Raw genomic sequence first — 141,304 nt, 5'->3', positions numbered from 1 at the left:
CTTGGGCCTCCACCTCAGCTGCCTGGGCCTCCATTTCAGCTGCCTGGGCCTACATTTCAGCTTCCTGGGCCTACATTTCAGCTGCCTGGGCCTCCACTTCAGCTGCCTGGGCCTCCACCTCGGCTGCCTGGGCCTACATTTCAGCTGCCTGGGCCTCCACCTCAGCTGCCTGGGCCTACATTTCAGCTGCCTGGGCCTCCACCTCAGCTGCCTGGGCCTACATTTCAGCTTCCTGGGCCTACATTTCAGCTACCTGGGCCTACATTTCAGCTGCCAGGGATTTCACCTCAGCTGCTCGGGCCTCCACCTCGGCTGCCTGGGTTTCAATCTTGGCTGCCTGGGCTTACACCTCAGCTGCCTGGGTTTCAATCTTGGCTGCCTGGGCCTCCACCTCAGCTGCCTGGGCCTATATTTCAGCTAGCTGGGCCTCCACCTCAGCTGCCTGGGCCTCCACCTCAGCTGCCTGGGTCTCCACCTCAGCTGCCTGGGCCTCCACCTCAGCTGCCTGGGCTTACACCTCGGCTGCCTGGGTTTCAATCTTGGCTGCCTGGGCCTCCACCTCAGCTGCCTGGGCCTCCACCTCAGCTGCCTGGGCCTACACCTCAGCTGTCTCGGCCTCCACCTCGGCTTGGAATTGAGATGAAGCTCTTGAAACCTGGGATTGTGTTCTTGGAATTGAGATAAAATATATGGTATTAGAGATTGACTTCTTGGAATTGAGATGAAGCTCTTGAAACCTGGGATTGCGTTCTTGGAATTGAGATAACATTTATGGTATTAGAGATTGACTTCTTGGAATTGAGATGAAGCTCTTGAAACCTGGGATTGCGGTCTTGGAATTGAGATAACCTTTATGGTATTAGAGATTGACTTCTTAGAACTCAGATACAGTTTTTGGTATCTGGGATTGTATTCCTGGAACTGAGAATGATTTTGGAATTAGAGATTGCTTTCTTGGAATTGAGATTAATGTCTTTGTCAAGGGTCGGCAACCTTTCTGATGATGAGTGACGTCTAAAATTTCCTTGGACGTCAATGTGCCATATGACTGCATTAGCACTAAATTTAATAACGCTCTATATGGAGAGTTACACACTATGTAGAACAACTTTATAGAATTATATTTGTTTGCAGATGTTGGCAGCTATCAGCGAATCATTATCCACTATTTTGAAACAAAAAAAAGACACTTGATCCATAACAAGAACCAGTTGAACTCTCAAGATGGCTGCTAGGGTGCAGACACACAGCTAGGCTGCCTGGGTCTCCACCTCGGCTGCCTGGGCCTCCACCTCGGCTGTCTGGGCCTCCACCTCGGCTGCCTGGGCCTCCACCTCAGCTGCCTGGGCCTCCACCTCAGCTGCCTGGGCTTACACCTCGGCTGCCTGGGTTTCAATCTTGGCTGCCTGGGCCTCCACCTCAGCTGCCTGGGCCTCCACCTCAGCTGCCTGGGCCTACACCTCAGCTGTCTCGGCCTCCACCTCGGCTTGGAATTGAGATGAAGCTCTTGAAACCTGGGATTGTGTTCTTGGAATTGAGATAAAATATATGGTATTAGAGATTGACTTCTTGGAATTGAGATGAAGCTCTTGAAACCTGGGATTGCGTTCTTGGAATTGAGATAACATTTATGGTATTAGAGATTGACTTCTTGGAATTGAGATGAAGCTCTTGAAACCTGGGATTGCGGTCTTGGAATTGAGATAACCTTTATGGTATTAGAGATTGACTTCTTAGAACTCAGATACAGTTTTTGGTATCTGGGATTGTATTCCTGGAACTGAGAATGATTTTGGAATTAGAGATTGCTTTCTTGGAATTGAGATTAATGTCTTTGTCAAGGGTCGGCAACCTTTCTGATGATGAGTGACGTCTAAAATTTCCTTGGACGTCAATGTGCCATATGACTGCATTAGCACTAAATTTAATAACGCTCTATATGGAGAGTTACACACTATGTAGAACAACTTTATAGAATTATATTTGTTTGCAGATGTTGGCAGCTATCAGCGAATCATTATCCACTATTTTGAAACAAAAAAAAGACACTTGATCCATAACAAGAACCAGTTGAACTCTCAAGATGGCTGCTAGGGTGCAGACACACAGCTAGGCTGCCTGGGTCTCCACCTCGGCTGCCTGGGCCTCCACCTCGGCTGTCTGGGCCTCCACCTCGGCTGCCTTGGCCCCCAACGCGGCTGCCTGGGCCTCCATCTCGGCTGCCTGGGCCCCCACCTGCTGTACCCAAACTACAGTCTTCTCATCATTAAATGCTCATAGCATTGTCAACAAAAGGACAATAAATCCTGCTATTAAAATTTACAGAGGAACAAAGATCTGCAAGACATTTAATCAGGCTAAAGTAATCTGGGACACTAAAAATAAACCAAAGGGGCTTCTATGTGGACACATTAACATTTGCAGTATGTTACCAAAGCATGAGCAACTGGAACATATTCTAAGCAATTCCAATATTTCTATTTTGGGTATCTCTGAATCTTGGCTCACAAGTTCTTCTCCTGAGTCTGCGGTTGTCTTTCCAGAGTACACAGTATTCAGAAGGGATAGAATTGGAACAAGAGGAGGAGGAATACTTCTGTATGTAAAAAAAACACCTGGATTGCTCTTTACTTAGTTCACCAATAGATTTCGAAATAGAACATATTTCTGTTAAAATCATTCTTTCCCCTGAAATGTCATTTACGTTGATCTGTTTATATCGCCCTCCTTCCGCAAAGAATATTTTTTATGAACAACTACAGATATTACTTAAATATCATGCTATAAATAATAAGTCTAATGAAATAATTGTAATGGGAGATTTTAATGTCAACTGGGACTGTGAAAAGGATAGAAAAACACTCAAAGACTTAATGGAGACTTTGAACTTTACTCAACACATTGAACAACCCACAAGAATAACAAGACACTCTAAAACTAAAATAGATCTGGTTTTCAGTAATAAGCCCGAGCGAATTATTAAATCTTATAATTTTATCACTGGTATTTCAGACCACAATTTTATATTATTTTCTAGAAAACGTATAAAATCACGGGTTAAGAATGACTTTCAAAGTTCATCTAATAGGAGATCCTTTTATGAATTCATACCAAGAAGTCAGCGACAAAATGTAGCAGAAGAATTAGCATCAGTTAACTGGGAGCCTTTATTGTGTAGTGATGATCCACAATTCTGCAGCAGTCACTTCACTGACATTGTTAAGGATGTTATATCAACATACTCCATTAGAGATCGACAAAAAATAAAGACAACATCTAATTTGCCCTGGTTAAACAAAGAGTGCAAGAATTTAATGAAAACAAGAGATCAATTACTAAAGCAGTTCCTGAAAACAGGTCTAACTCTGGATAGACAGAGATTTACTTCAATGCGGAACAAAGTAACAAGAAGTTTGAGACAGGCCAAAGAAAATTTTTTTATAAATATAATTGAAAGAGCCAAAGGTAATGGTAAAATTATCTGGCAACACCTAAATAAATTACTAGGCCGTCATTCAAACAAAAGTAAAAATACAATTGAACTTTATGTAAAAAAGCTCTATTGTTAGAGAGCCTCTATCTATAGAGATTGACAGACCACGTGACTTTCGCGCATTGCATGCCGGGAACTCGTGGAAAAACAATCCAAGTACCGCATCAAATGCAAGCATTTGCAGCACCGCAAAACATTCATTCTCCGGTTCCAATACCTTCTTGCTTTTTCTTTGTCCCCCAAAAAAGTTATGTACAAAACGAAGGAGAACAATGCCGGTCCGTACAAAGACAGACTTGATGAAAAGTCAAAGAAAAGATACGAGGAAAAAATCAAAGGAGTGAAAGGGTTAGACCCTTACGAGGGTGGCTGTAGCTCAGGTGGCAGAGCAGGTCAGCCACTAATCAGAAGGTCGGTGGTTCGATCCCAGGCTGCCTCCTGGCTGCATGCCAAATATCCTTGGGCAAGATACTAACCCCATGTTTGCCTACTGGTGGTGGTCAGAGGGCCCGGTGGCGCCAGTGTCCGGCAGCCTCGCCTCTGTCAGTGCGCCCCAGGGCAGCTGTGGCTACAATGTAGCTTGCCATCGCCAGTGTGTGAATGTGTGTGTGAATGGGTGAATGACTGAATGTAAAGCGCTATACAAATGCAGGCCATTTACCATTTACGAGCACACAGAGTGGACAAAATACGTTAGCGTGCTGCCCAACTTTCACCACGCTCATATTTATAATTATGCGGTTCTTGGAGTGAGTGCATACACTCATGAAGTTTAGTAACTTCAGGTCACTGCAACAAGCCCAGGTACAGTTTACCGACGGATGGGTGCAGGACCATGAAATGCACCGTGTAGATCGAAAGACCATCGTACATATCATAAGTTTACCAGTCTCACAAATCGTATTCATAAATACACATTTGTTAACCATTTATTAATAGGACCTTTGAGCTCAACGGTAATTAATTAGTAGTGGAAATAATTTCTGGTTCGCGTTACAGAAATGTAGCAGTGACAATGATATTGTATGCTGTAATCGTACTGGGCAAATAGTGATACAAAACAACTGTTTTATCCTGTGAATAAAAGTATATGTTTTTGTCAATGTACCATGGTAATAACAGAAGCGAAACGCAATATCGTGTCAGGACAATTCACTATTTATGCACAATAAACAAAGGAGCATAGCGCGACAATTTCTGTTCAGCGCCAGACTTGCTTGTAACCCATATCACCAGTTATGTTAAGAAAAATGACGCATTAACTACAACAGCAGACTGACCTTTGTGGAAATGTTTGGAGCAGACTAACCTGTGAGCTGGAGTGTTCTGGGACGTTATATTTGGTCTTTGAATGGCTGCAATCCAGGCCATCCGTCGGCTCTTTGTTACTTCGGAAACATGGCTTGAACAATTTCTCTTCAACAACGTAATCCGATAACAACTGATCTCTTTACCCGTCGGCTTCCCGTGGCTGTCATGCGACTGGCTATCGCAGTTAATAATACAACAGCTTCTTGCCATTTTTTGTGTTTCTTTTTATCGCTGTGTAACTGATTTCAATTGAAAGCCTGTGTGCGCTAGTACCTCTTGCCACGAGTTCCCAGAATCCTTTGTGGTTTTACCCCTGAATGACGTCACATTTTCAATCTCTACTGCCAGTAACTTAAACACTTTCTTTATTTCATCTGTTAAGGAGATCAGTCAGAGCTTTGACTCAGTCGTATGCTCTGATAATGTGAATGATGCTGGTCAAAATTTGTTCACCATCACTCATATTTCAGACACTGAAGTTGCTAAACTAATTACAGGTTTAAAACAATCAAAAGCACTTGATGTATATGGTATTAACACAAATTTCTTAAAGGAACATATGGATCTGCTCGTACGTCCAACAACTCGTGTTTTGAATATGTCATTCGAACACTCCATTGTTCCAACAGATTGGAAAATTGCTGCAGTTACACCAATTTTCAAAGCAGGTGTGAAGACTGACATGGCTAATTATTGCCCCATAAGCATACTCCCGGTCGTATCTAAAATAGCTGAGAAGTGGGTGGTTAAACTCCTCACTGCTCACCTAGAAAACACCCAACCATCCATTACATCCATTGCAGTTTGGCTTTCGGGCACATCACTCCACAGATACTGCCCTGTGTATGTTAGTGGAGAACTTGAAGAACTTGCTGGACAAGAGTCCCTGTGTTGGAGCTGTATTTTTAGATCTGAAGGCTTTCGACTCTGTAAACCATCAGATATTGTTGTCCAGATTGACTCAGTTTAATATCTCCAGTCAGGCTCTTCAGTGGTTTGCCTCATATCTCTCACACAGGAAACAGTGTGTGGTGTTGGATGGGGTTAAATCTCCATATTTAGACTGTGATACAGGGGTTCCTCAAGGATCTGTTCTTGGGCCCTTATTGTTCTCTCTTTTTATCAATAACTTACCTGAAGTCTGTACAAATATATTTGCTCAAATGTATGCAGCTGATGCAGTTATATATATGCAAGCAAATAGTGTCCAGCAGGTGGCAAAAGATCTTACAGCTGCTTTAGCATTAATGCATAGCTGGCTGGAGGACTCATGCCTAATGTTGAACACCTCAAAAACTGTCTGTATGTATTTTTCAAAACGCCCCTTAAACTTGAAGCAGTCAAACATATTCCTGGATTGAGTAGAGCTTGAATTAGCTCCAGAATTTAAATGTCTTGGGGTCATTCTAGACCCAACATTATCCTTCAAGAGTCACATAAATAAAGTGTCCCAGGTACTTAAATTTAATAATCGAAATTTTAATCATATACGTAATAATTTAAATATGAATGTTGCAAAAACTTATTTTTACTCAATGATCATCTCTCATATGGACTATTGTTTGACGTCCTGTTCACTTGCTTGTCCAACAACACTTAAAACTATTGAAAACATTTATAAAAGAAGTAACTACTTGACAAAAAACCGACTTCCCACCACCACTGTCATGTGTTAAAAAAACATAAATTACTGAACTTCAATAACTTAGTGAAACAGTTCATTGGGCATAAAGAAAGCTCAGACAGGACCACTCGAGCTACAATCCGAGGAGACTTGTTTATACCCCACAGACGGACAGCATTGGGCAGAACGTCCTCTCTGTCCAGGGAGGCCATCTGTGGAACAGTCTTCCTCAACCCATTAGAGAATGCTCTACACTCAATTTGTTTAAGGGAAAGGTTAAAAACTGGTTATGGACAAATCAAGTGTGTGATCATGTATGAGTTGTATAGTTTTAATGTTTTAGTTTTTATTATGAATGAATGATGAATTTTTATGAATTATTATGTCTATTTTTTATGTTTAAGGACAACAGATGGAAATTAGCCTTTGGCTATAATCTGGCATGTAATTCATGTAATTTTTTTTTTTACATTTATGTTCATTAACATGCACTGTCCTAAATAAATAAATAAAAATAACAGCAAATGAACTGTACAACCGAAAATGTAAACGCTATTTATGGTCTCCTCAGAACAATGATAAGAAAAATAAGCTGGGCCAATATGGCATGTTTGTTAAATGGTAAAAATGATAAATGGCCTGTATTTGTATAGCGCTTTACTAGTCCCTCGGCAACCTTCCGATTACAAGGCAAACTCCCAACTCTTGAGCCACGATCACCCAACAAAACAGAGATACACATGTCAATGTGATCTCTGGTCTCCCACTCAGAGACACAGGTCTCCGATTGTCCAGCATTCAGATGGCTGCCTGAGGACACTATTTGTGTGAGAGAAAATCTGCTCACACAGATATGTAGAGCCAAATACTGTCAATAAGGCCTTGGATTAACTGGCTGGACACAGAGGACATCGAAATGCAGCTGATTGAACTGAAAAGATTAACTATGTGGGGTCAAAGGTTGCAGATCTCCGAATGCAGTCTCTGCAATGTTCTGAAGACAATTAAACTTGTCAGGTAGTGATGTCCTGTCATGGTCCTGGGCCATGTGGGCCCAGTATTCTTAGTTCCTTGTATTTTTGTATTTCGTTCCTTATTTAGACCATGTTTTCTGAGTTGCCCTGTTGTGTTGTTCCCTAAGTGTTTTCCCTTCATGGCTTTTACCCCCTGTGTGCCCCTCTGTGTATCTGTGAGCCCTCGTCTCTCCTTATGTTTTATTCCATGTTTCCCCTGCCCTTTATGTCTAAGTTCTCCCCGTGCTCTCTCTCCCCCCTGTGTGCCCTCTATGTATTTATGAGCCCTCGTCTCCCTTTGTGGTTGTTTCATGTTTCCCCAGCCCGTTATGTCTGTGTTTTCCCCGTGCTCTCTCTCCTCCTGTCTGAACCTCTGTGCCTGTACATGTCATGTTCAGTTCACCCCGCCCTGTCTCGTTATGATTATCAGTATCACCTGTGTTCCCCGTGTGTGCCCACTTTCCTCGTTTACCCTCTGTGTATTTCTGTCTGAGTCTCCCTCTGTTCGGCGTCGCGTTCTCCCTCATGTTGTGTGTAATTCTCCCCGTGGTTCGGTTCCTTGTACAGCTCATGCTTTAGTTTTCCCAGTTTTAGGTTATTTTGTATTACTTCTCGTGGCCAGCAATAAAGCTGTGTTTTTTGAGTTTATCCCCGTGTCTGTGAGTCTGCATCTTGGGTCCTTCTCCTGCCTGCCACACAGCAAACCATGACAGAAGAACGCGACCGCAACATGGACCCAGCAGTTCACAACCCCTCCGCGGACCTCCAGGACGACGCGAACATGTCGGACCCAGCGACACAGAGGAGGGGGATCGTCCGGACAGTGGAGTCTCTATGCGACAAGTGGCTGCACTGTTCCAGTGAAGAGGAACGAGAGGAGTTCGCCCGCCAAGTAGGGGTGTGCGTATCTGTGTTCCCCTGGTTATGGGAGACGCTGCACCCCCTCGTCAGCGACTTTCTCGCCTCCACCCTCCAACTCCGTCCGCAGGAGCAGCGGCCCGGTGGGCGTGCACCTTCACCAGAGCCGTGCCGTTGCGCCGTTTCCCCGCTGTCTCATGAGCCAGTAGCGGTCAGAGTTGGAACGGTGAGGCTCGCCACAGACACGCCTTCCGCCCGCACCCCGCCGGCTTCCGCGTCTTCACCGCGGTCTGGCCGCACGGCGTGGCGCACGGAGACAACGGAAGCCATAGACTTTGGCGAGGAAGAGCGGCAGCAGGTGTTACGGGCTTATCGGGAGGACGAGCTCCGGTGGAAACCCTGGCTCATCCCGGAGGAGGACCTCTCACCTGCTGCACAGCCTACCAGCCGCTCGCCGTCTCCGATCCGCTTAGGCTATTTTTCGCCTGTCTCATTTCTGGCAAGGATGGGGGCGGACGACGGGGAACTCACCACTACGTCACCCTCTGTGTTGGCGCCATCAGCGCCCATCGCGCCAGCTTCCTCTGCTCGAAGGAGGCGGCGCGCCCGCCGCCATAAACCGGACAATGCTAAAACTACAAAACATGAAGTGGACGGCGGGTTCATTTTTGATAGAGCTATTTTTGTCGACCCTGAGCCTGCCATTTCTCGGACAGTTTTTTCTGAGCCTGCTCCTTTTCCTGCTCGTGTTTCTCCTCCCAGGCCAGCTCAGTCAGCTCCCTCGCAGCCCCTCACAACTCAGTCAGCTCCCTCGCAGCCCTTCACAGCTCAGTTAGCTCCCTCGCAGCCCTTCACAGCTCAGTCAGCTCCCTCGCAGCCCTTCACAGCTCAGTCAGCTCCCTCGCAGCCCTTCACAGCTCAGTCAGCTCCCTCGCAGCCCTTCACAGCTCAGTCAGCTCCCTCGCAGCCACCCTCAGTCCAGTTTCCAGTGTCCCCCTCAGTTCAGTTTCCAGTGTCCCCCTCAGTTCAGTTTCCAGTGTCCCCCGTGTCCTTTTCAGTTCAGGCCCCAGTAGCTCCAGTGCCGCCTGTAGCGCAGGCCCCAGTAGCTCCAGTGCCGCCTGTAGCGCAGGCCCCAGTAGCTCCAGTGCCGCCTGTAGCGCAGGCCCCAGTAGCTCCAGTGCCGCCTGTAGCGCAGGCCCCAGTAGCTCCAGTGCTGCCTGCAGCGCAGGCCCCAGTAGCTCCAGTGCCGCCTGCAGCGCAGGCCCCAGTAGCTCCAGTGCCGCCTGCATTGCAGGCCCCAGTAGCTCCAGTGCCGCCTGTAGCGCAGGCCCCAGTAGCTCCAGTGCCGCCTGCATTGCAGGCCCCAGTAGCTCCAGTGCCGCCTGTAGCGCAGGCCCCAGTAGCTCAGCTCCCCGCGTCTCCAGTAGCCCAGTCCCCGATAGCAGTACGGTCCGCTGGTCAGCTTAACATTCAGCCAGGGGTCTCAAATCTCTCTGGCTCTGCATCAGCTCCTGCTGGGAGCTCGGATGAGCTCATCCAGGACTCCGCGGCTCCCACGCCGCCATCTACCTCGTCAGCTGGAGGGTCCGAGGGGCCCGTTCAGCCTCCTGTCTCCGCTGGAGGGTCCGAGGGGCCCGTTCAGCCTCCTGTCTCCGCTGGAGGGTCCGAGGGGCCCGTTCAGCAACCTTCCTCGTCAGCTGGGGGTTCAGGAGAACCGCACCAGCCTCATGCCACGTCAGCTGGAGGGTCCGAGGGGCCCGTTCAGCCTCCTGTCTCAGCTGGAGGGCCCGAGGAGCCCGTCCGGCCTCACGCCTCGTCTGCTGGAGGGCCCGAGGAGCCCGTCCAGCACCATGCCACATCAGCTGGAGGGCCCGAGGAGCCCATCCAGCCACCTTCTGCTACGCCTGGTCCAGCCTCTGCTTCTGCTACGCCTGGTCCAGCTTTGGCTTCTGCTCCTCCCGGTCCAGCTCCAGCCTGTGCTTCGTCTGCTGCAGCTCCGGCCTGTGCTTCGTCTGCTGCAGCTCCGGCCTGTGCTTCGTCAGCTGCAGCTCCAGCCTGTGCTTCGTCAGCTGCAGCTCCAGCCTGTGCTTCGTCAGCTGCAGCCTCAGAGCCTTCATCCTCTGCAGCCTCAGAGCCTTCATCCTCGCCCGGTCCGGCCTCTGCATCAGCTGCTCCTGCTCCGCCTGGTCCAGCTCCGGCTTCAGCCTCAGAGTCTTCGTCCTCGTCTGGCCCAGCCTCAGAGTCTTCGTCCTCGTCTGGCCCAGCCTCAGAGTCTTCGTCCTCGTCTGGCCCAGCCTCAGAGTCTTCGTCCTCGTCTGGCCCAGCCTCTGAGTCTTCAGCCTGTGCTTCGTCTGGTCCAGCCTCTGAATCTTCAGCCTGTGCTTCGTCTGGTCCAGCCTCTGAGTCTTCAGCCTGTGCTTCGTCTGGTCCAGCCTCAGCCTGTGCTTCGTCTGGTCCTGTGCCCACCGGGCCATGGCCAGCACGCCTGACACTGGAGAGCCGCCGCTGCCTTCCGCGCGGCCGGCCTCCTGAACTGCTCCGTCGTCTCCCTCGCCGCCGCCGCTGCCTTCCGTGCGGCCGGCCTCCTGAACTGCTCCGTCGTCTCCCTCGCCGCCGCCGCTGCCTTCCGCGCGGCCGGCCTCCTGAACTGCTCCGTCGTCTCCTTCGTCGCCGCCGCCATTGCCTTCCGCACGGCCGGCCTACAGACCAGCTCTGTCACCTGTGCCACCCGCCTGGTCGGCCCCCCGACCGTGTGACCCGTGAACTCTTGTGCCTGTGGGCTCTGGGTCGGCCCCCTGAACTTTATTTGGACTATGGTCATGTGCTCCTGTGTTTTCTGTTGTTTGTTTTGTTTCCCGTTCTGGTCCCTCCGTCCTGGTCCCCCGCCTCCCGCCCTGGGTGGGTTGTTTTCTGTTTTTGTTTTGTTTTTCGGGTTTGGGCTGTCGGGAGCCAGCCCTTTAGGGGGGGGTGATGTCATGGTCCTGGGCCATGTGGGCCCAGTATTCTTAGTTCCTTGTATTTTTGTATTTCGTTCCTTATTTAGACCATGTTTTCTGAGTTGCCCTGTTGTGTTGTTCCCTAAGTGTTTTCCCTTCATGGCTTTTACCCCCTGTGTGCCCCTCTGTGTATCTGTGAGCCCTCGTCTCTCCTTATGTTTTATTCCATGTTTCCCCTGCCCTTTATGTCTAAGTTCTCCCCGTGCTCTCTCTCCCCCCTGTGTGCCCTCTATGTATTTATGAGCCCTCGTCTCCCTTTGTGGTTGTTTCATGTTTCCCCAGCCCGTTATGTCTGTGTTTTCCCCGTGCTCTCTCTCCTCCTGTCTGAACCTCTGTGCCTGTACATGTCATGTTCAGTTCACCCCGCCCTGTCTCGTTATGATTATCAGTATCACCTGTGTTCCCCGTGTGTGCCCACTTTCCTCGTTTACCCTCTGTGTATTTCTGTCTGAGTCTCCCTCTGTTCGGCGTCGCGTTCTCCCTCATGTTGTGTGTAATTCTCCCCGTGGTTCGGTTCCTTGTACAGCTCATGCTTTAGTTTTCCCAGTTTTAGGTTATTTTGTATTACTTCTCGTGGCCAGCAATAAAGCTGTGTTTTTTGAGTTTATCCCCATGTCTGTGAGTCTGCATCTTGGGTCCTTCTCCTGCCTGCCACACAGCAAACCATGACATGTCCAGCAGGTGAAAATGCAAGCACAGCTATGGATTCCAGCTGCGTTCGGAGATCTGCAACCTTTGACCCCACATAGTCAAGCTTTTCAGTTCAATCAGCTGAATTTCGATGTCCTCTGTGTCCAGCCAGTTAATCCAAGACAAATCCAGCAGCTCATTAAAGTTTTCTAGTTTGATCAGAAAAGATAACATTGGTTTATACATGCTGGACTGGGACAAATAATCAGTCCGGGCATTTTGACTAGAGACCGGCCCACCAGGTATTAGGAAGAGGAAAAGCCATAAAGTCTTTGAATGAAAACAAACGCTTTTGTGACAGTGATGTACACTGTCTTGTTGGTATATGTATGATTTGTATACATTTTACGTCAGATAAAAACTTTGGTTGTAAGATTCAGATAATCATTTATTAAAAGCTAGCTGACAGCTGGTAACTGTGCAGGGGCGGGTCTAGCAAAGCTTTGCCAGGGGGTCAGGTAGGGCATTAACAGGGAAAGGAGGGCACAAAGAAATTCAGATTCAGATTCAGAAGACTCTTTATCCCCAAGGGGCAATTTAGAGACTGACTTTGCCAACCGTACATACAATACACAAACATCACATTGGGGAGACAGGTCAGGCTAGGTAGTTGGCCGGTCAGCCGCATGAGCAGCGACCTGGAACTGAACAATGGAAAATACACAACATCAGGAAAAACAAGGAGAAAAACAAACTCCCCCAAGACTGAGCTCCAACAGGGAGATCAGTTTGACAACAGAAAAAAACAACTCTGCGCATAGCACATGAAAAAACTCTTAATACACCACAGAAACACATGACAATCGGCACGGATGGGTAAAAGGTGAGAGACAGCCAGTTTAGACAGCGCATCTAGGCCTGCAGCATATGCGCTGGTCCCCTTTGATCTACCATTTGCATCGGGAGGGAATAAGCGTCGAAGGCATTTGGAAGGAGAGGGGGGATGAGTGTATATCTGCATGTGTATATGTGTGTTATCATGGTTCCGAAAAGGTGTCTTCAATGTCTTACAGTCAGACTCACCCAAGCCCAGGCTTCTCGTTGAGAAGAGGGTGTCAATTACATTCAGGGGCCAGTTAATCAAATCCATAATTCGTCTTTTATGTTTTAGAGAACAGATTGTGAGAGAGTGTTTCAGGGAAAAAGTAATAGACGAGACTAGAAAAGGACACAAGACGCTAAGCAGGAAAGATAAGGGAAGGGAGAGGTGAAAAGTGTGACTGCCTTCACCAAGAGCCATTCTTGTCCTCATAGAAAAGGATCCTGGTGTTATTTGTCTCAGAACCAGTTCATAACTTCCCTTCAACTCATTCATGTCACCTAAAAGGTAAACCTGTTTCTCCATCACCTGTTCAGCTCTGTTGATTCAGTAAGGACATCTCCTGGTTTCATGTTTCCCTCAACACCAGATAACCACACGATATCATGACCAGCAGCTTTTACAGCTGGGGCTCCAGCAACAACAACAGCTGATCAAGCTTAAACGTGCTGCTCTTGTTTAGCGTGAAATCCGCTGGTTTCCTCTTTCTGGCGCATAGTGAGCGATAAACAAGCAAGAGAGAAAAGCCGATCAGCTGATCAGTTTCATGATTGAAGTAGCAACAGGAGAGGGAGGAGAAGAGAATGAGAGAAGAAGATGCAGCTGACAGTGTAAAGATGCAGAATAACTCCAGCTTTGTGTCTTTTTTTCATTCTAGCTGAAGTACGGGAAAAACGGTGTTCTTTTTCAGCTCAATACGAAACAAGTAATATTTTCTCTGAATACGAGACGATTCACCAAAACTCCGTCATGCTAGCTAGTACGCAGTACAAGTTATTGTAACTGACTGTAAAAAGTCAGTACAACGAAAATAAACTCCACCTAAACTTGATTTATATCTGACCCAGATGGACTGCAGGTCATAACTTCTTACCTGAAGTTCAGTTCACCTGACACTGTGGTGTTTACACGGTGGCCGCCTCGGGTCTCTCTGGAAGCTCTGCCATAGACATGACCAAACAACTGAGTTATTTTTACACATCACCCAGCATCTGGCCAATCCACCACCTTTCATTGTTTATACGGTTACAAAAAACAAACAAACAAAGCCTCCACATCGGCCCATAAAAATGAAAAATCACCACCGGCCCATCGGGCAAGTGCCCGGTATGCCCGGTGGCCAGTCCAGCTATGGTCGTGCCATCAGTAAACCCTTCACGTGCCAGCGGTGACACGTGTGCCCAGGGATGCCCTGATCTATGTTATTACAGATTGCTTTCTTGGAACTCACATACAGTTCTTGGTATTTGGGATTGTGTGCTTGGAATTAAGATAATGTTTGTAATATTAGAAATTGCTTTCTTGGAACTGAGATACAGTTATAATAATACTACTACTAATAATAATAATAATAATAATTATTATTATTATTATTATTATTATTATTATTATAACAATTTAATTTTTTTTAAACAGCTTTTATTTGTAAGCACCTTTCAGAACACTCAAGGACACTGTACACAGCAGAATACTCTGTGGTGGCTGTAGCTCGTAGAGCATGTCAGCCACTAACCAAAAAGGTGGTCGTTCAATCCCAGTCTGCATGCCAAATATTCCAGGGAAAGATTCGAACCCCATGTTACTAAGATACTAACTCTACAATTCATCCATCGGGGTCTGAATGTGTATGAATGATAGACAGAGCACTTAACAGCTTAGAAGAACTGCCTGTGTGAATTTTGTTTTCAATATTTACATGATGACAGCAACTTTTAAGGGAGCAGGAACAGTTCCCAGTGGTAAGCGAAGAGTAGACGATAGCAGATATGAGAGGAAGCAAAGAGGGTAGACAGGCCTTGACCAAAACTCTAGGGATGGGATCTAGCTGACAAGTAAAAGTTTTTAACTTACAGATGAGATTTGAAATATCAGCAACAAAGGGAAGTTGGAAAGCAGAAAAACAGTGTGATGGGAGTGGAATTGCAAAGGAAGAGCTACATGGAACATCAGAAACCAGGTCTTGGTGTATTTTGTGAAATTTCTCAATGAAATATAACATTGGAGAAAAACAGAAGGAAGATGAGTAAAGGTGAGCAGGTAAAAAATCTGGTAACGTGAAAGACTAGTTGAACAGGGAAAATAGTATCTTGGTTGAATCTTCATTTCAACAGATAATGGTGGAGTAATAAGCAGATTTTGTTTGATTAATACACTCCTTATAATACAAAACAGAATTATTACACATTTCCTTATGAATAGTAAGTTTTCTTATAGAGACATTCAAGCCTTTGACTTTTTGCTTTCAGAAGCCTTAGTTCAGCTATAAACCCGGGTGCTGACTGAGAGAATGATACAGATTCAGTTTTGAGTGGGGCAACAGAGTTTAGAATACTGTTGAGACTAGAGTTATAATAGGAATCCAAGTGCTCTTGGCTGAGCAGGTTATGAAAATGCAAATGACTAGAGAAAGCAAAAGAAACGTTCTCAGGATTGATTTTCTTAATATTCCGAAAAATAATTGTACGAGGGCTCTTGGTTATAGAAAAGGTAATTTTGCAATTGAAAGAAAGAAGCAAGTCATCAGAAATTAGCAGTTTATTAGCTTTGCAGTTGGAAGGAGTAAGTCCAGAGCAACAAACAAGGTCCAAGGTAGGTCAAACAGCATCCCACATTCTTGATTTTTAGTTCACACACACTTGTTGTAATGACTAACTACTCCTGACATGTTGGAGATGTTAGCTCTTTATACAGTAAAGTTAGAGTGGGATAAAAATAATATCAGGCTGATCCTGCCGCAATTTGTTCCCCCGGTTCAAATCACAAACAGCATCCCACAGTTGTTTATGTTTTTGAACCCATTTTGCACAGAGAGGCATTTTTTGAAAAATGTATTGATAGCAATGTTGAATATTATTACACAGGAAAAAAAAACAAAGACATGTAAAATAATTACACCTTGACGCCTCTGCCTTTCTAAATGGAGGGACAGTAACTGCGTGTGTATATGTAAGCATGTAAAACCTGAAGATAGTCAGATTAACAGTAACAGTATTTTGTCTCTATCTGCCATTCTGCAAATATACTAAATATTCAGGTTAAGAAACAGTCTGGATAATTCTTAGTATTGTTCATGGTTAAATGTACAGTACTCAGTACAACTTACATCCTTTGAAAGAAATAATTGAAGCATTAATTTTTGTTGTCTGCAAAACTGTAGAACCGAAAAAATGTAACAATAGAACTTCAGATCCCCAGTGTGTGAGGACAGAGAAGGATTGCTTTTATTTCAATTTCGAGAAATAAACTTTATATTTCAGTTTGTGATGATTCTGTTCTCATTATGATTACAGGAGCTGTCATCAGATTCAGACCTCAGCACCAACCAGTGACAGCAGACAGATCATCCAACATGTTCACAAGTTAACTGCAAAATTAATTAATGAAAACAGTACAAAGGTTCAAGGACCACTTGTGGTGTCAGTGAAAGCTGCAACTGTTGTGTTGTGTTGTGATAAAACACTGCAACTGACTGGCAATACACAACACAACACAAAAGCCAAGCCATCATGAGTAGTTTTTAAGTGTTTAGTTATCCATCAGTAAAACATGAAAAAAAAGGCACTGAACTGAACTGCAAGTGTGGATGTCCAGGTCGGTCAAAAAGGATATAGGGTACATCAGTGAAGTAACAGTTTTTTGTTGATCTTAAGGAAAACTCGCTACTCCAGAGAAGTGGTTGTTCTGTTTCTCAGCCAAGATGACAGCAGTTCACACACAGAAAATATATTAATATATTATCATGCTGTTTACAACTACATGAATGTGATTTATTACTATTACTGAAGATCTGCGGCTCCGAACCGTAGTAAAGGGACCTCTGGCTAATACGTCGTAGCCAAAAACTAGCTTCCCAGATAGCAAGGAGACATTGAACAGATGTTGATTTTCCATCTGAACCATCAGAATCGTCAGGATTGAAATGTCAACACAAAACCAATGTTGAAACAACATTGAAATACTGATGAAACCTGACACTGACATTGAAATAACATTGATTCACTGTTGTTCTGTCATCGTTGATTGTTGATCTATTTATAGTTGACAAGGTGACAACAATCACGTTGAAAAACCATCGATTTATGGTTGAGCGGGAAATTAAAGCTGCTACCACTTGGACTATTCCGCAGCACCCCTATCACATTGGTACATCCCTCCAGGTAACCATTGTCTTGTACAGTAGAGCGGGACATTAGATTTACTCTCAGCGGAATTGACCGGAGAAGGCATCAGTTCATGCACTGCACTGGCCTGCACCACGATTAGTATAAGGTAAGAATGAATGACTTTTGTTCTATTCGTTATTTCCACGGTTGCATTTGAATAACAGTAAAAAAAAAACAAAACTTGTTAATGTAAAGTTTCGGATAAAATGTGGGAGCCCGAAATTGTGTCTACTTTCATCTTACAATCCGGCAACTAATAAATTCCACTGCAAACAAAGTCTATCAACAAAGAAAACATTTTCGTTTCATACTTTTCCGTTATATACCCTTACAAAGCTAGCTTTAACGCTTCGAGGGTTCCTTTGTTCTTGCCGTCGCCTCGGCGCTTGACCCAGACTTTCGCTCTGTAGTTGCTTTTTAGCATAGTACTACAAAAAATTGTAAATCTGTGATATATGATTGATAAACGTAAAGGTAACTGTATAAATGTGTTCAATGACTTTGTTACTTTTAATGATTGGTGAGCACCCGCTTAGATTCGCACTCAATTCAAACTTTACGCTGCACGCTCACCTAACTTGCGTTTGCACCTTTTGTCCACACGTAAACTGCGTTTAGCATTTACGTGTGGACGAGGAAGACGGAGAAAATGCAGCGTCAAAGGTGTGCGCCTATTTTTACGCCACACTGTGCGCCAAGTTTTTGTCTCGGTGCCATGAATTCCTTTTTTTTTTTTTTTTTTTTTTTTTGTGTCCCGTTTGGATCTTTAGCCATCAGAATTGTTGTCTTAAGGCCAAGAAAGATGCCAAGCGGATTTATTTTACCAAGTGGATCATCATGGCCTTGCCATATTGGCCCATTTGATTTACCTTTATTATAATTATGAATTTATTTTATTTTCAGTTGCTACAAACGGGACAGACATGACTGGGGGATAGGACAGGGAGAGAGAATGAAAGAAAGAGAGGGAGAGAAAGAAAACCAAAGGGGAGAAGAGACAGTGAAAAGGGGGAGAAGAAAGAAAGAAAAACAAACAAAAAAAACAAGACACCTGGGTCACCTGTATGGAGAAAAAAAACCAGAAGAGAAAGCAAACAACAAAGAGCAACATAATAAAAAAAACGGCACCATCACAATAAACTAGCTAGCAGTAGATATCAGTAGATACTAAATAATAAACGATATTGTGCAGCACGCAAGATAGACAGCGTACAATGTGCTTTGAGGCAGCAGCCAAGAAAGCTGTAGTCCGCGTCTGTGAATACCCGTGTGTACACCTGTGTGCATACCTGTGTGGATCAGCATGCTTGCATTCCAAAGGTTTCTCCATGTAACGATCTGCTAGGGAGTGTGGGGGGGCCACAGCCCCGTCCTCCAGGGTATGAAGCAGGTATGGAGGAGATCAAAACTCCAGACATCCAGAGGTCCCCAGAACACAAGAGACCAAGGAAGACCAACAGAGGGGCAGCCGTGCCACTGTCCCAGTAAGAGCTGAGGAGAGTCCCAGATGAGGGCTCACTCAGCAGCCGCGGAGCAGAAGCCAGGGGGAGTTGCAGTGACGCGCCCGTGAGCTCCGCCGGCAGCCAGCTGTGCCTGAGTGACCGAGCCCCAGGCCGAGAGGCCGGGGGCACCCCACCTCCGAAGTGGCCCGAGCGAGCCCCAGGCTCCAGGCCCCGATAAGCGGCCGCCAAGGAGTGAGCCGGTGTGTACCTGGACGCCCACCCCCAGACACAAAGAACCACCAACGCACCGACACCTGAGGGAGTCCGCCACTGGCAGGGGAAGTGGTGGGTGGAGATAGGCCTCCAAACCTTGGAGGGCCTGAGATGTCCCCAGAGAGGTGGCGTCTGATACCCAACCTGACATATAGACACAGACATACAGGCACACACAGACACAAACATCCATTCCCACCCTCATGCTCTCATATGCACTTACTCCACACTCAACCAACATGGAGACAGACATAAAGAGACGCTGTACACACGATCACACTCCCCAAGCATACTCTACGAACCGGGTCTAGCTACCCTTGCCCCTGGAGGGGGGAACTGCACCCAGACCCAGGTGGTGTTACCCTTTTCCCTGCGGTGGGGAGAGGCAGACCGCCCCGACTCCGCAGCAGCAGGGAGGCCCCACACTCCAGACCGCAGTTGGACGGCCAACTCCTCCTAGCCCCCCCGCTCCAGCAGGCCGCAGAGAACGGGGGTGAGAGAAGACTCCAAACCATGGTGCCATGAATTCCTACAATGGCAGACTTAGACAAAATACTGTTAATTTTATTATCTTCAGTGTTTAAATGCTTACATATACGGGTTTGCTTGTAATTGTTGCCTATATACATTTTAAGCTATTATTTATTATTTAGTTCAATCAATAGATCAAGTTTTGTAGTGACTATGAAATATATTGTAATTATCTGTTTCCTGTTTATCCTAGACAGGGCAAAAAAGGACTCCAAATTTTAAAAAAAAGATAAAAATGAAAGACTGGTGCATTGTGCAGTTCAGCACTGGTGGTACAGAAATAGTCCCTAGATCATGGATAAATGGGGAGAAATTGTCATGGCCTCCATATCCTCCGTGAGACACATTCAGGATCCACGACGCAGTAAAGAGGAGAGTTCATCCTGGTGCAACATGGCTCACCTATGCACCAGTCTGACTTCTAATAGGCCATGGTGGGTATCATCTGGATTGGTATTGTATAAATGTAACAATAACAAGTTTTTCGTGTCCTAATTTATGTCTGGCCATACATTGTGTTTGTACTTCCAGACACATTTCACGAAGCAGAACGCAGTCTTCAGAAATATCTAAGTGAACACTGTGATATGTCTGACCTTCAGTCCGAAGCTGAAACTCAGACCAGTCATAAAAGAAAGCACAAGTAAAACTTTTTTTATTTCACAAACATATCTTTGATTGCTAAGAATTTATGATCTTGTCTTTTATACATATCTGTGGTGCTTGCATACTGCAATATCACCACATAATATAGTCCAAAAAGTGGAAGCTTGTAAACTTTTTATAAATGCAAAGCCGTATACACTTGTGCACTTCAAAAATTCCTTGTATACTGTACCTTCTTGCACATCTCCGTTTCCTGTGTGTGTTGTTATAAATCAAACTGTAACTTTAGGAAAAAATATTCCAAAAGCACATTTGTAATTACTTATGACCCTTTTCAACTTTTTTTCTTTAGACCAAATCCCCTGTACACATATAGTGACTCAGAGGATGAGCAGCCCACAAAATAATGGTTTCCCCAGGCCCCTCGAGTGAAAATACCAGGTAATAAAATACTGTCTAGTGTCTTTGTACATATCTGTGTGTGAGACACAAGGAAACTTTTGACAAGTTGTCTGTATTCTTAAATACTTTAAAAAAAATTATCTTTTTCTGTCAGACCTGACGAGAGCTGTTAACGAACTCTGTGAGGAGGTCAGAGCCATCCGCAATACCGGCTGCAATGAATCGGTAGATGCTGGGGTACTGCCTCTGGATTTGCCCTTGCACAACATTGAGGAGCTAAACAATGCAGAGCCAGCTCTTCAATCACAAGAGGCAAATAAGGCAATGGTAAGTATATAAAGGTTATGTACACTTTGTAACTATAAAGTGTAATAGCTGTCAGATGTGATTTAAATACATAACAACGGCCTGTTGATTAAACACACAAGCACTTGCATACACATTTAAGACATGAGACACGCTAATTCCATCTCTTAAAATGTGTCTATAGGTGAGACGCTTTGCCTTGATTGGAGCCTGACGCAGCAGTTAGGGGCAAACTCTATGTCCGAGTTTGTCTTTGCACAAGCAGTGCAGAAATGGCTCCGATACGCCCCAGATCGTTTGGCTGGTGCAGGACGCACATCATGCAAAAAATTACAAACTTCTGTGAATCATATAAACGTAAATAGGAAACTGTCTTTTAATAAAGTATTTAGCAAACGAAACATGCCTATTGACCTTTTTTTGTTTATTTTTTTTCTCTGTTACATCACATGCAATGCTTTCTTATTTTAGGATATTAATATTGACATGATACATTGTGAGACATTTGGGTTTTTTTTATAAAGGGTGTCCAATTTAAGGAATAAGTACAATTATGTGTTTAGGTGGTTGAAGTATTGATGGAAACATGCAGTAGTTTAGTATTGGTTAAAATACCTATAAAGAAAGGTAGATTTCCAGTCATGATTTAACTGTTGTTTTAATAAAAAGCAACTGTGCGAAAGAGGTGGAAAATCAACACCATAGCTTTACTTTGTTGTCTGGGTCAACTTTGCTAGCAAGAGACAGAGAGAGGCATTGAAAGGCTGCTCCAACAGAACTTATTGTTTCGGAGGAAAATACAAACACGGTGTACAGTCGTGTCTTAATGGCTTACTTACAACTGGGCTCGTCAGGCTCTCTTCTTGGCTGCAGTGGTTATTATTATATTTACATGCTTCCAGCTCCCGTTTCTGCTCAATGACAGCTTGTACTTTTCCACTCTCCTTTTTCTCCCTCCTCGCGCTCACAGACACATAACGGGTATGGCAGTCCATTCTCCCTGCAGCAAGGACTACACTGCCCATGAGGCTACATTCTTTAGAGCTAAGTCTGTAACACTCTCCCTTTTAGCTTAGCACAACAACAACAAAAAGGCGCTCTCTCACCCTGGAAACACACAGTCGCAAAGAGAGAGTGCGTCACCATGTAACCATGGCAACCGTAACGCTGCCGCCTGGAACAACAGAGCATAGCTGTCAAACAAAACCCAAACAATACTGACCCGCAACAATACAGTTACTCATATTTTGTATTTTAAATATGTAACGGCGGTACATGTACTCTGTTACTCCCCAACACTGTCTGTATGAATGACAAAGGGTTCAAACAACTTGACAAGGTTCTCCATCTTGGTCCAATCACTTGTGAGAAGTGTATCCATCCCCAGCTTCTCAAGTAGTTGGTTTAGTTCAGCTCTGGTTTGGTACTGTTCCAACAAGTGGTACAATCCCAGATCAGACTTTTGTCACACCTTTTAAACACTTCTTCATTTGTCACTGATGATTTTCTAACAACATGTACCAGATTTCTTGCTTTCGTTATGACTGAATCAGCAGTTGGGTGTTTCATGGCATCTTTCATTGTGAGATGGAGAGTGTGTGCTAGGCGCGGCATTCTGTGGAACTTGCTGCTTTCCCCATATTCTTGCAGCTCAATGTCTAAAAACCCCCCAAAAAACAGACAATTATAAAACGTGTAAACATTATAGACATAGAAGCAATAATCTAAAAATCTTGTTATATTTCCACTTGAGGTATGTATTTGATTTGATAAAAACAATTTCTCAATCTACGGACATTAGCTCTGTGCTGCAGGTCTCTTCTGCAAGCAGACCTGTTTTAATTAATTTTATTTCTTAATAGTGTGAGTCACATAGCTATGAGTGAAACGTAATCAATATTTAATACTGGACAAAAGATTAGTCAAGATTAGTCGGTTACGTTGAAACCAAGCACACCATTGTTTTTCTTGTGACCAAATTGTGCTCTGCCTAGATTGATTACAAGAAGGCCTATGACTCAATCAACAGCTGGATACTGGAATGCCTAGAATTGTACAAGATCAACAGGACCCTAAGAGCCTTCATCAGGAACTCAATGGGGATGTGGCGTACAACACTAGAGGCCAACTTCAAGCTCACAGCACAAGTCACCATTAAGTGCGGGATCTACCAATGAGATCCTCTATCCCCTCTGCTGTTCTGCATAGGCCTGAACCCCCTCAGTGAGATCATTAACAAGACTGGCTACGGATGCTGACTACGGAACAGAACAGTTGTCAGCCACCTCCTGTACATGGATGACATCAAGCTGTATGCCAAGAGTGGTGGAGGTCAGACAAAAACTGGTTCACCCGAAAGACAAAACGCCAAAACACAGACTTAACAATGTGGTGTATGCTGTACAGTGCAGCGAGGAATGCCCAGACCTCTACATCGGAGAGACCAAACAGCCACTTCACAAGTGCATGGCACAACACAGAAGAGCCACCTCCACAGGACAAGACTCAGCAGTCCATCTGCATCTTAAGGATAAAGGACACTCTTTCGAGGATGCCAATGTTCACATTTTGGACAGAGAGGACAGATGGTTTGAAAGAGGAGTGAAAGAAGCCATCTATGTCCACTGTGAGCGACCATCTTTGAACAGAGGCGGGGGTTTACGACACCAACTCTCTGCCATCTATAATCCAGTTTTGAGATCCCTTCCCAGACGCCTTAACGCCCACTCACATCCTGGACCATCTGATCTCAGGAATTCGCATGATAAGGTGGGGCCAGGTTTCACTATGAACTCACCCGAAACTCTGGCTGATTGGGACCCACACCCAGTTTCACACCTTGGCTCAGGCGATTAGAGGATCATCAGGGGGTCCTTTTGTCCCTCTGTGGGGGGTCACTCCCACTGGGTTTATATCTGGGACTCTCCACCATTTGACCTTAGAACTGAAGAAGCTTCTCGGATGAGAGGTGAAACGTCTTCAAGTAACTTAAAGAAGTCCAGACGCTTTTCTTTGCAAGCTCCTTTGTCAAAATGGGAGATATCCTCAAGGGTGGTGGAGAATGACCAAGCTAAGATCCTTTGGGACTTCCAGATACAGACGGACAAAATGGTGGTGGCTAACCAACCAGACATAGTGGTGGTAGACAAACGAAGCAGATGGCCGTAGTGATACACGTAGCAGTTCCAAATGACAGCAACATCAGGAAGAAGGAACATGAGAAGCTGGAGAAATACCAAGGGCTCAGAGAAGAGCTCGAGAAGATGTGGAGGGTGAAGGTGACAGTGGTCCCAGTGGTAATCGGAACACTAGGTGCGGTGACTCCCAAGCTAGGCGAGTGGCTCCAGCAGATCCCAGGAACAACAGCGGACATCTCTGTCCAGAAGAGCGCAGTCCTGGGAACAGCTAAGATACTGTGCATGACCCTCAAGCTCCCAGGTCTGTGGAACACTCACCAAGTGTTCCACATTCCTCACACTCAATGTCTGACTCCTCCGACTCAGACTATATCCACAGTTTTGTCTTGGCCCTTTCCAGCAGCTCTTTGCTCATCCTGAGAACCGTTGGTATCAATCAGTTTACATGCGATTCTGAAGAAGCCGTACAGCCTTGACGATGTTGGCCCCATTATTGATTACAACGAGCAGCACCTTCTCTTTCCCTACAGCCCACTCTTCTAATGTCTGATCAGTGCAGCGGGCGATGGCTTCCCTGGTATGTGGGTGCTCCATTCGTTGTACGTTAAGCAAAGCATCATGGACCTGGCCCAGGTGGGTGGTAAAAACAAGTGGAAACACCCATGAAAGATCCTGTTAATCCCCTTTTGCTCCAGCCATCTACACACAGAGTTAGCTTCCTCGCTTCTTTTATTAGTTCTTTCAGTTTCTGCTTTGCTATATCCATCTCGGCCCCAATCAGACTATTAGCTCACACAGTTGTGTAGATATCCCAATCTCAATAAACATATTCACCAACGCTTCCTCTCGCTTGTGATGTTGCTGCGAATAGAATAGAATAGAATAGAATAGAATAGAATAGAATAGAATAGAATAGAATTCAACTTTATTGTCATTGCACATGCACAGGTACAGGGCAACGAAATGCAGTTTGCATCCATCCAGAAGTGCTTTAGTGATATAGATATATTACAATATATATTAGCAATAATATAGATATGTGAGTATATTACAGAAATCGGTCTATTATGGTATGTTATAATGTACACGGTATGAAGTATGTTGTGAATATTCTATAACTATAAGTATGTACAGGCTGAATGGACCAACCTTGGGCTTGGGCGTGCACACTTACCTTCTCAAGATAAGCTAGTTTAGCCTTCTTTTGTGAACTTTTCAAGTGCACTTTAAGGTTTGTGGGATTTTTTGCCCTTTAGAAATGTTCCACAAATTTTTATCTCTTTCCACTAAAAGACACTTGCTTTTATCCAAAACACAGTCATATTCAGAGAAATCCCAAATTCGACTCTAGCGCTTTCTCTTGACTTTTGCTGACAAGATGCTACGCGTGGACGGAGCGGCAACACAGACGACTCGACCGAGGTACTTGCCACCTGCTGGCATAATGAGACAAAGCAAGAAAAAAAATGGAAACTACAGTTCATTTTCCCCCTAGACCAGGCGTAGGAAACGTTAGTCCTCGAGAGCCGGTGTTCTGCAGGTTTTAGATCTCACCCTGGGTTGCCACACCTGAATCAAATGATTAGTTCATTACCAGGCCTCTGGAGAACTTCAAAACATATTGAGGAGCTAATTTAGCCATTTAAATCAGCTGTGTTAGGTCAAGGACACATCTAAAACCTGTAGGACACTGGCTCTCGAGGCCTGGAGTTCCCTACCCCTGCCCTAGACTAATGTATGACACACACACACGTGAACAAAAACTGAACACATTTTCTCTATAAATTCAGTTAATTTTAGTTAGTTTTGTGAACGGTCATTTCAGTTTTAGTTAGTTGTCCAGTCTTGTTTTTATTTCTATTTCTGTTAACATTTTTTTATTTTATTTCTAGTTTTCATTATTTCGTTAGTTTTCATTAAGGATAATAACCTTGCTTCTTGTTGACATTATGCTAAACGCTAGAGATGTTCTTGGAACCTTGATAATGTAATTGAACATTTATTTTGTTATGTATTGATCACTTTAGTATTAGTAAACTTCAGTTAGTCACTTAGTCTTACTCATTTATATGTCTGTAGAATAAATGTGTCTTTATGCTCTATCACACACAGATACACAACACAGTTGAGGCATTGTAAGTTCATGTGAGATGTAAAACAGATATCGGGGCTCCTCCTTATCAGGGAGCAAGTAGGTAGTAAGTATGTTGCTGAATACTTTTGTCTGTGTGTTTGTATAAAAGACATCAAGGCCGTGTTTCTCTGGTTTCTCCTTATTGCAATATGTTATTAAATGTACATCAAAAGATGCTCATCAGGTGTTTGCAATTAATTTTAAAATTTTTCACAATGACACAGCTATTGGTATTTGAGATTTAGATCTTGGAACTGAGATATAACTCTTGGTATTAAAGAGTTTATTAGTGGATTTTAGATGCAAATGTTGGATTTTGGGATTGTGTACTTGAAAAAAAGAAAAAAGTTTTGTTATGATCGAGTGTGTTATTGGAATTTGGGTTTAGATTTTGGCTTCGTTAAAGCATTTTCATTGCTCCACTCAAAACCAGTTGTCTAAAATCTAAAACCCAGCTTTGGTATAATAATGCTACCAGAGAACTCAGATGTGTAGAAAAGCTGAGCGAAAATGGAAAAAAAGACAGACTTCAGGTATGGTTTGATGTACTTAGAGAATCTTTGATAAATTATCAGAAAGCTTTAAGAGCAGCAAAAAGTATTTCTATAAGATTGTGTCTAATAACTGTCACAAACCTCATATCAGCATGATTAAGTCTGTTATTAATCCACCTACTGCAGCTCCCCATGCAGCATCGAAAGCAACGTGAAAACTTACTGAAATTCTTCATTAATAGGATTGCGGATATCAGGTCATCTGTTCATACGGCAGCTTCAATTGCATTTGATCATTTTAAGCCCTTTTCCTTTTCATTACTGAGTGAAGAAGTCAGCAATTTGAAACCCACAAGATGTACGCTGGATATTGTTCCATCCTGTTTAAAGAAAGTCGTTGGATGATGTTTTTGACACTGTGGGTATGTGTTTGCTTTGTATTGTCAATAGCAGTATTCAGTCTGTGTGTGTCCCTGCTGACTTCAAACATTCTGTGGTGGAACCTATTCTTAAAAAAACATAACCTGGATCCAGCAGTTTTATCCAACTACAGACCAATTTCTAAACTGCCTTTTCTTTCTAAAGTCCTGGAGAAAGTTGTCCCCCGTCAGCTCCAGACCTTTGTATGGCATTGGTGAAGTATTTCAGTCTAGTTTTAAAATGCACCAGAGCACTGAAACTGCTATTTTAAAAGTTTCTAATGACCTTTTAACTTTTACTGACTTGAGAGATTTTGCGATTTTAATATTATTAGACCTCAGTGCTGCCTTTGATGATCGTAGATCAGGGGTGTCAAACTCAATTTCACAGCGTGCAAAAACTCAAGGCACACTTAAGGTCGCAGGCCAAACAAGATAAAAATTTACTGACACACTAAAACACACACTAAGACCCACTGTTTTTTAAACATAAAAATTAATAATTTAGTGAACTCAGTGCGCAGTTCGCTCAGTTTATCAGCAAAGTGTGCCGACTTGGTTCAAAAAGTAAGGCACTGGTGCATTTGTGACAGCTTCACTTGAAATGCCTTCATCGCGTCATACATGCCATGTCCATGAACTGACAGGTTTCCTTGCTGAGCTCAAAAACTGTTGAGAACTTTTCCCCAACTCAGCCAATGAACCTCTATATGATAAGGCAAACTGCAAACTGAATCTATTTTCCACATAAAAGACTGAAATTGACAGTGATTTAAACTTTTAGCTCAGATAAAATTTATGGTTTGCGTCACGGTGATGATTACATTCTCCATTTTCAAGACTTTACCACACAGCGTTTCCTGGTTCATGATGCAGTATTCTGTTAAGCAGTACAGTTTTCCTCCTGCATCTTTACTCACATCCTGCTGACTACTCCACTTTTTTCACCTCATAACACCGGCACTCCATCTATTAGAAGTCCAAAACGTTTGTCCCAGGGCATGTCGATTACACTTTGACAGACATTTTTAAAACTTTTCCTGTTGTTGTCCAGTGCATCGATTTAATGTCCTTGTCCTGCAAATTGTAGTCCACTCCACAGATGATGGCCAGCTGTGCAATGTCCATCATGTCTGTACATTCATCCACAGCAAGAGAGTGTGCAATAATGTCTTTGCTTCTTTGACACAACTGTGTTCTTAAATCAGTGACCTTCTCACAAACCCGATCAGCAATCGTATTTCTGCTCAGGCTCACATTTGCCAAATTTGCCATTTGCCAAAATCTGCATTTTGTCTGGACACAAGACATCGCACACCTTCATCATTCAGCTCCTCAGAGTGAAAAATGGGCTGATTTGGCTTTCTCCTCTGCCAAAATAAAATTTGCTTTCACAACAGCTTCACTTTGTGATTTTGCTGTGATGAAAAACATCTTCTGAAATGTAGCCTAGCCGGCAAGGAGGCTGCAGCGCTACATTATGGGATCTGTAGTTAGTTTGTTATTAGCGCCTCATATCGCCGGGCCATGTGAAAGAATAATAATAAATCTATATAAAATGATTTCGTGGGCCAGATTTAAAAGTACTTTGGAGCGCCGGAAGCAGTGGAAGAGAAGGAAATATATGAAATTGTCAGTGGACATAAAAACAAAACGAGAATGAGTTGGGCAGAATGAGTTTGTACTACTTTTATTTCTCTTATTTCTTACTCAAACCTTCTAATTTTATAATTCTTTTTCTTAACTGTTATCATGTCTTCTTATGTTTTTATTCATTTTGATTATCTTAATTGTACAGCACCTTGGTCAATTGTTTTTGTTTTAAGAGAAGATAACTGAACTCTTTATGCCTACCAAGCCTTAACGAGGAACAAAATAAAATGATGATAGCGGAGGTGATGGAAGCTGAACTTATGAATGCCATCAATAGGTTGAAATCAAATAAGTCACCAGGCTCCGATGGTTACACCGGAGTGGTATCGGGAATTCAAACAGGACTTGATCCCTACACTACTCACTACTTTTAACTGGGTGTTAAAAACAGCGCAAATTCCACCGAGTTGGAAGGAGGCTATTATCTCGGCTATTCCGAAAGAAGGGAAAGACAAAATGGAGTGTGGCTCATATAGACCTATTTCTGTCCTTAACATAGATTATAGACTGTTTACTTCGCTAATGGCCAGGAGAATGGAAGAATTTTTACCTGACTTGATTAGCAATGATCAAACGGGGTTTATAAGACGACGACAGACCCAGGATAATATACGTAGAACTCTTCATGTAATACATCAGATACAGACATCTAAGAGTACAGCCATGCTTATGAGTATTGATGCAGAAAAAGCCTTCGACTCTGTAAATTGGGACTTTCTATACAAAGTCTTGGATAAATTCGGTTTACATAAGGGAATTGTTGATACGGTGAGGGCATTATATACTAACCCCACCGCAAGAATTAAAGTTAATGGTTCTCTCTCAAATAGCTTTGAAACCACCAACCTAGCTAATTGCTCACTCCCGACTGGGCTTTTTTTTTTTTCTTTCTTTGGGCTTTTTTGTGTTTTTTTTTTTCTTTTTCGTTTTGTTTTGTTTTTCCCTTGTAAATTGTGTCGATTAATGCCTGTAATCACCTTCGTGAAGTAATATTGTAGAAATAAAGAATATAAAAAATTTTTAAAAAGATAAGATAAGATAAGACTTTATTGATCCCACAACGGGGAAAGTTTTGCGTCACCTCAGCTCAGGTACAGCTATATGAAGGAAATACAAAAATACAAATAAGTACAATCAATGAAAAAAGTAAGATAATACACTATATACAATGGTAGCATACACAGTATGTGATTATGGATATAGTTGGAAATATGGAAGACATAAACTATATAGCTTGGAAGGTCATGGAAGATCCATTATGCATGAAGTGGTGACCGTGGATGTTCACAGTGTCCAGTGACTTATGACATCGTGAATGAGGAGTTATAGAGTCTAACTGCTGTTGGGATGAATGATCTGCGAAAGCACTCCTTCCTGCAGCGAGGGTGTTTCAGTATCTGACTAAAGGAGCTGCTCAGCCCACTCACATACTCATGCAGTGGGTGATGTGGGTTGTTCATGATGGATGTCGGCTTTACTAACATCCTCCCCTCACCAACCACCTCCACAGACTCCAGGGGACATCCCAGCACGGAGCTAGACCTCCGCACCAGTTTGTCAATCCTGCTCCTGTCCCTGTCCGTGCTTCCACTCCCCCCAGCAGGCCACTGCATAGAAAAGGGCAGATGCTACCACAGTGTCATAGAATGTCCTTAACAGAGTCCTGCAGACTCCGAAGGAACTCAGTCTCCTCAGCAGGTGGAGTCTACTCTGGCCCTTCTTATACAGGACGTCTGTATTTGTAGTCCAGTCCAGTTTATTGTTGAGGTGAACACCCAGGTACTTATAAGAGTCCACTATAAATGTGCTATATGAATAAACTTTGACTTTGTGGACTTTTGGAATTATAGTTATACTTCACTAATTAGCTGGGGATTCTGAGCCCCTCCCAGAGAAAGAATTTGGAAGGATTCCAAATTTCCCAACCTTTCCCTAATCGTGCTGGTGGTCATTTTTTGCAATGATTTTAGGTTGGAATTCAGATTCCAACCTAAACTTCCATATTCCCACCAATGAACAAAATTGGAAGGGAACACTTTCTGTGGAATTCTTCCAAATTCAATGATAAAGTCAATGGTAGATATTCCAAAAACACAATATAATCCCTGTCCAACCTAAACTTCCATATTCCCACCAATGAACTAAATTGGAAGGGAACACTTTCTGTGGAATTCTTCCAAATTCAATGATAAAGTCAATGGTAGATATTCCAAAAACACGATATAATCCCTTTCCTTAACCAGGCATCTGAATATCAGATAAGTGGTGTATACCTCTCCTCTCTCCTCCTCTAGTCACCTAAAGGGAACAAACCCTGATCGGGACATAGAATCCTAACCTCAACCAGAGATGAATTAGGGATAAAAATCCTCCTTCCCCTTCTGAGTTTTAATCCCCTACTTCATGATGCACAGTTATAAGGTCTAGATAGACCAACTCGAAAAGCACCTTACCTAACCTCAACCAGGGGTCCATCATAATAGGAACAGGGGCCTTGTCTCTCCTCCTCCCTCTCTCCCCTCCCCTTTTCCTCCCCTCTTCCCATTTTGCTTTTGTTTTTTTTCAGAATGATTCATGAACGGTACCTACTCCACCAGAAACACCCAAATCCAGCCCGGATTCAATAGACTGTTACTCTTCATCTTATACATGTTTTTTAATTTTGCTGTTTTTTGAAAAAAACATATTTCTTTTTATATATATTTTTATATATATTTTTTTTTTCTCCCTGATCACGTTCCTGCTCCGGATATTACCCGGTGTCGGGTTCTCCCCATTGGCCCGCGACAGCCCCAAGACTCCCTCACGGGCCCCACTCCCCTACCCAGTAATTAATTAATTTTGATTTTGGCTGTACTTTTTTATTTTTTTATTCTTTATACAATTATTTTCATTCAGGCAGATGGGTCACCTAAATTACACCCAGAGTGGTACTAACCAATGAGCTCCTGGGGGTGGGACTTCACTCCCACCTCCAGGATCCTCATTAACACACCTGACCATTCCTCGCTGGTACTCCCTCTGATGAAGCAGCAACAGGCTGCGAAACGTTAGGGGTAAAAGCTGTATTGGGCCCAAACGGTAGTGATGGGCAGATGAAGCCCCATGAAGCACTGAAGCTTTTCATCCAATTGGTTCACCCCAACGCGAAGCTTCATGAAGCTTCATTTGCTCTAGCAGGACACCTACTGGACGTAAAAATAATAGCTGGCATGAATTTGAAGAGTGTGGCATTTTGCACACAGCCTGTAAATGTCAACAACAAAAGGAGTGTGTAAAACATGTATATTGTAGTGATGGCAGCATACTGTGTATATTTATAGTGGCAGTATGGGAAATGATTATTTGGAAATGCTTGAAATGGAAATGATCATTTACTGTGAGGTGAGGTGTGGTTGGGGTGTGGACAGTAGTTGTGCTTTTGTAACGTTGAGGTATGGACAGCTACACACTGAGGCTTTGAGCCTCAGTCCTGCCTGTTCACATTTTATTCTGTAAAAACTAAATTTTCACTGCTTTTATGGCCTTTTTAGTGGGGAGAACATAGCTAGGATTTAATGATTTAACAAATCTTTTGAATCCTTTGTCCTCCACAATGCTAAATGGCTGGGAGTCCTCAATCACCATGCTGACCAGGTCTTCATCTATTTGAGATTGTTCTCCTGAGGAAAGACAATAAAGACAAAGCACAAATATAAATATCACACACGTAACTTATAACAGTTGTATAATATTGTTATATCATTTAGTAACATTACTGCATGCTATATTATCATTGCATTTGATGGCTCACCTGGTCTTGCTCCACAATCGGTGTTCCTCTTATTCTCATGCAAAGCTCTGTAGTGCCTAAGCATGGATGTTGTTGTTATATCCCAGCTCCCTGGCACATAGCAAACACTTCACCTTGTACAAAAGTCAAGACAGCTCAACATAAATTGTATTGCACCATCAGTATCATGAAAATACATCTTCTGTAGAAATTTACATACCTTGTTGGGAGGAATAAAATCAAAATGTTCCCACACAGGGGAGGACATCCTCCTCTTCTTAGCTGGCTCCATTCTCTCCTGACTTTCCTCACTCTCATAAACCTCCAAACGGTCTCCAAACTCTCTCTAACCGCAACTCTCCATCAAACACCCACATTTTGAATGAAGTCTGAGGGGTTTATATCGCTGTCATAGCTCGCGGCAAAGTTCGAACCACTTCATGAACCAGTCACGTGGTACAGCCGGGCAGCGAGGCTTCGGACGTCATCATTTTCAGCTCCTCCCATAAATGAAGCAAGCCTCGATACGCGCTTCGCGGAAACGCCCCCTCCATTACTCGACACAAGCTTCGAAGCCTCGATACAGAACGTCACATCACTACCAAACGGAGCCTTTTTGACTAAACTTTTTGGTCTCAAAGGGTGGAATATAATTCCAACCCTGTGGACTTTTCGAAAATTGGTTTTATTGGACTTAATTTCGTCCGCAATTGGCTTTTTGAGCCTTTTTAAATTTCCTTAATAAAAATTTGGTTTTAGTATGTCAGTGAGGTCTTACCTGGTGTAGAAGCCTGTTTAAATCACACTTTTATTGATCGGAGGCCGGAATCTGTGGACTGGAAGGCCCCCCTCTTTTCTCCTCTCTTCTTTTTGTCATCTTTTGACAAGGAACAGGACTTAATTTATAAACAAAGTGCTTGGGACTCCTTCTACCTGGACAAGCTCACGGACACAACACCGAGAGAGACGGAAAAAGAACTGCTGAGGACCCAGGGTGGAATGGAGCCGAGGCCCAAACACAGGTGAGCCTCATTTACTGACTATGGACTTTTCCTACAGGTTCCAGCGGGCCCAATCCAACTTTCCAGCGAAGTTTAGGGGAGGCCCATCTGCTAGAAAACACCACAATAACTTTCAGAGGGCAGGGGGGGAGGGAGAGGGGGGACATACAGGCTCACAACGTAACCGTAACTCTGTATATCAACCTTTAAGTGCAAATACTAGACAGACTGCAAAAAGTTATTTCAAGCTAATGCAGGCCGTACACCATAAAAACATCATTGATAAAGCTATTCTGACTCAAACTCCCCCTAAGGGAATGGCTAGACAGATTACAAAACTTATGGCATTCATTAGACCTTCCTCCCCCACGGAGGAACTCAGGGAGGCAGTAAATCTGAACACGCAGACATGGCTACAGAATAGCCTCTCCATACTGCAACAACATTATGCTAAAATCGTGTTAGAATATCAATATACAATATGGGATGACACAGCTTTTCAGGTGGCAGCAAACTGGATGATAAAACGCTACAAAGCTAGATTAGCTACAGATACTCTGGGAGCTACTAGGTCCCTATTGATCGAACAATGGGAGGGTTCAGACATCTCTGTTTCCTCACCACTTGTAGATTCTGTGGAAGAGGAAACACCGGAGGAACTAGACCTAGAAAATGAGGAGGAATTTCCACCTCTGAGTCAAGTCAATAAACTAAATCAAACCTCCTTGTATCCTGAGGTTCGGATCATGAGGAACCCCACTACCCGGGATTCACAATCGACTCCCTTACTAGATGACCATGTACCGCTACCACAATTTAATACCACCGGGAGTATTTTGCCAAACCGGGTTATCTCCCCTGTTCTCCCTGATAGCAACCAGCGGTCTACTGAGTTTACTCTTGATCCAAAACCAACAGATGAAAGGCCCCCTGTGCCAATGCCTCCTTCTCACGAGCCTCTTTGTCCCCTCTCAACTTCACATCCAGAATTGATTTTAGGGGGGGAGGGGGAGAGACCTGGGGGACTTGAAGTTAGACCTGTGGCCCCTCAGACTGATGAGGATTTGTTCCAATCCACTACAAATTTGAAAAAACCTACAAATAGAGCAAATAGAAGTGAGATACAAATTAGATCCGATCCACAGAAAAATGTGATTACAACCAAGTTCAATTCACTTCATCTGTCTAAAAGTGTATACTCTAATGTCTCGGTATTACAGAACAGCCCAGAGATACAAACCTGCAGCAAGGGGTCTCAAACGACCAGTAAAACCTTCTCTTCTGCGGTCAGGGCCTCAGCTAATGATGCAGGGACGTCCCCTGGGGGAGCACATAGCATGGACTTGAACTCCATTGGTGAAAGGAGCGTGAGCGGCCTAACGAACTTGGTGGTGAACAACTCCAACATGATGAGGGGGGGGTCGGTAAACCACAGTGTGACTAAACACAAAGGCATGAAGACCCCATCTGACCACAAAAATGACCACCTGGCCGCTCCTCCAACCGAACTTGGCTCCTCCAGGGGCACTGCTCCTGTAACAACAGAAAACAGACAAGAGAGACAGACAGCCACCGAGAACCAACAGGTTGAAAATATTAACCAGTGTCGCCCGACGTATCATAAAGCCCGAAAGGGCAGAAAGATCATAGATTGGGTATTTCGTGGGACTCGACCAGTTTGGTTCCTAGGGGATTCCAATCTAAATCGTGTACCAGCTTACAATAATGATAATATACAAATTGATAGTTACCCAGGGGCTTCATTTTACCACTTTCTCCAGATTCTGGAAAAGACACCAATTCACCCAGATGTCAAATTAGTAGTTTTATCCATCGGAATCAATAACAAGGACCAAGATGCAGATAAAACTTCTAACAAACAATTAAGAATGCTCTACAAACGGGCACAATCTGTTTTTCCAAATGCCGACGTTTTCTTTCCCTTAATTAATTTCTCACCTCTGCTTCCAAAAGAACAACAACAGAATCTAACCAGCATCAACAACTTTGCGATTAAACGATTTCGGGTACTGAACCCACTCCCGGGTGATCAATTTAATACTGTGGGGGATAATATCCACTGGACACCAGAAACGGCCCAAAACATACTGGTAAACTGGTGTAAACAAATTAATCTGGATTTTCAGTAGCTTGCTACCCTAGGCAGGGAGGGACATCGTCTACTGATCTATCATGGAACTCGACTTGTAATGTATTGAATCTGTCTGAATTATTTTGCCCCACGGAAAAGCAAGTGTGCCTATTAGAACGGGGCTTAACCTACATACCAACTCCAAAATCATATGATAGGCTTGGTTTACGGAGAGATCTTCATTTATATCATAGAAGAATCAAACTTATGGATTACTTTTCACAAACCAATTATAAAAACAGAGGTAATACAGAGGCAAAGTTTACCTTGCCGTCTCACTGGGAGCCAACATGGGAACAGATCAGTGGGGAGGTGAAGGAACTCATACAGTCAGACATCCATAACTTTCATCAGTTTCTTCCGTTCATAGATGGAGGGATGGGACGAGCTGAGGAGGAGAGGGAAATAATTAGGGAGCTGCGGGAAAACAAAAACATTGTGATTAAACCTGCAGATCAGGGCAGTAAAATTGTCATCATGGACAAACAACAGTATGTAAGGGAGGCACACAGACAACTTGCAAATACCAAATATTATAGACCAATTGGGGAGAGTTTACAAAAAACGTCCCAAAGTCAGATTTATGCCATCATCAATCGGCTATATTACAAGAAATATATCACCGCTAAACAGCGTGACTTTTTGTTTGGACCTACTTCCCCTCGTGAGAGACAATTTTATTTGCTACCTAAAATCCATAAAGAACCGGAAAGCTGGCCAATACCACATCGGGTACCGTCGGGCAGACCTATAGTGTCTGACTGCAATAGCGCCACTTATAACGTCTCCCTGTATATAGATCATTTCCTGGGTCCTCTCTCTACTAAACATCCGAGCTACTTGAAAGACACCTACCATTTTCTGGAAGTTGTTAGACGATTAGTGCTACCCAGCAATGCTCTGTTATTTACAATTGACATTGAGAGCTTATATACAAACATTAATACGGATTTAGGCTTAAATACAGTACGAAACACCTTTCGTAGGAATCCGGATGCTCAGAGACCGGATGAGGAGGTGTTACAACTTTTAGAACTTTGCCTGAGGTGTAATGACTTTGAGTTCAATGGCAATCGATATCTGCAGGTGGAAGGAACTGCAATGGGGCACAGATATGCTCCCTCTTATGCCAACCTCTATATGAGTGAATGGGAAGCGGGTGCGTTGAGTAAATGCCGATGTAAGCCTCTTTTTTATCTTCGGTTTCTTGATGATATTATAGGAGCCTGGTCACATAGCAGGGAGGAGTTTGATGAGTTTATTAGCGTGTTGAATAATCATCACGGGTCGATTAAAGTAAAGTATACATTAGACGCAAATGAGGTCAACTTCTTAGATACAACCGTTTTCTTCGAGCAGTTAGATGAACAACAGAAGAAAATACTTACTCGGGTATATTTTAAACCAACTGACACCCATGCACTTCTTCATAAAGCTAGCTATCACCCCAAACATACATTCAGGGGAATTGTGAAATCGCAGATCATTAGATTTTACAGAATCTCCTCCCGTGAAACAGACCTCCAGAAGTCCATTATGATTTTGTTCCAAAGCCTCAGACGAAGGGGGTATTCAAAAAGGTTTTTGAGAACAATTAAAAGTAAGACCTTATTGGAATTGGGCTCCAGAGAGGCAGATACTCTCTCACCCCAAGTAGTTAGTCAGGGACAGGGCGGGGCAGAGGAGGATAAGGAAATTTTACCGCTGATCACAATGTACTCTACCTCATACTTACCTTTGAACAGGACTTTCAAAATGAACTTTAATAGAGTCCTAACTGATACACCCCCCTTCCAAAACTGTAGAATAATAGTGGCCAACAGGAAAAATAAAAACCTTAAAGATATGTTGGTTAGAACCAGACTTGGAGGCCACCGACAGGGAAGAACACAAAGCTTAGACCAGCATTTTTTAAATGCAGGGCGATACCTGTTCAACCCACATGGTGGTGCTGGAGCTCCAATTCTGGACAACTTTACACCTAATAGTAGAAATATAGTTTATGGTATCATTTGTGAACAGTGTTTGTTAATATATGTCGGGGAAACGGGTCAAACGCTGTTGGACAGATTGAAACAACACTTGTATAGCATTAGGATAAACAGGTTGAATACTCCCTTAGTCAAACACTTTCAAATCCACTTACCAAACTCCTTGGGTATTCTGGGACTGCAATCCTGTGCATCATGGACGGAGGGACAGAGGAGGAGACATGAGGACCTGTGGATCAGAAAACTAAACACCAAAGCTCCTTTTGGGCTAAACTTCAGATGACATCAATGAATGTTAACTTGCTATTCTCTGTTCTTGAATGTGACAATAAAGATAGTTTTACTGCAGTAGTGTTGCCAGGAGTGTTTAAGCATTTACTTTATTTAAATTACAATTTTAGGATAACCTGTATGGGTCTTACCATGTTATGATATTATAGTCACTTATCACAGTTGGTCTCATTTCCCAAAAAAAAAAAAAAAAAAAAAAAAAATTTAAAACTTACCTGTAATACTTACCTTGACCGCTATATTTCCTCCAAGGAGAGGCATCTAGGTCTGGAAGGTGTGAACTCCAATTGGAGCCTGATTTTTTCTTGTGTTTTTTTTCTTATCTGTGGGAAAATAGCATTTAAATACAAAACATGAGTCAACTGTAAATACCATTAGGAAGACTGATATCATATTAGTATATATACACATATATATATATTTAAATGTGTTTGTTATTTTTTGCAAATATAATGCAATAAGGCATACAGTAAGACCTACCAGGGAACCGATGGAGAATAGAGGCCTCAAGTACAGGGGATACAGGAATAAATGGGTGGAATACTATGAACCTCTGTTGCCAGTGCACCTGAACCGTATTGACGGAATAACAAAAGCTCACGTTCCTAATACCTAACCCCTGTGATGTTGTTTATTCTATTACTCTTGTTCTCTTCTGCTTGCTTTCTTTTTTCTTTCTCAGCAGGTGATCCAGGTGATTGATATATGCATTTTTTTTCTCTGCCCGTTCTGTTGGTTTTTGTCTTTTGCCCTTCTCCCCGTCCCTCTTCTCAGCTGTTTCTCTTTCCCTCTTTCTTTCTCCCCTTCTTTCCCCCAGTCAAGTCTGTCCCGTATTCAGTAAGTGAAAATAAAATAAACAATAAAAGGTGAATCAAATGGACCATTACGGCAAGGCTGGGATGGTCAGTTTGGTAACGTAAATCCGTTGGGCATCTTTCTTTGCCTTTAGACAACAATTCTGATGGCAAAAGAGCCAAACGGGACAGGCCAAAAAAAAAAAAAAAAGTCAGCGTTGATCAGCGCAGTGTCCCTGGCTTTGTAGTCCGTAATGGTGCGTAGTCCGTGCCACATACTCCGTGTGTCGCCCTGATGGAAGTGGGACTCCACACGTTCCCGGTACCGGCGTTTGGCATCTCTCACCGCGCGCCGTATGAGGCCGCTTTGTAGGCGCTCATATCGCCAGTGGCGAGACCCGCGTTGTAGGAGGCGGTCCTGGCGTTTACTGCAGTGCGGATCAATCTGTCCATCCACGGTTTCTGGTTTGGGAATGTGGTGACTCTCGCAATGGGGAGGGAGGGATTAGGTGTAGCACACTTATATATAATTTTTTCAGGAAGATAGTTCAGATGAGGTTTTATTGGATGCATTATTTATGAAAGATTTTATTGGTCCTTTAACTTTTTCCCCCTTGTTTTGTATCTGGCCTGGCTAAACATAGACGCCTCCACCACACGGGAAGATATATGACACAATCAAGGTAAATCACAGTCTAAACAGACAAACTATAGGGGAGATGATGAGAAATGTCCCAAATTGGGACAGGGCGGTCCAAATATGAGTAATATCTCATGGTACCGCACAGATCCCCTTTAATCTAATACATTAATAAAGTGATACCTTAATTGAGGCAGCATAGTTTAAACTAACATTGCTGCCACTGAAAGAATTAGTCATGGAGTCGTGTGGGTGTATTATTAAAGGAGGATGCTGCCACATTGAGCAGAGGGCTAGACTGTCTTAAGGGATGTAATTTGGCTAGTTGGCCTTTAGGACCACTTAGGACGAATAAATCTAACTGAAAATCGTCCGGTAATGAATATAGTATCCAGATTGACAGCTTCATCAGAGCGGGTCTTCTAGATCTACACAGGACGGCCTGGCAGATATTGGAGGAGTGATTTTTTTTGTTGAGGGAATATGTGTAAAGTTTTTTAATGCAATTTGGTGTAAAGAGGGATGAGATAGCTTTGTTTTTATTATTTATTAACAATTTTATCCAGTTTTATTGTTTTTATAGTTTTTTCATAGTATAAATGTAGCCAGCATTGGAGGCTAAATTCTGATACTGACGGGTGGGCTGATCTTCCCTTACTTAGGAAAGTACTAACATTGAGGTGTGAATAAAGAGTTCAACTAAAACTAATGTAGTGTGAGTGCTGTGTTTACTAACAGCTGCATGGACTCTGGTGTTTACTAACACACAAATAAAACAAAAAATGTCATAAAAACCTGAATTCTGTGAGGGTGAGATTCCCCTCATAGAGGTGAGGGAGGATCGGCTCACCTGTTGGAGATAAGTCTAGTTAATTCTTTTTATGTTTTGTGCTTATATATTAAGCATTTTAGATTTTTTTCCCTACTGGTTGCATTAATAGAAAATGGGGACAAAAAGCGCTGTATTCCCCTTATATTGCACACATAGTAAGACTCGAGCATCAGATGGCTAAGGCTGACACAGCAGGACGCAGGAGTCAAACAAAGGAGGAACATATAAACAACACTGGGACATTGAAGGGAGAGTAAGGGTCCAGTCGGCCGCTAGGACCGTGCACCTAAGCTTAAAAAAGCATAACTAAGCCACAATTCCCTAATACCTAACCCTAACAGTGTTATATGTTTAAAAGTAATCTAGTCAGTTTTGAAGATTAACAAAGACTAACACTGAGCAGTGCTGATTTTCTAACACTGGAATATTTCTAACATTTTGAGTTATTTTCCAGTGTTAGAAAATCAGCACTGCTCAGTGTTAGTCTTTGTTAATCTTCAAAACTGACTAGGTTACTTTTAAACATATAACACTGTCAAAAGTGTTAATTTAACACTCAGTGTTGTATTTAACACTCAGAGGAGTGGACCCATATAGACACTCTCTAGTGTTAATTTAACACTGGAGATTTTGCTGTGTACAGTATTTAGATTTACAAACCAAACTGTTGTCCTTTAGAGATCTTTAAATACATATACATGACAAACACTCATCAACCACAATATTGAAACTATTGACAGTAACCCTAACGCTCCAACATGGTTTTTGTTATGGACTAGCTGCAGTTAGCACACAGGAATAGAGAAAAATACATTATCCTTATATTACTAAACCCACAAGGTATGAAAGGCCAAAGTCAAATTTATTTATATAGCACATTCAACAACAACAGCAGCAGCACCTAGTGCAGCACCTTGGTTGAGCAACCAAGGTGCTGTACAATTAAGATAATCAAAAGAAATAAAAACATAGGAAGACATGATAAAAATTAAGAAAAAGAATAATAAAATTAGAAGATTTGAGTAAGAAATAAGATAAATTCAAGCCAAGGAATAAAGTGGGATTTCAGGCAGGTTTTGAAAGTGTCTAATGTTGGGGAGGTCCTAATGTGAAGGGGCAGTTTGTTCCACAATTTAGGAGCAGTCACAGCAAAGGCCCGATCTCCTCTGTGCTTTAATCTGAACCTCGGAACAGCCAGGAGCATTTGATCCACAGACCTCAGTCATCTTGCAGGAGTGTACCAGCTCAAAGATCAGAAAGGAATGAGGGTGCTGACCCTTAAAAACAAATAATAAAATCTTAAAATCATTTCAAAAACTAACTGGCAGCCAGTGTAATGGTGAAAGTATGGGAGATATGTGTTCTTGCTTGCGTGTGCCAGTTAGTAACCGTGCTGCAGGGTTTTGGACCAGCTGCAGACGGCTAACTGATGACAGATGAACACCAGAGTAAAGACAATTACAATATTCGAGTCAAGATGAAATAAAAACATGGATAGCCTTCTCAAATTTTCTGAAACAGAGAAATGGCTTCACTTCAGCAAGTAGCCATTCTCTTTCAGTACAAAACGTCATTGTTCCATGTGTTGAGGGGTTTTTTTTTTTTTCATTCCTTAATGATAATTTTGCTAAGTTTTTACCAATTTATGTATGTTAATGTGTGGAAAGCTAATTAACAACTGCCAGCGCACATGCAACTGTGTAAAAATAGTTTGACTGAATTAGCAATTTTCTTTTCATTCAAGAATTGTAGCATGTGCCAGTATCGGTACTTGTAAAAGAACAAGCAAAGCCACATGTGAATGCAAGATGCAAGCTGTGACTGGCTACTTCTATACTTCTGACACACCACCAAGCCTGTTTACTCAGAATGCACAGGAATTTGGGCATCAACAGGACACAACAGCTCGGCACGCATGACATGGCCTCATTTTGCTTCAGTTAATGTAGAACTGTACAAAAAAGCAAAACTTTTTAAACACACAACTAAAACTTTTTCTAAGGAGGCCTGATTTAATCTTACTGTCACTGCCACCAGATATTTGGTCAGAGCGCCAGACACTCATGTGTGACTGAGGCGATAAGAAAAAAGACAAGACTCATTCAGACCACACAAACACATTGCTGCCGAATTGTTGCTGAAATGTGGTGGTGACTACTAAATGTTGCTGACTGTGAAACATCGACCATAAACATGCATAAACAATTTATTTTTAAGTTATTTGTTTATAATTTTACTTACAATAAAAGAAGTCAGCACAAATCATGATAAGACCACAACTTACTAAAAATATAACAACTCCTGTTACAATTACAATTGATACATAAAAGTAACTGCCTTTATTTGGTGCTGTCTTAGAGAAGCATAACTGAGCTTTCACTTAGTTTTATTTGCACCAATCAGAGGTGGAGCATTGCTGGCCCAACATGTTTGTGATAACAAACACTCCACCTGCTGGTGAGTCATTAAATTCTTGTAACTGATAAAATGTAAATAGTTTGATATGATATGCTAGTCTTTTATTTGTTATTTTATTTGTAGAAATTGATTTGAGCTTACATGTGATTAACCATTATGTGTGTTGAGGTTATTTTGGTCCTTAATTTTTAATACATTCTGTTACATCGGGGGATCTTACAACACTTTCTTACCATTGGTTATAGCCCACTCATATCTAAAACAATACCTCCTCCTCTTTATGTGAAAAGCAACTGCATCTCAGTGTCATCTCACTCATAAAGCCAGAACATTAAATTCTTGTAACTGATAAAATAATGGCTGGTGTGTACCAAAAAATTGTTATTTAACTATTATTATTTCTTAAAATACTTACATTTTTATTTATCTCTGCAAATTATTTTTTACATTCTTGAACTCTAACACACTAAATTAAAAAAATTAATATTTCATTAAAAATGTGTCACATAGCCTTTTACCTGGCACCTTAATGTTTTAATTTGCTGAATCTGAGTAACAATGGTTAAAGACTAGTCCTGAGTCGTCGTCCCCCCCCCCAGTTATTGATCCCAAAATATTAAAAGTCACAATTGCTAGGTTTCACTGCTAACACTGCAGACTAACCAGTGCTTAATCTGGTGATGGATTTTATTGGTTGTGATGCAGTGCTCATAGAGCTCTTATAAGCCCCCTGGTGGAAAATACTCATGCAGTAAGACAAAGATTTGATTTATCCCAAGCTTAAAATTTGTCAGGAAACAGTGCTAACCACTGTGCAACTGTGCTGCACTGTACTTTAAAATCAAATTAAGGCTGATTTCAAAAATTTAGAACTAGAAGAGCTGAACAAGATTGTTTCTAGTTAACCCAAAACATCTTTTGTTATGAGACTATTTTTGAGCATCAGAGGTACTTCACCTTTACACCTTTCAAACTTTGACATGTGCACAAATAATTTTTCAAGTGAAAATGCAGAAAAAACTGATAGACTTGATTATTTGTGTGTAACATCTCTTGCACTGCTTTTTACAGCTGCAAATCAAGGCCAAACATAATCTCATTCATCTTTCCAGCTAACTTCCATAAGAGAAGACGCGCTCAATGGGTGTGACTTTTATCAACTCAGGAACTGGTTAATATTAACTTAAGTTATGAACCATAAAGTTAAACAGTGTGGCTTTGTGACTGTGAAGATAAATTCCTTCCCACCACACCTTGTATGTCTGCGTCTACAATGAGCAAGTCAGCAGCTGCTAGGACCAATCCCTTTTCTAGGAGGGCTTACTCTCCACTTTGCGTTTCAAGAGCACAGCAAGAGAATGAGCAAAGTATACAGTTTTTAATTCAAATACCATGGCAAAGCAATGGCATATGGTGTGTCTTTGGATCATATGGCATTTTCAGACCTCAAATGTTACAGCTTTCAACCTGGACACGGAGAATGTACTGCAGAGAAATGGAGATCCAGGCAGCCTGTTTGGATTTTCTGTTGCCTTCCACCAACAGCTCAAACCTGCCAGAAAGAACCTGTGAGTGAAAGCAAAACAATTTGTAAGTTTGGAATTAATCAAACGTTTGTCTTACTGCTTGGTATTTTCCACCAGACTGCTGGTAGGAGCTCCACGAGCAAAGCATCAGAACCAGGTGAATGTTACAGGAGTTGTTTACAAGTGTGATCTGACTACAACATCTAAGAGCTGTCAGCCCATTGAGTTTGATGATAAAGGTTTGTGTACTTTGTCTGAAGCTATATTTATCATTGTTTTATGGTAGCAAGTTTATAAGTGTTTAATATTCAATACAGTCCGCTTGACAGTGCCACTCTTGCTTGTTATTCACATGCATTTCTTAAAGGAAAATTACATTATGCACACCACAAAGAACCACATACAAACAATATAAAACACTTACCAGCTTAACAGCTATTGTATGCATCAAAGTTATTGCCATGTAAGTAAAATATAACATAAAATATTCGTATGAGTGTGTTTGATATCGGACAGCGACTGTTCATTGTACATGCTGATTGAAAATGGTTATGGTTTTAGGGTAGAAACTGTCCATGAATTACTTGGTCCAAGTTTTTAGTGACATGCGGTGACTGCCTGAGGACAGAATGTAAAACAGGTGATAGCCAGGTGGAGAGCAGTCTTTAACATGGTGTTGGGCTCTGGAACAGTTGCATGTGATTGCAATATGTTAGAGAGAACAAAGGGGGCAGCCAATGACTATTTCGACTGTGCTGATGGCTTCTATAGATCTTTATTAGTTATTAAGCAGCTAGCATAACACAATGTGAGACAGTATGTTTATACACTCTTGTGTGGTAAAAGCTCACTAACAGCTTTCCCTTGGTGACTTTTCTTCAACATTTTCATAAAGTGCAAACATTGCTGTGGTTATTTTGTCAGCGTCTTTGATGTTGCTGGCCCGAGAATCTTTCTTGTTGTATGATTTCACCTTCTTTACAAGCAGACTCATCTGCTGAAACAAGTCCAACTACAGTGGTGTTATATGCAGTTTAAATAAAGAGTTGGTAGGACAGACTGTGTGTAGTCTAAATTGTATAGAGAGCACAGTATTAGGCTGAGAACACAGCACAGTGTGGGGAATTAGTGCTGAGTGAGATAATGAAAGAGAGGTGGTGACTACACATTTTGTCAATGGTTTGCAAGAAAACCTTTGATGGAAGTTCAGGTGTGAGAGTGGAAGTCCAAATTTGCTGATCAGCAAAGTGACTAAAGCCAAATGACCCCCTGTGAAAGCTGGTTAGCTGTCCAGTTCGGGCAGTCACCCCCAGAGTGAGTGCAGCTGGTCTGTATGTTCAGACTGTCAACTGAAGGCTTTTTTGCTTCAAGGATAACAGGGGCTGGTGATAGCCAGGGTGAGAGATGGGCATGTGCAAGAGACAAATTAAAGTTCATAAAGACAGGCATGATTTGGTTGAGTGCATTCTTGGGTATTCCATCAGAGCCAGTAATGATTGAAAACAACCAGTGTCTGCATAGGATTATCTCTGAATGCACCACATACTGAACCAGAAGCAGATAAACTGCAGCAGAAGACCACACTGAGTGCAGCTGACAAACCTGCGATTTTTGAGTGATGCCATCATGTGGCCCAAAGTTTGCAAGAAATATTTTCAGTACTTTTCACAATATATGCCAAAATGGATTAAGACAGGTTTGAAGGCAAAACAGAGTGCAACCTGGTACAAGCAAGGTGTAAGAAATGAAGGGGCCAGTGAGTGTATATTTATATCGCACCCACCTTGTCATGATCCTGGGTCCTTTTGGCCCAGCATTTTGTGTTTTCTCTTCTTCCAATTTTGGTTCTGTTCTTCCTCTGGTTAGTGTTTACTCTGTTCTACCCATGTGTTCCTGTATCTAGTCCGCGTTTCTTAGTTTGTGTCCTTTCATGTGTAAGTTCCTGTTTTATTGTGTAGGTCTGCGTCTTATGTGAGTGTTTTCAGTTTGCCTCCCTAGTCTCGTCACGTTAATCACTCGCAGCTGTGTTCCCCACCTGTGTGTAATCTCCCTGTGTTCTCTGAGTGTATTTAAGTTGTGTTTTCTGTCATAGTAGTTGCTGGTTCGTCTGTGTTGTTTCCCCTTGGTCTCCCTGCATCTCTCCATGTGTAGTTCCCCGGACCTCCCTGCATCTTCGTTTCTGGTTTGTTTTGTTAGTTTTACCCAGTTTAGGTTCCAGTTTCATGTTCCCAGTGCCTTTGTTGTTTGTTTTTCCCTTCGTTAATAAATACTCACCTGCACCAGAACTGCCGCGTCCTGGGCCCTATTTCAGGAAGCCGGTTTAGTGCAAACTCTGAGTAAGTATACCCTGAGTTAACGGAAACTCTGGGTTTTCGGTTTCACAAAGCGAGTTTAGATTAATTCTGAGTGAGTTACTATGACGACACACGCCGTGAAGCTAACCTGCCCCCTAGCAGGTTTACTTCAACTAACCCTGACGTTCTCCACCTCTTTGTCAGAAACCTGACTGTAGGAAGTGTCAGACATGGCGTGCCCCTTCCTTGAAGAGCCAGTAGATGTTGAAGCCCAAATTCTCCACAGAGCTCTCCGCCGGGAGAGAGTGATTAGAGCGCGTTCGGACATTTTATCATTTCCTGATGATTTTCTGTGTGAACATTACCGTTTTTCAGCACAATCTATAATTTATTTGAATAACATCCTCAGGCCTAATATTGCTCATGTGACACATCGCGGACATCCTCTCAGTTCTGTACATATTATTTGTATTGCACTTCGGTTTTTTGCAAACGGGAGCTTTCTGTATAATATTGGTGACGCTGAGCACGTTTCCAAGGCTACCGTCTGTCGGGCAGTCAGGAATGTTACAGTTGCACTGAAACGTCTCCTGTACTCGTCTGTGGTGTTCCCCGGTCATAGACCCACAAGATTCATCAAAGAGGGATGCCACAAAATTGCAGGTATCAGGATGAACGAAACTTAATTCATGATGTGGTGATATTTGAACTACTACTTAAATTTTACATTTATTCTCACGGTTCCCAGGCGTGATTGGCTGTATAGATGGCACTCACATTCCAATCATTGCTCCTTCAGTAAATGAAGGAGACTATGTGAACAGGAAGTCTTTCCACAGCATTAATGTGCAGGTACATAGTTCCCTGTAGCATTTCAAACTAACAAATTATTTCATTATAGTAATGGATGCTAATTTGTGTTCTCTGCACTGTGAAGATCATATGTGATGCTGCCAACATTATCACAAATGTGGAAGCCAAGTGGCCAGGCTCTGTGAGTGGTGGTGGTGGTGGAGGACCCCCACCTGTTTTTCGGGCCTCCGCTTTTTTTCTGTTGGCTATAACGGGTCACATTCGAACATACAGAGTAAGCAAATATGTACTTGTAATGTGCTCAGATAATTTCAATAAGTGCTTACAGAGGGGAAATTAATGTAGCCTCTAACTGCAATCGATTTACATCGGACAAACAGACCAAGCACTATGGCTCATAATACAATTACACCTTACCTGTTTGGACTATATTTTTATATTTCATTTTTACTTGCTGCCAGGAACGTTTGGGGCCTGTTGGGTTGCACCTGCGCTCAAATCACATCACAAAATCAAATGTATAAAATAAAAAATAAAATAAAATAAAATAACGTGTTAAATGGGTGGAAATCCCTAGATCAATGTTTAAATTGACACTCACGCATTGACTCTGTCGGCTTTGTTTTGCCATGCATGCTCCCTTTCTTTTGCAGCTGAAGCTGTGTTACTTTTTTCTGCGGAATTTGCATGTTATCGGCATATGCTGCCATCAGAATTTCGGCCTCAAGCGCTGTAAGATACATTGACCGCGCCTTCTTTCCCTCTGTCTCCATGGTGACTCGCTTAATCTGTGCTCCACTAATCAGGGCTTTATGTATCCTCGTGCGCGCGCTTAACTTGGGGTTAAAGCAACTCCGCGTTGACTGAACTAATTGTTATCAGCCTTTCTGAAACCGAATATTCGGGGTTACTCAACCCTGAGTATCATTTTTCACTCTGAGTTTTCTAAACCGGCTTCCTGAAATAGGGCCCTGGTCCTAAATATTCCACACGGCTTGCCCCGGCAAACCGTGACACACCTAAAACACTGTGCAGCAAAGTTATTAATTTAAACTCCTGTTTAATAGTCCAATACCATATATAACTACTTAAAATTGTGCCAAAATGTAAAGAAAAAGAAGAGAAAACACATGCCAACACTTGCTCAAATTTCATTGTCAATATTTACTGAAGCGTTTAAGTGCAAAATAGAACAAGATATCTGTAGAATTTATCTCTAATGCTTTAAACAAAAGGCTGTTGTAAGGGTTTGGGGACCTAAGCAGCAAAGTATATTTATTTTGCTGATATGTTGTTGTATATAGCATTCGTATTCTATTTTTATCTTATTGTATATTTTTATTCTATTTTATTCTACTGTATATAGTATATTATTTTATTCTATTCTGTACAGCTGTGTACTGTATTTATTCTTATTGTATTCTAATTTTTGCGTCATAACTTTTGCACTGTCCACTTCCTGCTGTGACAAAACAAATTTCCCACGTGTGGGACTAATAAAGGTTATCTTATCTTATCTTATAACTCATTTAATGTAAATCTGTTTCTGGGAAGTAATCATAAAACTTTCTCTCAACTAAACAATAACAGAGTGAGCTCAACTATCTGGTTTTACAGAGCTCCTCAGTAGTAAAGGCATAAATAACCAGTGGATGGGAGTTAGAGTCACGAGCCAAGGTCCTGGTAAAAATGTAATGGTAAGGAATGCATTCAGATTTTAAAGGACATTTTAAGAAAGTCAACATCTTTTGTAAATCTAGCCTCCTTACCTTTTAGACTTGTGCGCATCACTATCAGGATTGGGACATAACCCCAGGTCTTTACGTTCCTCACCTGCTGACGGGTCAGTGCTACCTCTTAGGAGACGACCTGAAGGTGGGGGAAGAAGAAAGGAGCTGGCGGAGGGTCGTTTGTGATAGAGAACACTTAACAAGACGTCAAAAGGACCACGACTGGTTTGCCTACTGCCAGCAGGGTCATGGAGCATCTTTTGCAAAGGATAACATATCCCTTCTATTTGGAGCACCAGGAGCTTATCAGTGGAAAGGTACATTAGAGCTTAGCAGTCGAGTGGTTTGGCAAAATATATTCACTTATTCATGTTTTTTTTTATGTTTCATGTTGTTTTCACCCAAATGATCCTGCTCAAAGGAATAGTAAGAATGGAGGTTTTGGACAATCTGGACATCTACAGTGTGGATGCTCGCGAGACTGGAAATATTGACGATTTTAACCCAAAACTCATTCCTCTTAAGTCAAACAGCTACCTGGGTCAGTTTCTTCTCTCTTGAATACTGGTTAATGGTCAAGCAAATGTTAAAATTAAGATATAAATTTTAGTGGTGTCAATGGATAAAACTCTTACAAAGTGAAACATTACAGTGAAACAGCATCATCCTGTACTATCCAGGATTCTCCATTGACTCTGGAATGGCCCTCATCAGGAAGGGCGAGCTGACAATCGTATCAGGAGCACCCAGAGGAGGTTACAGCGGACAGGTGGCATTTCTGAAGGCAGACCCTATGGCACAGAGAAATCTGTCTGTGGAGCTGGTCCTCTCTGGACCAGGCCTGGCCTCCTCCTTTGGCTATGATTTGGCAGTGGTGGATCTCAACAGTGATGGGTAGGTTGAAGATTATGTCCATTAAACCACAGCCAGTGAAACAGGAAATATAACAGGTATGCACAGACACAAGCTTAACACCAAGACATCAGACATGGCAACAAGGAGGGAACACAAAGCTGTAGGACCAGGGCAGGCACAGAGATGCAGAACAGAAGGAACTCAAAATACTAAACCTGAGAACTAGAAATACTAGAACAGAAACCAAAATATTAATAGTGACAACCCTGAATAACAAATAATCAAGAAACACAAATAAAAAGGCTACAAAACACTGGGTCACCGACCCAGGACCATGACAATATTTTTATTGGTTGGTTCGTCCAACCCATCTATCTTCAAATTTCATGATGATAATCACCCATGTCCATGGTTCCCCTCATTGATTTATCACTAGAGTTCATTTCAGATTTAAAAATAAAGGGTTCCTGGGTGAGGTGTTCTGGGCATGTCCTACCGAGAGGAGGCCCCAGGGCAGACCCAGGACACGCTGGAGACATTATATCTCTCGGCTGGCCTGGGAACGCCTTGGTGTTCCCCCGGACAAGCTGGAGAAGGTGGCTGGGGAGAGGGAGGTCTGGGCTTCTCTGCTTGGGCTGCTGCCCCCGTGACCCGGCCCCAGATAAATGAAAGAAGATGGATGGCTGGATGGAAATAAAGGGTTCAGTCGGAGTATCTAATAGCAAAGATGCATTTCATGAAAAAGATTATAGATTTCTCTTTCTCTAAATTCAGAGAGCTGTCATGCTAACATCGTGAATTTTACACTCAAACACACATTATTCATCACAGATTAGGAGGTACACAGTCAATATAACTTTCTGTTTCTATTGCTATTCAGTAGTATTCATAGTAATTGGTTTTATATTGTGTTCTTTTGCTGCATGCAGGTGGGATGACCTCGCTGTGGGAGCACCGCAGTTCTTTGTCAAAGATGGCGAGGTTGGAGGAGCAGTCTATATCTATATCAATAACAAAGGAAGAAACTGGGAGAATATTGTTCCAGTCAAACTTCTCGGACATAAAGACTCCATGTTTGGCCTCGCAGTAGAAAATATTGGAGACATCAATCAAGATCATTATGGAGGTTGTAACATTTTAACTATGTTTACAGAATATGAAAAAGTCACTAAATAACAATAGATAATATTACATACCCCAACCGCATTCACTACTGGGTAAACCACATCGAGTTATGTCATAAAATACACAAATGTAATAAACCACACTCATCCTCAGCACACAGCAGGAGTGTTTTATTGCTTATGAATTGGACTTTAAATTTGTAACAAATAGGACGTCTCATATCTTCTCAAAGTAACTATCAGGGTTTCAATTTAAGCCCTAAAAACAACAGGAATTAAAAGACACAAAAGACAAGTGATACATGGAGTATACTGTCATTTCTGAAGATTTGTTATGTTAATTTCCAGTTTGGACTCTTCTAACTTGCCTTTGCATGATTAACAAATACTACACAGTATCTTAGCCTTCCTAGATGCTATTTACCAACAAATTACTTAGGGATAGGCCCTCTCTTTGACATCATACAGACCCAAGAGTAGAAAAAAAAAAGAAGCATGAAACAGAGTGGCTAAAGCAGTCTGACACTTCAGTCTTGGCTCACAGAGATGACTTTAGCCATGTTAAAAAAGAGGATGTTAAAAAAAAAAAAAGAGGATCTACTATTGTAGGTGCTCTTTAAATGCATTTTTGGATAAACCCCCAACTTTGTTGTCTCTGTGTTGTCACCATGATTTGTATTAGTGTTTGCCTGTGTTGACAGATATTGCAGTGGGAGCACCGTATGAGGGCTCTGGACTTGTATACCTTTACTATGGCTCTCCAGATGGTGTCAACAGAGAGCCTGGACAGGTGAATTTGCTGAGCTTCCTCAACATCAGCGATTAAATTCAATAATATATGAATATTTACAATACAAAAAAACTTAATATCTTATCTTTATATCTTTTCTTGTTTAGATAATTTCATCACAATCAAAGAAAGTGAAACTGTTTGGATATTCTCTGACTGGTAACCTGGACGTGGATGATAATCAGTATCCTGACTTGGCTGTTGGATCTCTCTCTGATTCCATTTTTGTTTACAGGTGTATATATAGAGAGAGAGTTACTGCATAAGCACAAGATAAAAAGTAACCAATGATAAATGCATCCCAGCACTTAATTTTCTTTTTTTTATTTATACTTGAAGCTCAGTTTAATTTTATGTTAAAACAATTTCTCTATTCTGGATAGAAGCTAACCCCGAGCTCAGTTTTATTTTAATAGACACATTTTATCATTCTGATCATTTTATTCTAATCATATTGATTTACTTTTTTAAAACAAATATGCTGTATAAATACTTTTAAACATGCACAATAATTTATTAATGGTTCACTTTCTGACAGAACAACTTCAATTCCACAAACCACTACATGTAGTTTCAGTGTTTTAAATTCCTCTCTGGTTTTGATTCTATAAATATGAAGGTACAGAAAGTCTCATTAGTGATTTTCTTTCTCATATATGTTGCAGAGCAAGGCCAGTGGTCACCGTCGGCACCGCTCTTAAGATTGCACCAAATGAAATAGACATCGCAAAGAAACGATGTGATGAGCAAATATGGTAAGATGTTCAAAAACACTAATTATAACATGCTCTATCTGCAACGCTGTTGGGTTTTAATCGAACATGTCTGCACAAACTTCAAGTTTTTTTGCAGTCGAAGCATGTTTTACCTACACAGCACATCCTGAGTCGTTCAACCCTAAACTGAGTAAGTTTTCTTCGTTTAGTATTCCTTAAATCCATGGTTTGGAGGAATAGTAAAGGCTTATTATACGACCTTGATATGTGTACAATTTTGAGGACTAGAAAAATACATATATGTTCCCAGGCTATAAAAGGTACATATTTGTAGCATTTATTGTAGATTTTATGGTAAAATCTCAGGAGTTTGATCAAATACAAAACAATATCTTTGATGGTTTATTGTTCATTGACAATTTAAGTTAACTGAAAAAAGTAATGCATTCTGATACATTTGTTCTCTTTTTGACATGTTTATTGGTGCTAATGTGATGCAAAGGATAACAATGGTGCCAAGAAAGTTCTGGGATAAAACCTTCCTGTACCTGCTCTAGTTTGCATTTAGCATTTAAAGAATAATAGCTGGTCAATTTAAGTTGTACTGTGTAATTGTGTAACATTAGGTACATGTTGCTGTACATATATATGGGTGTGCTATAATCAGTTATTTACAGTAGTACTAATACTATGTTAACTGGAGTCAGTTGTTTCTAATCTGTTGAATGTACTTATCTATATTACAGTGCTCAACTTTACTTCTGATGCTGATTATGAGATGAAAAAATCAAGAGTCAGGGTCAACTTTATGGATTCATCTCAAGGAAAGCTGGAGCTGTCTGGTCAAGGGAGACAGGCCTGTCACAAAACTACGCTCCGGCTTTTGGTACTGTTTCATTTCGTTAGAAGACATACAGTCTCATAATGCTGCTTGATTTTCAACACTTTCACTTCACTTAGTCATATTGGACTTTGCAGAAAGTTACTTTAAAATGAAAATGTTTAAAATGTAGTACAATTTACAGAGACTAATAACATTTGTCATTAGGTGTTATACAAAACCTTGTGGGTAAAAAAACAAAATCACATTAAATCACAGCAAAGCTTTTTCGTTCCAGAGAAATATCAAGGACAAGCTGCAGAATATTCCTATCTCTGTCACTGTGTCTCTGAGCTCCAGTCAGACAACCAGTGCTAGTGCGGATCAGCTCAGTTTTACTCCTGTCCTCAACCGCTACCAGCAGAAGACCACTTCCTCAGAGGTAGAAATGAGTTTATATGCAGTTCTAGTCAAATTTATTCAAATTTTGCTGGGTGTATGAAGACTTAGAGAGTAAAGTTTTTTGAATGAACTCACGTTTTTGCACATTACACCTGCATGTGCATTTAGTTAAAATATAATCAAAATCAAAGTTGCAGGATGTTTATGTAGCAACATCAGTATCATTAAGAATCAATCTAATACTAATGTGTTTTATTTACTAGTTGTACAGTGTGTAAACTGTACAGTTAACTGGCTTCAGCTGCAATGTCTTTGCAACTGTGGTCAGAAATATACACATATACTCAAGTTAAATTAAAAATGGTTGGTTTCCTGAAGACTGGTGGGTTAGCTTAAGACAAAAAAATACTGTATTTATTTCAAAGACCCTCAGGGGGACCTGAGCATAGATGTATCAGACAGAAAATAATGAACACAACACAAAAAACAAAACTTAAATGAGCCTGTAGCATACTTAGTGTCAGTTTCACAAGAATAAAACTGTAACAATATCAACCCATAGATAAGGTAAATCTGGTGTATAAAGGGGCCTATATGACATCCCCAATGTTCATGCAAAGGTGGGTCGATTCAGTTGAAGAGATATATTTCCTCTCATCTTCCAAGTATCAACCGGTGATTTGTGTCACATTTATTTTAATCCCACTGACCATTTTCAGTGTTTGAACAAGTTGAATAACCGACTTAAATTCAGAAGGTATCAGAAGTGAAATACAGAATATTACAATTAAAACTAGAATGCTCTTGACTGTATCTTTCTGTTTACTGCAGTTATTGAAATTGTGTGAATTAAAGCCCTTAACTCTGTTGTTGTGACGGATATGAACAGAATCCTGGAACCTAGCTGAAGCTTTATTAGAGAAGAGTTTCTTCTCTTTTTTTAACAGATCGTTCTAATAAATAGAGGCTGTGGCAGTGACAAAATTTGTCAAAGTAACCTGGACTTACAGTACAAGTTCTGTTCCAAAAAAACTCAAGCCGGTCAAGATGTTTTCAAATCACTGGCCAGGTAAACCAAAAATATCAAAGCTCAAAAATAAAGTCTTTTTTTTGGAAACCAAAACATGCGACCCCTCAGCCAAAGCTGCATTAACTTTTACTGTCACTCCTTTAGTGAGGATGGTGTTGCGGTCATCACTCCATCAGATGAAGACATAGCTTTGGAGATCACTGTGACTAACAAAAACGGGGACGATGCACACCAGAGTCGTTTGGCCATTACACTCCCAGACATAGTGCGCTACTCATCCTACTCGACCACTGCAGTGAGTACAGAAAAGCTGGTTTTCCCCTCGTTAGATCGTATGTTTTACTCCATGAATCCATATCCTGTTCCTTATGCTTCACTTTTAGATTCCAACTTTGATTTTCTACTTCCTACTTGTTGTGTTACTCTAAAATGTGATGGACAAAATATATTGTAATATTTTAATGATACTTTTGGTAATTTTGGTACTCCAAAATTTGATGTCATCTCCCAGGACTTTTTTATAATCACTGTATATTTATAGACAATGAGATTGCCTGCTTGTTTCCTCAGGAAAAACAAGTGAGTTGTACAGACAACAGGATGCCAATTGCCTGTGACCTGGGAAATCCACTCCAAAGAGATGCTGAAGTGAGTAGCGTTGCTCAGTTTCTTCCACATCTGCATCACTATTTGCATGTTTGATGGTTACTTTGTTCCTTTCAGGTAACGTTTTATGTCATACTCACAACTTCTGGCCTCACGTTGAGCACAAAATTGATTAACATCACTTTACAGCTGGAGACGTAAGTAGGCTGATCTGAAGGGATTATGTTACTAATCAGTGATCAGTGGAATGTAAATGACATTCAGTAAGCAAAACGAATAATTTACAAATAATCTTGGTTCTTCCTGCGATGTAGGACGAGTGAGCAGACCATAAAGCCAATACAGGCCTTTGCCAAAGTTGTTTTTGAGCTGCAGTTGCAAGTGAACGGGTGAGTTCTCCTTTAAATTAAAATTAACATTGCTTGTTCCATTTGTCATCTTAAAAATGACTGATTTGGCTTGAAGGATTTAAAAATGACTAATGTAATATCATAACGTGTTTCCTCATCAGGATCGCTAGACCTTCTCAGGTGTCAATTGGTGATATTGTAAAGGGCGAAAGTGCGATAAAATCTGTGGATCAAATAGGAAACTCAGTTCAGTATGAATTTAGGGTAAGGTGATATTTGGTACTAAACTTTAAATGAATCCTGCTGGTTATTTTTTTCTCATGGGTCCAAGAAAACATGCACTGTTTCTCTAATAGATAACGAATTTGGGCAGACCTCTGAAGCATTTTGCAAATGCATCACTGAGCATCTACTGGCCAAAGGAGAACTCTGTAGGAAAGTGGCTTCTCTACTTGACTCACATCACCAATGATGGTGTGCATTCTGTCCCCTGCTCACCTGTAGATGAAGTCAGTCCACTTAAACATGTAAAGGTAAGGAAATCCTGTCATTGTTGAAATGTAAGCAATGCTTTAATGGCAAATTAACATCTAACCGGATCATGTCTGATACCAAGGGCTGGCATGACACAGCAAGAAAAAGACGTGAGGCTGAACATAAAGCCCTCTCAACTGATGGATTCACATTTCTTCCAACAAAAAGAAAATATAAAACACTGGTAGGAGAATAATATTTTAATTAAAATTAAACATTAATTATAATAAATTAAAATGTTGCAGCAGTTTCCTTTTACTGCTGAACTGATACTTTATGCAAACTGAGACTGATGAACATGCACACCTGAGGCCTGCTGTCTTCCCTTTAGACCTGCTCAGATGGATTGAATTGTGTGGAGATACGCTGCCCTCTGCTGGGCCTGGACAGTACTGCACGGATTGTTCTGCATTCTCGCCTTTGGAATGCCACTTTGGCAGAGGTGCTCCATTTCTGAAAAGTGCTATTGTAGTGTGTATAGCCACAGCAGGTAGCTGTTCTCAGGGAACAAGCCACATCATTCTATATCCCCCCCTCTAATCGGAATACTATCAAAATTAGACACTAGCTGGTGTACATAGTAGCTCATATAGAAACCTCTATTTCCAGAGGTGACACAGTGTTGTAGTGTTTAGTGTAGTACTGGACTCATGGTAGAAAATTCTAGGCTCAGATTTCATGGTCTTTGGCGTTTCTGTGTGAAGTTTCCTCTGGGTTCTTTGTCTTCAGCTTACGTCTTAGTTTAATTGGTGATTCTAAATCTACCTGAGGTATAAAAGCAAAGTAGATACATTTTGCATGAATATATATGAAAAGGTAAAATGCTGATTGTAGTGTAAAAGCGCTTTGAGTGGTCATTAATGCTATAATGCCAGTTCATCCTGTAAATTACCATTAAACACTAAAAATCACCAACAAAGTGAGCAAGGACAGACAGGAATAAAGCCTACTTAAGAAATTTTTTTGAAAGCCTTTTACTATGAGGGAAGTGAATGCAACGCCTCTGATTATTTTACACAGTTGTGGTCCTGTGAATAGGGATGGGTACCGGTATCCGGTGCCATTGGTTCTGACATAAACGGTAGTAACCAGACCGAAAAGCAGCGCACATTTCGGTGCCTTTTTCCCTGAGATGTCACACACCTTGGATTCTAGTCAATCGTTTTACGTTTGCGAGTGTAGTAGGCGGGACCAGGTACGTACGTCCTTTTAGAGCAGAGCTACAGATTAAAAATGCCCAAGGCGAAGCGGTCAAAAGTCTGGCTGTACTTCACAGCAAAAGATGCAAACTCAGCAGCCTGCAACAAGTGCTTTAAGCGGATACTGTGCAAAGGAGGTAACACCTCGAATCTGATGAAACAACTGGCGACGTATAGCTTTTTTTTTTTTTTTTTTTTTGGACCTGGAGTTAGCAACATCCCCCAAAAACACGAAGAGGAGAGTCCTGGCCCCTAGCCCTGCCAGTGTAGCAGAAATGATGAGGATGATGATGGCAGCAGCCGTTCTTCTCTGCGTGAGGAGCTTAATGTTGTTCATGTGTAATTTACGTTGAGTAGGCTAACCACGTTATTACATTAATGCATGTAAGGTGAACTAGCAAACATCATCATAGCTACATGCAGCTGTCGTCTTGTTTGATGGCAGATACTCCCTTCACCCTGGCCAAAAAGGCTAAAATGACCAAAGAAAAAAATGTGTTTTTTTCCATTGTTTAAGCACTGCTTCCAGCCAAGAGTGATGCCATAAATCCCCTATAGCTGCAGAAAAGGCTAACATTGTTATCTTTTTACAAAAAACCAGCTGAACATGAGAGGTTTTTGGACAAAGTGTGTGTTCTCCATTCTTTAAGCACCGGTTCGAGCACCGTTTAAGCACCGGCACCGTTTCAAAAGTACCGGTTTGGCACCGGTATCGGATAAAACCTAAACGATACCCATCCCTACCTGTGAGTAGGCTAATACTTAGGAACAAATTAAAACCATTAGAAACCTTCATGGCAATTAAACAATAATTTAGTGTAGATTCTTATTTCTACAAAACACTCACATGGACTTGTTTCTCACTCTGTTACCCATTTCCAGCCTTACTTAGCAGCATGTCACCAGTATCTTATTCAGTTTTTCTCTTCCATTTAGGATTACAGCTCTTTAAACTATCTTCTCATTGTTGTTGATGCAACTCTGACTCTAACCAACGCTCCAGAGAACATTGGACTTAAACCAGAAAAACTCAGGACAAAGGTAAAAAAAAAAATTAAAAAAAATAGGTTTGTTTGTTTGTTAAGACCAATTTTGTTAAATTACTCACATGAGCAGTTGCTCTTTAATAGAGCTACCTTTGAGTTCAGTGTACTATAACAATTACATTAAAATAATGTTTGTAACAGTCTAAGATGGACAGAAAGTCACAGCCTTCTAGGATTTGTGCATCTGAAGACATACTGTACTGTTGTTTTGGGTCTTATTATTATTATTATTATTATTATTATCTAAATGTCCACAGGCAAAACTGACAGTGTTCCTTGAGAGAAAGACTGAATTCCTGGTCAAAGTTGCGTGGTGGATAATCCTCCTGACAGTCATGTCTTTGCTGCTGCTGTTGGCCTTTTTAGGCTTCCTACTGTGGAAGGTAACAAGAAATACAGAATACCTGTAAAATGTTGTTTTAAAAGTTCACTGAGCTGATAGCTATACAGTTCATAGCATCAGTAGTGTCAAATCAGTCTCTCGGTAATCTTCCAACAAAGCAGTAAAAGCAGTTTTGTTTTGTTTTTTCCAGCAGTTGTAAGCATTACTCTTAGCATTCTTCCTAAATTGTGAATACTTTAAATAGAAAAAGCAAATTTCTGCAGTCTGAAAGCACTTAAATGTGGCATAGATGAGGATTTTTGAATGTACAATGAACAGTTGAAACAGTTAATATTTTTCATGAATTCTTTACTTTTTACAAACTTGTCTGTGAACTGTCATACTGACCCTTGTCCTTATTTCTTTTTGTAAGCGTGGGTGCATCCACTGCATTGATCATAAGAAGAAGTTCTCAGATAATGGAACTCCAAACATAGAGACAGCGCCCCTTAAAGGCTAAAGGGCAAACCTTAAGGACACCTTGAAGGTTTAAGAACAACACTGAGGCTTCCATGGCAAGCTGTTGTTTTATATTTTCTACTATCAGCACAGAATTATCTGATCATTTTATGATGTGTTAGGATTTATTTTTTTATTGTTTTGGTTTTTGTTTGTTTTGTCACCCAATTTATTTGCATGTTTACACTTTTCCAGCATTTTCCCCTTTTCATTTCTGTCTCCCTCTTTTTCCTTTGTTGTTTATTTCCCGACTTAACACTTTCTGTTGTATGTGTGCAAGTGCACTTACCAACATGGTGTGGAAAGTTGATTATGTCTCACCTCAAATGCTCAGCATCTTGGCTACATAACAAAAAAAGGAGAGACTACCAAACATTTTTTTATTTCTAGCCAGTAGAAGGAAGATACAATGTTTTGAATGCCCAGCTAATTAATTAAGAGTGGTCATTTTTCATGCATTTCAAGTAAATGCAAATTTACATATTTTGTGGCAGTGTTAATTTTTCATTCTGTTAAATTGTCATAATCAGCATGGAAGAGTTTTATATTACTGTAGTCATACGCACAGTAATTTGCAGATGTTCACTACATGCATAACAATCACAGTCAAACCTTATAAACATACTCCTTTTTTTAATCACACACAAAACAGTGAAAGGCAGAAAATCTGATCATCTTAAATAACTGAAAAAAATGGATAAAGAGGACAAGCCTGTTTGGATATTCAGCTCCCATAAATGACACACCTGTGCGCTCTCAATTGTAGCTCCTGCACTTCAGTGTTTTGCTTCTGTTTCATTTTGTCCTCTTTTAAATTAAATGGCAATTTCAGGCTCTAAATTAAACTTCACAGCATAAACTGTAAACCATCTCACTAGCTGCTAATCTTTGTTCATACTTAATCCAGTTTGTTTTCTTGTGTTTCACTGAGGTAAGTTTTACCCTCTCACACAGAAAGAAAAGATGCTACCTAATCTTTCAAAGAGGAGTGGTGAAGGTCACATGCAAAGGAAAAAAAGCTTTCTTCTCTTCCGTGCCCTCCAGATGCAGTTTAGGAAGTGAGATATCCTTTACTATGGTAAACTGATACTGATTTCCAGATCGCAGCAGGAGGATAGAGGAGACAATGAGGCACAAATCAGAGAAATAGGAAAGGTCTCTACCATGTATTTATAGGAGCTGAGACAGAAGTAAACATTTGCTTTAGTATTATTAAATGATGTAGTTCTCTTTCCATTTGTCAGTCTGTCCTGTTCTACTTCTTGTTTGCCTTCCAGTTTACTGTCCTATATCTGTTCTTGTCTTCATGTTTACCTCAGTGACTTTGTTTCTTGTTTTGGATTTGTTTTTTCGTAGTCCACTTTGGATCACTTGCTTGTTCTCTGCAGTCTTCTTATGTCTTCTTTGTTCTTTTTGTTGAGCTGGTGACTTGTGCATATGATCTAAGCCTGAACATGGAAATATTCTGTAACTAAAGCATGTGTTGTTTAGTTTTTGTATTTTGGCTGTTATTAAATATAATTACCTTAAAAAAATTAAAGAATCAACATCTTTTTCTTCAGTTTTTTAATGAAGCAAAAAAAAATGTCACTTGTTTGATACCAAAAAACTGTCACAACAACATGAAGAAAAAAAAGTTGTGCTATACTTTCACCATGAAGGAATGTGAGTTGCAGGAATGGATGTGAGTTCGGACTCAAAAACAACTTTCCTAAAATTGAATGGAAATACTGCAGCCATCACAGACTTGTCTGACTGCTGAGCACTGAAAGCACATGATTAAAACACTGTTGCTTTTAAAATACTGTGAAACACTTTGTCATTTTTTTTGTGCAATATAATGCTGTGTGTGGTGAAGTCTTAGCCGCGGTTCCTACTGTTGCTGAAGGCTTTCATTTCAAATTAACATATCCACCTTCACATGCTGGCATTTTGTTTGCGTTTTGTTCAACAAAGTGCTGGAAACAGTCCTCAGAGAATTTGGTCCATACTAATATGTTAGCATTACACAGTTCCTGTTATCCACTGAGCATTTTCAAAGCAGTTGGAAACAGTTGGTAATTGGTGTAAAATGGATATGTTATGAAAGGAAATCCTTCTCTAGATCATACTTCTATTTTACAGGCATATTTCCACCTCAGTAGATTTAATTCTGTTACAAGCAAATGGGATTTTACAATTTCTCTTCAATTTAAGTGTCCTTTTGCAGCATCTATACATTCTCTTATATTCTCTTGTCTCCCCAGCTGTTCTATTCAGTCACTTTCATCATCTCCTGGAAATAGTTGAGCATTTTGGAAACTGTGCTTATTTGCTTTTTTTAAGGTGGACCTAAAGCAAGCAGCTTAGCATAAAAGCTAGAAAGTGAGAAACATTGTCAATGTTCACTTTACAAAACACATAATGTTTAAGAAAATGTTACTTTAAAGATGCTGAAAAGTAAAGTGTACAAATTGATACCGAGGTTATACACTCACTGGCCACTTCATAGGTTACAACTTCAGGGAACCTTGAGAACTACCTTAATTATTTGCAACATAGTTTAAGGAAGGTTTTGGATAAATTCTTAATACAGCATCACACCGTTGCTGCAGATTAGTCAGCTGCACACACATGATGCTAATCGCCTGTTCCACCACATCCCAAAGGTGCTCTATGTTCTTGTTTTCACCAAATTCTGACCAAACCATCTTCATCTGATCATCAAACCAGGCAATCTTTCTATTATCCAATTTTGGTCAGTCCACATGAATCATAGTTTCAGTTCCCCATTTTTAGCTGAGAGGAGTGGCACTCAGTGTGGTCTACTGCTACTATAGACCATCTGATTCAAGATTGAATGCATCTGGTCATTCTCCTCTGACCTCAGGCCATCAAAAACGTATTTTGTCCCAGGGAACTGCCACTCACTGCATATTTTCTCTTTGCCAAACCATTCTCTGTAAACCCTAGAGATGGTTGTGTGGGGAAAATCCCCAGTGAATCAGCAGTTTCTGAAATACTCAGACCAGCCCATCTAACATAAATAACCATGCCATGTTCAAAGTCACTTAAAACACTAATTCTTACCCAGTCTGCTGCAGGTGGAAATTAACCAGGTCATCTTTAACATGTCTACATGCCTGCCGTGACTAGCTAGGCAGATATTTCCATCAACAACTGAACTGATATACTTTATGAAGTGGCTGGTAAGTGTGTGTTGGTCTATTTCTTGGCAAAGATTGCATTTTTATTAGCAGATCTGTCAATTTCTTCATGCCAATAAACAATCAGTATGTAACCCGTGTAAAATGATCAATTATTTTTGCACAAGGGTGGCTGTAGCTCAGGTGGTAGAGCAGGTCATCTACTGATCGGAAGGTTGGTGGTTCGATTCCCGGCTTCCCCTAGTCTGCATGCCAAATATCCTTGGGCAAGATACTAACCCGAAATTGCTCTCCGATGCATTCATCGGAGTATGAATTTGTGTGAATGTCAGTTGTGCTTGTGCGAATGGGTGAATGCACAAGTTGTGTAAAGCGCTTTGAGTGCTCAGAAGAGTGGAAAAGCGCTATATAAGAACCAGTCCATTTACCATTTACCACAAGTTAAAATATGTTAATTTGCAAATTCAACCATTCCTTGTATATAGATTTTCTCATCCAAGCTAGTTACTTTGTTTTAAACTAATCAGCTGCTGAATCCGTCTTTTTGTTGTTTTCTAAATCTTAAACTTATCATTTTACACTTTGCAAGCTAAGCACACTTCCCAGAATGTTAAACTAATCTTTTCTTCTCCTCTTTCCTGATGACAACTCCTCACAAGCTTTGTCTAGAAAACTCTTTGATTTTATCTTCATTAAAACAGCACATGAAAATTAAGAACCATCATCTAAGTTCTGACATCATTTTTCTCTCTGAAACCATTCAGTCCAACGTTACAATACGTAGCGTGCTCACCGACTGTTTTCAACAACTTTTGTTGCTTTTAGGAAAAATAAGTACAAAAGCATACTATTAAAAAAGGTCCCAGCATCCTCTCAACAAGACCGGCACATATAACAAACATTATAAAACGATCACGCAAACGCACACATACGCACACACTCACACATGATGCTCTTTACCCCTCTCTGTTTAGAAGTAAAGAAGCCAGAAAACTACAGCTGATAATAAGTGTTCTGATGTATAGGATAATATTTTAAAATGACTGGTTTACAAAAAAGTATTAATACAACTTGATTTTTCCCTTTTTTCACCACCAGAGAACTTGAAAGACAAACTTACATTAGAAGAAAACACACAGCCATTGTCTTGAAATAATAATAAAACAAAATATGATATTACAAATAAATTAAAAACAGCAATACATTACACTGATATAAGCAACCCAACTTGGTTTGAGCTTTTACATTCAAAATCAGCCCATTGTTTGGTTTCAAGAGTCACACTTTTGCCTTTTTCAAATGTTTCCAAGCCAAAGTATGGCGCTTTAATTTAAAAAACTTTATCTTACTGCTTTAAAAAGATGGAAAAATTAATTAAACGAACCACAGCTAAACTGAACTCCAATGTACTGAAACTTAATTTAAAGAGAGAAGCAGCAAACAAATGTACGTTAAATCAGCTGCTCACTGAAACTACATAGTAATTATGGGCACGGCTAATCTCTACCTCACAGACCACCAAGTGGTCACCGCCATCACCCACACATCCTGCCAATTCATTTGATGTTGAAAAGTTTATTCCTTTGTTCCCCTTAAGACTCCCAGCACTGCACACCGTTCAGCATCTAAAGCCAATCAGTCAAATATGACACTAAAAAAATAAAAGATGATATTTTTAAGTTGTGTTTTTAATTATCAGTGTGTTTTATTTCTCATTAGTTGCTTGGGGAGTAGGAAAAATATTCAGTGCTGTAAACAGGTTTTTGATTATTGCTGAATTAGTCTGTTTTTACTGTTGTTTAATGCTGGTGTAACCGAATGGAATGGCAATTATTTTCTTAATAATGTGCTTTAGACTCCAGCATGACAGAAATTTTCCCCTCACTTCCACACTTTAATAACCAGCTATCTCCACATGGTGGCAGCAGTGACCACAAAAGGCAGAGGCAACAAAGAAAACGGGGAGAAAGAGAGCAGACCAGCTGCAGATCGAACCCGTCCCTGCCCGTTGTTTCTGTTCCACTTGGACCCGTTTCTGTCTCGGCCTCGAGGCGGCTTTGCAGGGTTGGAGGCGGGGTTATTTGAGGGTTTGGTGTAGGGTGGAGAGTAAGGCCCATAACCTGGCCAGTCATGATTGTACCTTTCGCCATGATCTCCACCTCCTGAGCCACTGCCTTCCTCACCTGAAACAGGAAAAGCACATTTTCATCTGAAATATGGAGCAGATATAAGAATATCAAGTCAAAATTTTAGGAACACTCACTGTCCATGAAGTCCATGTCCTGTCCACTCATAGCATGCCTCAGTTTATTGGTCACCACCCTCAGCTCCATGATCAGCTGCCTGGTCCTCACATCTGGACGTGCAATATCCACTTCCACCTCAGGGTTATTGATCTGGCTCACCAAACCGTCACCTGTCACATCTGGCAGGTACCTGAGCATACGCACAAAGAGGCATTCACATACATAGTAGCTTATTCTCTGCTATTTAATTTCCTTAAGAACACTAAAGGTTTATGTGCAGTGATACCCGTTGTAATCAAATCTTTAATGGCTAGGCTCTAGAGATGGTTATGGCCAATCAGTCCCTTTGCTTTAGTCCAGACAGAAACATCTCAGCAGTCATCATCTGATGGATTGCTGTGACATTTTGTACAGACACTAACAGTCCCCAGAGGATTAATCCCACTGACTCTGGTTTCATGTGGCTGCCTGGACCACTGGGCTGACATTTTCGGTACAGAGCACAATGTTTCAGCAGCTATTGGTTTGTTTTATGTCAAGCTTTATTGAATTTTTAATAATGCATGTATCACTTTTTGCTTATAAGACAGTTAGCTGCACCATATATATTTTTAAAGTTACAATCTGGAATGCCCAAAGGACATTTCACAGTTATTATCACTTATTGTATATGTGATAATACAAGATAATTATAGCACAGCCAGCACATCTGGTTTGTGACTGAAGATGGATGTGCTTTTATATAAAATGCTGACTGATGACGGTGGACAATCAGTTCCCCTCTTTCTGTGTAACACACTCACTAGTGTTTCTTCTCAAATGAGCTTGATTCATTGGTATGTACACAGAACAAGCAGACCCAGGTAGAGAACATGTGGGTGAGTGGCGGTGGCATAATTAAATAAACTCAGTTCCATCTGTTGCATCCTTCCACCTCTGCACCATCACTCACTCACTCCTCCTCCTCCGCCTGTACAGACCCTCCCCTCAGCAGCCTTTTGCTCTGATCTCGCTCACCTCCCCCGGGTCTGCCCGTTCCAGCAGCGGTCCTCATTAGTGACGTCGGCAGCCATCTTCTCATCGTTGCAGATGGTGTGTGGGAGGGACACCCAGAAGCCCCGCATGGGCCGCAGTCGCTCTTTCAGCTCGGTAACCTGTGTGGAGGTGGAAGGAAACTGGCTATGACTCAGACATGGTTTTAAAGTATCTTTGTATGAAAGCTGCAGGGCTGATGCTGGGTAAAGGTAAAAACCTAATACAGCTTTGCTTCTGGGTCAGCTCTTAAACGACATTTCTTTTCAGTCTTATAAACAGATATAAATATCTAATACCCCCTTCGTCTGTGCTCTGATCTGAAGCTCTTTTTATTTAGGCATTTCTATCTTGCAAGACCACACTATTCACAGAAATTCTGTCTGGGTTCTAACCACAGGACTCTCTGTTATTAGTCGCTCTGACTTATTTTAGTGTTTTGGGGGGTTTTTTTCCCTTTTTTTCCCCCTCTTGATCTGAATCAGATTCATGTGCAGAGCAAACATGTGCGACATTCTTACAGTTTTTTCCTGATATATTTAAAGAATGCTCAACACAAAAGGGTAAATTGTGCACCATTAAAACAAGTAGTATCTATTTCTGTATCAACAATGTTCCAAATTGCTCACTGTAACATGTGAAAAGTGGCACTTATCATGAACCCACCAAAAACAGTCATTCATCAGCATCTCGAACCACTTCAAAGGGTTTTATCTGGTTTCAATGTAAGCACTTTGTCTCTCTTAGTGAAAAAGCACTAAATGGCCAATGGATGGTACTTAGCAAGCACCAAATGGCAAATACAGCAGAAATACAATAATTTTAGGCCTTAGCTGATTTCTTTTCTTTTTTTTTACCTTTATTGACAGGTAAGTGCAACCCAAGATTAAGAATTCCTACTGGTACCACGTCACCGTGCTGTTTGCTCCTTACCAATCGATCCAGGTTGGTGCCTGCAGCAGTGGTGGGTTTCTCTTCAGGAGTGTAGGTGCGGAAAGGCCTCCTGTTGCCCCCGGACTCTTTGGGCGAGCGTTTGGACCTTGCTGGAGCTGGCCTGGGGTTTCCACAGCCTTGGAACACCTGAGGTACACAGCAAGAGCAGTTTTAAGATTAAGATTAAGAAGATTCTTCTATGTTGTGTCAAGAAAACTGTATATTCTCGAACTAATATGTGATTTCGTAGAATTTCTTCTAACAACACCTAAAGAATAAGTGCAAAAGGCTCAGTGCTTTCTTCTAAGAGAAAAAAGGTAGCTTTGATGTAAGTTTTGAATTAAAGCTTAAAAAAACACCAGGGACCTTTGATTTCTGGGGAAAAGAGTCAATGACGTCTACAGACAAAAATGTTGTAACTGAACAATGTTGAAAAAGCTCCCCCTAACCTCAACAGTCACGCTCTATTAGAGTGCAGTCGCACAAAGCTGGATTGTAAAGCAGAGAGCTGTCTGTTCCTTAAAGCACTACCAACACAAACCAGGAGCTTCTCTGTTTCTAACAAGACGTGGGTGTCTCTCTGGAGGATTCACTCCTGGGATGTCTGCCATGTTTTAATCATACTCCGAGGCTATCATGTTCTCATCTTTACTGCATGCTGTCTCATTAGAAAGATTAAAAATGAAATTAAACAATAATTAAGATTACAGCTTTTGCTTGAATATCGAAGAAGATCATTTGCATGTCCTCTCAAAGGTTCAGTTAACATTTCACTCGATTGATTCACAATTGCCAAACTCTCGGAAAGCAATAAAAAAATATAACAATGCTCATTTGGTTTTCATTTTTATGTACTGATCGTCTGCTGTGCTTTCTTACTTTGCTGGAGATGCTGACACTGTTTTCCTGCATGTGCATAATGGCCTCTGACACTTTTACAGAGATAGAGTCGGCTGCAAGCTCCATGTTGAAAGGCCCCTCCAGCTTCTCTGAAACCTGGTACAGAGCATCTGAAAAACATAGAGATGGTAGGGTGATAAAGTTTGCTTTGACTTTAGTTCTCACTTTCAGGTAATATACAGAAGAAGAAAAAAACTGTGTGTAGGTGGGCTTCTGTAGAGCCTGATGAATGTCAAGACAGTGGTGTGTCTGGAATCTCCCCCCTGGCCAACCAGCTAAAAGAGTGTGATTTACATCTCTTTAAGGGGTGTTCAGTAAAATAAAGAAGCAAGCTGTCACAATATAAAGCGTGAAAAAGAGAGGAGAATGGTGGTCAGACAAAAGGCTGCATGAGGGTAAAATGGTTTTGAGTTCAGCAGGCATGGATGGAGCGATGAAAGGTAAGAGGAAGCACTCCAGATGAAAAGAAAAAATAGAGGGAATGTATGGGTTTGATGAAAGGAGAAAGGAAACACAGGAAGACAGATCAATTGTGAAGGAGCAGAGAGGCATGAATGATTAATGGAGGAGGAACTCATTAGGGAAAAGGACGTGAAAGTAAATGAGTGACAGGGGCACAAGAAAGGATGCTACTTTTTGGGATGTCTGGTTTAATTATGATGAGAATAATTCAAAGTGCTTAGACGCTGACTCTCCTATGCTTAAAGATCTAAAAATGATGCTGAAAATCAGGTTCTTCAAAAGCTTTAGCTTTTTAAAATGTGCCATCCACTACCTATGAAATCACATATAAAGATACTCCATCACCCACCAATGAAATTGTTCCATTCGGTGTCCAAGTCAGCCTGATTGGCTAAGCAGCCCTTCATCACGTTAAGGCACAATGAGCGGCAGGGGCGCACGGAGGGCATACCTCGACACAGTGGGCAGTACCACTGACGCATCAGGCCACGCACACACTCTGAATCTGCAGTTAACTGAAAGCAAAGGACAGAATAAAATGGATTAAATACATAAACACACAATGACCATTACTTAACAAAGCGGTTTTACATATTTGCAGCTCCAAAAGTCAACCACAGCTGAAGAACTTCAAAGTTATGTTTAGAAAAACGAATTTACTCAGTTACCAGTTCACACTACAGGGCCAGCAGTTTAGTGTGGACTTGTCTGGATAATGATTCACTTCCTGCTGGTAACAAGATGATTTTGTTTTTGCTTCAAAGTTTAGATTAAATGTCTGATAATCTAATAAACAGGATTACTCTATAAAGTCTAGACTAACTATTGTGTTTTTGAGTGACTAGCCGTTTAAACAAGAACATAATGAAAGGATCGCAGGGGCGATCGTGGCTCAAGAGTTGGGAGTTCGCCTTGTAATCGGAAGGTTGCTGGTTTGAGCCCCGGCTCCGACGGTCTCAGTCGTTGTGTCCTTGGGCAAGACACTTCACCCGTTGCCTACTGGTGGTGGTCAGAGGGCCCGGTGGCGCCAGTGTCCGGCAGCCTCGCCTCTGTCGGTGCGCCCCAGGGTGGCTGTGGCTACAATGTAGCTGTCATCACCAGTGTGTGAATGTATGGGTGGATGACTGGATATGTAAAGGGCCTTGGGGTCCTTAGGGACTAGTAAAAGCGCTATATAAATACATCCATTTACCATATAATTGCTTGCCAGTATGCTTTAGACAGCAGAATATCATCAATGCCATCTTGGTATTAAATATTCCACTCAAGATAAGCATGAAGAGATGCTGAATAAGAGCCACTCACCTTTGTTGCTTTGTTGACAATGTCCCGACCAGTGGCAAGCCCTTGAGATAACGCTCTGGCTGCTATGAAAGCCCTCGACACCTGAATGTCAAACCAAAGATAACAGATTAGGGCCCCCCTTTGCCATCCTGCTATATAAGTACAGTATATATGAGCTCTGTAGATTTTACTATATACACACTTGTACACGAAGTTTGCGAGGGACATCCCCAAATGGTTGCAGCTGTTCGGCGTGCTTGCTGACACACTCTAGGTAGTCCTCACTGAACTGATACTGGGGGTTTACCAGAGAGAAGACCCGCTCCACAAGTCTGGACCAGAAATCTGACAGAACTTCTGCCAGACTCACACTTCCCCCTGTGAACAATAGAGTAACAGTTATACTATATAAGAATATGGTTTTTTTTCTTATCTGATAAATGCTTCGAAAAAGAGTCACTGCAGTTAGAATGGATCTCACCACGACAATGCTGTTGGAGAGTATTTAAAGACAGATTTCTCTCATCTTCTTCCAATAAAAGCTATGTTAAGCTATAAAAACCATCAGATAAATTAGTTTGGTAAGTGCGGCCATATTTGAACAGCTAGAAGGACAAAAAAACATTCTCAATATTTATATGCGCTGTTTATTTTGCATTCAGCATACAAATGACTAACTGCTGAAGTGTGTGCATTAAAATTCCAAGGTTTTTGAAGGAAAGTACAGAAAAATACTTTTATAAATACCTGATTGTTTTACTAAAGTGTTTTTCTCCTTGGCTAAACACACAGTACAAGCTATGGAGAAGTCTGATTGACATTGCTTTAAATATCTCACTTAATAATTTTTGATGCATTTGAGAAACAACAGTTTTGGGGGAAAGATGGAGATTTTAGAGCAAACTCTGTCCTTGCTTCTTTAAATAACACTCTAGCGAAGTCGCATGTCTCACTTTGGTTAAAAATATTGTAATCAAAAAAATTTATAAAACTACATAAAATTTATAAAATTTAATAAAACTTAATCCAGTTGATAAATGAACACTTTTTTTTTAATGATAACATAAATCTGAACACTAAATGTTTTCTGCTTTAGAACATGATAGTATCCATAATGTTTTGTCTGCTTGAGTGTTTCTACAGAATGAGCATGTGAATCTCCAATCTGTAGTCTACTATACTGCCTTAAATTAGCCATACATGCTGTTTGGCAGAGAAGGACAGGCTGACTTAGCAGCCTGCAGATGGAGGAGTCAGTGAGCGGCTGTGAAGCCAAAAACAGAACGATCCGGAACAAAAATAGAAATGGTCTGGCATCTGTGGGAATCCAATTCTCGCTCTCCTTTTTTCCTCCAGTTTTTCCTGGCATGTCGGTTCCCCTCAAAAGACAATGATGCTTTTTTTATTGCTGTCTATAACTGCTGATTTACCACAACATGGACGTGGACTGTCTGAACTATACATAAATGTCAGTGTCGGAAGGAATTATTGTACCTCTTTAAACAGAGATCAGTCTTTTTAAACATTTCCCTGCAGTCATTCTTTCCTCGTGGTGGTACTGGAGCCCACTGTAGACTACATATGCCAGGCAGGTTACTTAAATTACTGTTTTAACACTGTGGAATAGAACGTGGATTTTTCCCTCTATGTTGTTTGGATTGGAAGCTAGTGATTGCCATTTGTGTTTTGGATCAGTAAACCATCATTATATCCCTAATCTCCTTCTTTTATATGGCAGAGCCAACCAAAGTCCACTCAGCAGCAAGCCTGACAACCCTGTGCACTTGGTCACTTACTGTGCACTTATTAGGGAAGTTATTTTCAAGGATTATCTGAATTTAATTTAAAACTGCATGTGTAGAACTTGCTAAAAACCATGTACAAAGTTGATTTGTGATATTCTCCTTCTCTCAGTTTGTTCTCTCTTTGATTATGTATCACTTCCTGTTCCTGTTGTTTTTCTGTCAATTTAATTAAAAACGTATACGTAACAACTTTTTTCATAGAGTAATCTTCACATGCTTTATCCAAAGCATACTCTCTGTTGATTCACTCACTAATTACATTCACAGTATTCACTGTCTCTTTAGGGATTTGCTAGCTCAACTTGTAGCCAGCTAGCTAGTAGCATGGCATTTTCACCTGTCCCTCCTGCACTTTCCTGCTCCCAGGGAAAGTGTTACTCCACAGACTCCTTTAGTAATAACGATACTTGTAATGAATGGCAGCAATCTTCCACTCCAGCTTGTTAATCAACCAAAGACTCAGACAGAGTTTTAATTCATTTCAAAGCCTGATGCTTCACCTTGCCCACCCGTGCTGGAAAACTCATAAACCAGTCATATTTGTTATCATTTATAATTTCTGTCTGAATTCTCAGACTTTTTATCTGATTTAGTGCTCAGCTCAGATAAAATAAATATTGTGGGTGATTTTAACATCCATATTAAATGTATTATTAGACTCAGTTGGCTTCTTTCACAATGTAAAAGATCCCACCCACCACCTTAATCCCACTCTAGAGCTTTTTCTGATATATAGCGTTATACTGAACATTTATCAGCATTTCCTTCAAACCCTCTTTTGTCTGATTATTTCCTAATAGCATTTAAATTTACAATGGATTACACAGCAGTAGTATATAGATTTTATCACAATAAATGTATTTATGAAAGTACTGTAACTAGGTTAAAGGATATAATTCATCCACTGTCATCTTCTCCTATGCCTTGTGCCAACACAGAGCAGAGCAGCTACCAGAACACTACTCCCACAGAGGTCGATTATCTTGTTAATTATTTTACTTCTTCACTGCATACGACTCTGGATAATGTAGCTCCTGTGAAAAAGACAGACACCTGCTATAACTCTCAAATGTGCACCTTAAAGCAGACAACTCATAAGCTGAAGAGGAAATGATGTCTCACTAATTTAGATAATCATTTATCCTGGAAACTTAGTTTGCTGCTTTATGAAAAACCCTCTTTCAAGCTAGAACATTTTATCACTGATTTATTAGGGATTAATTAGTGATTAGAGAAAATAAGAACAACTCTAGGTTTCTCTTTCAGCACTGAAAGAGTACTACAGAGCTCTGTTGTTGCAAGCATCACAAATAAAATTTTAACCATTAAAGAAAAAATTTGTCATAACCATCACACAGAAGTAGCATTATGTGCAGCTACTTTCAGTACCATTGATATTTATTTAGACTCTTTTTCTTTCTTTCCTACCATTAATCTTAAATGTGATCAACCTATTTCTATAAATCAGGTATTTACCACAGGCCTTTAATCTGGCAGTTCTTACACTGTTACTTAAAAAGCCACGATTTGACCATTTAAATTTATTCATGTAAATGGAGAGTCCTCTTCATTCACTGAGGTTAATTATGAAGTTCCACAGAGTTCTATGCCAGGACTAATTCTGTTTGCATTATACATGCTTCCCTTAGGAAGTATCATCAGAAGGCATAGCATACATTTACACTGCTATGCAGATGACACCCAACTTTATCTATTCATGAAACCAGATAATACACACTAATTAGTTAAACTGTAGGAATGTCTTAAAGAAATAAAGACCTGGATTACCTCTAATTTTCTACTTTTAAATTCAATAAAAACTGAGGCCATTGTACTCGGCCCTAAAAGCATTACAAATACGGTATCTAACCAGATAATCTGGATGGCATTAACTTGACCTCTAGTAAGACTGTGAGGGATCTTTGAGTAGTTCTTGACCAGGATATGCCCTTCAATGGGCATATTCATGCCTCTCTTCCTTGGAACCAGCTTTCAGTTTGGAGTCATGAGAGTAAACTTTTAAGATTAGGCTTAAAATTTTCATTTTTGATAGAGCATATAGTTAGGGTTGGATAAGGTGACCCTAAATTCTCCTTTAGTTATGTTCCAATAAGTATATGCTCCTGGGGGATTTACACGATGCATTAAGTGTTTCTTCTTCAGTTGCCTTTTTCACTCGCTTTTTTTTTTGTTAGCATGTGTTTATACACCTCTCTGCGTTAAATTTTTAGTGATTCATAATGTTTCGGTCTCTTCCACAGCATGTCTCTGTCCTGTCTTCCTCCCCTTACCCCAACCGGTCGCAGCAGATGGCCCCGCCCCTCCCTGAGCCTGGTTCTGCTGAAGGTATCTTCCTGTTAAAAGGGAGTTTTTCCTTCCCACTGTCACCAAAGCATTTTCTCATAGGGGGTCATATGACTGCTGGGGCTTTCTCTTTTTTCTTTATTGTAGGATCTTTGCCTTACAGTATAAAGTAATTTAAAGCTACTGTTGTTGTGATTTAATGCTATATAAATAAAACTGAATTGAACTGAACTGAATTGAATTATTTTACAATGTCTCTGATCCAACCTAGCTGACATATCTTTGCCAAAATCATTAATTATCTCTATGACTGTCAAGGTGGACAAAGGAGTGTTAAAACCAACCAGAATAATATCTGCGAAGCTCCAGGAAAAGCTCTTGGAAGACGTGTGCGTTCTGGGTGAAGAGCAGGCCATAGGTCTTGGTAAACATCTGGTTCATAGACTTCTCTGAAAGGTCTATAAGTTCTTTGAAGAACTCTGTGCAGAGACAGAAAAAGCAGCGATTAGCTACAAACTGGTCACCCACCCTCTTTTTCTCTAATATCTCGGCCAGGTTTCTATGTAGGCGCTCCCTCACCCTCCTCCCTTCCCTGAAAGATTAACAGCTCAGATCCTGCACACTGGTAAATGGGTTTAACAAAATGTACTCTATTTAAAATCCATCTTTAAGACTCATATGCAGTCTCCCACTCCTTAAGCGTCTTTACATGACTCATCATTATATATTATATAAAAGTGTGAGGAAGGGTGATAGCAGTCTACTGCAGGTAGGAGGAGAAAGTGTAAATTCAGCTCTGTACTGTGGCTGCTACAAACCTGCAGCTGTAGACGCATTATTTGAAACAATGACTGATAAAATCTCTCAGATACAGAGCACTATAAAAATATTTGGGTTTTCCAAAAACTTTATACAAGTTTATAGATTATAAGTCATTATAAACTAGTCTTACAATTCCAGTGAAACCTTTTTTCATAAAGACTTCTATGTCTGTATAACCCTGGCAAAATCATAGCAGCATAATCATAGTTAATTCAGCTTAGACAAGCAGGTTATATATTTTTAATGGGAGGCCTCAACTGGGATTTTCTCCAGTTAAATATGGTGTTTAGCTGCATTATGGAAAATGTTATTTAGAGCAAAAAAAAAAAAAGTTACAGACTAAAATGCAGGATAGCTTGGCCCTGGTTGCTTGATTTGTATCTAGTTTTATAATCAGTCTCTTGTGAGTCGCCACTTGTATGAAAATGCCTCACAGTTGCTGAAATTACATAAGTAACAAGCATTTTAATATATTTGCTTTGCTGTGCTTCAAGCATTTAGCTGTAATTTTAATAGCGCAGAAGTATCATCTGAATTAAATTAGGAAGGTCATTTTATAATTAAAACTCACTGGTTTAATTTTGGGGAGGGTCATTTTTTCACAAACTATGGTATCAAAAGTAATAACTAGCTTTTAATCAGCTTCAAATCAAATAATGTTCCCATTACAAACACAAGAACTACTAAGGTGTCAGCCTCTCACCGTCAAACCTGCGGTGTCTCTGGGTAAAGGTGGTCAAGAGAAACTGGCTGTTGTCTGAAACTGCTTTGAGGAAGTCCCTTTCACTCTGCTGGGCCAGAGTCTCCTCCATCTGACTGGAGCAGCAAGTGTAGTCCTGAGGACAGAGCCGCAGGTGCTCACCTGGAACAAACATAAAAGAAAGGCCATAAGAGAAAGCAAGGATTGATCCCACAGTTAAACCTATGGTGAGAAATCTGATTCCCTTGGGGGTTTTTTAACTATATGTAATTATATGCTTCTACTTTATATATGCACTTGGTTTTGTGAAGCACTTTGTGCTGTTTTTATGACTAAAATGTATTATTAAGTGCAAGGCCAATTTCCATTATGGAGGTCAAAGCTGATTTTTTTTTAGTTTGAAAGTCAATTCCTCTACTTGTCAGTCCATTCAGTGGGGAAATCTTATTAAAGATAACGCTGTGGTAGAAAAAATTTAATTTCCATGCATGAATTATTCAACTTCAATCTGTCTTTCTTTGTCAGCCCAGGTTGGGTCTTTGATATGTCTGAGGTAATGATATATGCAAACCACACACAGGAGGGGGAGATGGGGGGGGATAACACAGGAGTACTCAAAATATGCAAAAGCCTTGAATTCTTTGTTTCTATCATATTGCATCCGACATGAATATTGCGCCTGTTAATAGAGCCGAAAGTCTGATTCCTAACTCCACCCTGGCCGATGTTCCTCTCTGCCTCTTTTGTTCTCCCTGTGTCTCTCACTATTAGCCCTCTCTCATCCCTCTATTTCCATTGCTAAACTGCCTCCCTTCATCCTTCACTCTCCCAGCCATCTGCTCCCCTGGCCCACGGGACAGTGAGCCAAGACTCAGGCAGTGATAGCCCAACATACACACACACATGCACACACACACACCAAATAAAATCTATTCTGCAGTTGCCTCACACACTAAGCTAAATTGCTGTGAAAGAAAAGGAGGGGGGAAAAAACACTTCAAACATACATTTTATTCACAATCACTTTTAAAAGCAGCTCTATGTGTGTCTGAGAGGAGCAGACACATCCGCTCACTGATTTACATGCAAAGCTAAACCTCCAAGAAGTAAGCTACATCTTCACTCTGTCATTTGCACCCTCACATGATCAGACATTTTTATTTTGAACAATTTAACATCTAAAATCCACTTTCTTGTACCCCCCTCCTCTGTTCTACCCCATCACCAACTTCAAATTATTCAAAATCTAAGTGTTTGTAATCCGCATCCAATCTTCTCATTCTCAAAATAAGATTATCAGCGGTGAACAGAGCCTATGGGTGTATATGCAGGGATTTAACAGTGAGCCAGTAGGCAAAGACTAATTAGGGGCGAGGTTCTTTGTTGCACCGGTGTTGGCAATTTGCTCATCCCCTTAATCATCCAATTTAAACCGCACAGAGAGGAGGAGGGGGCGGGTGTAATTTGTTTTAAACCATACTGCATTGTTTCTCTTGGGGGGTAAAAACTCACCGTGGTGATCCTACAACGGCTCTCTGGGGCGTTTAGTGAGTTTGGAGCCACCTTGTACTTCTTTATCACTTTTCTACAGAGATTTGTTGCGTTTGTGTTTATAGGGCATTTCCTGCTACAATATTCCCTTAAAGATGCTTGCAGTGCGGAGCAGTGAGTTTACACTGACCTTAATGTGCATTATGTTATTTTTATCCCATGCTGATGCGCCTACATTTCTGCTGCGACATAACTGCACCCTACCCTGAAATTTACAATTAAACCTTCCCTATATATATATATATATATATATATATATATATATATATATATATATATATATATATATATATACATACACATATAACATTTTTTTTTTTAATATATTTTTATATCATATCATTACAGACTGCCCTATGTGGGTCCCGAGAACTGTATGCTTTAATTTATTCCCGCTTTGCGGTATAGGAACCGTCTTACCAGAAATTTGAGTCAGCGGAGCGGTGCTTGTGCTGTACCCCTTCTCCAAGTACACCTGCCTGGTGTCCGAGCAGCTTCTCCCCGCTGCAGCCAAAGGGCTCCGGGTCCCTAAAAGGGCAGCAGCCGTGCAAAGAAGTACCAGCAGCCGACGACTGGGAAAAGACACCCTGGTATCCATCCTCACTGCAGGACTTGGGGGGGAAAAAAAGCAGACTCCAGTAAAGGATAAAGCCAGACTGTGGTTGCAGCAGCTTATAAATGAATGAATGTCTGGCCGGTTTGGATGCACGCAAAAGTGTAAGGAGTAACGGGATCCCAAATCGTCAGTCGTTTGAAACAGTCATAGTTTTTCCCCAATAAGTGCAATGAACATCCGGGCCGGGCTTTTACATCACAGACAGGCCTGCGTTTCCATCGGCCGTGTTCATTTAATTTGTCCTTCCTGGGAGACCCGCTGTTGTACGTAAATACATGGGAGTGTGAAAGAGGCGCTCCCGGCCCACAGCATCATCTGACAGGCAAACTGCGTCAAACACTCGGGACGTAACCAGGGTGATACCGGAAGGAGGGCTGCTGTCAAAATAAAAGGGGATGCTTGTAGTTGATGGGACAGCCAGAAAGACTACGTAAGGACATAACAAAAACAACAACCGTATAATCATGTTTTTATTACAATTTTTGAGCATTTGAAAGAAAGAGTCCCAATTTTGATTCATACTTTCATTCATTTCACAAGGGAAACTGTTTTACAGCAGCAGCGAAAATAGTAGTCTACAATAGATAAAGAGTATAACTAAAGTAGAAGTGCCACAATAGTGCAAAAACTGATGTATGCATGAGTGATTTTTTAAAAATTACCTCAAGTTAAACAAGAGTAAATGAATGAGCAGGAGACAGGTGTAACAGTGGAGCTGCAAGGAGCAGAGATGGTGGATGAGTTTAAATACCTGGGGCAAGCCATCCAAGCAACGGACAGTGAAAAGGGGGTGGAGTAGGTGGAGAGGAGTCAGGGATGATTTGCGACAGAAGGGCAGCACCAAGGGTCCAAGAATTTTTTTTATAAGACATTAGTGAGTCCTGCTATGATTTATGGTTTGGAAATGGTAATGCTGACAAAAAGATAGGAGGGAGCAGCTTTAAGATCCTAAGATTTTCAGTCGAAGTGATGAGAATGGACAAGGTTAAACTAAGTACATGAGAGGGACAGCTCAGGTTGGACAGTTTGAAGACAAAGTTAGAGAGGCAAGGCTACATGTGCAAAGGAGGGATATTGGACAAAGGATATTGAAGATTGAGCTGCCAGGCAGGAGGAAGGCCACAGAGAAGATTCATGGATTTAGTGGAAGAGGACATGAAGATGATTGATGTGATGGAGAAGGATCCTAGGAATAAGGTGAGACAGATGAAGGCAGATGATCCACTGTGGTGACCCCTAAAGGGAGCAGCTGAAAGAGGATTTATCAGCATACATGGAAGCTAAAGTTTGTCTTTATACTTTCCTGCTTTTACATTTTCTATTGCAATAACTGCTATTAACTAACTGTTATTTCACTGGCTGTTCTGTTGATCATCTTTGAATTCCACTATGAATGCATCTATAAGTCACCGTTCATGTGGGACATTGCCCTAATATGTTGGACAAGAGGATCCCTTTTCCCAGAGAAACAGTACACATGGTCTAATATTAGTTATATGACAGTCTGCATTATTGTTTTGTAATCATTGGCTGTGTCAGTTCAGCGAGAGAGTTATTTGTAAAGAAAACTAATGTGTACACTTGTCTCCATTTTTATTTTGTTAAATGCGAACAAAATATAGCAGTACATGTCTGGCCAGAAAGAGAGCACCAATTTGTTTATTTGGTAGTTCGATAAAAGGCTTCAGTTAGTTAAGAGTAAGAAAAAGAAAATTCCGTTCACATTTGCAGTTTTGTCTGGTTATACAATATTTGACATTTTAAAAAACAAACAAAACACAAGTTTTTGCAAATATTTGTAGGTGTTTTCTTGTTTTTCGGGTTTTTTGTACTACTTGTACACTAAAGTGGCCCTCCAATGAAATGACCGTACCAGCAGTGGCCCACAGCTCATTTAAGTTTGAGATCCCTGCTTTAGATTAATCTCATGTGATTTACATGAGAACATCAATATTTTATTTTGAAGGTGAAGACCAGAAGTTGTGTTTCACCCAGGCTGTTTTGACGCTGGTCACAGCCTTTCAAACACAGAACAATGGACCAACTGGGAACTGAGGGGTGAGGATCCTGCGGTGGCGGGGCAGGGACCAGTCAACCACCTCAGGGTGCTACAAGCTATGGATGCAACCATGAAACCTATGAACACAATATACATAATGAAAACTATCTATATGAACACAAGAGTAAATTAGCTGCAAGGTGAAAGGGTTGCGAGTCACGGAGATATGTTAAACTGGTACCATTTATTGCCAATACTACTAGACAACCATGCAGAAGAATTGACCAATGAACATCGAGTTATTTTCTGCCAGGACCAATCACCTTCTAGTAACAATCCACAGCGGCGCGCTTTCGGCAGTTCGCAGTTTAGGAGGAAGAAAAGTTAGCCAAGGCAGAAAATTACTCAACACTAACTATATTATCAAGTGGTAAACTGATATCCTTAATCTGCTAGTGGTGGTTATTGAGTAGTTTCATTTGAAATACTTTAAGTGCGTCTTAAGAGCTTCATAAGTTGAGTTTATCAAACAGGCTAATGAAGTTTAGCTTGTCATCTTGCTAATTTTATTTTATACTGTATCTTTCTTCACAGCCTCCACTCCTGAATATAGTGAGTCTGGTACATTCCTTCAGCCAAAATGGCAAGTGGGAGTTCAGCTTTGGACAGGTAATGCTGATACTTTGTGTTAAAATGTCAAAAGGTTAAGAGAAATTAAAATAATAATTCTAATTTGACAGCGTTCATATTAAAAAGCATTGTGAAAGTTGCTACTAATGCTCTGGGTGCTCTGGCTGAAGCTAATAGCTTAAGGGTTGTATAATAATTCTACTTTTTCATAATGATACCTGCCTGTTTTCTTATCACCCTTCATTTAAATTCATCACAGTAAAGCTGATTTTTTTTTTTGTCTAACTTGTCAATTATTTCCCTTGTCTTTTAGTCTTGAGGAGTTAGATTCCCCCACTGACTCAGGCAGTGACTATGAGGCCACCATGAAAGGAACAAAGCGAAGAAAACCAGCAGTATCTAAGCAGGTGGATTTTTGTTTTCTCTTTAAAATAACTTTCTGCTTTTTTATTAGTGATTGTAAAAGATAAATCTGCCATCACAATAGCTGCAAATGTTGTATTTATAGACCTTTCAGAAATTCCATTTGTGTCACTTGGTGACTGTCAGACGAATACAACTACAACAGAAAAGACATTACATGCACAGCTATTCGCTTTCTTCTCTTGGCTACTCCCCTCAGGGTTTGCCACAGCAGATCATCTGCCTCCATCTCACCTTGTCCCTAGCATCCTCCTCTATCACACCTGCCCTCTGCATGTCCTCCTTCATTACATCCATGAACCTTCTCTGTGGTCTTCCTCTTTCCTCCTGTCTGGCAGGTCCATATTCAACATCCTTTGTCCAGTGTATCCATTATCTCTCCTCTACACATGTCAAAACCATTTCAAGCTTGCCTCTCAAACTTTGTCTCCACATTCTTAATGATCCTCATTTGGTGGCCATATGCCCTACCTTGATGCAATCCTCCCCATTCATCCAGGCTTTGAACTGATGTTAAAAGTATACTAGTTTGTCATATTGTCACTGGGTTTTTCACCAAGATTAAAGACATTAGCAGAAGCATCAGCAAAAATCAAATGCAGCTATCTGCAAGTAACATCCACATCATATCATGTCACCTAGACTTGTTCATCAGAAATATGCGATTAGGTATAAAAGACCTCTGAGCTTTAGATGTCCATGCTGATGGTGTATTCACCATGAAGAGCCTGTAACTCATCACTGATGGTTTCTCACCCCTTTTACACCACCCTTCCCAAAGTTGCTGACTTGTTGACTGTATTGTTGCTGACGTGCCTCCCATGTAAGGGAGGTGAGATTGCAGTAAAACAAAAAGTTAGAGTGCTCTCAGCAAATTACCAATAAAAAAAAGAACAATATATATCTGCCCACATCAAACTGACTCCACTTTCTCATCAAGTATAAATGTTATAATCCTTTTTTTTTTAATGACACTTATGCTTGATTCCCATGATAGTTTTTCATCAATCACTATCCCTATGTATTTGTATTCATTTACAAATTCAGTACAGTTACCACTTACCACTACCTGTTGTTGTCCCTGCCTGATAGCAATAAAATAAAAAATAAAAAATTTTGTTTTCTTGGTGTTTAACTGAAGTAAAACATCAAAGTCATCCAGATATCCACAATACTTTGCTCCAGGTTCTGTGGCCAAACTGGTAATCACTGTGTCATCAGCAAAAAGACAACAACACTATAATAGATGTCTAATATACTTTATTTTGGCATGTTGCTTGTTCAGATCACAAGCAAAATGCATTCTAAATCCTTAAATAAATCTCTTTCATCTCAAGCCACCCAAGAGAACCAGGCATAATGCTGCACTGAAGGGGATGTCCAGCCCCAGTGGCAGCTCAGTTCCCACCCCTCCAGGTCCTTCCCCACAATCCGTCTCCCAGGGGACATCCATGCAGCTCTCTGCTAGATCTGTTAGGAGCATGAACGAGGAGAGCCAGATTATCAGCGCAAAGGATATCTATGATGCTGTCTGCTCTGGAAAGAGTGCCATGGTGGTGAGCAAACCCCAAGCAGAGGAGTGTGGAAGGAAGGGGGAAGGTAGCTTAGAGATAAACACATGAAGGGAGGGGGTACTGAATGAAGCATGTGTAATTATAAGAGAAAGAAGCTGACAATGAGGGGTTATCATGTGCTGTCAGTGGCTGACTGATGTGATCCTACACAAGTGACTCTGATACATTAAGAGAGACGGGTGTTCTCACTGGACCATGTAGTCAATGATTGACAGCACTTGTCTATCCCAAGTATTGTTCTTGCTATAGCTGCTTTTGGGTAAAGACTACAAAAGAAAGGCAGCATAACAAAAGAAATACAGTAATAAATTGTCTGTCACTACAGTGTAGAACTGCAAGACAATGCAGACGGGGACTCTGGGGGGAGGCTCATTATGCACATTCAGAAATTCTGGCAAATGGAAGTTAAAGAAATCTCTTCTGAAAAGGTTTCACAGTTCTCAGCTAAAGTTGACTGCTTTACAATAGGTTACACTTCCAGTATCAAGAGAATGGCTTCTGTGAATGGGTGTCTGCCATACTGCAATTTAGATTTAACCAGGAAATAAAAAGCTCCCGCCTTATAGTGCAGAGCATATAAAAAGCCAGTTTTTAAGCTGAAATCAGTAATGTTGTTTGACTGATATATATTCTTAACGTGTGTATCTGCTCTTTGATCTGAATGAAGCATTTTCACTGGCTGCTTTCTCCCTGTCAATCTTAAGACGGTGGTAGACGAGTGGCTGGACAGCTATAAGCGGAGCCAAGAGGCGGGACTGCTGGTGCTCATCAACTTCATTGTTCAGTCCTGCGGATGCAAAGGTCAGAGGTTAAAAGACAGGCCAGAAGATGGGTAGTAGAGGGGGTGGGGGTGAAAGTTTTAGAGATTGAAATTTTGACTCAGTCATCAATAGCGTTTCTGCTAGTAACCCAATGATGCAATGTTGAGACGAGAAAACTGATATTTTGCAAGAGTGGAATGAAAATGAGAGGAAATCGTGTAGATGAAATTATTACTAGGTGAAGTATTGTAATTATTGTAATATTAGGTTCATCTGAGGGGGGGTTACTTAATTTCCAAATCTGGAACGTTTCTTTATCCTTTAACTTTTTTCATGTCCAGGTGTTGTTACCAGAAAGATGTTTGACAGCATGCAAAATGCTGAGATCATCAGCACCCTAACCAAAGAGTTCAATGAGGTGAGGGAAAGGGGAAGAAAGCAGTTCAGCTGTAGTTTGGTTAAAATGTATTTAAAATATAAAGCTTGTTCCTACAGGAATGAAAGTTTGAATGTAGTTTGTAGTCTTTGTCTGTCTTCTGCCTACAAATCATCCTTCTGGAATTAGTTCAGAAACTTTAATAGCCTTCATGTCTCAAGAGATTGTGATCTGAAGGTTGGAGCACAGCATGATGGAAAACTCTCATTAAAATTTAATGCTGATAAATGGACACATTAATGAGTTAATCACTTTGGTTTTCCACTGATGTAATTGTCATTAGCGGAACAAACCAGAAGTTTGTGCTTCAGATAACTACATGAAGCATAGAATAGGAAGCTTAAAGCTCTTTGTCTCTCTGCTTCCCCCCCTTTTCTTCCAGGATTCAGTGAACTACCCTCTGTGCACTCCAGGGCCCCAGCTGAAGCGTTTCAAAGCAGGCCTGTGTGAGTTTGCTAGGGTTCTTGTGCGCTCCTGTCGGAATAGCCTTGTTTATGATGAATACCTCTTCCCTTCCCTGCTGGCTCTACTCACCGGCCTCTCAGACTCCCAGGTCCGAGCCTTCAGACACACCAGTACCCTGCTTGGTGAGCGATCTGATTCATGTGTATAAAAAAAGAAAGGCATACAAACACTTATAACAGCATAGTTTTTGATTAAGGTAGTTCAGTGCAATTTACTTTTGTACTTGATACATAGAGTGCCTTTAATCTGCTAATGCAGTGTGTTAATTAATAGGTTTTATTAATAATAGGTCAAATAAAGCTTAGCAGCATATCAAAAATTAGGTTAGTCTGGGCAGGTTTGATTTTTGGTAAGAATATACTTGCGCTTTTGTACTTGTCAATAAAAAGTACATACACCTTCTGCAATAATATGTTGTTTGAGAGTACTTTATAGACTTTTCTATCTCCATGTTTTCCTCTGCTAGCCATAAAGTTGATGACGGGGTTGGTGGAAGTAGCTGTAGTAGTTTCTGTTCAGCTGCAGACCACCCAGCAGCAATACAACACGGAAAACAGCAAGAGGGCGCACGACAGAGCCTCTGACAGACTGGAGGAACTGCAGGCCACCGTTAAAGAGGTGACACATGTAGACACACAAAGAAAAACAAAAGTTTAGAGACACAGCCACTTTTTCGTTAACACATAGGTCACAACATTAAAGCTGTGACATCTGCTTTAGGAAAAAAGTAATTGAAGAACATTTTTTGCAAATATCCCTTAACATAATTAAAATTATTGGCATCACTACACCAACATTTTCTTCTCTTGTTGCCCAGGTTGTTTAATGGCTGTCATGTTTGAAATAGTTTGTATTTTACTAACAAAATATCCATTCTCTTCTGCTTATCTGATTTAAGTGCTTGCTGACGTTTCCTATTTTGCTCATGTTAATTTTTGAGTTGTGCAAGTACAGGGACAACAGGAAGTGCACGCTCTGTGAGGAATAGTAAAATATGTAAAGTAGCATTTATACAGTTTTTTGTGCCTATGTTAATCTGATAATCATCAGAGTTATCACCTTTTGTTCTATAAGGAATGGTCGTTGCTATTTATTCTGCCCACTTCAGCAAAAGATGGTTACCACAGCAGATCAATATACCGACAGTGTTGGAGTCCTGGTGGACTCATTTATTTAGTCTTTCTGTACAGTATGTGTGTGTCTGAGTGGCTCTATTTGATATTTGTGTGTTGTAGTTGCGAGAAAACAGAGAGGAGCTGTCCTCCATGATGAATGCCACTTTCCGTGGTGTGTTTGTGCATCGTTATCGGGACCAATTGCCTGAGATCCGGGGAGTGTGTATTGAAGAGTTGGGCCTTTGGTTGAAAATGGACCCTGAGGACTTCCTTAATGACGGATGTCTTAAATATCTGGGATGGACCATGCATGACAAGGTACACACACATAGAGAGGACAAAAAGTGTATGTCCACTGACTTTTGGAAGGGTGACTGCATGTAAGCACTGTTTGTCTGCAAATAGTTATAGCAAAGTCTAGGTGTTGTCTTGTCCTTTTTGACCATTCTGTAAACAAATATGTATTTTAAGCTTAATTTCCGCCTAAAAAGTAGATTGTTTTTTTTCTCTGGTGAAGGGTGGAATATTAAAAACCCTGACAACTTCCTGTAATGTCATCCCTTTATTCACATTAAACAGCATCATTTGTCACTGAGTGCAACCAACAGTAGAGATGGAAGTAATTTTATGTGAAATTCCTTTTTCCCTCAATGAGAACCTTCAATTTTGGTATTCATGCTCTTGTAGACTTCCTACAGACGACACTATGGCAGAATATGTACAGACAAAGGAAGACTCACATTTTCACAAAGAGAAATTCCACTATGTACAGGCTTGAGCACAAGTCTGTATTCAGGTTATAGAAAGAGTGTTACCATACTCTGTTTTTTCCTCGCCCTCAGCAAAGTCCGGTGCGTCTGCAGTGTGTGCGTGCCCTGCAGGGTCTGTACCAGGAGAAGGAATTCATTGGGCGCCTGGAGCTTTTCACCAGCAGATTTAAAGTGAGGCATCCCTCTGGATTGGACTCGGCCCATTTAATTCTTCTTGTCTCCCTCTTTTCTTTCTCCCTCTTGACTGTCTGCCTGTCTCAGCATCTGCTTTTAATCTATTGTTTCAGCTTTTTCTATTGTTTCTATTTTGTTGTCTGCCTATGTCTTCCCTCCCAGTATTTTGTGCCTCCTCCCTGTATTTTCTTCCCTTTTGAGGTTTTTTTTCCACCATTCCTGTTTGTTGTTATGGTTTTATCCTTTGTCTGGGCATATGTCTGGGTGCATTAATTGCTGCCAATTACTGATGGTTAATAAGCTCTTTTCAAACATATAAAAACCCTCCTAAGCCACATGTGCTGCAGCAGATAAATGGTATTTATGCCATGGCTTAGTGCCTAATGATGGGGCTCGTGTGTGTGAATGTATGTCTGTTGATGTGGGTGCATTATGCATAGCTACTGAATGTCTGTTGGCATGATTGAACAGTATTCTGTTTATGTGCCACTGCATATCTAAATGTCTGTGTGTGTTTAGGAGAGAATTCTCAGCATGGTGATGGACAAGGACCCAGACGTGGCAGTGGAAGTGGTCAATCTGCTGCTGCTGATCCAACAGTAAAGGGCTTTTTCTCTCTCGTCCCCATGCTTTGTTCTCATTATCTGAGGAAAAGTTGGAGCTCAAAGTATACCAAATATAGCACATTTTAATGCCGGAAGTGTATACTTTTGAGTTGCATCACAGAAAAGTCATATCCAATTCTGTGATTCAGTCTTGTTTTCACACATTTAGCATTCGTTTAGAAGTCAGAATAAGAAACTTTAACACCCAGTTTCTTATTTTAAATATAAAGATGCTTACTCAACCAACATATGTGATGGTTCCACATAACTCCTGCACTCTGCTTGGTCATGATTGCTGATGATTCATAGCATCAGTCGTGATCTAATGCTTGCCAACATCTCACACCTCTGACTGCAGTGAAATTAGATGTTTTTAGGGGAAATCAAAAAGATGAACAAAAATGAACTGAAACTGCTGGTTTTTGAAATGTTTGTCATCTTCTTTATCTAGTGTATGTACCTCAGTTGATCAGTACATTTTTATGTGTGTACTTGCAGGAGAACAGATGAAGGACTGGACGAAGAGGAGTGTGGCCACATTTATCCACTGGTTTACGCTTCACACCGAGGTCTGGCATCTGCAGCTGGTGGCTTCCTATACAGCAAGTACGCTTTAACCACACTTGGTCGCAGAAGTGGTTACAGAAGTGTAAATGTTGCTGTTTATTTATTTATTTATTTATTGCATATTTCTTTTACAAAAATGTTCTAATTTTTGTTGGATTTACTAATTCATTACTGACCCTCAAAAATAAAGTGGAAATTCTATGCAAACATGTAGTTTGTATAGAATTTTTATTTTTCTATTTTTTTGTATTTTATTTTTTTGAATTTTTGTATTTTTAGTTAATATTATGTAAAATGTTCTTGTTTTTTATTTTATGTGTTTATGTTAGGCTGAAAAGTGTGATTACCAGTCACAGCCAGGAGAATGACAAAGCCAACAATGCAGCCTTTTTTCAAATCCTCATCTCCTTGTTCATCCAGAGTGAGGTAGTATTTCTTTCTCTCTATGCCCCCTCTCTTTCATTCTCCTCTGTTTGGAATTTAAGGCGATATGAAAGTACAAAAATGCAGAGCGGAGCCAAGAAGATGTTACTCAAGTTGGTCAAACCTGTTAACCTTTCTGTGAACGCATCAGCTTTCTGGCAAGAGTTCATCATAGATTGACAAATGGTGACCCTAAACATCTGTGTAACATCAGGGAAACTAGTCTTGACCAGCGCAGACGCAGGAGGACATGCTTTAACTCTGACTTAATTTCAAATATAGAGACTATATAATACTTATTAACACACTGTAAAATTTTCTTATGAAAAAATTAATCCAACCATATTCTGCTGCTAGTCTGGGGGCAGCAGTCTCGGGGAGACGCCCAGAGCTTGCTGTCCACAGCCACCTCCTCCAGCTCCTCTGGGGTGACACTGAGGCACTGAGACAGCCAAGAGATGTAATTGCTCCAGCTTGCCCTGGGTCTTGTATGGGGCTTCCTCCCAGTATAATGTCAAAAACACCTTTGCCAAATTGGCACCCAGGAGGCATCCTTATCAGATATCCAGACCACCTCACTTGGCTCCTTTGATGTGGAGACACATGCTAAAAAATCCATTCTCCTAACAGTTCCATGAGCATGGGGCATATCTGGTGGACAGCCTTTGGCATGTGGCAGGATCTGAGCTGAGAGACTGGGAGACAATGACCACTTTCCTGCTACAAGATGATGGTGAGGAACAAGATAAAACTGTAAACATGACAAGAGTATGAGCCTAAGCACGTAGCCATTTTTCCCCAGCACCAATAAAAATGGCAAGTTAGTGATAGCTGCTCCTTTTTGTTGCTACTCTGTTTCTTCAACTGTCTGTTTTTGTGTTGTCAGAACTGATGTATGAGGAGGAGGGTGTGCTCATAGAGCTGATGATGTGTGCGATCAGACAGGCAGCACAGGCAACCCCACCTGTTGGGAGAACTCAGGGCAAAAAGGTGGTGACACATTCAAATGCAAGAATAATGCTGTGTGGCTTGTGTTTGATGGAACAGTGGAGGCTGTAAATGAAATATTTTATGACACATTTTGCACATTTTCTCCACTAAACTTGCCTGTGATTGATTGCTGAATGGTCATGTGGGATTAGAACCTCAGTATGAAGGATAAGAAAATCCAGGAACAAGACAAGAGACACATCACAACACACTTCATCCCTTTACTGCCACAGCTGCTTGCCAAGGTTCATTTAAATACAAATATTCAGCTTTTTTTATTGTTGCTTTAAATTTTAAAAGAAGAGTTTATGTTTATACTGACCTGCAGTACTCAGCGGATGCAAACAACGTGAAACTGCTCCTCAAAGCTCCCCTGTACTTTGACCTGGAGATGTACAGCAGCGCTCAGTGGCTGGAAAAGGTAGGAGGACCAGAAATGTGTTTATTGTCGTCAATATGTAATGAAATATATTTAGAAAGTATTTGTGCTTCTATATTTTTTTTCTCTTATTCAGTATCCAAGTTAGTTCACGCTCAATGTGAATTATATGGTAATAATTAAGCTTAATGGCTTAAAGAGAAAAAGAGGCTACCAATGCTCAAAGACAATTTTATTTCTTTTATTTTGGAGCTATTATTTTATGATTTAGCATCTTAATATTAATGCAAATATAATATTCCAATATTAGAGGAAAATGAACTGAAGCCTGTCAGGTCCACAGTTAAACAGTGGCTGACTTTCAGGTCATGCCAGCTGTGAGTTTTAAGCTTGCCTGCAGTTAGAGATTTCCTCAGCCAGATGCTGAACCAGTGGTTCAGTTCAGTGTCTTTGAGTGGGAGGGCAAGCGATTTACCTTTAAATAATTACTATCCTAAGCGTTACATTCATATTCTACTTCTTCTGTTCAGCATTTGGACCTGCTGCTGTCCCAGGTATGTGGCATTGTGGAGAAGCACACAGAGGTCGCCGTACTGGAGGCTTGCGCCCACCTGGTCAGCGCTCTCAGCTCCGACTGCTACACCTTCTCCTCCCGCGCACAAATGGCATTCAGCCAGCTGTTTGATGTCCTTACCGAATGTTTCAGCACCTACGTAAATGACCTGCTCCAGGTTGGAGAGTGTGTCAGTGATGCTTGCATACCAGCAGATACATTTTATATTGTGCATGTGCATACTGTATACTTAAATGCAAGTTTTGTTGAAATGTAATACATTATGTTTTCTTGTTTTTAATCCTCTGTTTTGGGTTTTTTTTGTTGTGAAACACTTTGTTATCCTGGTTTTGAAAGGTGCTAAATAAATACAAATTTAGTTATGTATATAAGACATACATACAGAAAATACATATAATAATGTATGTAAGTATGTATTATCTTACAAGGACAGATTCCTCAAGAAAGGGGATGTACTATGCTTATTTTATGTCCATATTTTCATGTCTTGGACTAGAGTAGCTTTGCTTGATTCACTGTAAAATAATCTTAATTAAAAGGTTGTATTGGGCCTCGTTGCTGCCCCTCAGTTCATCCTCTGTCAAGCCAATATAGCTAATTTGTCTCTCTTCCCTTTAAGCTGGCTTTGTTATGATTGGCTGCCCTTTGTAAACAGAAGGCTTGCAAAGCATGCGGGTGGGGGGTGGCATTTAAAGCAGTCTGAAAGCTGTGCTGTTTTAGAGGAATTATGTCAGTATGACTCATATGAAACATGTTTAATATCAGTTGTATTTATGAAAGAAAATAGATCAGAAACTTTACAAGAATTTAGTTTGGGTTTTTTTTGTTGGATTGGTATAGTATTGCATGAGTTTTATTTAGTTTTACTGAGATACTAATAATGTATGATGAAAACTGGAAACAAAAACTGAAATAATATCGATGTGGAACTATTATCTGTATCATTTTGTGTTTGTGACCTAGGGTATTGCAGATGATGATGACACATACAGTGGAGCCACTGCCTTAAAAAGGATTGCTGCCCTTAGCAGGTATGCTGTTATAATGCATGCGACAATAGTATTAAATAATTCTTACACAGAAGTATGCAACTGTATTGCGTGTGTGTGCATTATCTCCAGTGCTAAGGACCCGACTGCCTGGAAGCTGTTTGATTCCTGTCTTGAGCTGCTGAAGAGCCGGATGGAATCCAGAGAGCTTGATAAGGAGGTTTCTGCCAATGTTTCATATTTGAGGGGGAGGATTGTGAATGTCATGACTATTGCAGTGCCATTTTATGAAAATAATAAGTAAAATGGGCAGCACGGTGGCACAGTGGTTAGCACTGTTGCCTCACAGCAAGAAGGTCCTGAGTTCAATTCCACCATCAGGCCGGGGTCTTTCTGTGTGGAGTTTGCATGTTCTCCCCGTGTTTGCGTGGGTTCTCTCCGGGTACTCCGGCTTCCTCCCACCGTCCAAAGACATGCAGCTTGTGGGGATAGGTTAATTGGATAATCCAAATTGCCACTAGGTGTGAATGTGCGAGTGAATGTGAGTGCGAATGGTTGTCTGTCCCTGTGTGTTGGCCCTGCGACAGACTGGCGACCTGTCCAGGGTGTACCCTGCCTCTCGCCCTATGACAGCTGGGATAGGCTCCAGCGCCCCCCGCGACCCTGAAAAGGATAAGCGGAAGCGAATGGATGGATGGATGGAATAAGTAAAATGGGGAATGTAATGAATTTCTAGTTAACAAAACATGAATGTCATATGAATTGCAAGGCTAAAAATGTGATCCCTTAATTCTCATGTCATGTTTTTAGGTTTTTGTACAGGAGTAGTTTAAGGAAAACATTTTATTCTAATTGAAGGTCAATTTTAACTCTCTTTTGTGTCATTTCAGCTGATGGTGCCAGCTATGAAGTGTGTAGCTTTTCACCTGATGTGGGCCAAAGTGAATGTGGTGAACTCCAAGCCAACTGAGGTGCTGGTCTCATGTTATAAAACCGCTGTTTGTCCTCCAACAAGGTTTCAAATGATCTGAATCTTTATTCTCAGATAAACTTTCGGTTATGGGTCCCGGTAGTGTCAGTCTACCTGCATGAAATAAGCTAAGCTGCATGATTAATACTTTCATAATGGCTATCACATCACAGGCAGCCCTAGGCGACCGTGCTGGTGGCCTTCTTGTGTGATTGTTAAGCTTTTCTTGTCTGTGTTGTCGAACAATTCACCAGCTGCGCAGACAGCAGGCAATTAACGCAACAGTCTGTTAGAGTGCATCTGAGCCCACAGCGACACTCGGATATTTATTTCCCACCGCTTCACACTTTTTCTTATTGATTGTCTTCACGTGTTTCCTGTCTCATTCTTGCTTCTCTTTAGTTTCTATTCTGTCTTTCTGAGCTCGTTTTCACTTTTTCTGCTGTTTTTCTCTCACTCATTTTTTACACACACTGAGCATGTCATTATTACTTATGCAGCCATTTGTGTGTTTTTCTCAACACTGTTCCAGAGAGAACACATCCAGATCCATTCCTCTTGATCAGTCATTTTCATTCCTTGTCTGTTCATGTTTTGATTGATGACTCGCACAGCTTTTTCTCTTCCTGTGTGCACTTAAATTGTGTTTTCCCATTGGTATCACATTATTACTGTTACAGTGGTGGATGCTCATTCTAAACAAAGTTTCAAATAATGAGTTCAGCCAAAAGGATCATAACGGGAGAGGAGATGAAATGGCTTGTTGATTAACTGAGGGGCTGTAACAAGGCCTAGATAAAGATAAACGGGGATTTGTGTGTGTGTGTGTGTGTGTGTGTGTGTGTGTGTGTGTGTGTGTGTGTGTGTGTGTGTGTGTGTGTGTGTGTGTGTGTGTGTCACAGACTGCTTTGACATAGTTAACAAAGACAGGAGACTGGGAGCGTCAGATTCTACCTTTAAAACTCTGAAGATGTATCTTGAAGATTGTGTCACCAACAATTCAAAATGTACAGATGCTACTTCTAACAGGTGGTTCCATGCTTGCCAAAAGCAAAAGTTTCCTGGGCCAAGTCTGGAAGGAGACACGAATCTCTTGTGAGCTATAGCAGAAAGGGGCTACCCGAGCTACCTGCTGTGGCAACGCTGTGTGAATAAGGGAGCAGCCAAAATAATCTTATCACTTGAAGTGGTTTAATTAGGATTTCTGTTGTTGGTGTGTAGAAGGAGCTGAATTTCTAGGTTAGAAAACTAACTGCCCCAACCCTGCCAACACACACACACACACACACACACACACACACACACACACGCTTTAGTAAGAAGATAAGAAAATATTTAATCTGTCTTCCTCTGTTATTGTGTGCCTCTCTCACTCCAGGCAGAACTGAAGCGCCTGAAGAAGGAGGTGCGGTCGTTCTGCAGAGTCTGTCAGGATTGTTTGTCTTTGAATCAGATAGATATCAGAGATCAAGTAAGAGCTCTTTTTTGTCTTTCTTCTTCTTCTTTTTACAGTGCGCACCAATCCCATATGTGAAGTACTAGTGAAGCCATATCATTTTTTAACTAAAGGCAACTTTACACTTGGCTATCTGAGACAAAAGTCCATCTTAGGATATCGGTCCAAAACAACAGACCTAGATCACCCTGTGGGACATGACAAAACATAACTTGAAATGAAAGTGTTTGAAAATTACTGCGACTGATCAGTTATGGCAAAAAATCACAATAATTTTTTGGTAATTACTCAGATTACAATTCTTCAAAACAGTACGATCGTGAGTGCTATTAAACCTTTTCGTTTGCTGCTGCTGCTGGACTCCTTGAAGCCAAACTGTTTCCAAAGAGATGGACGGTAATTTTTTTATCTTGATTATTGTGGTTCCTTAATCATTGTAATTGATTTTAATCTTTGAATATTTACACCACCCTACTTATACCAAAGTCTCAGTGAGATGTCCAGTGTCTGTAAACAAACCATGGAGAACACGGTATACAGTGATGCACAATATATTGGCCTGTGTGAAATTGTCAGGAAAAACACCTGCCCTGGTGGTATGGAGGTGAAAGGATTAAAAAGATTTGTGAGGCTTTGTTTGCAGTGATTTTTTTTCACAACCCATGAGCTGATAAAATTCATTTATTTACTTAAACCTCATTTTAGCAGATGATTGCAATGGTGTCTTATATTTAAAAACAAAAACAAAAACCTTAGACCAGTTAGACTGTGATATATAATAAATTTGGGCTTTTAAAAACAATCAAACTTTAGTGAAGAGTACAAAACACACTAAATAAGTTTTACTCAAACATGTTGGGGCTGTGTGTAATGATGGATGCAGCCACCATTGCATCACACTCAGGCTAGTAAAGTCCTGTGATGATGCCTTTGATGTTTTCAAACCAGAGACGATCTGTGACGGTTGATGAGACTAAGGAACAAGAGTGCCACCCAAAAGTGCCACCTTTTGACTCTAGTTTGGCTCACCATTTACAAAATTAGTCGTGCTTGGCACATTTTTGTTACGTTTTTGTATTAAAACACAGATATATATGTTAATTTATCATGTTATTCTTTTTGTTGTCATCATATAAACAAACATAATCAGATTTATAGTCTATAATTTTCTTTACAAACTAAATAGTTACTCATCAGTTTAATTTCGGAGTCATATAGAGCTGGGTCTTGATATTTGGATAACATAAATTCTGTCCTTACAGGCATTTGAGCTGTTATGTGACTTGCTGTTGCTGTACAGTGTGGGTTCAGTCCGCTCCAAGCCTGCCCTCCAGGCACTGGCCCACCTGCCATCTGATTCTCTGCGGTCTGAGTTGGCCGCTTTCCTTCTGGACTACATCTTCACTGACACCGAAGACGTCGAGCTCCATGGCATCTTGACACCAACTGAAAAATGTACGCCTACTCTCAATAAATGTTTGCATGAACTGTGATACTTTCCAGAAGCAATTTGTCGCTTTGTCAGCCAGTGTTGACAAAGCGACAGCACTGTTAGCAGATGTCAGAATGAACTGAATAATGAAAGGGATGTAGTTTTTATTAGCTTGCACCATATTTTGGAAACTGCTTAGTTGTATCACTGCCTGTGGGTACAGTTTTTGATGTCTTGTTTTAAGTCTTCTTCTGTATCCACTTTCTGTTCCATATTTTATAATGTTCTGCCAAATATCCCTTTCATTCATGCTCTTATAGACCCCACAGCATGCTTTCCCTCTATCTCTGCATTTCTAAACTGTTAACTCCTCATTTCTGCCAACCTGGCTCTCCTCTTTAGCTGAGGATGAGGAGGAGATGAAGATACGTCTTCTTCAGAAGAAGCGCAACCAACTTGCTGGCTACTGTAAGCTGGTCATCTACGGGGTGCTGGACCTAACTGCTGCCACAGATGTCTTCAAGCACTACAACAAGGTGGAGGGATTGTTGGGTTTTATCAGCCCAGCCTATCACATATGACCACAAACACATTATATTTACACATATTACAATTCTTACTGTTTCTGTATCACAGTTCTGCGTGAATGTAGGCAAAATGTGTTAAAAGTTAAAGTTGTGATTTTAGTAATCTAGTTGGAGATCAGTCGTTGGACCGACATTCTTTGGGGGAATTAATTGGGATAGAAAGACGGGAAGCAGATTCATAAAAAAAGTAATAATGGAGAGGATGTGTAAGAGCGTGGAGGAGGGTGAGAAAATCTGTTTTAGAACCACCGAGGTGCTGGGAATGAGTCAGAGAGTACGGTTGCTAAAAGAGGCACAGGTGACTAGAACAGAGTGGGTCCGATTAATTTTTTTCAGACATTTATCAGAGCTGTTAATTAAATAGATTTGATGTTTTTCTGGTTTTTGGTTTGTTTGTTTGTTTTTCCGCTAGTACTTTAAGGACTTTGGTGACATCATCAAAGAGACTCTGAGCAAGAGCAAGCTCATCAACCCCGTGCAGAGCGCCAAGACTGTCTGTCTGAGTCTGCAGCAGGTGTGCACTTGCATGTCACTGTAATCTTTTGTATTTAGTGTAGAGGTTATCAAACTGTGCAGTGCGCCTCCCTGGCACAGTGTAGGAGGCTCACAGCGGGGGCACAGAAGGAGAGAGGTGAGATGAAAAGTGCATGCTGGTCTTCTAAAAACAACACAGTTATTAGTGTTTCAGTCAGCGGTAGGTACGTGATAGGGAGATGCTTTCAAACTCTTAAACTTGGGAGTCATAAATCAAACAATATTTAAGATTTGCTGTGACTTATCCAATCGAAGCATAACAGAGTTAGTTTTCTTCACTATAAAAATAGCCAGTTAACTGGTTTTGTATATTCGTGGGTACACTGCTGACAGGAACAGATATCACCTAATGGTTTTAATGGTTAAAAATTCCCACAGTTTGTATTACTGTTTATCATTTCATTTGTTACTTAAGCACATTACAGTAGTCTGATGAGGATTTTCCCTCAGTTTTCACATTAAAAAAATTTTTTTGTTGTTTTTTTATAAAACACCTACCTAAAGTATACAGGGCTCCATATCAGTGACCTTTTTGTATGCAAGGACGAGTGTCACATACACAATAAACTTTGTGTGTTAGCTGAAGTACATTCTGAGTTGTTTTTCCAATTTAAATAACCAGCTGCACATATTTACTGTCTCTTAATTTGAAATTAAAACACATGTTCTTCATTTTCGTGGGTTATGTGGGAGTTCTCTTCTATAATTACAACCAGTACTTGAATTACTTAAAAGTTTGCAGCCTTAACTAACCAACACAGAATATTTGTTTGTGCATATCCAGATATATATCGTGCCTTTTATGCAACATGTCTGTGTGTGCTCAGCTGTTTTCAGAGATGCTCACGGAGCACCACAGCAGGCAGGATCTCACTGAGATTAGAGACTTGGCCAAGAGGCTTGCCATGAGCTTTGGCATTGATCTTCATCGTGTCCGCAAACCACTGGTGGCCCTGCACATGTCAGTAACACACGTTTCTCTTGACAAATGCACACAGGCCAACCTTACCATGACCTAGTTTACCTATTTATTTATTTTTCTGTTACTTCTATGGTAGCATTTTTAGAAGCAGCTACAGTTTCACATAGAAAAACGCTACTTTATGGCAGAAATCATCCGTAATAATTAACTCAGAGCTAGTAAGAAATCATCAGATTTGAGGACTGTAAAGAGAAATTACAGTATTCTTCACACTGTGGTTGTTCATTTTGTGTTTCTCCTTATGTCAAGAGATTGTTTGTGTTGTCTTTCTTTTTTATCAGGGACGGCATACGTTTCGCATTTCGGGACCCACAGGAGGGAGAGGAGCCAAATCCAAATGTGGCCTTCTTGGAGATCCTCAGCGAGTTCAGTTTTAAGTTACTGCAGCCGGACCGCGCCCAGCTGTGAGAAGCAAAAACACACAGACACGCTCACTCGTAACACTGCACATGTATTTCTGTATGTTATACATATGTAGGAAAAAAAATCTCACTTAGCAACAGTTTGAGAGAGAATACTTGTGATGTCATGAATCCACATGAATTATTATATTACAGGTAAAACAAAATAAAACAGTGTCTTCATTCTTGTTACATATTCGTTGCGTTGATCATATTATTCATTTAACTTAGATTCACAATTATTTGCTCAATTCCAGTGAAACTGAAAATGAAATGCAAACAAAGGTTTCCTCAGTCTTTGTCCCATCCTGATTCTCTGTCATCTCCTCCCAGAGCTGAGTTTCTGAAATCGGCATGTCCCAGCGCTGCCCTCTCCTGGCCGCCAGTCAAACTGTATCAGCGTTCTTTGGAAGCTCGCGCCACCTCTAAAGCCACTGAACAGGAGGGAGATGACGAAGTCCCTTCTCATGACATGCCTGTAGTGAAACGCAGGAGGACCACAGCTCAGGGTGATGCACATGCTACACCAAACACTCTGCATGGATATACTCTACGTCATAGCAGAGATAATTAGTTTTTTAAAAAATGCTTAGAAGTGGGAAGTCAATTTAATTTAACTTAATTTAATGGAAAATTCAGTCTTACCCCTGTCTTATGGTCAGAGGGCGAGGATGAGGAGAGGTATATGATTGTTGGACATGATATATGCCAACGAAGTGCTCTTTAATCCTAAGAAGTGTCTCATTGTTATTTTCAGTATTAGCTACTATTTGCCAATGAGGCTATGTACAAATTGATGGAAAAAAATGACACTGGTGCACTGGTTTGCACTACCACCTTGCAGCAAGAAGGTTTGAATCCACCTTTCTGTGTGGAGTTTGCATGTTGTCCCCATGCCCTCTGTTTGTCTCTCTGGGGCAGCCCTGGGATGAACTAGCTAGCTGTCCAGGGTGGACAGTAGGGCTGGGTATCGTCACTGATTTCTAGAATCGATTCAATTCCGATTCACAAGGTCCCGAATCGATTCGATCCACGATTCGATTCAATTTGATTTGAATCTGGGAAATTTTGACAGTCAGAAATATTATAATTCAGATCAGTACATTTACATATTTTTGTATCAATAAAAAGGAAGCTGACACATGCAAGACTTTATCAAAGGTGTGAGCATCACAGCAGAGGCCTTTGTGTCAAAGTAGCTGAGGATAAAACACGGAAAAACATGAAGGAGATTTTCCTGGCCTGGATTTTATAAAAATATTCTGCAGTACATCAAAAACGAAAGAAAACCATTAATCAACACATGAACATTACCTCTGAAGTTACAGCGGTTTTATTAGAGACACAGCTGAGCGTTTTGCATTTTGCATAATTTAAAAAAGTTTAAATTTGTTCAGTATTGAACGGCAGAAATTAGGTTTTCTTTTCGGAAGTATATAAAACGAAAAAAAAAAAAAACATCGGCCGACAGCGCTGTAAACAACGGTAGACTTGTGCGTAACAAGCAAGCGAATAATGCAGAAAACAGATTTTTAGACGGGAAACTGTTCTTGAAGAGAGAGAGAGAGCTGTGCATCGTGGTCGAAGCAATACACAGTAAAAGTCAGAGTGAATTCATGACGATGTTTATGTGAAGCGTAGTTTGGATCTTCTTTTGCTGCTGGTTCGGTCAATATTGTTTGGAGAGAGATCAAACTAACAGCTTTAGAATCAGCGCAAAAAGGGCGTGAACACAAAGCGCCGAAACATCAGAATCAGCGAGCTGTCGGCTTTCAGCCCCGACTGTGAGAAAGGCGACATCTCACTGATTCTGATCCGCGGGTTGCGCTGTGTGTTTAAGGCTTTGTGCAGAATCCGTGTTCCTGCTCTCATTTACTGTCTTAGCTGTTGTTGAAATTTTGTGAGATTTAACCTGAGATTCTGGCATTTCGGGCAAAATAAATTTATATCAAAAAATCGATTCAGAATTTTAATGAATCGATTTTACATTATCCAAGCCAGAATCGATTTTAATCGATAAATCGATTATAAAAACCCACCCCTAGTGGACAGCTATCTAGTTCGCCCCATGTAACTGGATATGTGGAAGAAAATGGATTGATTAATATTTGGGGCCATTCAGAGGAGGAGTGACCCAAATGTCAGGACAAAGCAGTTATTTCAACCCAAATTGTGAAATCGTTTATCGTAATCAGTTATAATAACAAGAATATTATTCTTTTTCTTTTTAGCACATGATCCATGTGTCCATTATTTTCTTTCTGTTGTTGGTTTGGGTTGGGTGGTAACTTATGGAGTTGATCTGAATTTCAGTCCAGGAATTGCTGTAATGACTCGGTACCATTAAGAGAAACAGTGCAAAACTGTCATAGTTGTTCAAAATACAGTGATGTAAAATTAATAGCATTCTTCACATTTCGAAAGCCTTAAAAACATTTATTCTTTGGTATTTTTACTTCACATGTACATGTGTGTTTGGGAATCTGCTGAATTCTGCAGGAAGCAAATTTGCTACTTTACCTTGTCAATTAAAGCGTCATCATCTTTGTGTGGTGACTTGTCTCTCCTGCAGGTTCAGCGTCCACCACCAGAGGCTCCTGGTTGGACAACAGCAGCATCCAGAGCAGCCTGCACACCCCAGCCCTCACCTCCACTGTCCAGAAGCAACCCGCCAAGCGGATTGCATCCAGGAAACCAAGACCCGTGGAGTCGGATATCAGCAGCACCTTAACTGAGCCGGAGTCAGAGGATGAGTTCTCCCCAGGGTAAGTAAAATTTTATGATCAGCATGTCTGCAGTATCTGCTGCCTCTGATTCGAGCATTTGTAAATTACTGCCATGGGTCAGATGATTTCATGTCAGTACCTTTCTTTTCTGTGTGCTGTGTTACTGGTCAAAAGGGCAATCAGCAAAAGAAGGAAGATTAAAGCTCCTGCAGAGTTTTGCTTATGATGAAACAAATTTAATTTCCCCTGTGTATTAAGGCATAATCATAGACACAGAATACAGCAGGTAGACAGTGAAGTTGGAAAATTGTCTTCTGCTGCTCTCCAGGTTACAAATGCGAAAAGTGAAACTCAATAAAAGACGGCTGGCTTCCTCCAGCAAGAACACCCCCTCTCCAAGGCAGCAAGACCTGAACTCCCACCTCAACTTGTAAGACTGATTTTTAGACTGTTTAATACTTACTATTAAATTGTGAATATGTTCCATTTTACAAAAGCTATTTTCAACCAGAAATAATCACAGAATGGATCTGTGTGTGTGCTTCGCAGGCTTTCCCTGATTGAAGATGACATCTCAGAAAGAGATGAGGACGAGATTGAAGATTATCACAGTGACTCTGACACTGGATACACACTGGTAAGAACAAAAAAACCCCAAATACATCATATTTACTTTCTCTCATGACTGTGCAATCTGTTTTAACAGCACCTGGTCAGCTAAGGTACAAATGAATTAATTCTTTAAAAGGAACATATACATGTCACCACAAATTCATTTTGGTCCTTCAGTGACCACAGTTGTAGGATCTGTGCAGAGAAAAAAATATGTACAAAGCTATTTATGATGAGAGGAAAAGAAGCACATGTGTGATGTTTTGAACTTTGCTCCTAGTGCTATATTTATACCCTTTGAATACAAATATGTTACATAAATCTAAATCAAGTACAACATACCTTGAAAACTAAAACTTGTTTGCTTGCAGCCTTCCACACGTCACACCTCACTGAGTGTCCTTGACGAGCTCTTTGACTGAGGTTAGCGGGGGATCATCTGTTCAGGACTTCTACAGTTTCAGTGTGATGAATATTAAGTCATCTGTTCTTCTGAATGACGGCAAGTTCACCTGTCAGACCTGTTTTTGTCTCTTAATTTTGTTGTTGATTGGGAAGTCTGGAATTAGAAGCTGTTCTGATGTATTAATAGGAATGTTTTGAAAATAACGATGTTCAGAATAAATGTTTCACTAAAGTTGGACTTGGTTCCTCTGTCTTTCATCAGCTCTTACGAGTTTCACATTTTTCAAAATAGCCTTCACTGTTGACATCACAGTTTGTTTTTGTTTTTTGTTGAACACCTTAATGTATATTAAAGATGCCTGATTTTACAAAGCAATACTAAAAGTAAGGCATTACAATGTATTGTTTTAAAAATGAACAAACTCAAAATGTTATTTAGATACACTGAAGCACTACTAGTTATTCCTGTTTGTAATGTGTGATTTGTTTGCTTTATTTCTAGGTCAAAAAAATCACTAATAAACAAGATCAAAATGAATTCCGAGGGTATCCTTTGTAAAAGATTAATAAAAGTAACAACATGCACAAAGTAACACATATTGCTTTGTAGTGAATTACACCATGAAGCAGAAGGAGCTTAGAAAAACAAGTGGAAGGAGTCAAGATTTTATTCAGCGGAAGACCTCAGTGCGAACTGTGAGGAGGCGCTATCTAACCTCTGAAGTGGCTGCAAATTTTACCAAGGTTTTAGTCAAATGCCCCCCTGTGATTTTACCTGCATCCTGCGATTTGATTTTTAGTTATTTTAACAGCAAACTGAAGAAAAGCCTTGACTCCGTTGCTCCACTCACCACCAAAAAGATTAACGTAAAACATGCATCACCCTGGAGAAACGAAGAAGTCAAAAAACTCAAAAGAAATTGCAGGGCAGCAGAAAGGAGATGGAGGAAAAATAAAAATAATATCAACCATCAAATATTTTCCGAGCAACTTAAAATGTACAATAATACATTAAGGAAGTCAAGAAATTCATACTTCGCCAAAATAATCAGTATTAACAAAAATAATCCCAAGGTCCTCTTTTCCACCATAGATCATTTATTTAACCCTGATTTTAAAAGCTCCAAAAGAACCCCCACAGACTCGCTCTGTGAGCAGTTTGCAGACCACTTCAGGGGAAAGATCAGCGCCATCAGATCTGATATTTTATCTAATCGCGATATGATTGTAAACACATCTGAGGGCTCGATTGTACCTGAGGAGACACTGGACAGCTTTGTCCTGGTTAATGCTGAGAACTTTCAGAAGGTTTTCTCCACAGTGAGACCCACCACATGTCCTTTAGATCCAATTCCTTCTTCACTCTTTAAAACACTTTATGGATTTTTTGAGGCTGAGCTTTTATACATGATGAATTGCTCTCTTCAGTTGGGTGTCTTCCCTGCTGCCTTTAAAACGGCGGTGGTGAGGCCCCTTCTGAAGAAGAGCAATTTGGATTGTAATGATTTTAATAACTACAGACCTGTATCCAACTTACCATTTTTAAGTAAAGTCTTAGAAAAACTTGTTTTTACTCAGATTACTGATTTTCTCAATGATAGACAGATCCTGGAGATATTCCAGTCTGGATTTAGGGTGAACCACAGCACAGAGACGGCTCTCCTAAAGGTTTTAAATGATCTTAGATGTAACTGGGACGCCCAAAAGCTCTCAGTCCTGGTGCTACTGGATCTAAGCGCAGCCTTTGATACAGTAGACCACGCTATTCTTTTAAACAGACTAAAACACATGGTGGGCCTCTCTGGTGCTGTACACAACTGGTTCACTTCCTATCTCTCAGACAGAACTTTTATGGTGAGTATGGATACATGCTCCTCTAAGATCCATAAAATGACATGTGGTGTGCCTCAAGGGTCGGTTCTAGGCCCTGTACTTTTTAATTTGTATATGCTCCCTCTCGGCAGTGTCATCAGGAGGCATGGAGTGAACTTCCACAGTTACGCTGATGACACGCAGCTGTACATCTCCGTGTCTCCTGATGACACCAGACCAATGGATGCCCTTTTTAACTGTATCTTGGATATAAGATCTTGGATGGCAGAAAACTTTTTACAGCTTAACCAGGACAAAACTGAAGTTTTAATTGTCGGTCCTGAGGCTCAGAGAGAGAAACTCTTGTCTAAATTAGAGGCATTTTCACTATGTCCTTTGCTACAAGTGAAAAACCTGGGTGTTATTTTTGACTCTGAGCTTGGTTTTATCCCACATATTAAACATGTAACCAAAATTGGATTTTATCATCTAAAAAATATAGCCAGAGTCGCCCTATTCTCTCTCGGGCCAACACGGAGATGCTGATGCATGCTTTTATTACCAGTCGCATTGATTACTGCCCTGCTCTCTGGTCTTCCTAAGAAGAATATTTCAACTTTACAACTCTTGCAAAACTCGGCAGCTCGTGTGCTGACGAAGACCAGAGGGCGGGCCCACATTACACCGGTTTTAGAATCGTTGCACTGGCTCCCCGTGTGTTTCAGGATCGATTTTAAAGTTCTTTTATTGGTTTTTAAATGTCTTAATGGTCTTAGGCCTTCTTATCTCTCAGATCTGCTTTTACCATACGAACCCTCGCGGACCCTGAGGTCCTCTGGTGCTGGCCTTTTGATTGTCCCTAAAGTCAGGACACATACTCACGGAGAGGCAGCTTTTCAGTGGTATGGTCCTCGTCTGTGGAACAGCCTGCCGGAGGAGCTCAGGGCCGCAGAGAACGTACATGTTTTTAAGAACAGGCTCAAGACCCACCTTTTTAATTTAGCTTTTACTTAGCGTTTATTTATTTTTTATGCTTATTTATTCTATCCTGTTATTCTATTATTAATTTAGGATTTACCTAATATTTTTTGATTTTATTCTTATTCATCTTATTAATCTTCTTACTCTATTTATATTTATATTTATATTGTATCCTGTTCTTATTTATTTTATCATTTTACCCTGTATATATCGTATTGCGTCATATCTCCAGTGTTTCCTCGGAGGGCGCTCTCTGCACCGGGGCTGTTATTGACCGTGGCTGCTGGGTCTCTGGGGTCCTCTCAGCCTGGTTGGGGGGCTCCTTGGCTTCCCTCCTGCTGTGTGCCCAGCCCGGAGGCTGCGGTCTGTGACCGGCTCCCGGTGCAGACGGCTCTCTGTTATAATGTTTCCTCACTTGGCTCATGCGAGCCCAGCCCAATTTTTACTCTTTAAGTGTGCGCGTGTGTGTATGTGTGTGTGGGTGGGGGTGGGGGGATATATGTGTATTGAGAGTGTGGGGAGTGAGTTGGAGGGTGGGGTGGGCTGCTTTTAACTATGTAAAGCACTTTGTGCTACATTTTTTCTGTATGAAAAGTGCTTTATAAATAAAGATTGATTGATTGATTGAAGATATACGGTGGTATTTTACAGTGATCAAAAACCTTAAGAATCAGCTTTAGGTTTTCTCTATTTAATTAATCAAAACTTGAGGTTATTTATCTAGAAATTTTGACTTTCTCTGAAATGGCTTTAAAGTACTTGTCTGTCTTCCTCCCCTCACCCTCAACTGTTGTGATAAATGGCTAATTTATATAACTACTGTTGTGATTCAGCACTGTATACAGAAAATTAATTGGGAGGGGGGGTGATTATTAGGCGTCTCAAAATTTATTCCTAGTTGTAAGTAACTTAAAGTTGAGCTGCTCAATAAGTCAAAGTTTTAAGACTCATCAAAATGTTGACTTGGCTATGACAGGCACTTTTAAGCCACAAACAAGCTTCCATACAACCTAATGACAATTAAAATGTGCGACATTTTCATTATATTTCCATATGTGAGAAAATGTCAGAAAAACATTTGCTATATAACATGTAAGTTATAAAATGGGGAAATACTACTGAAGCGTAGAGCTGCCACCCAGGCAAAAGAAAAATACAAGTGTATCACGTTATAACGTGAAAGGTTTATTGTTCTAACAAGATACTTTTCCTGTTTGTACAATATACTTTTCACGTTTGAACAACATAATATCACGTTATTACAATATACATAATTATCACGTTCGTACAATATAAATATTATATTGTACGAACGTGATGATTATGTTCGTACAATATAATAGGAGATAAGATGTACCACAATGTAAGGAGTGCTCTGACACGTTGATAAATATGTTTTTTTTCCTTTCTCGCAGTCGATTAGATGAGATGATAAGGCTGTATGAAAAAATGTTCCTATTAAGTTTTGAACTGAACTGCCAGTAGCTTTTGGTGTACAATTCAAACACTGCAGATGTATTTGCTAAAAACAAACACAAATAATCTGTCACTAGAACAAACAAACAAAAAAGAATGACCATTCATATAAGGAAGGAATCAATTATCACGTTCGTACAATATAAATATTATATTGTACGAACGTGATGATTATGTATATTGTAATAACGTGATATTATGTTGTTCAAACGTGAAAAGTATATTGTACAAACAGGAAAAGTATCTTGTTAGAACAATAAACCTTTCACGTTATAACGTGATACACTTGTATTTTTCTTTTGCCTGGGTGGCAGCTCTACGCTTCCGTAAAATACAGCTGTAAATCATGACATTATGTTGGGTTCATTCGTTCCACGCTCACCCTGTTGACACTGGGTTGCTCATGAATCCAATCATCGCATTTCGCGCCATTCCTGACAAACGGGGCGGAAGTTCGCACAGTCAGGTGACACCAGACTGCCCGCAGTTTTCGCGCCACCACCGAATCCCGCCTCTCCCCGCCGAAAGAAGCGACTCTATTGGCTGAGGGAGACGTCAGACTCGCGCCACTTCTTGTACAGAGATAGGGGAGAAGCGCTGGCTGCTAGTGAATAAGTGTCCGGTGTTAGTGAATTTTTTTTTTAAAAAGACCGAGCTTTGAGATAAATTGCGTTTCTCCCCTCGCGTTTTTGGAAGTAAGTTATCTTAACTGAAGCGCAATACCTGCAATCATGGCTCGCAAGGATTACGAAGCAGAGAAAGGTAATGTTTCATCTTTAACGTCATGGCAGCAACAGGTTGGCCGTTTTAGTCAACTTTTTACCAAATGACTTCTAAAATCCCACACGAAACCTTGGTGAACGTATATCACGGGGTGTACTGGCTATGAAGTTGGATATAATATAAAATTTGATTTCATGTGCGAAAGCGCAACATTACCGCTTCGTTTCATTACTAACTCAACTTGAAAGAAAACAATGATAGAAAATAAATGAGTGCTTGCACATGGTGTCAAGAAACGCGCGACACACGGGAGCAGTGTTAAAAATAAGTTGCACAAACTTGTGTGAACATTAGCTATCCTCTTGATAACGACTTCGGTACTGTGTGTGTGTGTGTGCGTGCGCGCGCGCGACCGACAGAGGCTGTTGGCTCCACGGTGACCCGGATGGATCCTTAAACAAAGGAGCAGGCGCCACTGTGCAGCAGCAAGCACATGTCTCAACAGTTACACGAGCTGTTCGACTAAAGATAATCATTAATGTCGCGAAGTTTTTCATTTTTAATGTGTAACATTTAAAGTCAAAGATAAAGCACTAGGCTGAAAAGTTGATCATCGTTTCAGATAACTTTATAAAGGCCACTCAAATGCTAGCTAAGTTCATATCAAACGCGAGCGCAACCTTAACATTTAATGGTACACAATGGCAGTAAGTTAACCCCTACTTCGCTTTTTAATAACTGAATTTTATAATGTCCACATTTAGAGTTTAGTTGAGGTGTTTAAACGTCTTCAAATCGGGTTAACTAGTAACCGCGAGCTAGCTGCTGTCAGTTAACCTGTTAACGTGCTGTTCTGTGTTTAGCACGTTTACGCTGAGGGTCACTATGTATATATATTTCTAAAAACGTAAGAAGACTCTAAATGATTGTTTACTTTGGGTAAACAAACTTTATTTCTGTTACACAAACATCTAAAAGGGCAGGGTTTTACTAAAAATCGACCATTATAACAACACCATCAACGTTACGTTACGGTAAGTTTAAATTTGCAGCGGTGCTTGAGGCACTCTAAAGGTCCGAATAAACTTCACAAACACCCGAGTCATCATTCGTGAATCTAACCGACCGCTTAAAGGCTGAAGTTTGTGGTGCATGAACCATCGATAGCATTAAGAAAGCTACTTCCACCGCCAAGAGATTAAGAGCAATAAGCTCGCAGTGATGGGGCTGCCTGCGCCTTGTGTTCAGTACACCCCGGCTAACCCTAGGCTAACATTAGAAGATGGCTGGCTGTGGTTTGAAAACAACAGCCGGGACTGTTTTTAAGAGCGGAGGGATGGCGGAGGGATACCGCGAGTGACTGGGCACAAAAAGCCATGTGCTGCTTTGTTTACAATAACATCCTCGAAGAGAGAAATAAAAAAAGCAGAGGTGCGGATTTGCTGCTACCGCGTCAAAGTAAGTGGAGTATTTTATGTATCACGGCCAAGAGTAGTTTCGTTTCTCGAAGCGCTGAATTAAATATTGTTAACAGTTGTGGCTCTTTCGAGAAGTGGGGGGATATTTTCCAAAAAAAAAATGGACCCTGAACTGAGCGCGCCTGTTGTTGTATTTACATTATTGCCCAGAAGCTATCTGCTGCGTGTCGCCAGTTATTTCGCTCTAAAACTATTATGTGGAAACGTCAGAGCGGAGTTGGCATCATGTAACACATCAGTGGCAGTTTGTGCTTTACTGTAAGGCAGTAGTGACTCATCGAGATTACAGGATGCCATGTTACTCAACAAAGGGGGTCGTCGCAGGACAACAAATTAGCTCACAGTGTGTAGGCCCATTGCTGGTGGTGTTAATCAACAATTTAAACAGATTTTAAGCTCAGAAATAAGATTTATTGTTTAAAGGGAACTAAAGTAAACAGCCTTTTCTTTGTGTGTGTGTGTGTGTGTGTGTGTGTGTGTGTGTGTGTGTGTGTGTGGGGCTAACAATCAATCTCCACCTAGTGTTTGCTGCATGTGGCCTGTCTGGGTTTTTTTGTTTGTTTGTTTTCTCGTCTCCCTCCTGTTAAATTGTACTGAAGGTATTTTTTGGTTGTTTTGCAGAAAAATGCAAAAGGTTCCTGCAGGAATTTTACACAGAGGATGACAACGGGAAGAAGCTGTTCAAGTATGGAGCCCAACTTGTGAGTATACTACAGAAATAATGAGTATAGATTTAGTTTTCAGAGTTGGTTCATTGCAGATTTTTGATATTATTGCACTTAAAAGAAAAAGTACAAATCTGGTGTGCTAATGAGCGCTGATGCTTCACTGGTCAGTGAATAAAACATTTTAGCTACACTGTTCTTTGACACCATTTGTTGTCTTTACAAGCAGACATTTATGATTTGACAAAATCATAAATGTAAATGTTTATTTGAACTAGTTATTTTTGTTATAAGTAGAATAGTTTTGGGTGGATTGCATTAAAATGTAAAAGTGAAAGCAAAACTAAATGGCTCTTAATCAAGCTTCCATGTGAAAGATGGAAAAAGGCTCTTACCTATTTACGAAATGCATAATTCCCTTTTTGCTTCTAAATGTAGATGAAGGTGTGTTTGGCGTTAGTAGTAGCTGCAAAGATGGTTGTGTAATTGTTGGGTGATCATCTAATTAATTGCAGGTGGCGCTGGCCCACAGGGAGCGGGTGGCTCTTTTTGTGGATCTGGATGATGTGGCTGAAGAAGACCCCGAGCTGGTCGAGAGCATCTGTGAGAATGCTAAACGTTACACAGCGCTGTTTGCTGATGCTGTCCACGAGCTGCTGCCAGAGTACAAGGAAAGAGATGTATGTTGATCAGTTTAAGAAGTGCCAAAAATGAATTGCTATTGTGATTTTTGCCCAGGATTAATGCGTCTATTTTTAATTTTATTTTTTTTTAAATACATAGATTATTGCCAAAGATTCTCTGGATGTGTACATTGAGCACAGGCTGATGATGGAACAAAGGGGTCGTGACCCTGCAGATACAAGAGACCCTCGTAATCAATACCCACCTGAACTCATGAGGAGATTGTAAGTTGAATCGGATTCAGAGCTGAGCTTTTACTGCATGTCTTTATTTGTCCTTTGATTATACAACTGTGAACTTCTTCCCACAGCGAGCTTTACTTTAAAGCTCCAAGCACCTCTAAACCCAAAGTGGTGCGTGATATTCGAGCCGACAGCATCGGTCACCTGGTTGCAGTTCGGGGTATTGTGACTCGAGCGACTGAGGTCAAACCGATGATGGCCGTGGCTACATACACATGTGACCAGTGTGGCGCTGAGACCTACCAACCAGTAAGACGGTTTTTAATCATCTATACCATAGGTGTCGAATCCATACCAAATTACTATCAGAGCTGGCCTACTGGTATTACACAGCTAATATATATATTGTTTAGTATTAAGCTTTGCTTGTTCCATATTCAGTTTTTCAGCAAAACGTGTTTTAGTCCATAAGAAAAGATTCATTCTTATATCTGGAGGAACAAATATATTTCAATAAATATTAACGTTAGCCCGCGACTTGGTTCCAGTTTTGAATTTTGGCCCACTGTGTGTTTGAGTTTGACACCCCTGATCTATACATCTATATGCTTTCACAGGAACAAAGTTTTTCATCGTATCCTCTCGTTTTCCTTCAGATCCAGTCTCCTTCCTTCATGCCGCTTGTTATGTGTCCCAGCCAAGAGTGTGTCACCAACAAATCTGGAGGGCGACTGTACTTGCAGACGAGAGGCTCCAAATTCATCAAGTTCCAGGAACTGCGTATTCAGGAACACGTAAGAAACTCCCAAACTTGTTATGTTTGTATTCAGTTGTTTTGGTTAACATTAGCTCACAAGTTTTGTCTGGTATTACACAGAGTGACCAAGTACCTGTTGGAAACATCCCAAGGAGCATGACGGTGTACGTGCGTGGCGAAAACACACGTCTTGCCCAGCCAGGAGACCACGTAGCCATCACAGGAATCTTCCTCCCTCTGCTGCGCACAGGCTTCAGTCAGGCTGTTCAGGTATAATCTGCTTGTCAAAGTACACATGGGCTACTGCAATAATCTCATCTCCAGAAAGAAACTGAAATGTATTGTGGTTTTGCTCTTTTCAGGGTCTCCTGTCAGAAACCTATCTGGAGTGTCACAGCATTACACTCATGAACAAGACTGAGGATGATGAACTAGGTAACGAGGAGCTGACCGATGAGGAGTTGCGAAGCATCACAGGTCTGTTTGTTGGACATCACTACAATAGGAACACATAAACTGAGACCTTGGTCTTTAGTGTCTGAGGTGAATTTTTTTTCTTTATAGATGAAGGATTTTATGAGAAGCTAGCTGGCTCCATAGCGCCAGAGATCTATGGACACGAAGATGTGAAGAAGGCTTTGCTGCTGTTGCTGGTTGGAGGAGTGGAACAGGCTCCCAAAGGCATGAAAATCAGAGGTGAGGACAAACAAGATTATAACGGCAGAATCCTTTTCTTCTGTTTCATCATATTGTAACATAGCTTTCTAATACTAATTTGAATGTATAATTTTAATATAATTTATGCTCCTTTATCACGCTGGCACAAGACCAAACTTTTTTATTCCATAGGTACATTTCTTTGAAGTTGTTTTTCCTCATTAAATGTTGTAATCACTGCAGTGCTCTTACTCCGTTGTCTCTTCTTCCTCAAGGCAACATTAATATCTGCCTGATGGGAGATCCAGGAGTCGCCAAGTCCCAGCTGCTGTCCTACATTGATCGTCTGGCTCCTCGAAGTGAGTCCTGTTTGTTGTCCCCTATCTGGTTTAATGCTTTATCTAGTATGGCGTTTACTTTCCATTAGGTCCTACACTGTGACGGCTTAACTTCTGGTGGGATAGTTTGATTAGAGCACTCGCTTTTTGTTTTAATGCAAAGTTTTGAATGCCAACAGCCTGTCATATAATTGGAAGTTTTATTCTGAGTGAAGCTTGAAGTATTAACCGTTTGATCAACAGCTAATTGTAGCTTTTTCTTGTTCCCTGTCTGCTGTTCAGGCCAGTACACAACAGGTCGTGGTTCATCTGGGGTCGGTCTGACTGCGGCAGTGATGCGTGACCCCCTAACCGGTGAGATGACTCTAGAAGGAGGAGCCTTAGTTCTGGCTGACCTGGGCATCTGCTGCATTGATGAGTTTGATAAGATGGCGGATGCAGATCGAACCGCCATCCATGAAGTCATGGAACAACAGACCATCTCCATTGCTAAGGTATCCTTAATTACTGCCAGTACTGGGGGGGGGGGGAGTGTATTAGGGGAAGTATCTGGAAACATTCAATGCCTGTTTAACATCCACACTCAAGTTTATTTAATCTCCCTTCCAGGCTGGCATCATGACCTCCCTCAACGCCCGTTGCTCTATTCTAGCAGCAGCTAACCCCGCCTATGGCCGCTACAATCCCCGGAAGAGCATCGAGCAGAACATTCAGCTGCCAGCTGCTCTGCTCTCCCGTTTCGACTTGCTGTGGCTCATCCAGGACAAACCAGATGCTGATGCTGACCTGCGTCTGGCCCAGCACATCACCTACGTGCACCAGCACTCCCGCCAACCGCCCTCACACTTCACCCCTATTGACATGAAACTGATGAGGTGAGAATTTGCATGTTTAAAAATGAACACATGAAGGTTATTGTTGTAGCTCAGATAATTTACTTCAAATAGGTCTGCGTAATAGGCAATATTAACTAATGACAAATGTAATTTCCATCAGGCGTTATATATCTCTGTGCAAGAAGCGGCAGCCTGTGGTGCCCGAGTCACTGGCCGATTACATCACTGCTGCTTACGTGGAAATGAGAAAAGAGGCTCGGGTCAGCAAAGACACCACCTTCACCTCTGCTCGTACGCTCCTCTCCATCCTGCGCCTCTCCACTGCACTGGTAAGAATTCCACATCCACTTGAGTAGTAGTGGGTGGCTGGAAACATTTAGAGGCCAATCTCACTGATTGAACTCCTGCAGGAGGGTTATAATTTTGTCAGACATTTGTTTTAAGAAGTGAAACAGGGTTACAATTGTTTTTCATCAAACTTCAGTGGAACTTACATTTGCAGACAAGTGTCGTATGGGGTTCGGTTGCACAACTTTTGTGGAGCTTTTAATGGAATTAAATTGTCTTGATCGATCGTCCAGTGTGGGATAAAGTGCTTACAGTGCAGGTAGTGATGATAATCTGGCCTACTGCATTGTGAGCACTTCTTTCCCACGCTGGACAAAAATCTCTGACTGCCAAAACCAGTCCCAGTAGCAAAAATGCTACACCCACTCACAACATGAATATTATTTAAAAAGCTTGAATTAAGTCTGTCTTGTATCATCTCTGCCTCTGGTTGTCAAAAGTGCTGTTTGTGCAGGTAGCAGTCATCCACCTACTGCAAAACCAGCACTTCAGGTTAACAGGTAGGCAATATGCTGCACACAGATGTCCACAAGGGGGCAAAACACAGCCACAAGCAGTATTGGTGCCACAGCTGCACATCAGCTTATTTGTGTGTTTTCAGATGACTCATTTGGTATTTTCCTCTTCATGACCACGAGGGAGCTGCTTTAATGTCTTTGCTGATCCTGGCCAGCTTTGCAGGGTGGGCAGTCAGCCTGTGTGCATAAGGACCAGCTGTGCAAACCCATGCAAAACTGACCATGGCCAGGACTGTCATCAGTGTATTCTACAAAAATCCCAAATTGATCATAACAGTATTCAGATGGGATCTTTTGTGTGCTGTTTTGATTTCATGCTATAGAGAGACTAGCTGGTGTTGAGAGGCGGAGACTTGGGCAATTGCCGGGCATCCCAGAGGGCATTGCACTTGTCTCGGTCTGACAGTGCCGGCACAGCGCAGCCTAAGTTGAGATGGATATTGTAGGATTATTTTTAACTCTTATTCGTGCATTCACTCAAACTACAGTCTTAGCATTATCTTCACCTTTAACTCCCTACTTCAGGCTCGACTTCGCATGATGGACACCGTAGAGAAGGAAGATGTAAACGAGGCCATGAGGCTGATGGAGATGTCCAAGGATTCATTACAGGCTGACAAATCCAGCACCACAAGGTTAGAGCTAAAAACCAGGCCTGTTTTTTTTAAATATGGCTTTCAGTGAGCTCAGACTAACATGACTGGATGTCATCTGATTCAGAGCTGTTTTATGAGTTTCTTGCATGTCCTGAAGGAAGCTGTAAAACTTGCTTGATTTTTATGGAGCTCTGTTCACACGACAGCATGTTCAAAACGAGCAGGAAATGTAGTTTGTGCATTCGTACGTGTACATGTAGTATGTTTACATGCCTTACTTTGTGCCATTTCTGAGTAGGTTTATTCAAAATTCCTTGAGGCTTTAAAGTTAACTTTTTTTTTTTAAATATCTGCTTTCTCATCTGCAGGACGCAGCGACCGGCCGACGTCATCTTCTCTCTGGTGCGCGAGCTCGCCGCAGAGGGCCGTGGAGCCGGTGGGTTGGTTCGCATGGCTGAAGCAGAGCAACGTTGCGTCTCTCGTGGCTTCACGCCCGCCCAGTTCCAGGAGGCCTTGGAGGAGTACGAAGAGCTGAACGTGTGGCAGGTCAACCAGGCCCGCACGCGCATCACTTTCGTCTGAACAACCCGGGACACGCCTTCATGCACATTTTGTTTCAGTCACCTGAGGGAGGGTGGGGGACTCTTTGTTGTGGGTTTTCTACAGACTTGTAATGAGGTTAAGCATTTTGTAAGTCCAGCAGATGGAAGATTCTTTTTAAATATGACTCTTATTGCGAGAATTCCAGCTAATGGAAACCCAGAACTCCCGAAGAATCCTGTTAACAGTACCTTGCTTGTAAATATGTACGTCAGAAGTTAGTATTGTGAAGTATTTCCTGTGGTTTGGCTGCAAGCATCCGTTTAACATTGAGCATTTCTGTACATTTTATACTTGATGATGCAAATCAGACAAATTTATATTGAGCCTTGTATTGTGAGAGTTAAAATAAAATGATGGTTCAATACTCTGCCTGGTGCCGAGTCTTCTGTGCACATAATGTGGGATGAAGAAATGTGTATGAACACCTGGTTTCACAGTGGGGACGCCTCGCTAATCCTTTGAGTAACGCCTGCCCACAAAACATACAGGTCTGCAAGTCACAATTTTCATGTTGAAAGACAAAACCCGCACGACTTTGGGTTTGTGAGTCACTGAACCAAAGATTTCAAAAGGCTTGGATATTCAGAAAAGGCAACAAATGTTTAATGCTGCCAAATCTAGCTTTCAAAACCGCAAGCTTCCAGCTGTATGATGAATGATCCTGTAACCCACTAACACATTGTATGCACTGTCTCGGTAGAGTAACTAGTAATCATGTGTCACCTAAATGTTTTGGTCTACTGATGACATGTATCTAAATAATTGCATCTAATACAGCAAGAAGCTAAAACAATGTAAACTTGGAAATTATATTTTCATCATGGACATTATTCACAATCTATTTATCACATTTGACATCGTTATGATTGGGGAATGTGGGAGAATAACATTAAACTGACCAGTGTGTGTTATTGCATGTATGTTTAGTATGACGGCCTTCAGTAAGAATGCAGTCTGAGTATTGAACATGCCGAGACAAAGGCGGCTTTTTCTGTAGATAGCTGTCCTGTGTTCAAAAAGCAGGTGTTCACTGGGTAAAAATAACCTTTAGAAACCGGTGGTGTTTCAGAAATCTGTGAAGTCTCATTATGAATGTATGTTTAAGGCAACATGGGTTGTCATCTATGTTTTTTGTAAGCTTTTCTGGCATGGATATTGTGTTAGTAGGCAGCATTTTCACTACGGTTGCAGTTGCCCCAGCAGGTGATGCTTCACTTCCACACTTAATGGGGAGTTTCCATTTGAAGTCTGTTTTGTTTTATGGCTTTGCTGCAAAGGTCCTGAGGCTTTCTGTTCTTAATTGGCGCCAAAGGCCCCACATTAAAGTGTATTAAAAGGAAGGTGGAGACAAGATTTCGGTCTCAAAGTCGGTAGAGTCCGATTGGATAGAAGATAATGTTACAGGGTAACCGACGCTGAGATGTGTATTTAACCCACTCAGCCTTGTTCAGACCAGTGAAGACTGCCTCCCGAGTCAGGTGAGTAAAACGGGCAGATGTGTTTTCTTTACAATATTGGGTCGTGCAATAAGAAGCAAAAATATAATTTGAATTAATAAAGTTATTAATTGCAAGCCACATTTATATTCTACAGTCTATATTAATCTTTGCATTTAGAGCATCAGATTGCAGAACAGTTTTACCTGAAGACATATTTTTATGTCTTACAATTGAATTTTGGTATTAGACACATACCTTTGTTAAATGTGTAGATGTGAAATGTAATTGATTCAGAGTTATTTTGTACGAACTAACAGTTTTCCTCAAAATGATCATTTCCTTTTCTTCATGATCACAGAGGTTCAAGATGATTTCTTCATCGTGCTTGGTGGGGGCACTCTTCTGTCTTGTGTTTCTCCCAGGTCTGCTCTGCTTCTTTTACTTCACAATGTCACAGGTTCACCTCTCAAAAACAATCAAAATCAACATCCACAAATTATTTTTCATCCTCTTTCAGGCCTGCTGGAGGCCAAATCTTTGTTGAATGTCATAAAGCAGGAACGTAAGTTAAAAAAGAACAATTTTCTGAGGCTTTATGCAGCGGTGCTGTTTTTCCAACTGTTTTTGAAAGACTCAGCTTCATCTCCTCTTTTTACAGAGATGGTCCCTGTAGGCGATGTTAGCATTGATGCAGAGAAAGCAAATGATTTTCTGACTCACTCCAGACCAAAGCGTAATGCGGACCCTCGGTGGTACAGAGGAAACCCAGACTTCCAGGCTTACTACAAATACTACAGCAGCATCGGACACACTGAGGGGGTAAGAAACACTTTGGGCTTCCTGGGGTAGCCCAAATATTCACCGTCTATATAAGCACCTCAGAATGTGTCACTGTAGGTGTTCTTTATTTTAAACATTCTTTGTAGTAACAGAAAACTGTGACAAGTCACCTTTGCAGACCAGCAAATGTAAGATTTTAGCTAATAAGGATGTTAAATTTTGAATTCAGTCCAGGTTCTGGTTGTTTAAAATCAGCACCAACATGTTGTATCTGGATGTGGAAGATTTTAAATCTAAACCTTCATAGTTTAAAAAAAAGCAGGAAGAAAAAAGATTTTTCATTTTGATCTCAGAGGGTCGGGATTTTGGGATTCAAAACACATCACCTCTCGGCTTAGTCGAGAAGTGCGATTACAACTGAGCTTTTTAATTTAAAAACACATATAATCATGAACGATTTCAGATTTTAAATGTGTCTCAGGGTTTCTTTCTTAACCAACTGAAGATTATAAATCTACTTGTGGCAGCTTTTTTTTTTTTTTTTTGCAGTTTGATGCTACATAAATAAACCTGAGTTTGTCTTTCCTTTACTCTTTTTCCGCCTCTCAGCTCTATGAGATCGACAAGCTGCGAATGCTCTACCAGCAGATGAGGTACCTGGAGCACACCTACGGCCCTGATGCTTCCTATTTCCAGAGCAAACTGGGAGTGCCTATGATCATGTGTGACCCAGCCACAGACAAGAAGTGCAAAGTTGTTGCTCCTCCTCCTCCTCCACCGCCAATGAAAGGGGTCCCAAGACCCACAGAGCCTCCTGCTCTTCCTATTGCTCCAGCCATTTCACAGGCCGATGTGCTCTACCTGTGTAACCAAAAGGACCCCCTCTGCAAGCCTCACATTGTCTACATGCCCACAGGTGCAGTACCTGTGCTCTGTGACCCTCGGTACCACCCCCACTGCACTCCCCAGAAGGTTGCACCAGCTCCCGTGGCAGTGCCTCAACCACCTCCTCCTAAGAAATCTGGCCCACCTCCACCTGTCTTTGTCAAGAAGTCTCCCCCAGCTCACATCCGCACCTTTAAGGGCATGGAGTACGATTGTGACCCCTACTGGGATCCCGACTGCCTGATTGACAACCCACCCAGGCCCATCAAAGGAAAGGTTGTGGTCCCGCCACCCCCTCCGGTCGAGGAGGAAGAAGAGGAGGAACATGTGGAGGAGCCAGCACCTCCTGCACCCATTAAGAAAGTAACCTACTACCCTCACCCTTACTACTACCAGCACCCTCTACCCTACAACCCCAGGGATGATCTGTACGATCCAGCCCGCTTCCAGTACCCACGGCCTGCTGATGCTGCTGATGAGCCTGCAGAGGAGAGCCAGTAAAACATCCAGAGGGAGCAAAACAGACTATGAAAACATCCAAGTTGCACACTTTCACATCTTTTATATGTAATGTCAATAAAACCAATGTCTTAGCGCATTTTTAGATGCAGTGTAATTACATCGATGACTCAATGTGTAACTGCCAGTATGTGAAAAACCAATTTTCTTTTTGACAAGAATAAATTGTAACAAATCAGTTTTTCACCAGCGAGTAGCATTTTGAGTTGGAATATCCTTTTTGAAAGGTGCAAAGTAGCCTCAAAGGGAAAGCTTTGCTCCACCCATCGCCACATGGCAGGTAAAAATCACTTGTGAAGTACCAGCATGCATGCTGGGAGGCCATTATGTCTGTTCTGCTGTACATTTAATAGCCAAATAAATGCTGACTCCTGTTATTTTCCATACACTCTGGAGCAATAAGTCACCCTGCAGTCTTTTTCCTGCCTCTCTGTCCAAAACCTATAAGGGCAATCAAACAGCAGGAACACAACTTCAGTGGGTGATCTGCAAACGTGCTGCTACTGCCAATAAACCTCCAGCTAGGCGAGCTCCACGTAGCAGACTTTCATGTGCTCATTTAAAAGTGCAGCTCTGACTTTTTTTAATGTGCTTCGTTGACAGAAGATTCAAAGTCTCATGGGGAAAAAAACGAAAAATCAGCAGATCATTTATTACATACAGGAACATGAAACAGTAAAACAAACTGGGTAAAATAACAGAACGTTCATGTACAGTGGACTCATTGCTGTGCAGACCCACCAAACAGATGAGTGACTTTGTACATAGCTTTTAATGATCGGTGCTTTTAGATACACTTGTGGTTGGAATTTTTTAACTGCTCTGAAAAGCTACGGTTGGTTTAAGAACTGCTTTTTAGCTAATCAAAGTAGAAACAGACAAAAAAAAACAAAGAAAAGAAAAAGACAGAACAGAGAATAATAAACTGCGGTGCTCGTTTTGATTCTCTGCTTTGCTCAAAAGAAGAGTCCTCTCATCCTCCGGCCGATGCCCTGTCTGTCGTACAGGACGTTGAACTTGTTGATGAACTGATTCATACTGTTGCAAGTCTTGGTGATAGTGCCTAAGTAGGCCATGAGGCCGACGTCATTACATTGCTGCAGGGTAAACAGAAGAACGGCGTCAGGGAGTTCTCACTTTTACAGCACAATGAACAGTAACATCATCACAACAAGAGATATTTAATCATAAATTAATTTTTCCTTGTGACTCAGACTTCTTATCTTATCTAACTGACCATCTTTTATTGCTGCTTTCATTTTATTATTGTAGTATTCGATGTCGATGACAGCAAAACGTGCAGCAAAAAGGGTGCAGCTACACTTTGATAAAATGAGATGTGAGCTTTGATTTTAGGATTGTGTTTGTCTTCTGTTTTTGGACCCAGTACTTGGGAACACTGGGAAAGATTTATGTAATGTGGGTAAAAGTAAAGAAATAGAGAGTGGAGTACACTGTGTAAAAGTGACTAAATAATCACCAGCTGTAAAAATACATCCCACTGCTCCGTTAATTTCTTGTACACTGGCAGATTATTAAAAAAAAACAATGGAAAAATACCTAAAATGACTTCACGTGTCTTGCATAGAACTTATCAAACTGAAGATTGGTGACTTTTTGCAATACAGTTGCACGATTTAGGAGCTGCTTTTCATTTATTTTCTATCTCATCAAAAATGATCCACATGCTTTATGTGGCCGGTGCAGCAATGGGGTCAGTTTATAAACTGACGCATTTGTCTTTACATCTTTACAGCAAATGCTTGAAAAGTACTTTGAGCATTTTATGTGTCTCGATACGCAACGAAAATTTATTTGGCTCTAAACTGTCCACTGAAACACTGTAGTTCCATCTTTATAATTACATGTAAACACATCACATTTGAATACACTGATCCCTGAATCGCGTGTTTCCCTGCCTGTTAACTGTTACAATGCTGCTAAATATTAAGCTATATTTAAAAACTGTTACCAAAGAGAGGCAAGTTAGATTATTCCTTTTCTCATTTTTCCCGGGATTTTGACCTGCCTTGGTCCATCTGTGTGTGTGTGAAGGAGCAACAAAGATTACTTACATCATAGAAGTCAGTTTTGAATTTTATGGTGCTGAGGACTGGCAGTCTGTGGCACAGGGCGTTTGCTTCTCGAAGGATCTCATGATTAAATGGCACCTCGCCTGTGAGAAACAAATAAACAGCACGCTGGAAAATGTTGAGTTTGTCAAGAAACTGTCAAACAGAAGCTTGTAATTACAGAGGGGCATGTTTGAGGGGCCTCCTTTAAAAAAAAATGAAGGAGAGGAAACATCTCATTTAAAAACATCTGCTTTTCAGATTTATTTTCACATTCTTCGCTCTCACTCAGTCATTAAACGACCCCCTCATCCTCTCACCTGCTTCCACGGCTTTGACGTACTCTAGAATGATCTTCACTCGGCTGTGGAGCATCTTTATCGCACTGTGCTGGGCTATAAGGTGTTCAGCAACTAACACAGAAGAAAGACACCAAACAACACAGTTAAACCCCGATTCATTTTGATGGTGACCAATAAGACGCAGGTCACAGGACAGCTGACTGATGGAGGAGACACCATGTGACACCATGCCCTAACTGACAGCTTGTTACACCTCATTTAAATCATTTATTTCTGGGTTTACATGGTTGTACAATGTAAAAATTTCCCCCCAGTGTGAGGCAGAAAGTTTGGAGAGCTACTGTAAAACCCTGAGGGAGAAAATTCAGCTGAAAGCATCTAATCCGTGGATCCTGCCACCATGCATGTGGCAGCCCATGGCCTAGGTTCACCTCTTTTTTGACTTTGCCCCCTTCCTAACATGACTTTAACACTTGAGAAGCTCTAGTATGCATCACAGAGGCATGAGTGCAGAAAGACAAAACTAGAGAACGGCCAAACTGAAATTGTAGAAGGTGTTTTTGCTGTTGTTGTATTTTTTTTAGTCATACCTCGTATCACAAATCATTTGTATATTGCATTTTTTAAAGGAAACACATTTTCATAAAAAGTAGTCAAGTCTGCCTTTAATCTTTGACAACAGCGCCTCTAACTGTTTCTAAGCCTAGAAACTCAACAAAGCTACAAAAGCCATTTCCTTTGGATTTGAAGCTGGAGAAAAGCTCTGATTTACCACCTTTTGTGGCTTATTGTTAAATAAAGAATGCTTAATTGGCAACAATTCATGACTATGATCAGTGTGTAGCTAGTAGAACATGTACAAGTAATTCTTGAGGCAACAGCTTGTCTTGCCTGTTGAGTTTTCTCCAGTGCCGGTGGCCGTCATACGAGCTACGTGGTCAACGCCAATTCTCTCCGCTTCCTCTGTGGCCAGAGTGTACGTCAGCTCAGCAAATAACATGGTGGCCTGAAAACAAACAAACAAACAAAAACAATACATATCAGATGAAACTGAAGCATCTGTGGCAATCAAGATTAGACGTGCACTAGATAAAAGTGGAAGTAAACTATACCTCGCCACTGATGATGTCAATGACAGATTCATAAACGCTAACAGGAAGCTGTGGGACAAAAGAACACTGTTTAGAGCAGAGGCGTTTGTGTTTGTACCAGTGACATCGTTGCTGAAACAATGCAAATGAACTCACGTCCGTGTGTTTGGTCATTGGGTTAAGCTTCAGGAAAAGAGGGCTCTCAATGATCTCGCACACCTGCCAGGAAGTAGAGAAATGAGGGTAAAAGCAAACGATCTGAAATATCCAGCATCATGTACTTGTGTGTAGACTCTATAGCAGTATAAAGGCATGTGTTAACGTACAACACAAGTGGAGCAGGTGTGTATGGGGTTTTAAGATATTTAAAAGCTTAAAAGTGATACATGTTGCTTCTGAAACATTCATGGTCACAGTACACGTGTCAAAACATCGACATCCTGCCACCTGTCAGTGGGCTTCAGTGTCTGCCTACCTGCTTGTGAATGTGGATATCTGACTGGTCTGGAGGACCACCTGTGGTGTACCAGCCCAGAAACTCCATGTCTTTGAAGACCTGTTTGACTGAGAGACCAGAGGACAAATGTAAAAACAAAATGATCTGATGACTTGACTTACTGATAAATAAATATCTGAGAGGGGCTTGGAGAACATAGTCATCAACGAACTCTCTCACAGTGACATGAAAACTGAAGAGATTTTTTCAAGGTTACAGCAGTTAACTAAACAATATAGTGAACTTACGAAACAAACTACAGGTTTAAGTCTTTGTCATTTTAATAGAATGTGTTAAAAAATACAAATTAAAAAAAACCCTGCTTGATGAGGCTTTGTTGCAAATGCTTACAGAGGCTCGGGATGTCTCCACGACTGTGAGTCAACTGCCTTCATAAAGAGTTGTGTTTTTGTTATAATCACTGTTCTGATTTTCTGGAAATTAACAGGAACTGACTTGAAAAAAAAAATTACAAAATCCAAAGCAAGAGGCAGAGATCGAGAGTTTTGGTAGTTTTTATGTCATTTTGACCAAAAGACTTGTGTGTAAATCATTTACTTATGGCTCAACAACTGGATCCAATGCTGCCATCTTTTGGTCAAGTGTCAGGAATCTCCCTTCACGTGTTTTACTCCTTGCACATCCAAACATATTAACAATGTATCTGTACTCTTTGGGAACTGAAACTCCAAAACTACAGAGTCCCATTCTGGCGTTCAAGACTTATCAATTGTTGTACTGTTTATTGTTCTTCGTGTGGGAAGGTCAGAACACAGATAGAAAATGTCTCAATTTAATAAAGGAGGCAAGGACAAAACTAGAGTCTAAGTCTAGAAAAACAAATCACGACAAACTGACGTGTGAACTGATTTTCCTGAATGATGATTACGCCAGTGTTACTAATTTTAGCACAACTCCAGCTACCGAACAACTGAGTCATCAAAGAAGATGCACACACAAATATGTGCATTATTGTCCTTAACACTTGAACAAAGCTTACACTGTTCCTCCTTGGTGTAGTAGTACTCCTTGTCAATGTGCACTTTGTCGTCTATGGTGTGAGACAGCAGCTCAAAGGAGTTCATCACCTCGATGTTTCGACCCTCCTGTTTCCCAATCAGAGCTCCTATCACTGAGCAGAGACAAACACAACAGCATATGTTTATCTTTAACTTAGACTTTTATTCCATAAGCCCAATATATATGTGATAGGATAATGTGTTGTTTTTTCACACATACCCTGCATCGGTCGGCCCTCCTGCGAGCGGATGCGTATCCAGTGATCGGATATGTTTAGGATAACCAGAGGGTGTAAGGCCACAGAAACACTCCCAGTGACCCCTGAGGCCATAACACTGGGGCTGGCTACAATCACACAAAGACACAAACATGATTGGGATTAACAGTATGTCAATGACAATATATAAAAAAGTCAAAAAACTTGTTAACTGGAAGCACTTTGTCAAATTCAAACAATTACCGGAAAGCCAGACAAAGAGTTTCCATCTCAAATCAACCATCGCAGAATTTTATCGTCACAAACTGTAAAATTTTACCTTCGTATGATATCAATGAAAATGTGTCGATGGACCATTTTTGAAAAGAATACATCTTGAAAAATGTTTGATATATGAAGCTACAAATTCACAGCAACCAATATATATGTATCCAATCTGTGGACCATAGCCTTTTTAGGCAAATCTGAGATAGCTGTGCAAAAGGGCAACAGTGACCCAGGTACAAACGGAAATACTTCTTCAAATCCAAATAATTACTGGAAAATTAGGAAAAAAGCAACAGTGATGAACCAAAAGTGATTAATATGGTCCAATCACATTAACTGGAAAGTTAATCAACAATGGATCAGCCCTGTTTCGGTATACGTCTAATCAAACTGCATGTATATGTGGAACACAAGAAAATAAGCAGAGACACATCAATAGCGGTAAATCAGTATGGACCCAAAACAATAAATAACGTTTGACCAATGCATAACAGACAAAATAATAAGAGAGATTATTTACACTCGGATTGTAGCTGATGACAATAATCACTGAGCTCCAGAGCCAAGCAACAGTACACAGTTTTCTTTCCATTCAAAATAAGTGACTGGATATATCCTTTTGGCATTAATCATCTGTTTAGTTTGGCACAAACGATCATTCTCAGGATCGTTCCTAAAAGGTTAAATAGCATATACAATCATAAAACGAGTTCCACAGTTTCCCAACAGGACACCTGGACAGGTAGATGAGTCAGCGAGGTGCCCAATGACAGTTTATAAAGTTAATAAAACGCGACTCTGAGCGGTCGCCCTATGCTCGCTACATACAGTCATTTTAATGTATATGTAACTATTCACACAGATATAGGCCTGCATGTCGGTTTCTCTCATGTATAGCTAATGTTGACGTGTTTGGTGTTGCAGCACTGCCACAGCATTTTAATCAACTGCACATGATGTTAGCTTTTACTTCAAATTTCTGATGCAAACTCCTGTGGCAAAGCAGAGGGAACTGCCTGAAATATCCACACAGTGATGAATGTACTGACAGCTTCACAGAGCTGAGTACGTTAACCTGCTATGTCAGCGAGCAAGCTCCTTACGACCCTTTAACACCACGGAGTCGCCACTTCCGCTCACTTATAACACACAAAACAACATATACGGCAACCTGCGCGCAGGTTTTGGTTGGTGTGGACAGAAACGATGAGATGAGGGATAAATACTCGCCTGCCCCATCCACTTCCATTCCTCCACCATTGCTGGTCGCCATCTTGTCCGGTAATCCGCGCAGGCGCAGTGGACTGTTGATGCAAAGGACGTTAAGTGGCTCTTCGCGGGGCTCTTTTTTAAAACAAACCATGCCGCATATTCACGGTCATAAACCTGATGGGAGTTTATAGAAACATAGGCTCTTTGGGTCGGGGAACGTTGTGTTGAGCTTAAAGCCGCTGATTTGATTTAACTGCCCAGCGGCCGCTCGGTCACACAGTCAGTGGACCGGTGTTTCCGGGGGATTGCTGATTCGGGCGCAACCCGTGTGCGTTCATGTACCATTCCGTGTGTGAGGTTTGAGAGTTTTGTTTACAAAATGGAAGAATTTAGGGGCTGCAATCTGGACTACTTTCCCGAAAACATTTTAATCGATGTGTTGTCCTACCTGAACGTACGAGAGGTCGTCAAAGCCGGGAGGTAAGGGGATTTCAACTTTGCTCTCAATGATTTACTAGTTAATCGTCGTTTAAAACAAAACTCAGGTTTTCGTTTGTTTTGTCTTTTGTTATGTGATTTGTGTATATGTTTATATATTTTAAATTGTGGTTTTAGGGTATGTAAGAGGTGGAAACGCCTTGTTAAAGACCAAAGACTGTGGAGAAATGTCGACCTGACTTCATGGAAAGGGGTAAGGATGCTGTTGCCAGTGTGGCTTCATCATTTTTCGTTTCTTCTGTTAATGCAGGCCAGGCATTTTAGTAATCTAGTCTGTTACTTGGGGATAATAATAGAAACAAACCCATAGCGATAACTTTTTTTTTTTTTGATAAAGATGAACGACTGGGAGCTGTTGACTCATGTTTTAATTTATCCTCTCACATTAAAGCACTGGTTTTAACTGTATCATCAAATAAAAATACAACACCGTGATTTTCCTGTCTCAAAACGGGCCCACTTATACATTTGTCCTGAGATATTTATAGATGCATCATGGGCATGAATGCCACAGGAATTTGGGTCTGTGTAGGTTCTCAGTCATCCAGGTCATGGTAATCCAAGGCGCTTGGAAAGAAAAACGACTGGACTGCTTTAAGTTTCTTGAAGACATTTCACCTCTCAGTTCTAAGACCAAACGACCCTCTTAAGGGACAACTCCCACTAGAGCTGAAATACCTGGGGCTTTCCACCATTTGGTCTTAGAACTGAAGAAGCTTCTGGGGTGAGAGGTGAAATGTCTTGAAGAAACTTAAAGAAGTCCAGCCATTTTTCTTTCTAAGCTCTTTACATAGGAATTTGGGGCTTTTCATAATTTCTTTGAACTGTTCTTTGTCCAGGGTGGAATAGAATAGTACAGAACACAGCTTTAATGGCTTTAAAGAGGAAAAAGTAGATGCACAAGTTTGAATCAAATCCACACATACAACCCCAACTAATATTTGGTTAATATAAATATTGGTTGCACTTCAGTTAAACACTTTTGGTAGCCATCAACAAGCTTTTGGTGCAACAGTAGCTGGGTATTTAACCACTCTTCTTTGCAGAATTGGTTGAGTTTAGTTAAATTGGTTGGTTTCCACATGGAGCCAGCTTTTAAACATAGTCTACAAGTTTTCAGTACAATTGACGTTGGAGCTTTGGGAAAGCCATTCCAGGAGCTTAGCCTGGTTTATCCATCCCAAAGCCAGTTTTGACATATCTTTGTTTCAACAACCTAGTTGCTGATTTGAGTCTTAGGCCATCTATTGGCAGTTTCTGAGCTGTTACTAGTCATTCTTAACAGCCATCCACTAATATTTTCTCTTGGCTGGTATGTGTTTTTCTATTGTATGTGTATTTTAGTTTCTTTGATAGTGAATAAAATTGTGTATTGCTTTTTAAAGCCCCTTGTAAAGCATTTTGAAATGCTTTTGTGTGTAAAATATGCTCTAAAAATAAACAATGAGCATCATTTAATAACACATGGGTTGTGTGTTTGTGCAGTTATTGACTGTTATCGTTTCTCTCTCTCAACACACACATATTCATGGACTGTCCACTGTGTGTTAGGTGACATCCCGCATCCTTTGGGTCCTGCTGCGTCAGTACCTGGGTTGCGGACTAAGGTGCCTTCGCTTGCGTGGTTTGCTGCTGTCCGCACGTGGCGGAACCTTTCTCTCTGAGTCTTGGCTTAAAGCTTTGTCCACAAAATGCCCTCGACTGAGTAAGCTCTATCTTCTGCATGCAGACCTGAGAAGCCTGCCCAGTTGCCAGATCCTACCTCCATCTTTGCAGGTGCTGGAGCTGCGGGGTTGTGAGCTGCCTCGTGGCTTCTTCAATCAGACCCTGCCATCAGCTAGTCCCCAAGAAAGAGCAGAACCCACATCCAGTGTTGGTGCTCAACTGAAAGGAAGGAACCAGAAAGGAAAAGGGGCTGGCTCTCCTTCAGGGATTGGTATTGAGAGGTTAGTCCTTAACAATGTGCCCTCTTTTACAGACCAGCACCTGCAGGGTCTGACATCATGGGAGAGGCTCTGTCATCTAGAGCTACGTGACACCTTTCGTGTAACAGCTAATGGGCTTAGAAGCTGTGCTGCCAAAGATGGTGTCTGTGGTGTAGAAGGGCTTTCCAGGCTCAAGTTTCTGGAAATAGGCATTACAGGGCGGCAGGGCTACCAGTTACATATGGCCTCCCTTGGCTTGGGGGCTGGCTGGCTTGGGCTGGAGGAGCTAAGTCTTGGTGGAAAAGAGGTGGGTCCAGGTTTGCTCTGCGCCAGCCGCTTGAAAGACCTGAAACGTCTGCGCCTGTGGGACTGCACACTCAGCGAGCTGCAGATAGCCCGGAGCTGCAGGATGCTCCGTGGACTTCGCCAGCTGGAATTTGTGGACGTCAGGTTCCAGCCTCGTCAGAATCCACCAGCAGAAGAGGGGGAGGGCGGTGAGGAAGAAGAGCAGGACAGAGAAGAAGCTGCAGGTGCAGATGGCAGCAGCGACGAGAACAAGATGGCAGATATGAATGATCCTATTCCAGGTCTGCGTCGCACACTGGCTGTCCTGCTGCCATCCTGCACACTGGTGCTTACCAACTGCTCTGTTCAGAATAATGAAGATTGAATGAAGCTATATGCTGCTATATACAAGCAACCCACATGGGATTAAAAATAAATAAATAAAACAATAACAACAAAAAACTGTTACATAGGCTTTTAGATCATGTTGATATAAGTAGAACCCGATTCAGAATGCTCTGTCAACTTTTTCTGACAATGCCACAATAAGTCCATAAATAAATAAATAAATAATTTTAAAAGTCTGCTCACAATGATCCATGTTTATAGTATTTTTAGGCTTTTAGAATGAAGTAACAAAAACTGAATAGCTGTACACAGTAATGTATTCAAATGTATTAAGGGTTTATTGAGCGATTAAATAAAAAAAAAAAAATAGTATGTATAAAAATAAATGACTTCCTCGACAGAATTACCTTTGAGTGCTTTAGAGGAGGATTGCAGTTTTCAGCAGTGCAAGAACAACAATAAATGTTTTGGCCCTTTATTTAGCTTTTTACAGTATTATGTTCAAAATGTTACTTGTCTTGATTAAAGCTGACTTAGAAGTAAGAGATATATTGTGATATGGTGTTTTCTGAAAAATCTGATTGGTAACAGTTGCATAAAACTTCCAAACTGAATTGTCTGTCGTTGACAAATCAGATTACTTCATCACATTGATGCAAACATCATGAAAAACATCTTTCTCGTCAGTTTGCAAGGTTGCCTCATAAGCTGAGGTTACTACATTATGAAAGTTAAGAAAAAACATCTGTCGTCAAAGACACAAATTATATTGTCTTAAGGGATATGTCATGATCTCCTACAATACTCAGTTTCTTTGAGGTAAGTCAGTGGGAAGTCTCTCCTTTTTAGTGCTTAGAAACTCTAACGGTATGAAATAAAATGCAGAACAGTTGCTGTTGGACTGTAAACAGATAAGCAGGTGTAAGCTACAAAGACAAATAAGTCATGATCCACCTGTTTCCTGTTCTTTACCACTTCTCAACAGCGTATACTGTCAGAAAACATATATTTTACTCTGTTTGGTTGGGTGATGCACAGGATATTGTTGGGTGTTGCATATGTGTTTTGTAGAAACTGAGAACAAAAAGCAACCGCTTATCCTGAATGTGTGTATATTGTCTCAGTTTTAGGAAAAAACATGGAAGATTTGTGTCATCATACCGAAGTGTGTTGCATTTAAAGCAACCATTCAATGAAGGTTCATCTTGTGAAGAACAAATTGTTCTGAATAAAGCTATTTTGATGAAGTAAACCCAGAATTTGTGCTTGAATACAAATACGGTATGTCGACTGCACCTTTAAAGATGACTGATCAGTTTGTCATGAAACTGCATGTATCATTTTTCAAGGTCAAATACTACATTTTATCTTCTTTTACATAGGTGATTTCTTGTCAGCTTCAGAAAATTGTCACGGGTCATTTCTCTTGTTTTGAGTGTTGGAGTGGCCAGTAACGGTTTTTGAAAAGTGGAAAGACAAGAATTTAAATGAGTAAGTATTAATCCTACACAAGTAGCTTAATGGTACACAAACCGTATAATCAAAATTAAAAGCATCTTAATTAAAAGTAATTATGGGATTAAAAGTTTGGATTCATGAATTTATATATGATATGCAGTATATTTTGCAGCTGGAAATTGTTTTAATTTTTTATATTCTACACAACAAAGAATTTAACACCTACATACCGTTGAGTTCAAATTTGTCCAGTGTGAACATTTCACATTGAAAGTGACCCAATATACACATAGATTAAAATGGTTAAAAATGTTATACTCTTGTAAGGGTGCTATGAATTTTTGTACATTACGGCTCTTACTGGTCAAATTTGAGCCGCAGCTATTTGGATACATTTTAGATCCACCATAGGTCAATAGGTCAAATCAAGGAAGACATTGGTTTTAGAGACTCTTGAAACTAAACATGTACTGTTAGTAAAACAGCATAGATGTGATCATATATGGTGCACCTGTTTTACCCATTTCAGAACAGGTGAGTGGGAAAAACATTCAAGTCCTACATACAAAGTTTCCTACCACTGCCCTGAATGCACAAACTATTTGCAATTAGCTTTTTATGTGCTCCAAGTGTCGATTAATGTTGAAGTAATGTTGCTAATTATATATAATAGTTATGAGGGATTGTCTGCAATAGCAGTGAGGACACTATTAAACAACTGAAATTTCTTGCCATTTTCACTTTCAGTAAATGAATAAGTATAGCTAAATCAAAATAGCTTTTATGGCTGTTGTGTTACTGTATGATGATTTTCTGCAAAATAAATGTTGTAAATTTGAAAATACACTTCCCATACTCTTTATTAAGGACTAATCAACCATTTATTATTATTGTCAGGTAGGCTATTTACCGCATACATTTTAATTGAGAGAGCCAGAGAAAAATGTTTTTTTAAAATGTAATTGTTACTTATAACATGTATGTAACTTTGTAATTTTAACATGTTGTCGCCTCTTGGCCAGGACTCCCTTGAAAAAGAGGTTTTTAATCTCAATGGGACTTTTCCTGGTAAAATAAAGGTTAATAATAATAATAATTAGATCAGTGGTTTAAAAAATGGTTAAAATGTATGGAGTTATTTATGAGGGAATTTTTGGGCCAATATAGACTAGAACCGTGAAGGCATTAAATCTTCAGTATGAAATAATAAGTATAAAGTAAAATATTTGCATTTGTGAAGTAAGATTTGAAAGTAGCATAACATAGAAATGAAGTAAAATACATTCAAACCGTACCAGGTGTATCAGGTACTGTTGGTTTTCTGTCACGTGCTTGAATTTTGTAGATTTTAGCCAATGAAAAATTAGGCCTTTATGGACGCAGACAAAGGATATAAATGCTGTATACAGCCTACATACATCACATACCGTGGACGTTACTCCTGCTTTTTAAAAATAATGTACAGCATGTGGGCGGGACCACATCCACCGCTCACCAATGACACGCTGCCCCTTGCAGCGCTTTTATCCAATGACTGTTCTCTAAGTGTGCGAAGCTCACCAATCACGTTCGTGAAGATTAGCTTTTTGAAAACGCTGGCGGCCGAGGAAGTTCTGGGTTACAAGATTGAGGTTTTCACGCTGTAAATTTAATACTGTTTTTCCTTCACTACGATGCAGGTAATTCGATATTTATACATTTATGTCCAAGCGTTACCGAGTAACAGTTGATAACAATTTAAACTCCGTATATAATGTTTACGTAGACGTAAATTTTAGCTTAATTTAGCTAACCTTGTGCTTGCAAGCTAGCTTAGCAGACTAACGTGTAACGTTAACTCGAGGTAAAAAGATCACAGGTAGTATATTCTATGAACGAGGCAGTGTTTTCTACTTCGAGTTAAGTTAATGTTTTCCTTAAAGGTGATCAGTACAGTGACTTGTACTGCAATTGTTTGAACGCTGACTTTAAATGACAGAGGCCCGGTAAACCTTTTTCTTTGTTTAACGATTAATTTAAATGTTTAACTCGTTGATCTTCAATCCAGTAAGTGTAATTTATGAACACTATATAAAGCATTGAACCAGCATATCTAAGGTCAGTGTGGCGATCAAGTCATGATAAAACAAGGCGTCTTTACCTCTCAAACCGGGTAAAGAGTTGTGGTGGGTAATTCAGCCACCCACAGACAGTGTTTCCTTCTCGGTTTTGTATATGATAATGAAAACCAGCTGAAATCAAATATATTACTGTCTCTGGCACTAGAAAACGCTTTAGATGTGTGCACAATTTAAAAAAAACGAGAGGGGATGGAATCTAGAAATAATCTAACCATCGGTTAGGTCGCAGTAATAGCCGTGTGTGCTCGCCATTATATTACTTTATTTTACACACTAAGTATTAACTTGAAGTGGAGGGTGGCTCTCCAACTTTAGGAACGTGTTACACCCTGTGCTATTTTGGCGTAAAACAGGAAGTGACAGTGATTGTAGAGGTGGCCCTTCCAGTAAGTAAAAGCATACAAATTCTGTTTTGCCTCTAGAAAGATTATTGGCGACCTGAACCTAGTTTAGATGCTGTTGCATTAAGTGAAGAGAGCTGTTAAATAAAGATCTCCAAGAAATACTGATGAACTGAAACAGTTTGGTAAGGAGAAATACTCCACCATTCATGTTTGTCATTGTGCATGCATCATAAGTTATACATGAGGAAAGTTTCTACAATTTACATAAATTCACTACAGCTCAGTGTGTGTGTGCACGCTAAGAAATGAAAAGAACATCTGGTTGTGCTTAATGATTGAAATCAGAATGTAATTGTGACTTGGATGAACTTCAGACCATATTTTATAAGTAATCTATTCAGACATTGAGTTAATTCCAAACTCTTGGTTAAAGTCACCATTAATGATAAACAGGGAAAGCACTGAGCCTTGACACAACATCCTAGGTTATGAGTTACAAAGTGTGCCTTAATCTCTTGCTTGCTTCCCTTTGTTGGTTGTCTAAAATAAGTATAAAGCTAAAAGCAAGGGGGGCACAAAATAGCTCAAATGTACTGTTTTAGTGAGTTGTATTTATTTCTTTACAGAATAAGGAAAATTACGAGCCCAGAGGTCTTCAAAGACCAGTAAGTATGGAAATTGTAAAAGATTATGTTGCTTGGCCCATTACTGTTAACTGTGCTTAAATCTAGCAAGCACATCTGATTCAGCTTGGACTGAGGTGTTATTAAAATACCGAAAGTCACTTTGAGCAAATCAAAGAATATATGTAGGTAAAATTTTGTAGTAGTAGTTGTAATATTAATAAATGAGTGATTTAGCCATAGTGCAATGAATAAATCACTTATAGCTGTGTTTTTGTGTTTGCTCTTGATGTCAGTTTGCCACACCGAACCTGTCAGGCCCTCAGCGAGTTGTGGTGAAGCAACGAGCAGACACAATGAAAAATACTGTCACAGGTAAGTCTTTCCTTCTGTGCAGATGCTGATAAGACCAAGGTTATTGTAGTTAACTAAACTAAAACTGGATATTGGGGGGGAAACTGATTAAAATAGAAATGAAAACTAAAGTTTAAAAAAATCCATATACCTGGAAAACTACATTTAGAGAAAAAACGAAAACATAACTAAATTAAAATTAAAAGACAGAAAATTAAAAGGTAAACTGAAGTGTTCATATCCACTCTGGAAACTGACTGAAATTGAATTTGAAACAAAGTAAAAATGAAATTTAAAAACTAATCGCAAAACACAAACCTATGATAACTGATTGAGACCCCTCAGGAAATTTTTAATTGCTAAGTTTTAATTGTGGTGTTATTTTTAGGTCCTGCGAGAGAATGCATTGGCTCGTCCTCCAGCTCAGCTTCAAAGTAAGTGTACTACCTAAGGCTAGTTCTATATTCCTGATATGTTGTCTTTGTCCTGAATATTTAAAATAACTTTTATTTGTTTTTATTTCAGGAAAATTTCCATTGATGACTTTGACATTGGTCGGCCACTTGGAAAGGGAAAATTTGGAAATGTCTATCTTGCGAGAGTGAAGAAACTCCAAGCAATTGTGGCACTGAAGGTGTTGTTCAAGTCTCAGATGGAGAAAGAAGGTGTGGAGCATCAACTCAGGAGAGAGATTGAGATTCAGGCCCATCTCAAGTTAGTATCCTGCTTCTTTGTTTTTTGTTTTTTTTGGCTCTACTCCCTTTTGTCATCTTAGGCACACTGAGTTTACAAACACAAGTTTAATTTGTTACACAATATGTGTTCAAATAATAAGTGTGGTGATACATTCATTGAAATGTACAAAATAACCTTTTGTAGGACTGTCCCGTTTTAGGGCGATTATAACAACCGTCCTATAATTCACACACGTTTGGCAGGCTATGTGCTACCCTCCACTGTCTCCTGCAGGGACATTCAAATGGTCGAACAATGCTGAGAGCTGTGTACTTCTATATCTAAACATTTCAATAATTTGGGTAATTTCAAAAAAAATCTTTAACTGTGCCATTGCTATACACTGAGAAATGTAGTTAATGTCTGTTAACCAATGATTTACATGTATAATGCCTCTGGGGACAAGATATACAAAGAAATGGTGTGTTCTCAGTGGTTTATTTGTCTCTTATAGATTAGGCTGATATTGTATAAATGCATACTATATAATGGCTGCTTATATTTGGTGCATTTAGCATGCTGATTTAAATCTCTTCTGCTTCATTTCCTCAGGCATCCAAACATCCTGCGCTTCTACAATTACTTCCATGACCGTAAGAGGGTGTTTTTAGTGCTTGAGTACGCCCCACGTGGTGAAATGTACAAAGAGCTTCAGAGATGTGGCAGATTTGATGATCGGCGTACTGCCACGGTAAGAACTCAACCAGAATTGTAGTGACAAAAAATTCTTTACTCTGAACTGCAAAAATAGTGAAGTTATAACCTAATGCCAACCTCTTTAAAATTCTAGTACATGGAGGAGATATCTGATGCACTAATGTATTGCCATGAGAAGAAAGTAATTCATCGTGACATCAAGCCTGAGAATCTTCTTCTCGGTTATCGTGGAGAGCTGAAAATTGCTGATTTTGGTTGGTCAGTCCATGCACCTTCTCTAAGGTGAGGAACCACACTGTCACTACTTCACTTTCTTTACGATGCCTGTTCACCCTGCCCTGCTCACCTTTTTTTAAACCTTCTCAGACGTCGCACAATGTGCGGGACACTGGACTACCTTCCTCCTGAGATGATTGAGGGACACACCCATAGTGAGAAGGTGGACTTGTGGTGCATTGGCGTCCTCTGCTACGAGTGTTTAGTTGGCAACCCACCGTTTGAAACAGCAAGCCACTCAGAAACGTACAAAAGGATTATGAAGGTTGGTGTTTATCTGCATGTGTAATGCACTTGGTCAGTCAAATCTCATGATTAAGTTACAAGTTTCAGTCATAGAGAAGAAGCTGATTTTACTGTAGTGAGAGAAGCCATTTAGGTATCACTCTAGTCGAGCACTTGTTTCCCTTTAGCTCTTACTTTATACTAAAAAAGGAAAATTCTTGTAGGTTTTTCATTATTTCTTCTGGGAATGTAATGTAGTACACAAGATAATTTACCTTCTGTAGCATTATGCTTACCAGATTTAGTACACACATTTTGAGTTTTAGCTCCGATTAAAGTGTTACGCTGAGCGGACTTTCTTGACACTCAAATGTTCCCAGATCTTAACAATTATTATGAACAAAATAAGTCACAAGCAAAGGTTTAATTTAAGCTCCGCTTGTTTTGAACTTATGCATTTTCTGAAATGTGCATAAGAACAGTAGCTGACTGGCAGATGTGGATGACTCTGAAGGGCACAACATTTGACTGCTTATTCCTTTCACAAGTTTTAGAAAATGCATAAAAATACTTTTATCTATATGTTTAATTTTCTGGTTATAAATTCTTAAAATGACACATCTTGCATCGTTTTTTTCAAACTTGACATTACATCTCATGTATCAGGAAATGATTATCAAACTCGACTGTACCTGGCAGTTTGTGAGTTGGCTAAGACTTTAAGAATCCCAGCATTCCCCTTTGCTGATAAATGCATGAATCAAATCTTCCATTTGCAGGTGGACTTGAAGTTCCCTAAAGTTGTCTCTGATGGTGCCCGAGACTTGATCTCCAAGCTGCTTCGCCACAACCCCATCGATCGCCTCCCACTACAGAGTGTCATCGACCACCAGTGGGTGCGTGCCAACTCTCACAGGCTCTTGCCTCCAACCTGCCCTGTCAAGAAATCCTGAGCCTGCCCTATGATGGGTCTTTTTCCTTCCGCAAGAGACTGTGGCCCAATATTTTTTTGGTTTCACTGCCATGGGCTTCAAACTGCCATTATACTGGCAACTTTATACATGAAAAGGGTTCAGAGTATTATGTCATGCATGACAAAGATGAACAACAAATTCTGAGAACCTGCAAATGCAGAAAATCTTTCACTTCTTTTGCTTTAAAATGACTTCGGTTAATCAGTTTTTGCTGTTTGTCTATTCTCGCATACCCTTTTTTTTTTTTCCCCCCCAAATGTACAGTCCTTATGTATGTCCTTATCTATGTATAGTGCCTTCTCTAGAAGTGTGTTTTGTTTTTGGTAATTGTGATTTCTTTACTTTTCAAAATTGACACAGCTTTGTTTTGGATTGCTGCCTCAGATGGTGTTGACATCAAAATACTACTGTTAGACTGCCTCATTTATATTCTTGAATAGTTTGTGCCGAGGGGTTTGGGGCTTGTGCAGGAAAGCATGTTTTAATTTCCTTCAAGATGTACTTTAACTTTCTAATAAATATTGTAAAAGGATTTGTTTGCATCAAATGAGTAATTGATCACAGAGTTTATATCTAGCTGCTTGGCAAACCTGGTTAGTGTAATGCAACTATAAGTCCTACCTTTGCTAAGGGTTATATTAAGTTGCTTATACAACATTTAAAAAATATATATATTGATTTGTAGTCACAGACTTCTATCAAGTAAGGGTAAGTAATTTGGGTTTTTTTGTTGTTGTTTTTTTTTTTTTTTTTTTGTGTAAACCGCAAGAGCAAAAGTGTATATATACACCCTCTAATATTTGGTTGAAGGTGCACCCTGAAAGGGGCTATTGGTAGTTATCATCAAGCTTCTGGCATAATTCTGGCTGGATATTTGAACAGTCTTGGCAGGATTATGAGTAGAGTTCATTTAACCCTGGAGAACCCATGGGGTCAGAGCCGACCCCATGGGTTCTCCAGGGTTAAATGTGTTGGTGTCCTGGTACAGACCTGTGTGGGTTGTTTTGTTTTTTTTTTGTTTTTTTTTTAAAAAGCGTAATCCACAAATTTTCAACAGGGTTGAGGTGGGGAAGGCTATTCCAGGAGCTTCAAGTTGACTTGTTTTATATGTTCAAAACCAGCTTTGATATGTGTTTGGGTTCACTGTTCTGTTGGAACACTTAATCGTGTCCAAGATTCAGCTTCACTGGAAAGTTTACAGTTCATGGCAGGGTATCTGATCCTTGATGCAACACACTCCGTTGGGACAGGGGGAACTTTACCACTGGGTCGCATCACATTTTCTTTTAATTACACACCAATCTTCTGGAACTGAAGAAATTGTTGCAATTTTACACACAGAATCTTTGCAATTCCTGCTGTAAGTAAGTAACAGCCTGTGGTCGGCTATCTGATTTTCTTTAATGATGCACCAGACAATTTCAGTGGGAGATGGCTCTGGACTGCAGACAGGCCAGTCAAGCACACAGACTGTTTATGAAGTCAGACTGATATTCTCCTGGAATACACATGGAGTTCCTGGGAAGAGATTGTCTTAATGGAAGCATATGTCCCTCTAGAAGTCCTATGAAGTCTGCATCAATTACGCCTTCAACCCCCCCCATGCCATGGGCAGTGTTGCACAAACCATACCATCCAACCTTTCTTTTTCATCTTTGGAATGTAGAATTCGACGCTAATCCTCTCCCCAGCGTGGAGTTATTTGACCACAAAACACATTTCTATTGTCACTCGTTCCATCTCAGATGAGCTTGATATAGCAGCAGATTGTGTTCAGTGACACTGATTTTCTGAAGTACTTCTGAGCCCACTTGGCTATGTCAGTCAGAGTAGCATGATGATTTTGAATGCAATACCTTCAAACCTTTTGAAAATCACACACATTCAGCAGGAGTTTCTTCCCTTGGCCTTTACGCCCAATGATTTCTCAGGTCTCCCACACAATGTTACCTTGCACTAAGAAACATTGTTTTTATGGTGAAAGATTGATTTATTTTCTCACAATATCACAGTGGTGAAACACAACCCATCTTTTCTTATAAAGGCTGAACTTCTGGTGCATACCCATTTAATACCCAATCTTGATACCCACACCTGTTCTAGATTAACTTGCTAATTGAGAATGTTACAGATTGTTACTTGTTACTACATTTAAAGCAGGGGTCCCCAATCCAAGTCCACGAGGGCCGATGTCCCTGCAGGTTTTAAATGTGTCCTTGATCCATCACAGCTGATTTAAATGGATAAATTACCTTAACATCTCTTGAAGTTCTCCAGAGGCCTGGTAATAAACTAATTATGTGATTCAGGTGTGTTGACCCAGGGTGAGATCTAAAACCAGCAGGGACACCGGACCTCATGGACTGGTATTGGGGACCCCTGGTTTAAAGGGTTATTTTGCCTCTGCCCCAGCTCCTTTTGAATGTTTTGCAGGCATCAACTTATGTTTAAAAAATGAAATGAGTTGGAGAAAACACTTAACATATCTGATTTGTCCTTTTCCCTGTAAAATGTTCAAGTGCATTACCAAATTGCAGAAAATGAGGTAGCTATCAGTACCAATATAATATACAAAAATGGTTAAAATCCTAAAAGGAGTATTCCAGCCTGTCCTAAGAAGAATGAAACGGCAGAAGAAAAAATGGTTAAAAAATAGTTAATTTCAGTAGTATTGTCGTAGGTATATGCTAATTTCAAAACCTAAATTCACACGGTAGCGTGGCCGAGCGGTCTAAGGCGCTGGATTAAGGCTCCAGTCTCTTCGGGGGCGTGGGTTCGAATCCCACCGCTGCCATTACTTTTGCTCTCACACAATTCTCTCACTTCGAAAGAACAGTCCGCAATAACAGCTGGACTTTAATTTTTTTTCTCTCGTGTGTCAAATTTTGTAAAATGAGCGCTCTAACTTAAACTGCAAATGTTAATTAAAAGTAACACAAAATAATCTCACTGATAGTTAACCGTTACCGCAGAAATTATTATGTTTGGAAACCATCAGTTTCGTTGCTATATTTGTCACTCGGAATCACAAATTACACATATAACCTGCAAAACGTCTGGGTTTGAATACACCTTGCAGTTTCAAACCGCTAGACAGTGCCACACAAAGTGTTCAGTGCCTAGTTATATCGGCAGAGATGCACAAAACATGTCAGATAACCAAGAGTTAGCTCAATACATTTCAGTAGCTGTATGCCCCGCTAAATATTACAAGGTTCATGAAAAACTGAGAACTCGAGATTTTAAACCTGGCTAAAATAATAACTAATTCGCCTAATGTCTATTTTTTTTAACCGTGGCGCTTTTATTTTGATATAGAAGAATGCTTTCATAACTCTTCCGGTTCAACTGAAGCGGCTAAGGTTTTCTTTTGACAGGACAGGCGGTGTTTCCGGGTCACCCTTGCTTCGAACTTCACAAACCATAAACAGAAGGCTGGTGCTCTGTGATCGGAATTTACCTGATGTATTGACAGCCTTATCGCTTTTAGTCACCAAATTCTAAGCCAACTAAATTGAGACATGGCTGGTTTACCACCGGGAGATCCGCAGCTGGTCTCAATGATCGTAAATCATTTAAAAACCCAGGGACTCTTTGACCAGTTCCGGAGGGACTGTTTGGCAGACGTTGACACAAAGGTAAGCACTAAAAGCATGCTCATAACACATTATGTGACGGTGTTTTACTTAATGAGTGTAAAATTCAGTTTAGGGGACTATCTGTTGTGCGTTATCTGTATTTTTGTTGAAGCTGTTTTGACACTGGGGTCTCAGCTTGGCTACAGAAGCTACCTTTTAATTGAGGCTACTAAATGTGTGTACTACTGTATGTCCACTTTCGCTACATCCATTAAACTTCTCTGTGGTTTCTCCTTTCCCCCCCTGCCTGGCAGTTAAAAATTCAACATCCTTTGTCCAGTGTATCCACTATCCCTCTGTGCATGTCCAAACCATCTCTGTAACTTTCTCTCCAATACACTCAACCTGAAATATCTCTCTAATATACTCATTTCTGCTTGTCCGTCCTTGTCACTCCCATCTACGGTTCTGCCACCTCCAGCTCAGGACTCCTGCTTTTTTTGTTCATCTCCAAGCCATTCCTAAAAACCTATCAATTTCAACTGTTTTTAGTCAGGTCTGAAGTCTCATTTCAGCATGTAATGTCCATTTGCAGTGATGTTCTCCTTTGTGTGCCTGGGAGTGATATTTGTAATGGAAACATTCAAATCTTTTACAGCCAGCCTACTTGAATCTGAAACAACGAGTGGACAACTTTGTCTCCAATCACCTCTCCAATCACACATGGAGCCCTCATTTGAACAAAAACCAACTGAGAAACAACATCAGACAGCTTGTCCTGCAGTAAGTGAGACATAGTATTCCTTCTCGTTCTGGCTTGTCGACATTAACTAAACTTACCGCAATCTGTGTCTCTTAGATCTGGGATGCTGGAGCAGGGAGTGGACAGGATTGTGGCCCAGGTGGTGGATCCTAAAATCAACCATATCTTTAGGCCGCAGGTGGAGAGGGTTGTCCGTGAATTTCTGTCCCCTGGCAGCTGCTCTGAGGAGCCACCAGCCCCTCTGCTTTCAACAGAGGTCAAACCAGACAGCAGCATTCCTGAGCAGGGTACACAACATTTTATGATTTTTATCAGCTTGCAAATGTCACGTGTGGATTTATATCTTTGATTACTCTCAAATATTTTAATATTTGAACAAGTGTCATTTCATGTTTACAGCCTCAACATCGACTCCAACTACCACTGCCAGCGACGCCATGTCCATCCTGGACACTATAACTTCTCTAAACCAAGAAGCTAGCGTCAGAGCCAGCTCGGCACCCGAAAAAGCACGTAAAAGTCAATCGGCAGATGACTTCATGCAGGTGATGGTGGAGGATAGCGAGCAGGACATGAGTATTGTTGAGGAAGGTGACAGTCACCAAGTGGTAAAGCCACTGGAAGAAGAAGAGGAAGCAAAACTGTCAGCTGAGGTTCAGGCATTAGAGGTAAAGACAGAGGAAACACAGGAAGAGGTGGAACTGGGAAAAGAGCCGTTAAAGGAGGATGTGAAAATGGAAAATGAGGAGTCTGTGGCTCAGGAGCAGACAGAGGATGAGAAGGATAAAACAGCAAGCAAAGTCAGTGGAAAACCCTCAGAAGAAAAACAGGATGATGATCTATTGAAATCTACAAGCAAGGCTAAACAGAAGGCCAGAGAGAGGATAAAAGAAGGTGAGCTGCAGCATCCTTTGTTTGTTTTTATATTTATTTAGCATTAGAATAGAATAGAATTGAATAGAACAGAATAGAATTCAACTTTATTGTCATTGCACACGTCACAAGTACAAGGCAACAAAATGCAGTTTGCATCCATCCAGAAAGTGCTTTAGCAATAATATGATGTGTTATGAATATACTATAACTATAAATGGTAAATGGCCTGTATTTATATAGCGCTTTTACTAGTCCCTAAGGACCCCAAAGCGCTTTACACATCCAGTCATCCACCCATACATTCACACATTGGTGATGGCAGCTACATTGTAGCCACAGCCACCCTGGGGCGCACTGACAGAGGACTATAAGTATGTACAGGCTATAACTGAAGTGAATGTACAAGCTATGAACAGGTTATATGTATGGTTATAAATATGAAAATCTATAGCAGATTATAGATATACAGTTGTGAGTATTAATAAACAGTTTTAAGACCATAATTATTGTATTGTATGATTGTCTATACAGCATTTACATTCCCTACTTCACATTACTTTGTACATTTGTCACAGGGAAGGGATTTATATGCATTTTCTTATGGTGGACATGGCTTTAATGCAAATTTACTTTACACAACAAAAATGTGATTATGCCATGATTCTGTGCTTATTTGGACAAGTGAAGAATTTAAAAGATATTCAGGTTTTCACTTCGTTACCTTATCTTATCTTACACTTACACTTAAAAGAAGTTTAAAATCTCTAAGTACCTTTTTCCTGCAGAGTATTCTTTGGAGGACTCTGACCTGGAAGGCCTGAGTGACATCACAGTGAGCTCTGTCCACACCAGCGACCTGTCCTCATTCGAGGGGGAAAGTGAAGATGAGCAGCAGCTGTCTGATTCTTCTGAAGAGGGCGAGCTTCCACCTGATGGTCTCTGCCGGCAGCAGGCTTTCTATTTTTGAATAACATCACCATTAGTTGGAGCACTTTGAAAATATTTTAAAATATTTTTTCTGTATGTACTTGCTTCTTTTTCTCCCAGATGAAGGTGAGAGGGAAGAAAAAAAACACAGCACTGGAGACACAGGAGATGAAGACAAAGAGCGTAAACCTCGCCGCAAGGCCTATGTTCACAAGCCCTTCCTCTACTCCCGTTACTATAGCGACTCAGATGATGAGATCACTGTGGAGGAACGCCGTCGTTCTGCGGTGAGCTATTTAAATGTTAACATGTTACGTGCAGAGATTTAAAACTTTTTCTAGTTAAATGAAAAGCTTAGATCAATGGACGGTTATAGACTGAACACATTATGTCTTATGGTGTCATCTGCTGTCTTTTAAGTACATTTATTTAACAAACTGGGGTCCTTCCAGGCGAAGGACAAAGAAGAACGGCTGCTCAAGAGACAACAGAACAGAGAGCGAATGGAAGAGAAGCGCAAACAGAAAGCAGCACAGGCTGAAGAGCAAGGTTTTTATGTCATACACACTTGTGGCCTTCAGTGTTTCTTCATTTTCCTCATCTTGTGTATTCCACTGTTTTAGTTTAGTTATATACTCCCTGCCCCATGCTTTCACGGGACTGCAAAGAGTCCACCCACATATAAAATAGCAGAGGACTTACCAAATTGCTGGCCTGGAGGATTCAATGCCAGTGCCAGAATTTCACCCTGCGGTCAAAGTTCAGAGGAAATGCAAAAACTAGACTCTTCGGGCCTCAATTAGCATGTTAAACATTAAAATTAATGACAGTGCATTTAGAAAAAGGCTGCACAAGTTTGGCTCTTGTGGAGGAACGGTTTTCAAGAGAAAGCCTCTTGCCCCTAAACCACAAGACTGAGGTGGAGGTGTTCAGCCCTAATGCATTGTGCCATTCCTGCAAAAACTAAATGCATCATATTAGCTGTCAAACAAGGCGATGGAGAGGTGACGATTTGGGCTGCCTTGCAGTCATTGAGTTCAGCATGAACTCCTCTGTATACCAAAGTGTTCAAGATTTAAAATGTTAGGCCATCTGTCCGACAGCTGAAACTTAGCTGACACTATTTCATGCAACAGGACAATGATCCTAATCACCGCAGCAAATCTAAAAAAGAATGACTGGAAAAGAATCAAGGTTGCAATGTCAAAGTGCAAACTTGAGCCTCACTGGAAGACTGTGGCGGGATCTGAATGAATGCCTGCAAACCGCAATGAACTGAAGCAATGCTGCAGAGAACAGTGAGACAGCATTCCTCTAGAATAATACAGTAGGGTTTCTACCGTACAGTATAAAGTGCTATATAAATAAAATTGATAAATGTGAGACTGATAAAGTCTTCCAAAAATTAGAATATCAACTTATTGCTGCTAAAGGTGGTTCTACAAGCTACTGA

General features: G+C 40.8%; 9 protein-coding genes and 1 non-coding gene across 12 annotated transcripts in view; 8 read left to right on the top strand and 2 right to left on the bottom strand.

The window, feature by feature from the left end:
- The first annotated feature begins 48,760 nt into the window (after positions 1–48,760).
- LOC146639161 (integrin alpha-6-like) lies at positions 48,761–59,152 on the top strand. Its single transcript, XM_085373686.1, has 23 exons — positions 48,761–48,805; positions 48,885–49,155; positions 49,260–49,379; positions 49,519–49,732; positions 50,623–50,819; positions 51,519–51,607; positions 51,715–51,842; positions 52,273–52,362; positions 52,449–52,513; positions 53,070–53,209; positions 53,442–53,585; positions 54,493–54,614; positions 54,720–54,870; positions 55,146–55,223; positions 55,299–55,378; positions 55,496–55,570; positions 55,693–55,795; positions 55,888–56,064; positions 56,148–56,249; positions 56,397–56,507; positions 58,201–58,305; positions 58,568–58,693; positions 59,066–59,152. The coding sequence occupies exons 1-23, from the start codon at positions 48,761–48,763 to the stop codon at positions 59,150–59,152; spliced, it is 2,820 nt and encodes a 939-aa protein (XP_085229812.1).
- A 5,050-nt stretch (positions 59,153–64,202) lies between these two features.
- Positions 64,203–76,934, bottom strand: gpc2 (glypican 2). The gene is made up of 11 exons (XM_085373685.1): positions 76,757–76,934; positions 74,789–74,947; positions 73,608–73,742; positions 69,357–69,532; positions 69,176–69,256; positions 68,220–68,385; positions 67,388–67,518; positions 66,509–66,655; positions 65,561–65,697; positions 64,561–64,733; positions 64,203–64,480 (listed from the first exon to the last, which is right to left on the bottom strand). Exons 1-11 carry the CDS (start codon positions 76,932–76,934, stop codon positions 64,203–64,205), a joined length of 1,761 nt encoding a protein of 586 aa, XP_085229811.1.
- Positions 76,935–79,591: 2,657 nt separating this feature from the next.
- Positions 79,592–99,948, top strand: stag3 (STAG3 cohesin complex component). Of its 2 annotated transcripts, none has more exons than XM_085373684.1 (31): positions 79,592–79,620; positions 79,895–79,988; positions 81,342–81,560; positions 82,283–82,379; positions 82,681–82,757; positions 83,158–83,362; positions 83,707–83,858; positions 84,476–84,673; positions 85,198–85,296; positions 85,819–85,898; positions 86,403–86,510; positions 86,801–86,897; positions 87,525–87,627; positions 87,781–87,884; positions 88,037–88,129; positions 88,213–88,305; positions 88,794–88,994; positions 89,801–89,868; positions 89,959–90,046; positions 90,717–90,797; positions 92,175–92,267; positions 93,515–93,683; positions 94,087–94,220; positions 94,684–94,785; positions 95,633–95,766; positions 96,069–96,191; positions 96,522–96,697; positions 98,761–98,953; positions 99,243–99,344; positions 99,464–99,551; positions 99,898–99,948. In XM_085373684.1, the coding sequence occupies exons 1-31, from the start codon at positions 79,592–79,594 to the stop codon at positions 99,946–99,948; spliced, it is 3,651 nt and encodes a 1,216-aa protein (XP_085229810.1). The 2 variants fall into 2 exon arrangements, with proteins under 2 accessions (XP_085229810.1, XP_085229809.1); XM_085373683.1 differs by having other exon boundaries at positions 88,794–89,006; positions 93,515–93,707.
- A 4,861-nt stretch (positions 99,949–104,809) lies between these two features.
- Positions 104,810–112,904, top strand: mcm7 (minichromosome maintenance complex component 7). Of its 2 annotated transcripts, none has more exons than XM_085373681.1 (15): positions 104,810–104,962; positions 107,023–107,102; positions 107,582–107,746; positions 107,850–107,974; positions 108,061–108,241; positions 108,589–108,726; positions 108,810–108,959; positions 109,052–109,166; positions 109,254–109,385; positions 109,622–109,705; positions 109,967–110,178; positions 110,294–110,559; positions 110,681–110,849; positions 111,912–112,021; positions 112,351–112,904. In XM_085373681.1, the coding sequence occupies exons 1-15, from the start codon at positions 104,932–104,934 to the stop codon at positions 112,562–112,564; spliced, it is 2,172 nt and encodes a 723-aa protein (XP_085229807.1). In that variant the 5' UTR covers positions 104,810–104,931; the 3' UTR covers positions 112,565–112,904. The 2 variants fall into 2 exon arrangements, with proteins under 2 accessions (XP_085229807.1, XP_085229804.1); XM_085373678.1 differs by lacking the exon at positions 104,810–104,962 and adding an exon at positions 106,300–106,381.
- Positions 112,905–114,391: 1,487 nt separating this feature from the next.
- On the top strand, positions 114,392–116,190 carry and4 (actinodin4). Its single transcript, XM_085373666.1, has 4 exons — positions 114,392–114,446; positions 114,542–114,586; positions 114,683–114,843; positions 115,414–116,190. The coding sequence occupies exons 1-4, from the start codon at positions 114,392–114,394 to the stop codon at positions 116,188–116,190; spliced, it is 1,038 nt and encodes a 345-aa protein (XP_085229792.1).
- A 645-nt stretch (positions 116,191–116,835) lies between these two features.
- On the bottom strand, positions 116,836–122,979 carry cops6 (COP9 signalosome subunit 6). The gene is made up of 10 exons (XM_085373653.1): positions 122,900–122,979; positions 121,409–121,530; positions 121,170–121,301; positions 120,149–120,237; positions 119,830–119,892; positions 119,695–119,742; positions 119,474–119,588; positions 118,601–118,693; positions 118,284–118,384; positions 116,836–117,305 (listed from the first exon to the last, which is right to left on the bottom strand). Exons 1-10 carry the CDS (start codon positions 122,944–122,946, stop codon positions 117,165–117,167), a joined length of 951 nt encoding a protein of 316 aa, XP_085229779.1. The 5' UTR covers positions 122,947–122,979; the 3' UTR covers positions 116,836–117,164.
- Positions 122,980–123,264: 285 nt separating this feature from the next.
- On the top strand, positions 123,265–125,978 carry LOC146639155 (uncharacterized). The gene is made up of 3 exons (XM_085373642.1): positions 123,265–123,365; positions 123,501–123,576; positions 124,935–125,978. The coding sequence occupies exons 1-3, from the start codon at positions 123,265–123,267 to the stop codon at positions 125,976–125,978; spliced, it is 1,221 nt and encodes a 406-aa protein (XP_085229768.1).
- Positions 125,979–128,865: 2,887 nt separating this feature from the next.
- On the top strand, positions 128,866–133,686 carry aurkb (aurora kinase B). Its single transcript, XM_085365229.1, has 9 exons — positions 128,866–129,016; positions 130,470–130,528; positions 130,783–130,861; positions 131,229–131,274; positions 131,366–131,554; positions 132,128–132,266; positions 132,366–132,514; positions 132,599–132,773; positions 133,513–133,686. The coding sequence occupies exons 1-9, from the start codon at positions 128,866–128,868 to the stop codon at positions 133,684–133,686; spliced, it is 1,161 nt and encodes a 386-aa protein (XP_085221355.1).
- Positions 133,687–136,419: 2,733 nt separating this feature from the next.
- On the top strand, positions 136,420–136,501 carry trnal-aag (transfer RNA leucine (anticodon AAG)). The gene has a single exon. It is a non-coding gene; the product is annotated as a tRNA-Leu (tRNA).
- Positions 136,502–137,128: 627 nt separating this feature from the next.
- The window catches only part of bod1l1 (biorientation of chromosomes in cell division 1-like 1), a 15,177-nt gene continuing 11,001 nt past the window's right edge, over positions 137,129–141,304 (top strand). Inside the window, exons 1-7 of the mRNA XM_085373629.1 lie at positions 137,129–137,345; positions 137,944–138,068; positions 138,145–138,335; positions 138,448–138,942; positions 139,710–139,859; positions 139,972–140,138; positions 140,304–140,400. Of these exons, the coding sequence (XP_085229755.1) occupies positions 137,229–137,345; positions 137,944–138,068; positions 138,145–138,335; positions 138,448–138,942; positions 139,710–139,859; positions 139,972–140,138; positions 140,304–140,400 (1,342 nt within the window). The 5' untranslated portion in view covers positions 137,129–137,228. The remainder of the gene's footprint in view (positions 137,346–137,943; positions 138,069–138,144; positions 138,336–138,447; positions 138,943–139,709; positions 139,860–139,971; positions 140,139–140,303; positions 140,401–141,304) is intronic.

Source organism: Diplotaxodon limnothrissa, linkage group LG2, assembly GCF_057381915.1.
Source record: "Diplotaxodon limnothrissa isolate DT_005_m linkage group LG2, D_limnothrissa_male_GT1.1, whole genome shotgun sequence".
Classification (NCBI taxonomy): domain Eukaryota; kingdom Metazoa; phylum Chordata; class Actinopteri; order Cichliformes; family Cichlidae; genus Diplotaxodon; species Diplotaxodon limnothrissa.
The sequence above is the reverse complement of the archived record's forward strand: the minus strand, read 5'-3'. Positions and strand labels throughout refer to the sequence as shown.

What these genes read in the sequence shown, in the direction of transcription:
- LOC146639161 (XM_085373686.1), top strand. Translation starts at nt 48,761, where the DNA reads ATGGGAGTTAGAGTCACGAGCCAAGGTCCTGGTAAAAATGTAATG. An exon ending in TAAGTCAAACAGCTACCTGG is followed by an intron (nt 49,380 to 49,518) that starts GTCAGTTTCTTC and finishes TGTACTATCCAG; the next exon opens with GATTCTCCATTGACTCTGGA. An exon ending in ATCACTTTACAGCTGGAGAC is followed by an intron (nt 55,379 to 55,495) that starts GTAAGTAGGCTG and finishes CCTGCGATGTAG; the next exon opens with GACGAGTGAGCAGACCATAA.
- gpc2 (XM_085373685.1), bottom strand. Translation starts at nt 76,934, where the DNA reads ATGGATACCAGGGTGTCTTTTCCCAGTCGTCGGCTGCTGGTACTTCTT. An exon ending in GCTTCGCAGATATTATTCTG is followed by an intron (nt 69,533 to 73,607) that starts GTTGGTTTTAAC and finishes TATTGTTCACAG; the next exon opens with GGGGAAGTGTGAGTCTGGCA. An exon ending in GGACATGGACTTCATGGACA is followed by an intron (nt 64,481 to 64,560) that starts GTGAGTGTTCCT and finishes TTCCTGTTTCAG; the next exon opens with GTGAGGAAGGCAGTGGCTCA.
- stag3 (XM_085373683.1), top strand. Translation starts at nt 79,592, where the DNA reads ATGGCAAGTGGGAGTTCAGCTTTGGACAG. An exon ending in GCGCTCAGTGGCTGGAAAAG is followed by an intron (nt 88,306 to 88,793) that starts GTAGGAGGACCA and finishes TCTTCTGTTCAG; the next exon opens with CATTTGGACCTGCTGCTGTC. An exon ending in TCTGTCTGAGTCTGCAGCAG is followed by an intron (nt 94,786 to 95,632) that starts GTGTGCACTTGC and finishes GTGTGTGCTCAG; the next exon opens with CTGTTTTCAGAGATGCTCAC.
- mcm7 (XM_085373678.1), top strand. Translation starts at nt 106,300, where the DNA reads ATGTGCTGCTTTGTTTACAATAACATCCTCGAAGAGAGAAATAAAAAA. An exon ending in CAAAGGCATGAAAATCAGAG is followed by an intron (nt 109,386 to 109,621) that starts GTGAGGACAAAC and finishes TTCTTCCTCAAG; the next exon opens with GCAACATTAATATCTGCCTG. An exon ending in TGATCGTCTGGCTCCTCGAA is followed by an intron (nt 109,706 to 109,966) that starts GTGAGTCCTGTT and finishes TCTGCTGTTCAG; the next exon opens with GCCAGTACACAACAGGTCGT.
- and4 (XM_085373666.1), top strand. Translation starts at nt 114,392, where the DNA reads ATGATTTCTTCATCGTGCTTGGTGGGGGCACTCTTCTGTCTTGTGTTT. An exon ending in CTGTCTTGTGTTTCTCCCAG is followed by an intron (nt 114,447 to 114,541) that starts GTCTGCTCTGCT and finishes ATCCTCTTTCAG; the next exon opens with GCCTGCTGGAGGCCAAATCT. An exon ending in GCATCGGACACACTGAGGGG is followed by an intron (nt 114,844 to 115,413) that starts GTAAGAAACACT and finishes TCCGCCTCTCAG; the next exon opens with CTCTATGAGATCGACAAGCT.
- cops6 (XM_085373653.1), bottom strand. Translation starts at nt 122,946, where the DNA reads ATGGCGACCAGCAATGGTGGAGGAATGGAAGTGGATGGGGCAGGCGA. An exon ending in ATATCCACATTCACAAGCAG is followed by an intron (nt 119,893 to 120,148) that starts GTAGGCAGACAC and finishes ACTTCCTGGCAG; the next exon opens with GTGTGCGAGATCATTGAGAG. An exon ending in TCAAAACTGACTTCTATGAT is followed by an intron (nt 117,306 to 118,283) that starts GTAAGTAATCTT and finishes TTTACCCTGCAG; the next exon opens with CAATGTAATGACGTCGGCCT.
- LOC146639155 (XM_085373642.1), top strand. Translation starts at nt 123,265, where the DNA reads ATGGAAGAATTTAGGGGCTGCAATCTGGACTACTTTCCCGAAAACATT. An exon ending in GAGGTCGTCAAAGCCGGGAG is followed by an intron (nt 123,366 to 123,500) that starts GTAAGGGGATTT and finishes TTGTGGTTTTAG; the next exon opens with GGTATGTAAGAGGTGGAAAC. An exon ending in ACCTGACTTCATGGAAAGGG is followed by an intron (nt 123,577 to 124,934) that starts GTAAGGATGCTG and finishes ACTGTGTGTTAG; the next exon opens with GTGACATCCCGCATCCTTTG.
- aurkb (XM_085365229.1), top strand. Translation starts at nt 128,866, where the DNA reads ATGTGGGCGGGACCACATCCACCGCTCACCAATGACACGCTGCCCCTT. An exon ending in GGCGGCCGAGGAAGTTCTGG is followed by an intron (nt 129,017 to 130,469) that starts GTTACAAGATTG and finishes TGTTTTAGTGAG; the next exon opens with TTGTATTTATTTCTTTACAG. An exon ending in TCCTCCAGCTCAGCTTCAAA is followed by an intron (nt 131,275 to 131,365) that starts GTAAGTGTACTA and finishes TTTTTATTTCAG; the next exon opens with GAAAATTTCCATTGATGACT.